General features: G+C 35.0%; 1 protein-coding gene across 1 annotated transcript; it reads right to left on the bottom strand.

The window, feature by feature from the left end:
- Positions 1–30,500: 30,500 nt before the first annotated feature.
- On the bottom strand, positions 30,501–125,146 carry LOC145259820 (uncharacterized). Its single transcript, XM_080117620.1, has 6 exons — positions 122,740–125,146; positions 61,224–61,251; positions 53,820–54,383; positions 51,656–51,997; positions 39,291–39,329; positions 30,501–33,564 (listed from the first exon to the last, which is right to left on the bottom strand). Exons 1-6 carry the CDS (start codon positions 122,806–122,808, stop codon positions 32,987–32,989), a joined length of 1,620 nt encoding a protein of 539 aa, XP_079973746.1. The 5' UTR covers positions 122,809–125,146; the 3' UTR covers positions 30,501–32,986.
- Positions 125,147–144,179: the final 19,033 nt, after the last annotated feature.

Here is a 144,179-nt window from a genome sequence, read left to right as displayed (position 1 = left end):
TCTTTTAAAAATATTTTCAAACTTACTTATTCTTAACATAAGGAATCTGTCATGTGAATCATCCACGCATGCGCATTCGTGAAACAGTTAGCAAGCAATTAAAAATATGATTACTTCTACGTGCCAATTTTCCTTTTTGATGCCTTAGCAGCCCCTTTTCCGGATGAAACTAATTAAAATGTTTTCCACATATGTGAATACCTTATATACCAAATTTCAAGTCTGTAGATTAAAATTCGTTGAGTATATAGGTTGAGAAGTGTTCTCACGCACATACATTCTCACTTTTATAGATATACTAGCAGGCCGTCCAGCCTTGCCCGATGGTAAAATACGCATAAAAATTACATTTTAATTAATGCAGAAACTGAGAGATGTGCATGCGAGTATTATGCTTTTTTTTTCTAAACAGTTCACTTCTTATAAGTAAAAAAATAATAATTTAGCTGAGATCGAAACCAAATGCTAAAAACAGTGAGTTAAGTACGATAACCATTAGATCAGCTTGACACATCCTTTAAAAATTAGTTTAAAACCTACTTATTCTTAACATAAGAAATCTGTCATCTGAATGATTCACGCATGCGCATTCATGAAATAGTTAACAAAGAGATAAAAATCTGATGACCCCCACGTAACAATTCTTCGGTTTTTAACCCTTAGCACCCCTTTTTTTCAGGATAAATACCGATTAAAACGTTTTCCTCATATCTGAATATCCTAAATAAGACATTTTAATTCTCTATAAAAAAATATTGTTGAGTAAATAGGTTGAGAAATATCCTCACATACACACATTCTTCTTATTATTATTTTATTTTTTTTTTTTTGATATACAGATAGATACTGCATGTTAAGTACCAGACTACACCATCTGGGACGAGTTTTCTTCGCTGTAATAAGTTTATGCCGTGCAGTCTGTCTGGAGTTTAGACATTTTTATGCTTTTCTTCTGTTTTTTGTGTTTTTTTTTTGTTTTTTTTTTTTTTGTAAATGATGAAAGTCATTTTTTGTCATTTATTATTTGAATACGCCCGCGAACTTACACTCGTGCCGGACGCTAATGTGTGAATGCGTTTGTGTCTATGTTTCTATTCAAAACATCTCGTAAGAAATATAAATATTTGTTCAAATAGAAACGGGAAAACATGGCGACGATTACGCAACTGTGCGTGGCCATCGACTGAATGTGCAGACAGAATGTGACTAAAACTCCATTTTTTTTCTGTGGGCGAAGTCGCTAACGAGGAAACTGTTATCGGTTTACCAAACAGAATGCAATATTTTTAAATTTAGAAACCTTTCACAAGATTTATTGGTGACTTCCTAAAAAGATGAATTTCGGAGAGAACGCTTGATTTAATTGTATAAACTGCAGATTTTAGTTTCACTGGTTGTCTAAATTTCAATAAATATTTATTATTTCTATCATTAGTATGAACAGTGGAAGGTTTTGTTTTAAATAAAATCTAATAAAAAAAGATAATTAAAAGTATCGTTTTTGGCATCGGAAATTAAGCACAAATTTTTCCGATTTAGATACCGATACCCCAAAAAGTTCCGATTTTTTTTTTTCGATTCCCGATTTCAATTAATCGTCCACTAACAGAAAAAAGTTCTCAGTTAAAGTTCAGAACCTACACTTTGCTTCACGCCAGTCATATTTTCTCTCCTCAATATTTTTAAATGGTCTTGAACCTTTTTTATTTTTGTATTTTAATTCTTCTTGCCTCATGAGATGAAATATGCTGCACATCGTAGCAAGATATGACTGTATTTACATAAAAAATAATAAAACATATAATTTGCTCTCTTTGATTGAGCACTATCAACAAACCCTGTTGAAATTCAATTATTCTTAATTTTTGGATATTTTTCTACCTGGAATTTTTGGATATCTTTCCAATTGGAATTTTTGAATATCCTTCTACCTGGAATTTTTGGATATCTTTCTACGTGGAATTTTTGGATATCTTTCTAATTGGAATTTTTGGATATCTTTCTAATTGGAATTTTTGGATATCTTTCTGATTGGAATTTTTGGATATCCTTCTACGTGAAATTTTTGGATATCTTTCTAACAGGAATTTTTGGATATCTTTCTAATTGGAATTTTTGGATATCTTTCAACTGGAATTTTTGGATATCTTTCTAATTGGAATTTTTGGATATCCTTCTAACTGAAATTTTTGGATATCTTTCTAATTGGAATTTTTGGATATCCTTCTAACTGAAATTTTTGGATATCTTTCTAATTGGAATTTTTGGATATCCTTCTAATTGGAATTTTTGGATATCTTTCTAATTGGAATTTTTAGATATCCTTCTAATTGGAATTTTTGGATATCTTTCTAATTGGAATTTTTGGATATCTTTCTAATTGGAATTTTTGGATATCTTTCTAATTGGAATTTTTGGATATCCTTCTAACTGAAATTTTTGGATATCTTTCTAATTGGAATTTTTAGATATCCTTCTAATTGGAATTTTTGGATATCTTTCTAATTGGAATTTTTAGATATCCTTCTAATTGGAATTTTTGGATATCTTTCTAATTGGAATTTTTGGATATCTTTCTAATTGGAATTTTTGGATATCTTTCTAATTGGAATTTTTGGATATCTTTCTAACTGGAATTTTTGGATATCTTTCTAATTGGAATTTTTGGATATCTTTCTAATTGGAATTTTTGGATATCTTTCTAATTGAAATTTTTGGATATCTTTCTAACTGGAATTTTTGGATATCTTTCTAATTGGAATTTTTTGATATCTTTCTAATTGAAATTTTTTGATATCTTTCCAATTGGAATTTTTGGATATCTTTCTAACTGGAATTTTTGTATATCTTTCTAACTGGAATTTTTGGATATCTTTCTAATTGGAATTTTTTGATATCTTTCTAATTGGAATTTTTTGATATCTTTCTAATTGGAATTTTTGGATATCCTTCTAACTGAAATTTTTGGATATCTTTCTAATTGGAATTTTTGGATATCCTTCTAACTGAAATTTTTGGATATCTTTCTAATTGGAATTTTTAGATATCCTTCTAATTGGAATTTTTGGATATCTTTCTAATTGGAATTTTTAGATATCCTTCTAATTGGAATTTTTGGATATCTTTCTAATTGGAATTTTTGGATATCTTTCTAATTGGAATTTTTGGATATCTTTCTAATTGGAATTTTTGGATATCTTTCTAACTGGAATTTTTGGATATCTTTCTAATTGGAATTTTTGGATATCTTTCTAATTGGAATTTTTGGATATCTTTCTAATTGAAATTTTTGGATATCTTTCTAACTGGAATTTTTGGATATCTTTCTAATTGGAATTTTTTGATATCTTTCTAATTGGAATTTTTTGATATCTTTCTAATTGGAATTTTTGGATATCTTTCTAACTGGAATTTTTGGATATCTTTCTAACTGGAATTTTTGGATATCTTTCTAATCGGAATTTTTGGATATCTTTCTAACTGGAATTTTTTGATATCTTTCTAATTGGAATTTTTGGATATCTTTCTAATTAGAATTTTTGGATATCTTTCTAACTGGAATTTTTGGATATCTTTCTGATTGGAATTTTTGGATATCTTTCCAATTAGAATTTTTGGATATCTTTCTAACTGGAATTTTTGGATATCTTTCTAACTGGAATTTTTGGATATCTTTCTAATTGGAATTTTTTGATATCTTTCTAATTGGAATTTTAGGATATCTTTCTAATTGGAATTTTTGGATATCTTTCTAATTGGAATATTTGGATATCTTTCTAATTGGAATTTTTGGATATCTTTCTAATTGGAATTTTTGGATATCTTTCTAATTGGAATTTTTGGATATCTTTCTAATTAGAATTTTTGGATATCTTTCTAATTAGAATTTTTGGATATCTTTCTAATTGGAATTTTTGGATATCTTTCTAATTAGAATTTTTGGATATCTTTCTAATTGGAATTTTTGGATATCTTTCTAATTGGAATTTTTGGATATCTTTCTAATTGGAATTTTTGGATATCTTTCTAATTAGAACTTTTGGATATCTTTCTAATTGGAATTTTTGGATATCTTTCTAATTGGAATTTTTGGATATCTTTCTAATTGGAATTTTTGGATATCTTTCTGATTGGAATTTTTGGATATCTTTCTAATTAGAATTTTTGGATATCTTTCTATATGAATTTTTGGATATCTTTCTAATTGGAATTTTTGGATATCTTTCTAATTGGAATTTTTGGATATCTTTCTAATTGGAATTTTTGGATATCTTTCTAATTAGAATTTTTGGATATCTTTCTAATTAGAATTTTTGGATATCTTTCTAATTAGAATTTTTGGATATCTTTCTAATTAGAATTTTTTGATATCTTTCTAATTGGAATTTTTGGATATTTTTCTAATTGGAATTTTTGGATATCTTTCTAATTGGAATTTTTGGATATCTTTCTAATTAGAATTTTTGGATATCTTTCTAATTGGAATTTTTTGATATCTTTCTGATTGGAATTTTTGGATATCTTTCAAATTAGAATTTTTGGATATCTTTCTAACTGGAATTTTTGGATATCTTTCTAACTGGAATTTTTGGATATCTTTCTAATTGGAATTTTTGGATATCTTTCTAATTGGAATTTTTTGATATCTTTCTAATTGGAATTTTTGGATATCTTTCTAATTGGAATTTTTGGATAGCTTTCTAATTAGAATTTTTGGATATCTTTCTAATTAGAATTTTTGGATATCTTTCTAATTGGAATTTTTGGATATCTTTCTAATTGGAATTTTTGGATATCTTTCTAATTGGAATTTTTGGATATCTTTCTAATTAGAATTTTTGGATATCTTTCTAATTAGAATTTTTGGATATCTTTCTAATTGGAATTTTTGGATATCTTTCTAATTGGAATTTTTGGATATCTTTCTAATTGGAATTGTTGGATATCTTTCTAATTAGAATTTTTGGATATCTTTCTAATTGGAATTTTTGGATATCTTTCTAATTGGAATTTTTGGATATCTTTCTAATTAGAATTTTTGGATATCTTTCTAATTATAATTTTTGGATATCTTTCTAATTAGTATTTTTTAGATATCTTTCTAATTATAATTTTTGGATATCTTTCTAATTGGAATTTTTGGATATCTTTCTAATTGGAATTTTTGGATATCTTTCTAACAGGAATTTTTTGATATCTTTCTAATTGGAATTTTGGGATATCTTTCTAATTAGAATTTTTGGATATCTTTCTAATTGGAATTTTTGGATATCTTTCTAATTGGAATTTTTGGATATCTTTCTAATGGGAATTTTTGGATATCTTTCTAATTAGAAGTTTTGGATATCTTTCTAATTGGAATTTTTGGATATCTTTCTAATTGGAATTTTTGGATATCTTTCTAATTGGAATTTTTGGATATCTTTCTAATTAGAATTTTTGGATATCTTTCTAATTAGAATTTTTTGATATCTTTCTAATTAGAATTTTTGGATATCTTTCTAATTATAATTTTTGGATATCTTTCTAATTGGAATTGTGGGATATCTTTCTAATTAGAATTTTTGGATATCTTTCTAATTAGAATTTTTGGGTATCTTTCTAATTAGAATTTTTGGATATCTTTCTAATTAGAATTTTTGGATATCTTTCTAATTGAAATTTTTGGATATCTTTCTAATTGGAATTTTTGGATATCTTTCTAATTGGAATTTTTGGATATCTTTCTAATTAGAATGTTTGGATATCTTTCTAATTGGAATTTTTGGATATCTTTCTAATTGGAATTTTTGGATATCTTTCTAATTTGAAATTTTTGGATATCTTTCTAATTGGAATTTTTGGATATCTTTCTAACAGGAATTTTTGGATATCTTTCTAACTGGAATTTTTGGATATCTTTCTAATTGGAATTTTTGGATATCTTTCTAATTGGAATTTTTGGATATCTTTCTAATTGGAATTTTTTGATATCTTTCTAATTGGAATTTTTGGATATCTTTCTAATTGGAATTTTTGGATAGCTTTCTAATTAGAATTTTTGGATATCTTTCTAATTAGAATTTTTGGATATCTTTCTAATTGGAATTTTTGGATATCTTTCTAATTGGAATTTTCGGATATCTTTCTAATTGGAATTTTTGGATATCTTTCTAATTAGAATGTTTGGATATCTTTCTAATTGGAATTTTTGGATATCGTTCTAATTGGAATTTTTGGATATCTTTCTAATTGGAATTTTTGGATATCTTTCTAATTAGAATTTTTGGATATCTTTCTAATTAGAATTTTTGGATATCTTTCTAATTGGAATTTTTGGATATCTTTCTAATTGGAATTTTTGGATATCTTTCTAATTGGAATTGTTGGATATCTTTCTAATTAGAATTTTTGGATATCTTTCTAATTGGAATTTTTGGATATCTTTCTAATTGGAATTTTTGGATATCTTTCTAATTAGAATTTTTGGATATCTTTCTAATTATAATTTTTGGATATCTTTCTAATTAGTATTTTTTAGATATCTTTCTAATTATAATTTTTGGATATCTTTCTAATTGGAATTTTTGGATATCTTTCTAATTGGAATTTTTGTATATTTTTCTAACAGGAATTTTTTGATATCTTTCTAATTGGAATTTTGGGATATCTTTCTAATTAGAATTTTTGGATATCTTTCTAATTGGAATTTTTGGATATCTTTCTAATTGGAATTTTTGGATATCTTTCTAATGGGAATTTTTGGATATCTTTCTAATTAGAAGTTTTGGATATCTTTCTAATTGGAATTTTTGGATATCTTTCTAATTGGAATTTTTGGATATCTTTCTAATTGGAATTTTTGGATATCTTTCTAATTAGAATTTTTGGATATCTTTCTAATTAGAATTTTTTGATATCTTTCTAATTAGAATTTTTGGATATCTTTCTAATTATAATTTTTGGATATCTTTCTAATTGGAATTGTGGGATATCTTTCTAATTAGAATTTTTGGATATCTTTCTAATTAGAATTTTTGGGTATCTTTCTAATTAGAATTTTTGGATATCTTTCTAATTAGAATTTTTGGATATCTTTCTAATTGAAATTTTTGGATATCTTTCTAATTGGAATTTTTGGATATCTTTCTAATTGGAATTTTTGGATATCTTTCTAATTAGAATGTTTGGATATCTTTCTAATTGGAATTTTTGGATATCTTTCTAATTGGAATTTTTGGATATCTTTCTAATTTGAAATTTTTGGATATCTTTCTAATTGGAATTTTTGGATATCTTTCTAACAGGAATTTTTGGATATCTTTCTAACTGGAATTTTTGGATATCTTTCTAATTGGAATTTTTGGATATCTTTCTAATTGGAATTTTTGGATATCTTTCTAATTGGAATTTTTTGATATCTTTCTAATTGGAATTTTTGGATATCTTTCTAATTGGAATTTTTGGATAGCTTTCTAATTAGAATTTTTGGATATCTTTCTAATAAGAATTTTTGGATATCTTTCTAATTGGAATTTTTGGATATCTTTCTAATTGGAATTTTTGGATATCTTTCTAATTGGAATTTTTGGATATCTTTCTAATTAGAATGTTTGGATATCTTTCTAATTGGAATTTTTGGATATCTTTCTAACTGGAATTTTTGGATATCTTTCTACCTGGAATTCTTGGATATCTTTCTAATTGGAATTTTTGGAAATCTTTCTGATTAGAATTTTTGGATATCTTTCTAGTTGGAATTTTTGGATATCTTTCTAATTAGAATTTTTGGATATCTTTCTAATTATAATTTTTGGATATCTTTCTATTTAGTATTTTTTAGATATCTTTCTAATTATAATTTTTGGATATCTTTCTAATTGGAATTTTTGGATATCTTTCTAATTGGAATTTTTGGATATCTTTCTAACAGGAATTTTTGGATATCTTTCTAATTGGAATTTTGGGATATCTTTCTAATTGGAATTTTTTGATATCTTTCTAATTGGAATTTTTGGATATCTTTCTAATTGGAATTTTTGGATATCTTTCTAATGTGAATTTTTGGATATCTTTCTAATTAGAAGTTTTGGATATCTTTCTAATTGGAATTTTTGGATATCTTTCTAATTGGAATTTTTGGATATCTTTCTTATTGGAATTTTTGGATATCTTTCTAATTAGAATTTTTGGATATCTTTCTAATTAGGATTTTTTGATATCTTTCTAATTAGAATTTTTGGATATCTTTCTAATTATAATTTTTGGATATCTTTCTAATTGGAATTTTGGGATATCTTTCTAATTAGAATTTTTGGATATCTTTCTAATTAGAATTTTTGGGTATCTTTCTAATTAGAATTTTTGGATATCTTTCTAATTATAATTTTTGGATATCTTTCTAATTATAATTTTTGGATATCTTTCTAATTATAATTTTTGGATATCTTTCTTATTAGAATTTTTAGATATCTTTCTAATTGGAATTTTTGGATATCTTTCTAATTGGAATTTTTGTATATCCTTCTAATTGGGATTTTTGGATATCTTTCTAATTGGAATTTTTGGATATCTTTCTAACTGGAATTTTTGGATATCTTTCTAACTGGAATTTTTGGATATCTTTCTAATTGGAATTTTTGGATATCTTTCTAATTGGAATTTTTTGATATCTTTCTAATTGGAATTTTTGGATATCTTTCTAATTGGAATTTTTGGAAAGCTTTCTAATTAGAATTTTTGGATATCTTTCTAATTAGAATTTTTGGATATCTTTCTAATTGGAATTTTTGGATATCTTTCTAATTGGAATTTTTGGATATCTTTCTAATTGGAATTTTTGGATATCTTTCTAATTGGAATGTTTGGATATCTTTCTAATTAGAATTTTTTGATATCTTTCTAATTGGAATTTTGGGATATCTTTCTAATTTGAAATTTTTGGATATCTTTCTAATTGGAATTTTTGGATATCTTTCTGATTGGAATTTTTGGATATCTTTCTAGTTGGAATTTTTGGATATCTTTCTAATTGGAATTTTTGGATATCTTTCTAATTGGAATTTTTGTGATATCTTTCTAATTAGAATTTTTGGATATCTTTCTAATTAGAATGTTTGGATATCTTTCTAATTGGAATTTTTGGATATCTTTCTAATTGGAATTTTTGGATATCTTTCTAATTGGAATTGTTGGATATCTTTCTAATTAGAATTTTTTGATATCTTTCTAATTGGAATTTTTGGATATCTTTCTAATTGGAATTTTTGGATATCTTTCTAATTAGAATTTTTGGATATCTTTCTAATTATAATTTTTTGTATATCTTTCTAATTAGTATTTTTTAGATATCTTTCTAATTAGAATTTTTGGATATCTTTCTAATTGGAATTTTTGGATATCTTTCTAATTGGAATTTTTGGATATCTTTCTAACAGGAATTTTTGGATATCTTTCTAATTGGAATTTTTGGATATCTTTCTAATTAGAATTTTTGGATATCTTTCTAATTAGAATTTTTTGATATATTTCTAATTGGAATTTTTGGATATCTTTCTAATGTGAATTTTTTGATATCTTTCTAATTAGAAGTTTTGGATATCTTTCTAATTGGAATTTTTTGATATCTTTCTAATTGGAATTTTTGGATATCTTTCTAATTGGAATTTTTGGATATCTTTCTAATTAGAATTTTTGGATATCTTTCTAATTAGAATTTTTGGATATCTTTCTAATTGGAATTTTTGGATATCTTTCTAATTGGAATTTTTGGATATCTTTCTAATTAGAATTTTTGGATATCTTTCTAATTAGAATTTTTGGGTATCTTTCTAATTAGAATTTTTGGATATCTTTCTGATTGGAATTTTTGGATATCTTTCTAATTAGAATTTTTGGATATCTTTCTAATTAGAATTTTTGAATATCTTTCTAATTATAATTTTTGGATATCTTTCTATTTAGAATTTTTAAATATCTTTCTAATTGAAATTTTTGGATATCTTTCTAATTGGAATTTTTGTATATCCTTCTAATTGGGATTTTTGGATATCTTTCTAATTGGAATTTTTGGATATCTTTCTAATTCGAATTTTTGGATATCTTTCTAATTGGAATTTTTGGATATCTTTCTAATTGGAATTTTTGGATATCCTTCTAATTGGAATTTTTGGATATCTTTCTAATTAGAATTTTTGGATATCTTTCAAATTGGAATTTTTTGATATATTTCTAATTGGAATTTTTGGATATCTTTCTAATTGGAATTTTTGGATATCTTTCTAATTAGAATTTTTGGATATCTTTCTAATTGGAATTTTTTGATATCTTTCTAATTGGAATTTTTGGATATCTTTCTAACTGGAATTTTTGGATATCTTTCTGATTGGAATTTTTGGATATCTTTCAAATTAGAATTTTTGGATATCTTTCTAATTGGAATTTTTGGAAATCTTTCTAATTAGAATTTTTGGAAATCTTGCTAACTGGAATTTTTTGATATCTTTCTAATTGGAATTTTCGGATATCTTTCTAATTGGAATTTTTGGATATCCTTCTTACTGGAATTTTTGGATATCTTTCTAATTAGAATTTTTTGATATCTTTCTAAGTTGAATTTTTGGATATCTTTCTAACTGGAATTTTTGGATATCTTTCTGATTGGAATTTTTGGATATCTTTCTAATTGGAATTTTTGGATATCCTTCTAACTGGAATTTTTGGATATCTTTCTAATTAGAATTTTTGGAAATCTTGCTAACTGGAATTTTTTGATATCTTTCTAATTGGAATTTTTGGATATCTTTCTAATTGGAATTTTTGGATATCCTTCTTACTGGAATTTTTGGATATCTTTCTAATTAGAATTTTTTGATATCTTTCTAAGTGGAATTTTTGGATATCTTTCTAACTGGAATTTTTGGATATCTTTCTGATTGGAATTTTTGGATATCTTTCTAATTGGAATTTTTGGATATCCTTCTAACTGGAATTTTTGGATATCTTTCTAATTAGAATTTTTGGATATCTTTCTAACTGGAATTTTTGGATATCTTTCAAATTGGAATTTTTGAATATCTTTCTAATTGGAATTTTTGGATATCTTTCTAATTGGAATTTTTGGATATCTTTCAAACTGGAATTTTTGGATATCCTTCTAATTGGAATTTTTGGATATCTTTCTAATTAGAATTTTTGGATATCTTTCTTATTGGAATTGTTGGATATCTTTCTAACTGGAATTTTTGGATATCCTTCTAATTGGAATTTTTGGATATCTTTCTAATTGTAATTTTTGGATATCTTTCTAATTGGAATTTTGGGATATCTTTCTAACTGGAATTTTTGGATATCCTTCTACTAAGAATTTTTGGATATCTTTCTAATTGGAATTTTTGGATATCTTTCTTATTGGAATTTTTGGATATCTTTCTAATTGGAATTTTTGGATATCTTTCTAATTGGAATTTTTGGATATCTTTCTAATTGGAATTTTTGGATATCTTTCTAATTGGAATTTTTGGATATCTTTCTAATTGGAATTTTTGGATATCTTTCTAACTGGAATTTTTGGATATCTTTCTACCTGGAATTCTTGGATATCTTTCTAATTGGAATTTTTGGATATCTTTCTAATTTGAATTTTTAGATATCTTTCTAACTGGAATTTATGGATACTTTCTAACTGGAATGTTTGGATATCCTTCTTATTGGAATTTTTGGATATCTTCTAATTGGAATATTTGGATATCTTCCTAATTGGAATTTGTTTATATCTTTCTAATTGGAATTTTTGGATATCTTTCCAATTGGAATTTTTGGATATCTTTCTAACTGGAATTTTTGGATATCCTTCTAATTGGAATTTTTGGATATCTTTCTAATTGGAATTTTTGGATATCTTTCTAATTGGAATTTTTGGATATCTTTCTAACTGGAATTTTTGGATATCTTTCTAACTGGAATTTTTGGATATCCTTCTAATAGGAATTTTTGGATATCTTTCTAATTGGAATTCTTGGATATCTTTCTAATTGGAATTTTTGGATATCTTTCTAACTGGAATTTTTGGATATCCTTCTAATTGGGATTTTTGGATATCTTTCTAATTGGAATTTTTTGATATCTTTCTAATTGGAATTTTTGGATATCTTTCTAATTGGAATTTTTGGATATCTTTCTAATTGGAATTTTTGGATATCTTTCTAACTGGGATTTTTGGATATCCTTCTAATTGGAATTTTTGGATATCTTTCTAATTGGAATGTTTGGATATCTTTCTAATTGGAATTTTTGGATATCTTTCTAATTGGAATTTTTTGATATCTTTCTAATTGGAATTTTTGGATATCTTTCTAATTGGAATGTTTGGATATCTTTCTAATTGGAATTTTTGGATATCTTTCTAATTGGAATTTTTGGATATCTTTCTAATTGGAATTTTTGGATATCTTTCTAACTGGAATTTTTGGATATCCTTCTAATTGGAATTTTTGGATATCTTTCTAATTGGAATTTTTTGATATCTTTCTAATTGGAATTTTTGGATATCTTTCTAATTGGAATTTTTGAATATCTTTCTAATTGGAATTTTTTGATCTCTTTCTAATTGGAATTTTTGGATATCTTTCTAATTGGAATTTTTGGATATCTTTCTAATTGGAATTTTTGGATATCCTTCTTACTGGAATTTTTGGATATCTTTCTAATTAGAATTTTTTGATATCTTTCTAAGTTGAATTTTTGGATATCTTTCTAACTGGAATTTTTGGATATCTTTCTGATTGGAATTTTTGGATATCTTTCTAATTGGAATTTTTGGATATCCTTCTAACTGGAATTTTTGGATATCTTTCTAATTAGAATTTTTGGAAATCTTGCTAACTGGAATTTTTTGATATCTTTCTAATTGGAATTTTTGGATATCTTTCTAATTGGAATTTTTGGATATCCTTCTTACTGGAATTTTTGGATATCTTTCTAATTAGAATTTTTTTATATCTTTCTAAGTGGAATTTTTGGATATCTTTCTAACTGGAATTTTTGGATATCTTTCTGATTGGAATTTTTGGATATCTTTCTAATTGGAATTTTTGGATATCCTTCTAACTGGAATTTTTGGATATCTTTCTAATTAGAATTTTTGGATATCTTTCTAACTGGAATTTTTGGATATCTTTCAAATTGGAATTTTTGAATATCTTTCTAATTGGAATTTTTGGATATCTTTCTAATTGGAATTTTTGGATATCTTTCAAACTGGAATTTTTGGATATCCTTCTAATTGGAATTTTTGGATATCTTTCTAATTAGAATTTTTGGATATCTTTCTTATTGGAATTGTTGGATATCTTTCTAACTGGAATTTTTGGATATCCTTCTAATTGGAATTTTTGGATATCTTTCTAATTGTAATTTTTGGATATCTTTCTAATTGGAATTTTGGGATATCTTTCTAACTGGAATTTTTGGATATCCTTCTACTAAGAATTTTTGGATATCTTTCTAATTGGAATTTTTGGATATCTTTCTTATTGGAATTTTTGGATATCTTTCTAATTGGAATTTTTGGATATCTTTCTAATTGGAATTTTTGGATATCTTTCTAATTGGAATTTTTGGATATCTTTCTAATTGGAATTTTTGGATATCTTTCTAATTGGAATTTTTGGATATCTTTCTAACTGGAATTTTTGGATATCTTTCTACCTGGAATTCTTGGATATCTTTCTAATTGGAATTTTTGGATATCTTTCTAATTTGAATTTTTAGATATCTTTCTAACTGGAATTTATGGATACTTTCTAACTGGAATGTTTGGATATCCTTCTTATTGGAATTTTTGGATATCTTCTAATTGGAATATTTGGATATCTTCCTAATTGGAATTTGTTTATATCTTTCTAATTGGAATTTTTGGATATCTTTCCAATTGGAATTTTTGGATATCTTTCTAACTGGAATTTTTGGATATCCTTCTAATTGGAATTTTTGGATATCTTTCTAATTGGAATTTTTGGATATCTTTCTAATTGGAATTTTTGGATATCTTTCTAACTGGAATTTTTGGATATCTTTCTAACTGGAATTTTTGGATATCCTTCTAATAGGAATTTTTGGATATCTTTCTAATTGGAATTCTTGGATATCTTTCTAATTGGAATTTTTGGATATCTTTCTAACTGGAATTTTTGGATATCCTTCTAATTGGGATTTTTGGATATCTTTCTAATTGGAATTTTTTGATATCTTTCTAATTGGAATTTTTGGATATCTTTCTAATTGGAATTTTTGGATATCTTTCTAATTGGAATTTTTGGATATCTTTCTAACTGGGATTTTTGGATATCCTTCTAATTGGAATTTTTGGATATCTTTCTAATTGGAATGTTTGGATATCTTTCTAATTGGAATTTTTGGATATCTTTCTAATTGGAATTTTTTGATATCTTTCTAATTGGAATTTTTGGATATCTTTCTAATTGGAATGTTTGGATATCTTTCTAATTGGAATTTTTGGATATCTTTCTAATTGGAATTTTTGGATATCTTTCTAATTGGAATTTTTGGATATCTTTCTAACTGGAATTTTTGGATATCCTTCTAATTGGAATTTTTGGATATCTTTCTAATTGGAATTTTTTGATATCTTTCTAATTGGAATTTTTGGATATCTTTCTAATTGGAATTTTTGAATATCTTTCTAATTGGAATTTTTTGATCTCTTTCTAATTGGAATTTTTGGATATCTTTCTAATTGGAATTTTTGGATATCTTTCTTATTGGAATTTTTTGATATCTTTCTAATTGGAATTTTTGGATATCTTTCTAATTGGAATTTTTGGATATCTTTCTAATTGGAATTTTTGGATATCTTTCTAATTGGAATTTTTGGAAATCTTTCTAATTGGAATTTTTGGATATCTTTCTAACTGGAATTTTTGGATATCCTTCTAATTGGAATTTTTGGATATCTTTCTAATTGGAATTTTTTGATATCTTTCTAATTGGAATTTTTAGATATCTTTCTAATTGGAATTTTTGGATATCTTTCTAATTGGAATTTTTGGATATCTTTCTAATTGGAATTTTTTGATATCTTTCTAATTGGAATTTTTGGATATCATTCTAACTGGAATTTTTGGATATCTTTCTAATTGGAATTTTTGGATATCATTCTAACTGGAATTTTTGGATATCTTTCTAATTGGAATTTTTGGATATCTTTCTAACTGGAATTTTTGGATATCATTCTAACTGGAATTTTTGGATATCTTTCTAATTGGAATTTTTGGATATTATTCTAACTGGAATTTTTGGATATCTTTCTAATTGGAATTTTTGGATATCTTTCTAATTGGAATTTTAGGATATCTTTCTAACTGGAATTTTTGGATATCTTCCTAATTGGAATTTTTATGATATCTTTCTAATTGGAATTTTTGGATATCTTTCTAATTGGAATTTTTGGATATCTTTCTAACTGGAATTTTTAGATACTTTTTAACTGGAATTTTTGGATATCTTTCTAACTGGAATATTTGGATATCTTTCTAATTGGAATTTTTGATATCTTTCTAATTGGAATTTTTAGATACTTTCTTACTGGAATTTTTGGATATCTTTCTAACTGGAATTTTTGGATATCTTTCTAATTGGAATTTTTGGATATTTGGATTTGTAATCACAAAACTTAAAAACTTATCCAGGGAGAAATTTATCCAAATATTCCAATTAGAATCTTTCTACCTGGAATTTTTGGATATCTTTCTACCTGGAATTTTTGGATATTTTTCTTCCTGGAATTTTTGGATACCTTTCTACCTGGAATTTTTGGATATCTTTCTTCCTGGAATTTTTGGATATCTTTCTACCTGGAATTTTTTGATACCTTTCTACCTGGAATTTTTGGATATCTTTCTACCTGGAATTTTTGGATATCTTTCTACCTGGAATTTTTGGATATCTTTCTACCTGGAATTTTTGGATACTTTTCTACCTGGAATTTTTGGATATCTTTCTTCCTGTAATTTTTGGATATCTTTCTACCTGGAATTTTTGGATATCTTTCTAACTGGATATGTTTTTAAGTTTTGTGATTACAAATCATAAAACGTTTCAACCCATGCAGCTATCAGCATATACATAGAAACGTTAAAACTTTTAACGTGACTGATTATTTCGCTAACAATTTTTTCCTCTGATGAGAAGAAATAGCATTTTTTGAAACTCCGCGGATTAAGGAGCACCCAGCTTTGGAGTATTCTGCCGAATAATAACTTTTTGTAAAATTCTACTTTACAACTTTGTTGTTGTTGTTGTTCTTCTTCTTATATATATATATATATATATATATATATATATATATATATATTACTTTACAACTTTGTTGTTCTTCTTCTTATATATATATATATATATATAATATATATATATATATATATGTAATATATATATATATATATATATATATATATATATATATATATATATAAACTCTTTCATCAGACAAGAATCAAAATGGCTTCTTTGCCCTCTGTTGGCGTTGGCGTTGGTGTTTCAACACTTACAAAAATATGAATGGAAAAATAAAAATAATTCGAAGTTGTTTCTTAAACGATTGTACGTTAGACCATTCTATGAACGCTAATAATAAATAATTTTGTAAAATTATATGTTTATTACTATTTACTTCCTCTCATGATCTCTCTCGCTCTCTCTCTCTCTCTCTCTCTATATATATATATATATATATATATATATATATATATATATACTAGCAGGAAGACTCGAGGTTGCCCGGGATTAATGATGATCAACGAATATTTCACCTATCCATATTTTATTGTCATCGAAATCAGTGAAATCGACCATTTTTCAATCAAATAAATTGATTGCCTGCTCTAGTTAAGGACTCCTTGCAGTGCACAGAGGGAAGATCCACATGCCTCTCGCAGTGACGTAGTTGATAGTACATAGTAGAGTACCTACTGTTGACTTTATAAAATTATTTTTATATATAATGGCTTGAATTAAAGTTTAAAATGCAAAAGTCAAGTATCATGTTTCAATATCAAAGAAACTACTGTTGATTTTATATGCCTAACCTTAATAATTGTGTGGCCATAATCGCTTTAATTTAATGTTAGAATGCTAAAGTCAATTATCATAGTGTACTTGTGCGCTAAACAGAAACATTTCGAACGCGCCCCGTCATACTAAAGAACGCATATCGGATCTTTCCTTTTGTGTGGTTATAAAACTTTTCAAATACTCTTGTGATGTTAGGCTGTGTAAGGTGTTAACTTTAGTCAAAATTGCCTGCTCTTGCTTTCTCCGGATTATTTCGATTATCGATTATCGATTATTGATACTTATCGAAGAGATTCCGATACAAAACCTATCTAAGAAAATCGCCGGGAACATGAAGTACCTTCGTGGGAAATTTCATGAGAATTGGCCCAGCTGTTTTCGAGTTCATAGTAAACTCACTCACTCGCCTACATACATACATAGACACAAATTCCTTATACATATATATATATATATATATATATATATATATATATATATATATATATATATATATATATATATAAGCAACTACGAAATTACATAGTTTTTGCAACAATTTTGGGCTATCTATAACAATTGAACCTGACGAAAACAATTTTCTTTATATCACGCTAAACTTTAATACTCCTACAGTCCTTATCATCAGTCCAATTTAAACATTTTCTATGTTCACAAGTTTTTTAATCTATATATATAAAAGCGAAAATTTATGTATGTATGTATGTTTGTGTGTCTGCTAAAAACTTTTGACCGACGCAACAAAAATTCACAAATTTGATCTCATGTGAAAGTCCCACCCTCCGGACGACAAATATCGAAAGATTGGCCCAAAAGGACCATCAGAAGTGCGTCAACTGATCGATTTTCTGCAGGGGGGGGCAAAAAGTGACATTTTAATGTTAAACATTACATATTTTTCAATCGATTTATAAATGCCCCAAAAAATACGGGCGCCAACTCTTCTACATAAAGTATACACGGGGCTGTTTATTTTGGGTCAACTTGTATTTAAAACCCGCTGAGTCATGTCACGTGATCTTGACGTCAGCAAGCTGTAATGGCAGTCTGAATTTAAAAAACATTGTTGTTATCGGTAAAAAATATTTAACCCTCACACAAGCTAAACTATGAACTTCTACGCAATGACAACGTTACCAAAGTTATTAGCACGTTAAAAATCGTTAGAAATGAAAACTAACAAGCCCAAAATGTGAAGTAACAAAAAAAAATACGCTTACAAAAAATATTAACGATCGAAGTTTTTACAAAAATAAACCCAGGCGTCATTTTCTTTTTTAGTAACACTCTTTAGAGTAAGGAAGGCGAAGTGAGAGAGAGAGAGACGCAGACACAGAGAGAGAGAGACGCAAACAGAGAGAGAGAGAGAGAGAGAGAGAAACGTTAACTTTTCACCCCGAAATCGACAATTTTCGACAGGGGGGGGGGTCAACAACGCATGCGTCAGATGACGTCATGACGTCATCACCTGATTTACTTTAAATAGTTGAAAAACCGAGCAAATTTTATATACGTCGCTTTAGCTAAGGTAGTTAAGGCCTTGGTTCATTATCTAAACATTTTGAGTTCGAATCGTGGTGTGAGATGTTTTTTTTTTTATTTAAATATCGAACCCTGTATTATTTATGCCATTTTTCACGTAACGTTCGTTTCCTGTTTTTTTTTTTTACTTCGCTTATTCTTAGCGACACCCCAAAACACCCGGGTACCCACCGACTTTTTAAATTTTAATATCGAAACAGGCTTATTTAAGCCATTTTCACGTATCGTTTTTCTGTTTTCATCGTTTGTTTGCCTTACGTTAGGCTTTTTTGTGTTTTTTTCGATGTTTTGATTACCCCCCCCCCGCTTAATTAAAACGTTGTTTTCTTTTGCTTACATTGTCATCATCGTCGTCGTAACGCTCGACGACTTTCAAACATCTTTCACTTATTCGCTTATAACAATACTTCATTCTGACTGGCCGATTTTATTTTCAAACTTCGCCTCAGGGCTTCGGCTTCGATCCTATCCCGCCCCCCCCCGGTTTCTTTTTTATTTAACACCACACACACCTACAAACACCCGGGCAACGCCGGGTACCCCTCGCTAGTCTATTATAAAGTCCATAGTACTTTCTGTCTCTAGAAGAATATCTTCACTCTCCGAAGACAAAAAAAAACTTCAACCAAAATGTAACCTTCTTAAATAACGTCTTAAAAATCAGGGTATAATGAAAAAATACAATATAATCATGATAATCCCGTTACCAGCCGTAATTACCCACAATATGACTAGAAATAAATGATAATCTAGAAAGCAATCTATTCCGCTGAATAATAACTCTAAGAAACAGCCGCCTTAGTAACATAGCTCCGCTCAATGCAATAATCATAACAAGTGAAACCCCCGAAACCGTCCTAGGAAAAAGAAAATGTTTGATTCAACCCCCTTCAGTACAAATGTCTAAACAAATATACCAAAAGAATTCTTTAATATTCTAGAAAATTCTTTTAAGCAACCACATAAATGTAGTACCATATTTAATAAAAATTCTATTAAAATTTCCTACTCTACAACGCCTTATCTAGCACAAACAAATTTATTAGCTCAGATTGCCCCTTCCCGGTAATGAAAAAACCTAACTGCAATTGCAACAATAAGCAAGACTGCCCACTCAAAAGCGATTGCATCGACAGCGATGTCGTATATTTACGTACTCTTACTGAGTTATCTTGAAACACCCCTACAGTAGTTGCAAATCCCCATCTGTCTACTACTCCAATGAGAGAATCCACAGTTCTCCCAATCGTTTCACCTACAAATTAACTAACAACGCATATAGTAAGATTAATATTGATGAATATAGTGATGATAGCAATAATAATATTAATAATGATAACCGCCTCATTTTTCTCAAGACACTTACAATACTCAAAACTCACTAGTGCATGTAGATCGAAATATTGGCGCCACTTCACATTAATAAAGGTTAGAATGTCTAACCACAATTCTTCCTTTAATAATGTAATCACTGATAATAGCAAGGAAACTTCACTAACCATTTTAATTTATAAAAAAAAACTTAAATCTAAAAGCATCCCTTTCTCTATAAGTTGCGCTATTCTTAAAAGGTCAAAGTCATACACTCACGGTTCTAAGTCTTGTCATCTCTGCATATCTGAAGCTTTATAGTATAATTACTTTCCTTCAATGTATCAACATAATTAATTCCAAGAGCGAACTTATTTCCCAATGTAAACGTAAGAAAAAGTTAAAGTATAGCCAATTCGAAATTACTAAGCTCACCTCTTAAACCTACGGTTATAAATTTATTCAATATGAAAGATTTCTTCTAAATGTTTTGTGAGATTAAAGGCGCTACTGTACATTAGTATATATATATATATATATATATATATATATATATATATATATATATATATATGTGTGTGTGTGTGTGTGTGTGTGTGTATGCACCTAGTATGTATATGTGCATCTATGCCTTTGTACATTTACATGTGTATGTATCCCATTTGCTTGTGCATGACTTTTCCCCCTTAATCTCACTCTTTTTCTTTATTATTTCACATTATTTTATTTCATTCTATATTTTTATATATGTGTGTATAGGCATTTATACATTTATATATATACATATATATATATATATATATATATATATAACTACTTAATTTACTCACATAAAATGAATATACGAAAGTATAGATTTATGCGTAAACTTTATGCGTATTTACTTACAAAAGTGCTCAATACGTAGGTAGAGCTAGTAGGTAAGTTATAAAATGTATATGGCGATTAAGCTACAGTGAATATTCCGCGTTTCATCCACTCTAGGATTCTTCAGGGTTATGCGCTCAGTGTAGCTTAATCGCCATATACATTTTATAACTTACTACTATATATATATATATATATGATTAGTTTTTTTGGAAAAAGAATTCCAGCAGAGTGCTCAATTAAAAGGAAAATCCAAATTTTAAGAGCGTACTTATATTTTGTGTACAGAAAGTTGTTAGTTGAGACAGCCAATGACCTGTCTCAACTAACAACTTTCTGTACACAAAATATATATATATATATATATATATATATATGCGTACATAATTATAATTTTTGCATTAATTCATTACAGTATTGTATTCCCATCTCCCACTTTACTGCTTTCCCAATTTAACAACTATAATTAATCAACCTGAATTATATCCCTGTCAAATTGGCCCCGACTGACTTGTATTTATTTGTTCTAAAATAGATTTGAAAAGATGATTCTCTACCTGCTCCTTTCCCCCTTTTTTCTCGCATCGTCACAAACTATGTCTATCTCTCTCTCTCTACCCTTTCCTTTCGATATTTTAAATCTCCGGTTTAACACTTTCCGTTTCCTTGATGCGTTATTTTCTATTAAAAAAAAACGTTGCATATTTTCACTTCTCCATGGCCTAGTGCTTTTTCTTTAAGCTCCATTTTACCCTGGACATTTATATTTATATTTCTGTTTCCTGCTGATTACCATTTAAATTTTCAACAGACACATTTCGCATTTTTCCTGCACTGGATTTTACCGTCTTTCTCATTGAATCTTTATCATGTCTTTTTCTCCCTTTTCTCCGTTTATTGCTTCCCCAATTTCTTTGAATCCCTTTAAACTGTCTAAAAACTATTAAATGACTTGTTTGGTGCAAATATGATAAATTTCATATTATTTATTTCCTGCAAAATTTATTGTATATTTTGCAAACTTATTCCCTCTGACGAGATTATTTGCACTCTTCGAAACTCAATCGATTAAGGTTTTTCTTGTTTTATTTGTACTCCTTGTCGAATTATATATATATATATATATATGTATATATATGTTTATATATATATGTATACATATGTATATATATGCATATATATATGCATATATATATGCATATATATATGTATATGTATATCTATATGTATATATATATATATATGTATATATATATATGTATATATATGTATATATATACATATATATATACATATATATATACATATACATATATATATACATACACATATATATATACATATATATATATATATATATATATATATATATATATATATATATATATATATATATATATATATATATATATATTATTGTTGGAACGATTAATCGGAACCGGAATCGAAAATCGGAAAAATCGAAACTTTTGGGGGTATCCGAATCGGAAAAATTATAGCCTAATTTCCGATTCCAAACCGATTCTTTAAAAACATTTTACTATTAAAAGGGTAAACAAGCACAAATAGTTTTTTTTTATAAGAAGCTGTTCATTTACAACACAGAATGGGTTATAAATCTCATTTACAGATTTAGCATTGATTTAATTTATTTTATTTATTAGTCATTTATTGAGAGATAACTTGAGAATTCCCTTCGTAAACTTGTGGCATTTATTCGCTAAATATCTATATGCTCCTCCATCCGAGGGATTTCACTTCTTTTTTTAAGGTTTTAAATGCTCAGGACGGGTTTTTAATTTCGTTGGCGTTAGCTGTACATTTGCAGTGTCTTTCATCGGATTCTTCTGAAATAATTAAAGGTTTATGGCACTTCCTTTCAGACGCAAGTGAAAAATATAGATAAAATCACAGGTAAGTTTATCAAAATATTGGATAAAGTTCATAACTTATACTCCCATAAAGGACAATGGGATTGGGACATTTATTACTGTAATTAACAGAAAAAGAAAAGAAATAAACAAATATGCAACAAATAAATGTTACTATAGGCAAGACCTTGAATAAAAAAAACAAATTTATTTGTGTTTAAACTTATTCTACAGTGTGTTTTTGGTTCAAAATAAACTTAGTATCTCCTCTTAGAGTTATAATTTTGAAAAATGGCTGCCCAATAACCCCAGTAGGAGGACCATTGATAACTGCTAAAAATTGAAAATTAAATGAACGCTGGTAGAAACACATCAATACATGTTAACAATTAATCGAAAATGTTATGCTGTAAAAGTGCTCTGTTTAATTGTCGATTTTTGAGCGATTAAGCAAGAATGAGTATCATTTTACGTTAATTTTATGTGCGAAACAGCTTTCCTACGCGAAATTTTAAAATAATTGTTTGTTTTTTCTTTTCGTCACATAATAATTTGAAAATGTACAGTCCCATTTTGGGAAAGTGATTTAGCTAAAGGGGTTAATATATTTGCTGATGCGGCACCCCAGGATGCCATATTTCAATCCACTATTTTGGTTCGCTTATAATTACGCTAAAAATTACGCCAGTGAACCAAATTTCATTTAATCAAAACAACAAATTCCTACAGAAAAAAAACTTATTTGTCCATTTTTATCTAACGAATAAACATAAGACCACGTTTATTTTTTTAATCCAACAACGGAGATGAATCGATGTTTTGCTCCTAAAACAAAACTATCTTTTTTGCTAACTCTCTGTGTGGCGAACCGGTAAAATATTTTTCTAATGAATAAAAGTGAACAAAATATTTTTACAAGAATCTTTATACATTTATCTAGACAATAAATGTAAAATTACGTATGCAAAACCACATTTATTATTTTAAAAACTGCAACTTTTTTTCTAATACACCTATAAAAGAAAAATGCGATTCTTCATTTTTAAGCGATTACGTGTAAACAGCTTAGAAAAAATATTTTAATCATTTTTATTCTTTAGAAAAAAATATTTTCCCGGTATGTCACAAAAAGATTTATCAAAAAAGTAAAAGTTTGATTCCAGTGAAGATGTGTTTGCTCATTCTTTAATAGAATTTAAAAAAAAAAAAATTATTTCTTATCTTTTATTTTTTTAATGATCACACTAACAGAAAATCCGAGTGAATTTCTTTTCAGATGAATGAAGGCATGGCCACTAAAATTATATATATATATATATATATATATATATATATATATATATATATATATATATATATATATGTTGAGAGAGAAGAGACAGAATTGTGCGTATTATATTGTTTTTCTTTTTTATTCATGTTAAATTCATTTAATTGTACCCATCATCGTCGTCGTCCTGATCATTGAGGATTTCTGACGTTTGGAACGCCCCTTCATATATATTCTACATATATGTGTATGTGTGTATATGCATATGTATGTACATGCGTACATGTGTGCGTCTATGTATGTATGTGGGCATGTGTGCGTACATGAGTATGTGTGTTTGCGCACATATGAATGTATGCACGTATGTGTGCGTGCATGTGTTTATTTGCAAGCGTATGTGGGGTGGAGAGGGCTTCTGTAAACCATGGTTAAGGCAACCCCTCTAAGAGAAGCAAATCTCTGATTAAAACAAACATAAAGCGGAAAACCAGTGCCCGCATAAAGCTGGTCTGCAATTTGACTTGTTGATGGCTATCTTGCTCTTGCTTGTTGCTGGATCTCAACATTTTGAACCGATGTAGAGACTTAGCTGTCATATAAAGCTAAAACTCTGTAATAACATCTTTGTATAGATAATCCCTCAGACATTTGTCTAAAAAAACAAAAATAGTTATGTTGCGATGGAAAAGTTGTGATGCTTGTAGGCCTGAAAGGCTGGAAGCATGTAATAAGTGGTCCGCCATTATTATATGTATGTATGTATGTATGTATGTATGTATGTATGTATGTATGTGAGTCAGGTAATGTAATATGCTACTATGTATGTGTATATGTCAGGTCATGTCATATGCTACTGGTACCATGTAACCCAGTACTACCTGCCTCATGGTCGGGTCACCGGCGACTAAACTGGTTCTCCCACCAGACTTGTTTGGTGAGGAGGGTCGCTAGTCTCCCTGAAGGATTAAAAACAAGACCTTGTGCGAATGAATCTTTTTTTCGGGGACAACGGCCAACTAGCACCGTGTGTATTTGTGTATATGTATGTGTGTGTTGGGGTGGAGAGGGCTCCCGTAAGCCGTCGTGAAAGCAACATTTCTAGGAGATTTAAAAAACCATAAAGCGGGAGACCACTACCCGCATTAGGGTGGTCTGCAGTTTCACTTGTTGCTGGCTATCTTGCTCTTGCTTGTTGCTGGATCTCAACATTTTGAACCGAGAGGGAGACTTAACTGTCGTATAAAGCTAAGACTCTCTAACATCATCTGTGCATAGATACTCCCTCATGCATTTGTCTATTAAAATGGTGTTGTGGCAATGGAAGTCATTTTTTGGGCTCATGGACTTTAAGTGTCTGACGGAGTGGCATTCGTCTTACAAAACGTTGCAATCATCTTATACGTTTATGTGTGTATGTATATATTATATATATGGTTGTGTGCGTATGTATGCATATGTATGTGTATATATGCATATATACATGTATGTGTATGTATATGTAGGTATACGTATGTGTATGCGCGTATGTATGTATATATGTATATATATGTATGTATATATATGTATGTATATATGTGTATATATGTGTATGTATGCATGTGTGTATGTATATGTATGTATATATACGTATATGTGTATGTATATATGCATGTATATATGTATATGTCGATGTATATATATATATGTATGTTTTTATGCATGTATGTGTATATTTGTGTTGTATGTATGTATGTATGTATGTATGTATGTATGTATGTATACAAATGACCGTCTTCAGTTTTATGTCTGCTTGAGGGTGTGGAAGTCGCTGCCAGGACTAAAAAGTCATCTTCAGGCACATGGACATTCGGTGAGTGAGAAAGTGGCACTGGTCTGACAAGACGTTGCAATCATGTATATATCATGCATATATATATATATATATATATATATATATATATATATATATATATATGTGTGTGGGTGTGTTAAATGAGTTAAGAGATTCTAACGAGAGAAAAATGTATATTTAAATGGATCGTTCTGTGTTTTATATATTTGTTTTATTACTTGTGAATTTAATTTGTCACATTTTTTAAATATATTTTTAATGTTAACCCGTTTCGGACGATGTTGTTGGTAAAAGCAGATGTGTTCGCTAAGCCATCTACTTTTACCAATTTTCTTAAGAGGGCGCTTTAAAAGACAAAAGAAGATCGTGCGAAACGCGTTAAAATAATAAAACAAGTATGAAAAACAAGAATTGTTGGTGACCCCACTCATTATAATATATATATATATGTGTGTGTGTGTGTGTGTGTGTGTGTGTGTGTGTGTGTGTGTGTGTGTGTGTGTGTGTGTGTGTGTGTGTGTGTGCGTGTGCGTATATGCGCGCGTGTATAAGCAGTAACGTGAAAAAGTATCTATAAGTGGCATCCCAAAAGTATATTTATATTCCGCCAGAATGGATCAAAGGAAATTGCAAATTGCAAAGTAATAATAACTGAGTTTATGCATTCATAATCTGTAAGTTTCATTTCTCTTTGGTGATAGATATAACTCCTGTCATTGACGTGCCTCAGAAGCAGACATGCGTGATTGATTTCCTGATCGCTCGTTTTAATGGTATGATTCACATATCCGTAGCTCTTCCGATTTTTCGTTTAAAAAGTAGGAGGCTTTACATTTGGAACGACTGTCGTATATGTATATATAATTTTATGTTTTATTTCTTACTAGCGGGGGTACTTGGCGTTTCCCGGGTGTGGAGAGGTGGTATAGTAAGAGCCAGAAAAAAATTAGAAACATCCCGGGTGGAGAGAGGTGTGAAAAAAAATCAGTTTTTATTTTAAAAGGAAAAAATGTGATTACGTAAGCCTCGAAAAAAGAAAAAAAGAAGTAGGCAGGCAGGAAGGGTGGAACCTGTTACACGAAGGAGGAAAAGAAGGTAAAAAAAGGCAAACAGCTTAACCCACGCGCTCACCGTGATATCAGACGTCCCCGCGGTTCAAATTAAGCTTAGTCATTGCAAGGCATATGATAACTTTGCAAAAATGTCGACGAAAAAAGTGACCCCTCCTTGTAGAAAACAGCCCAGTTGAGGGTCAAGGAATGAATGTTTTTAGATAATTTTGGAATATTTGTCGTCCGAGAGATGGAGCTTTAAAACGATATCCATTTTATCAGTATTAGTCGAGTGTGTCAAAATTTTTTCGCGGACATACAAACACACTCACATGCAGACATACACACATTTTACCTTTTACATATTAGACTAGCGGGGGTGTCCGGCGTTGCCCGGGTTTGTGGGGGTGGTGTATTAAGGATCCCCTGCGGCATAAAAAAAAATGGTAGTCGCGGGGGCGTATCAATACAACAGTAGGCAGTTTGGGTGGAGAGAGGTGTTTAAAAAAGTGGTAGTAGGCAGGCAGGCTCGAACTCGTAAGGCGAAGGGGGAAAAAGATTTTAAAAATGTGACGTCTTATCCGATATCTCCATTGCCGGACGGGAAGTTCTGGACGTTGAAATTAAGTGTAGTCAATCCAACCGAGACGATGACCTTCCAAAAAATGTCGACGCAAAAACTGACCCCTTCTTTGTAAGAAAACTGCACAGTTGAGTGTGAAGGAATTAATATTTTGGCTAATTTTTCGATATTTTTGGTCTTAGACTTCGGCTTCAAAACGATACTGATCTCGTCAGGATCTGTCGCGTTTGGCGAAAGTTTTTGGCAGACATACAAACATACATACATACATACATACATTCACACAAACTGACCATTGAGATTTATATTATAGATACAAAGGAATAGGCTGGGTGAAAAAAAAAAAAAGGAGGTTGGAAGAACTAATGATAAAACGTTTGTGTGTTTGTATGTCCAGCTAAAAGTGCAAAACTACTAAACAAACACCCATAACGCCTATATTTTCTTGATCGATGTTGTCCCGGATGTATAATGCCTAAAATTTACAAACATAATATTTATTTTTTAAGTTAAACAGGTTCCCGTTTTATGGGAGGGAGTGATTTGGTTATTTGCTAAAGTTTCAATGTAATTGTGTAGTAATTATTACTAAAAAAAAATTGTAATTATGTAATTTAGAAATAAAAACCGAGTCCTTCTTCAAAATCTTCTGGAAATTGCATAATTCCTGTTCAAATAATAGTGTTGATGATAGAGAAAGAGACACGGTAAATAAAGAATCAACGATCAAACACATATAAATAAACAAATGATGAAACCTGTATAGAAATAAACATTCTCATGATTAAATCGAAATTAAATATGACATGACGAAGACTAAAGCGTCACACATATATGGACAGACAAGCATGTATGTGTAATTTATTAGTATATATTCTTTCATTTTGAAAAAATAAGATTTGACTGAAAATGTTGGGACGCCATTTTTTCACCATTTTTCTTTCTGTGCATCAATCCCGCCATGAAATTTCTGTCAATCAATTCTACCATAGTTAGTAAAAGTAAAAGCGTTCCAATGATTACATGTGACATATGATTGTACTAGTTGCGTTTAGTATTGAAAATCATACTTCGTTTTACTTACGGAAGACCTTAATCACATTATGGTTCTCCTCAGCATCAGTCCGCCCTAGTCTAACCTGTGTAATACTAAAACTCTGGGGATCGTGTACGTTTCTTTGTACATAAATGTTTTAGATGATAGGAGGAAGATCAAATGATAAAAACAGTGTTTAGAAGAAAGAAACGGTGTACAGGTTGGAACGATAAAAGTTTCGCCTTAAAGAAAACAACATTACAACTTTATTTTAAAACTTTTATGAAAAAATGAATTCAGGTAACTTGATTATGTAGTAGAGCTGACATCTATTTAATGTAGTCGCCTTCAGCTTGAAACACCGCCTCGATACGGGTCCGGAACTGGGAGCATGCCTTTTCAACAAGCGGTGGCGGGAGTTCAGTGAATACTCAGCGGATGGTGCCGATCAGGCTGACTTTTGTGTTGTGAGAGGTCATGTTGGTGATGTTCTCGGCGTATGACCAAACGAAGCAGTCCTGCGGAATCAGGTCGGGGGAGGAAGGGTGTCCGTGAGAGAAGGTTACAAAATTGTAGCACTTCTTCTGAAGCCAAGCTTGGATGACTTTGGACTTGTGGGCCGGCGCCGAGTCCTGCTGCCACACCCAGCGTCTGCCAGCGGCCACCTGATTGCACCAAGGGATCACCACACTCTTCAGCACATCCAGGTACACTTTGGTGTTGACTTTCAAGCCAACTCCGAAGATGTGAGGAGGCATGATGTGGCCATCACTTGAAACCACACCAAAGACCATAACCGTGGCCAGAAACTTTGTTTGTATCACCCTGGGCATATCTCTTTTATTCGTGGCAATCCAGCAATGCATTTTTGAAGGCGCTGACAATGGTCCTGTTGTCATAACTTGGATCGGTAGAAAGCATGAGTTGTACAGCGGCGCATCTCCGATCTCGCTCGTTGAAACTTGTGTCAATTTAAGACATGCTAGAGAGCTCCGGTTGCTCTTGGCATTAGTACACAACTGGCCAACTAGTAAATAGTCTGCAAAAAACAAAAATAAATAAATAAAATCGGTTTTCATCAAACGGAAATGGAATCGTGTCGTCTAATATATGGCGATATTTCTATCGTTCGACCATGTAGTAGTTTTTAATTGAATTGGGACGATTGAAATATTTATCCTGATTCCGATACAATTACCGATTCTGATCTAAAATCCTGATTCCGATACAATTACCGATTCTGTTCTAAATTTTCAATTTCGATACTTGCCATGGTGCTTACGTTACAGATAATAATGAACTCTTCCATTTATTTTAAAAATCGAGAAAATATATCTCTCGACATTATGCACTCGGCAGTTGTGTAATAGAGCTGTTAACGCTTGTAGCAACAGAAACTGCATAATAAATATGCGAATGACCGAGCCAGTGTGCGAAGTGGCGTCACAGCAGAGACAAAAGAAGGTTGTAAAAGCGATGGTGTTCTAGACGTGAACGGAAAAGCACGTGTTCGAGACATGGCCGGAAAATAACAGCGAGCGAAACGTAGGTGACGAGAGCGTCTTGAAAACATGTCGATGCGAGAAATTTAACCATATATATATATATATATATATATATATATATATATATATATATATATATATATATATATTTATTTACCAGTGGACTCACAGTAATAAATTTTCTATATATATATATATATTTATATTTATATTATATATATATATATATATATATATATATATATATATATATATATATATATATATATATATATATATATATATATATATATATATATATCAGAGAAAGCGAAATTCAAAAAAGGCCAAACTGCTTTTAAAAAAAGGCTAAATTCGTGAAATTTGGCCTAAAAACGTGTGGTTCTAAATTGGGTGTTCGAATTACGAGAACGTTGCATTAAAAACTGAGCACATCTACAAATATTTAAATATTGATTTTTTTTTAATTATTGATAATCTGGTAGACTAGTGTACTTCCGATAATAATCTGCTGAAAATATTTTTTAAAAAAAAACGAAAATAAAAAAAATACAAAGTGGGATACAATTTCCATACGTGCGACCCATTTTTCTTTTATTTGTTGGGTTTTTTTTTTATTTTCAATATATGTCATTATAACTACCGCCCTGTGTCTTTCTTCCGGACCGTTCCTGTTTTCTTACCTCTGCACGTGGGCAGAGTTAGACACCAAGATCGGTTTTTAATGTGGGGGGAGGGAACAAAAATAAAAATTAAAATTGTCCCAGTCGTGAAGGATTTCCCCTCCACTAAACGAGCTCAAAAAAATGGCATGTTGGATTACTTAAAGGTGCGGCTCATCAAAAATTCGCTTAGTAAGATTTGAAGACGACCAGTCAGCTGGAAAACAGGCAAACGGAAGAGAGTTTCACAGTCGTGGAGTTCTAAGAAAGAAACTTTGTTCATGGAATCTACGTTTTGATTTAGGCACAGATAAAGAGTGGGGGAAATTATTGATAGTGGTTTCAGCTAGACGTGTTTTTCGTGAAAGTTTGCCGAGGGACGGGACCATAGATTGGAGCTCAGACGAGCACTTGTCATGAAAATGACGATAAAGCAGAGACAGGCTCGCAACGTCTCTTTACGGGAAAGAAGTTTCAGAGAAGAGAAAAGAGCATCTACTACTAGGCAACGAAGTCTATTTTGAACTCTGTTCGTTTTCGATGTTACGAATTACGGTTTTTAATATCACGTATTATGTACTAATTGTGAAGGAAAATGTCGGCTCATTTCTAGAGAAATCTATTTTATATAAAGAACAACTGCTTGTATGAGCAGCTAAAAAGGAATAGGCTGGGTGAAAGAAAAAAAAGGAGGTTGGAAGAACTAATGATAAAACGTTTGTGTGTTTGTATGTCCAGCTAAAAGTGCAAAACTACTAAACAAACACCCATAACGCCTATATTTTCTTGATCGGTGTTGTCCCGGATGTATAATGCCTAAAATTTACAAAAATAATATTTATTTTTTAAGTTAAACAGGTTCCCGTTTTATGGGAGGGGGTGATTTGGTTATTTGCTAAAGTTTCAATGTAATTGTGTAGTAATTGTTACTAAAACATTGTAATTATGTAATTTAGAAATAAAAACCGAGTCCTTCTTCAAAATCTTCTGGAAATTACATAATTCCTGTTCAAATAATAGTGTTGATGATAGAGAAAGAGACACGGTAAATGTGATCTGGTGGCCTAGTTAGTATATAGAGAAATGGTGGCTGGGATAATGATTGGATTATTCTATCCCCTATATAATATTGATAATTCTTCTGCTTAAATAGTCCCTCTCATGAAATACTGCTGCCACTAGTGAAAAGGCACCATTTTTTTCTTGACAAAAATCAACATTGAATTTGATTATTTGCTAGCAATGACAATTAATGATTTATAAAATCTGAGTGACAAATAAGCCTGCCCAAGTCTCCAGTACTCTCACATCCTTACAGTCGAAGTCTCGTTGCTCCTCAAACTCGCTGACCTTTCACAGCGATTTTGTGTGTGGTAGGGGCGTAGTTTATGGGATTCGGGACAGTTTCATCACCATTGTTATTATTGACTCACTAGGAGTTCTCACGTAGATCATCATCAGCATTTACTCATTGCTAATAATCAGTGGTATTCTTTGGAGTCTGAGTTACAAGTCTTCCCAGGTGTCTTAGCACTTTCTACCTCCTTCGACAACCATTGCAAATGACTTTGCATCACCGCAACAGCCGCTTACAATAGATTACTTGATGCCAGCAGTCTTTTCTCGTATTTACAATGCTCCGTACTGAAGCGGCAACAATGGTAGAGAGATTAAACTAGCATTCCCCGAAAGAGAAAGTTTCATAGGATGATTATAATCACAAACAATCGCCGATCACTGTCATGGAAGACGACGACGTTAGGTTTTTGGAGTTTTTTTCCAAGGTGTCGACATCCTCCCGTATGCAGCACCTGGTATTCCCTAATGGTAATCCACCTCATACTGACCAAGCAATGTTGCTTAACTTCGCTGATCGAAACAGTGCCAACGTGACCATGTTGGTATTTTGGTGGAAATAAGCACTCCCCCCACGAAGGTCCCAGTATTATCCAAACTCTTCAATTATTATTATTATTATTATTATTATTATTATTATTATTATTATTATTATTATTAATAATAATAATAATAATAATAATAATAATAATACTTCATTAGTGTTGTTATTATTAGACTGGGTCAGTGTTCAGGAGTTATGGAGGAAAATGTAAACTTTAGTTGCCTTCCGTAAGAATAAAAGTATGATTTTTGTCACAAATTGTTCTTAAAATGTATGTGAGTTTTCCAAACACGGCCATTATTATGAATTTCAAAATGGCGGTGCGGTGAATATGATAAATATATTTGATTAAAAAAAAAAAAAGTAAAAAATAAAATTTGTGCATTCTGAAACTCGGATAAATATAATTTTGGGTTTTCCTATGTTGTTTTTGTTTTGTTTTTTGTTTTGTTTTTTTAGTTTGTAAATAATGTCGAACGGGGTTTTTTAACCAGAAAGGTATTTATTGCACAAGGATCTGAACTGAAAAGGAGCCCGCTTCACTCTGGACAACAAGTCATCGTACGTCGGGGCATTGAAGATATAACTCTGATGCGGTTGACTACTGAGCGAATGCAATGTCCGAGGGTGCGGCCACCTTTTCTGTCCAACGTTCACCAGGAAAAGCTTCGAACCTTGTTGCTTCAGTCTCCTCGCCTCCTGCACCACTTGCGACGTAATCCGCGTGGTAGACGGATCGACGAATAAAACAGCCGACTGTCTCCCTCGTATCCCATGTTTGTAGTTGTAAAGCGACTGACCGTAGAGGTCGCGTCTCATCCGTCGGAGGACGTCTGCGACTCCCGGAAGACGACCAGAACTCACCTGTCGCAAGTTTGAGGCGGACGCGTTCCTTTGCATGAGGGAGGTTACAGGGATGTTATATTTTTCCGGACAGTAAGCGTAAGAGACGACGCCGTACTTCTGGTAACCAGTGTAGGGTAGCAGGGCGTTGATGAACTGACTGATCATACGTGCGCGGTAAGCCCCCATGGACAGGAGATCATAACCAAATGTTATCGTACCTGGAACAAAAAGTAAAATAAATTAAATTCATGATTGATTAAAAAAAAAAAACTATAAATAATTCTTTACGGAGATATCCATATAATATACATAATAAACTGGGCCCTATATTTCTTTTTCTTCAACATTTATTAAAGAGTATGCATTAATATTTCGATTTAGTAGGTCGAAAATGAGCGATTCAGTTTCTAGTAGTTGCCTACACTTCGTACAACTAATAAAAACTAATAAAAATGTCTTTTAAATAATTTTTTGATAAAGAATAATGTTTTTTACAATTTTACTCCAAACAACACACAGTGCCACTTTGATGTAGGGAGCTACTATCATGAACATAAGTTGCAGAGATACTATCTAGGGAGTTGAGCAGCAAGATGTCTGTTAACATTGCACTTGAACTTCTGCCTGTCAGCCGAGTTGGGGAAGCAGAAACCCGGAAGGGAATTCCAGTCTAACAGTTCTGGAGAAGAAACTATTAGAGTAGCCGGCTTTCTTGCATCTAGGGATCTGTACTGTGTAGGGGTGGGACTTCGCTACTTGTCGGGTTTGTAGGAGGTATTTACATCGAGGGGTTACAAAAGCTTGTAGTTCGTCGAAGCATCCACCATTAAAATACTTGTAAAAAGGCAGAGGGATACAATATTTAGTCGTTAGGACATAGATTAAAGCTTAGATGACAGTTCAGGGCGTACCAGATTGGTGACTCTCTTTTGAATCCTGTCCAGGAGTAAGAGACTAGTAGCAGATGCACCAGCCCAAATGTGATAACAATACTCCATACATGGGTGAATGGTGGCCTTGTAGAGTTACAGGATACTTCCAGGCGTAAATAACTTTCTAGCACGATAAAGGGAGCCCACCTTTTCCGCAGCAGCCTTGGCAATGCTCTCAATGTATCTATTCCAACTCATGTTCCCTGTGAACGTTAAGCTGAGGTGTTTGATCAAAGTACTTTCAGGTAAGCCATTTTAACCATAGCCATTAGTGGTTGAGAAGGGTTTTCGTAATTATTGACAGAAAACAAGCTTTTTCTTGGCAGCATTGAATGTTACCATCCATTTTTGTTTCAATTCCACTACAGATTGGATGTCTTCCTCTCGTGTTTCTGCCATTGCCTAGAATATATGTTCATTTGTTTTCCCCTCGTGTTTATAGAGCGTGGTGTAATCAGCAAATATAACCATCTCAGAGACAATGTTATCAAGGAGGTTATTCATGAATATTAGTAATAATAAAGGTCCAAGGATCGACCTCTGAGGTACACTCACATTATATCATATTGTTTAGATGTACGACCGTCGAGGACAACCTGAATTCTTCTTTTATTTAAGAAGGATTTAATTATGTTAAGTATTCAGCCAGTGATACCGTATTATCTGATTTTCCTGAGAAGACCATCGTGCCATACTCTGTCAAAAGCCTTAGATATCTCTAGAGCTAATGCCCTACGCTCCCTTGCTTTGTCTAGTATATAGTATATACATCCAGATGTTACAGTTAGGATGTCTACAGTAGAACGGGCATGCCTAAACCCATATTGTTGGTCGGTCAGGAGTTTAACACCTGCAAGGAGATGGACTAGAGTTTGATTTTTCAACAAATAACATTAGACTATTTATATAATTTGGATTATTCAGACTACTGTTCTCATCTTGAGTGCTATTTTCACGTTTTCGACTGACGTAACCTCCAAGCTTTTTCATGAGTGTCTGGTTGAACTAGTATCCGTGGCTTAGTGGATAAAGAACTTGATAAAATTCAGTTATACGTTACATTATTCTGGAGGTTGAAGATTCAAATCTCAGTGCGGGCAACACAATTGCGAATTACTTAAGACTTGTAATAAGTTGTGGCTGACGGAATGAGAGCATTATACCCCCCTCGCGGATTAAATAAAAGGGTTCCGTTTGAAATTCCAAGCAGATTTCCGAATTTTAGATGGCACATCTGAAGAAGGTCAGAGGTCACATCGACCAAATGTGTCAAAGTAACACTCAAGATGAGAAGAATAGTTCGAATAATTCAAATAATACGAAGTATTATCCATCTTCTTCAAATTTCAGAAACATACGTATTTTTTATATTTTTTATATTTTTTATATTTTTTTATTTTTTATATTTTTTATATTTTTGTCCATTTCAATACTTGCATTTAGTCACTCAAACAAACCTTGCATTGTAGTTCATCTTTACACAGAGAGTACGCGAACCCATCCTGAGTGGAAAACTACATTTGGATTATTGAATTAATTTGGAATTATTTTGGAGATGAGTAATTTGAATAATTTATTTTATTTAATTATTTGGACTATTATCATCATCATCTTCTAGTTGTTGCTTTCACGACGTTTCGACCAATTATCCATGTGGCCTTCGTCAGGTTAACCGCGACGGGATAGGAATATGACGAAGGCCAGAGGAATAATTGGCCGAAACGTCGTGAAAACAACTAGAAGATGAGGATAGCAGTCCAAATAATTAAATAAATAAAAAATTATACGTTTGGGTTATTCGACCTATCTTGAGTGTTATTTGAACAATGTTCGGCTGATGAAACCTACAGCCCTCTTCTGGAATATCTTGTCGAACATGATAATCTTCATGTCGCGCTTGAGAATATGTATAGAATTTCAAATGGAACCCTTTATTTAATCCATCTTCAACCTGTGGATGATTGTCCCTCTTTTCCTTATCCTTGCTTTTTTAATTGCTCCTCTCTCTCTCTCTCTCTCTCTCTCTCTCTCTCTCTCTCTCTCTCTCTCTCTCTATCTATCTATCTATCTGTCTTTCTCTCTCTCTCTTCTCCTTCTCTCTTTTAATCCTATTTTCATCTCACGCTGATATCTCTCTAACTTTATCTAGCTCTATCACTAATAATTAATGGAAATAAAAAAAAGAAATTACAAAAAAAATAATGATTTACTAAAGAAAGTTTTATTTACTGGATATTTTTCCGGTACAAGGACTCACGTTTGCCCAGTTGGGCAAACATGGGTTCTTGTATTTAAAAAATATTGAAGTTATTTTCCTAAAGTTATAATCACACACCTAGTTTTAAAGTGCAAGAGATTAAGAAATGGAGGTCAATCTACTTTTCAAACGTCCATAATTAAAAATGGCGGATGATGTAATTTATTTGAAAAAAAAAAGGCAGGCATAACATAATTTTAAGATAAAATTAACCTTTGTAATATTTTATCGTAATTTGTTTAAAGGTCGATGATCTACTTTTTTATTTAAACTAACCTGGGTGCCCGGCGTTTCTCGGGTGTTTGGAGGTTTATGTTGAGCAAAAAAAAAAGTGGTAGTAGACAGGCAGGCTAGGACCCGAACCGCGAAGGATGAAAAGAACGTGAAAAAGTGACGTGTTTGCTGTTGCGCCCATCGCCAAACCTGAAGTGAGGTAGGTTTAAATTAAGACTAGTCAATCGAAAAGGGGGGATGACTTTTAAAAATATCGGCGAAAAAAGCTACCCCTCCCTGTAAAAAAAGTGCCCAGTTGAGGGTGAAGGAATTAATATTTTTAGCTAATTTTTCGATATTTATCTTCCAAAGGGTCGCGTTTACAAAACGATACCGATCTCGTGAAAATCCGTCGCTTCTGACGAAAGTTTTAGGCAGATGCATACATTTAAACAGACAGATGAGGTTTATATCATAGATGAGTTATTTCCCTTTATCAATCCTATTCATATTAAACGATTTTTTTATTATATTGAGGAATAATATGTGTATCTAGTTTAAGTGTTATTTTATTATATTTTATTATATTTTATTTATTTATAAATTGAATTTGTATTATAAATTGATCATATAATTTATTTAAAATAACATTTAAAACATTTCAATATAAACAAGCCAATGACTATATGGTTCGCCGACTGATGACTTTGTCATGTTTATATGGTGGGACTGGAAAGAGTCACGTGGTTAACCTTATAACTGATAAACTTAAACGAACACGTTCTCCCAAGGATATGGAACATATATTTGTTCTTGTTGCAGCTTCCACTGGTACTGCAGCCAGTAAAATAAACAACACCACACTTCACACGGCTTTTTACCTTCCTATTTTTCATGGCAGATCAAGAAAGGACCTTTCTGATAAAAATCTAAATGATCTACGTAAAACGTACCAAAATTTGAAGGTTTTTGTCATTGACGAAATCTTCATGACTGCCTATGAACGCTAACTGAGAGTTTATTATTTAAACTCCCTAACATTCACAGATAACAAACATGAATTAGAATAAATACATAGACAATTTGGATTGTAAAACAAATTCGAATTGACATCTCCTTATTTACTTGCCTGGTATAGTTAGATAAGCATGCGATCTTCATGTGTAGAAGGCACTTTAAAAAATGAGTTGCTTGCTTACTAGTTTGTAACCTTATATTGTAAACCAATCGCATATATTAAAGTTAAATCTATGAATATATAATCAATATTAGTCAAATCGAGTGTGCAAGAGTTACTTCCCTTGTAGAACTGTTACCTATTTTGGTCATTAAAGCCCTTGGCCTGATTTAAAACAGTGGGTTAAAACAGCAAAATGATTCCGTTTCATTAAAAACGATGCCTTGATTGTTTTTATTCGGTACAATTTAAAACCCCTATTCAGACACAAGTATGAATTTTAGGAGAAAATAAATATTAGCCCACAGGTGTGTATTTTCGCCCCTAAAACACCCTGGAGTTCAAGCCCCAGAATTTTCCCAGTGTCAAATATTACGTTTCCAGGTGTATATCCATGTTGTCTTGCTTTTGGGTAATTTTCAGAAAATCTTATGGTCGGAAAAGTGCTATTTTGAACCATTTTGACCCCCTCTGACCCTCCTGAGGACGCAACCAGAATTTTCCCAAGGTCAAATATTACGTTTCCAGATGTATGGGTAGTTGTAACTTCATACAAAATTTCAGAAAAATGTAAGGACTAGTTATTGGGAATTTTGGGAACGAACGGACAAATAGACGAACAAACGAACAGAAGAACGGACGAACAGACGAAGGCGAATTCTAAGGCCCTAAAATCTAAAATTATGAGTTTTTATTTATCAATAATCTAAGTTAAATAATAATATTCAAATCAACGATTATCTGATATGCCTATTAGTTATCTTTCCATAATTATATTTCATCTACTCTAATTTATTGAATCCAAATATATACTAATTTTCATTATTATTAATTGTATATTAATATATTGAATTGTGAATGTAAAAGTAATTAATGGAATAAATTGTAAGATGGTCAACATCATTGTTGTGGTGGTAACCACTTATTTGCATATGCGAATAACATAACACTATAAATGGCAAGCCTAGGTTGGCCTTGGTGTGTCTTACTCAAATGCCACCGGAAGTGACGCTGAAGAGCGTACATGTCCTCCCACCAAGACTCTCTGACTCGACACCGTCATTTGTACATATTGTAAATATACCTTTTCTTTAATACACTTATTATTGCGTTATCTTGTTGTTTGCGTCTTCATTGTATTTCCTTACTAATTATTGTTCAACCTGCAACCACAACAATCATGAAATTTGAAAGATACATTTTTGTCATTTGTTTGTATTTATATATATATATATGTGTGTGTGTATACATATATAAGTATATATACATATATATATATATATACATATATATATATATAGGTAATATATATATATATATATATATATATATATATATAAGTAAGGAAGTAATATTTATACTTACTTCCTTCGTCTTTCTGCTCTGATTCTGATTGGTCGACGACTGTTAAACGCAGGAAAGAGAACAAGAATAAAATGTTATTTCACGAATAGACAGACAAATTGCTTTCAAAGGAGATAATAATTACAAAACCATTTTACGTGAATCTTATTGAAGGCTGTCATTATGGTAAGCAGGGTTAATTCTCATTCTTATGTAATATTAGCAGGGCTACCCGGCGTTGCCCAGGACCATAAAAACGAAATGGAAGAAGTTTTATAGTGTGTGTAACATCTTTATATTAAAACTTCAACCCCTCTCTCTCTCTCTCTCTCTCTCTCTCTCTCTATATATATATATATATATATATATATATATATATATATATATATATATATATATATATATATAGTCTTGTTTATAGTATTCCGAATTTTACTGGATTTATATAATTGAAAATTCAGTAATCGTTCATATACCAATAAGTTTTAAGCCAAAAAGAGATGACTTAAACTGTAAGCTACAAAATTATCATATTTCAGAATTGAGCATTAATATATTGTTTTAACAAAAACTAAGATATCAAGGAATGGATTGATAGCAACAAATAGTGTATTTCATCGTTAGTTACAATTGTTTCAGGACTATTCTGACAAATTCAAAATTTTCACAAGAACTATTGAATAAAAAACACTTTAACAATAAAACATTATGGAAACCATTTCACTTATAAGGAAAAGTAAACAAGCGAAAATATTTTACCTATATCTCATCCTTGCAAAATACACTATTTGTTGCTATCAATCCATTCCTTGATGTCTTGGTTTTTATTAAAACAATATATATGGACATACAGACGGACAAACCCACCCAAACAAGAATACCAGATGTCGTAATAATTAACAGGAAAGAGAAATCCTGTCAAATCGTAGACTTTGTTGTCCCAGCTGACCACAGGGTGAATATGAAAGAAAAGGAGAAACGAAGCAAATACACAGAACTAGCCAGAGAGTTAAAAGGGATTTGGATGATGAAGAAAATCAAAATAGTACCGATAATAGTAGGAGAACTAGGAACAATTCCGAAAAACCTGGAAACAAGAATGGCAGAAATTGGAATCAGAGGAATAGCTGCAAAAATACAACGTCTAACGATAAGTAAAACGGCTGAAATATTAAGAAACCACTTGAATACGGAGAATAATACAAGAATACATTATAAGGAAGAAGCTTATATGTGGGCTTGACAATCTTTAAAATAGTCTTTCTTCTCTTACAGATAAAATAGAATTTTACAGGGGAATATTTTACGTTACACCGGCTAAGGTTACACCGTTGTAACGTAAAATATTCTCCTGTAGAAATTCTTTTTTTTTATCTATGAGAGAAAAGATTTTTAAGATCGGATTTTTTTCCGATTTTCGATACGTACTGGATGAATTTCTGTACAAAACATCCAAGAACACTGCCAGACATATAAATTACCTTTGTGTGAAATTTGCAAAGATATATATATATATATATATATATATATATATATATATATATATATCTTTGCAAATTATATATATATATATCTTTGCAAATTATATATATATATATATATATATATATCTTTGCAAATTTCACACAAAGGTAATTTATATGTCTGGCAGTGTTCTTGGATGTTTTGTACAGAAATTCATCCAGTACGTATCGAAAAGATATATATAACTGAAATGCCAAGTACTTTATCCACTACGCCACGGGTCTTTGCGGAATATTTTTCCCTATTACTTGTCTCTCCATGAGGACAGAGTTAGACACAAAATGGTTTTTAATGTGGGAAGAAAGTCAAGATTCCCCAAAAATGGGAAACTGGATTGTAGGCAAAAATAAAAAGATGAAAAAATATTATACTATGATCGTAATCAAAAGTTGAAGTGTCGAAAGAGGTCCCTATTTATTTGCTATCTGCCGGGAGCAGAGTTAGACACGATATCTGGTTTGATTGTGGAAAAAATTCTAGCTCCTTGCAAAGGGGCAATCTAGATGGGAACAAAACTTTTAAAAATTACCTCAGCTTAGAAGGATGTCTTTTGACTAACTGCGAACAGAATAGGCGAAATTATGTATCAAAACAGGTACTACATTTTGATCTTTCAGGAATATGCAAGAAACATTTCGAACTGAATCCTTTATTAAAACCACAGTAATAGAATGTCCGCATTCCGTCGGGCATTACCCGATAGAAATTTGGATTGTGACTCATGGCATAATGGGTAAGTGCGTTGGTTAACAATCCGTTTTAGATTATGAACGTTAAATGTTTAATCCGTACTAACAGGGACCATAACTAAAACTTAACATAATTGTTAACACTTCTAACCGTTCAGGGCTGACGGAACGAGAAAAATCTAATCCTGTGTGTTAAGTAAAGACTTTTTTTTTTTTACACAGTGATCACCACTTATCAAGGCCCGGAAGCCACTCAGGGATAAGGGTTATTGCAAGTACATTACGTTAGTGTGGAGATTTGATGAAGTGTTTAAAGGGGGCGGTTCATTAGGAATTTGTTGAACTTGAAGACATCCAAGTTGTAGTCCGGTATGAAGCAGGCAGACGGAACAGCGTTCCACAGGCGTGCAGTTCTAAGAAAGAAGCTTTGTTCATAGAAACCGCGTTTTGATTTAGGCACAGATATAGAGTGGGGGAAATTTTTCACAGTGGATTCAGCTAGACGGGTGTTTTTCGTGAAAGATTGGCGAGGGGGGACCAGAGATTTGAGTTCAGACGAGTACCTGCCATGGAAATAACGATAAAACAAGGATAGGCTCGCAACGTCTCTTCTGTGGGAGAGAGGTTGCAGGGTAGAGAAAAGGGCATCCCCCACTAAGCCACGAAGTCTATTTTGTACTCTGTCAAGGCAGGATAGGCTATTTTAGCAGCTCCTGCCCAGTTATGGCAACAGTATTCCATCCTTGGACGTACTTGGCTTTTATATAGATAGAGAATTGCATCAGTAGTGAGATATCTTCTGGAGTGGTAGAAGGATCCCACCATCTTTCCAGCGACCTTGCCAACAGACTTGATGTACGTGTTCCATTTCAGATCAGGAGTAAAAGTCAAACCCAGAAGCTTGTCAAAACACGGGGCCTCACCCAGACGAGAGGCATCCATCACAATTGATGCCAGATGGGGATCAGAGCGTTGATGATGTAAGGATAGGAGTTTGGTTTTGGATGCATTAAAGGTAACCAGCCACATTCGAAATTTCGTATAAGTTCCAAGTTCCAAAAGAAAAGTTTCCGAATTCGCCTTGAAGATTCGAATTTCGAAACTTTGCATCGAAAGAAGATCGGAGTATTAAACACTGAAAATATAATTAGCAAGATGCGAATAGTAGTCAGAATAACTCAAAGAATACAGCTTAAAAAGCCTTATCTAAAAAATTCGGAAACATGGATTATATCAATGTAATGTTTATATAAGTTCAGTCTTTGCTCTTATTTTAATACTAGCCGGGAGGGGGTTTTGCTCGGTCGTAAAATACGCTTAAATATGATATTTTAATTTGTCCAGATTTCGTATATATTATTATAGAGTCGTGATTTCAAAAATAAAAAAAATGTATTTGGGTGCCATCAGCTAGAATCGAAACCGAAAGAAAAACTTGCAGTCAAAGCCGGTGACGTCACCACTGAACCAAGGTGACACGCATATGGACTGATTAAAAATAAACGAATTGTAGATTGATTTTTTTTTTAATTTTGACCCTTTAAAAACTATTTTAACAGGCTAAAGACCCATGAAAGACGCTCCATAAAAAGTCCAATCATCTGAGGTCCCTAGTGTCGCTCTGCGACTTTTAGTTTCGGAACAAATAGAGTTTGAAAATATCAAGACTGAGAGACAGACAGACAGACATCGTGAGTTTTTTATATTAGATAAGCTGTCTCTGCTCTGTCAATGCTTTTATAGTAGGTCTTTGACGGAGTTCCAATTTATTATCCCTCCCCGTAAAACATCCACAACAAATATTCGCCAAGCTGAAACAACCGCCAACAACTTTCCTTGCTCCCTATTTGTGCCCAAAACTAAACGAAAATTCCATGAGCATAGTTTCTTTACTAAAACTGTTTGTCTGTGGAACGCAATACTGTTTGTCTGCTTCCCAGCTGACTATAACATGGTCGTCTTCAAGCCCAATGTTAATAAATTTCTATTGAGTCATCCATTCAGATAATCTACCCAAGTTCCACTTTGACTGATCTTGTTTCACCATCTGCCTTAACCCTTATCCTTGGGTGCCCCCCCCCCCGGTCCTTGATAAGCGGTGATAAGTTTAAAAATTAAAATAGTTAAATAAAATTGGACTTATATAGCATTACAAGTGTCGTGTGAAAATTTGATTCTGACTAGCCAATCTTTATTTGTTATTGTTATAAATACTGACATACTTAGCATACTGGTCAGAGTATTTGCTAATGGGTCTGGAATTCGGGGTTTAATCTTAAATCGAGTAATACCAAAGACTTAAAAAATGTTAACTGATGCCAATTTTAATAAATGTCCAGTAGTATAAGAGCAGTATAAAGGACAAGTGGAGCAATCCTGGAAATGGAAATGGGCAAAGTCACTAAAGTACGGCGTGAGTTTATTGCGATAATAAATTCTGTGTAGGTATTAAATTATTTTTATTGTGTTTTTGTTAAATAATATGAGGAATTCTTTGGAGTTAAAATCTTTTGTATTTTGTATTGAGAAATTCATATTTTAAATATGGAAACTAGTGTTGGGACGATTATTGAGAATCAGAAACGGGATTTGGAAAAATCGGAACATTTGAGGGTATCGGAATCGGTATCGGAATCGAAAAAAGATGTGCCTATTGTCCGATGCCAAAACGATTCTTTTAATTGTCGTTTTTGCTTGATTTTGTTTAAAGCAAAATCTTCCATTGCTGCTAATAACGATAAGATAGTAAATATTTATTGATTTTTTTAATTAGAAGTAAAACTAAAATCGATAGATCATCCCCTACAAGTGTATTTTTACGTTTAGGAAAACATATGTACATTTAACATGCGTTTTTACGGTAACTGGGGGGGGGGGTAACAAATCTATTGTTAAATATTTAGAGATTTGTAATGAATCGGAATCGGAACCGGTAATTGTATTGGAATCGAAAATTTAGAATAGAATCGGTAATTGTATCGGAATCGGGAAAATATTGGAATCGTCCCATCACTAATGGAAGCATTAGCTAAAGAATAACAACTTATCCAAAATGACTGTCACTTTTGATCCATATTGTATAACTTTATATCTAACGTTTACATACTTAAAACGTGTATTTCTCTATGAAAAATATCTATTTCTCTAATATAGTTTAACTCGAAAAAATTCCTCATATAATATTTAACAAAAATTTTTTTTTTTTATTACTAACACAGAGTTTTTATCGCAATAAACTTACGCCGTTATTTTCTGATTTTGTCTGGAAATGCGCTCTCCCCTACATCTCGGTGTAGCAGCTAATAAAAAGGGAATCTTTAGATCACCATCGACTGTAGTCGGCCACTTCTAGCTCTGTTATCGCCACTGCAACAACGTCATTTTGTACAGTTTATTTTTTAAATTCATGATACTGTCAAAACTAATGGGGAAATAGTCTTATATTTAGACTTAAACTTAGGAACTTCTGCGTCCTGTGACGTATGAGGCAGTCAAAGTATACCATCCTTTTCGATTTGAAGTCAGATCCACGGCGTCCCTCCAGTGTCTTCCCGATACAATCAACTCTCTCTCTCTCTCTCTCTCTCTCTCTCTCTCTCTCTCTCTCTCTCTCTCTCGCTCGCTAGCTCGCTCGCTCGCTCGATTATCTGTTTCCAGATCATTTTTGACCTTCCTTTCCTAATTTTTTGATCAGGGGTCCATTAAAGTATAGGATTGGCAATTCTCTTTGGAGTCAATTTTAGAATATATTGTAGCCAGCCTAGATGCCTATATGTCGTCCGATGATTATTAACTATCAGGAAGACCCGACATTGCCCGGAATTGAATAATGATCACACTTCCATATTTTTATTGTTATCGAAATCGGTCAAATCACCCATTTTTACAATCAAATTGATTGATTGCTTGCTTTAGTTGGGACCCATCACGGGTCACAAGGAGGAAGCTTCACATGCCTCCCTGCATATATAATGGCTTGCATTAAAGTTTAAAATGCAAGAGTCAAGTATCATGCTTCAATTGCGCTCTAAACAGAAACATTCATTTCGAACGCACCTCTGTCATATCAAGAAGCCTACTTATGATTTTATATGCCTGACTGTATTGATAATGGTTTTTATTTAAGTTTCAAATAAAAAGTCAAGTATCACGGTTTAGTTGTGCTCTTAACAGAAAGATTAATTTCGAACGCGCCCCTGTCATATCAAGGAACGTTGATTTCATATGTCAGTCTTTTCTGTTTGTGTTGTAATAAAATTTCTCAAATGCACTGTTATTTTAGGCTGTCAAAATCGCCTGTTTCTTCTTTCATCGGATTATTTCGCTTATAGATTATCGATACTTATCGAAGACATTCCGATACAAATCTTATCTAAGAACACTGCCAGGTACATAAATTACCTCCGTGTTAAATCTCATAAAAAATCGGACCAGCCGTTTTCGAGTTCACGGGGAACAAACTCACGCACAGACACACAGACAAATACTCGGCGGATGACAGCGATCAGGCTGACTTTGGTATTGTGGGAAGTTATGTTAGTGATGTTCTTGACGTATGACCAAACGAAGTATTTCAGCGGGTTTAGGTCAAGATAGGAGGAGGGTCAGTGAGAAAAGGATACAAAGTCGTAACACTCCTTCTTAAGCCAACCCTGGGTCTCTTTGAACGTGGACTGCCGCCAAGTCCTGCTGCCACACCCAGCCTCTGCCAGTGGCCATCTAGATTGTACAAGAGGATCCCCATATTCTTCAGCGCATCCAGATACACTATGGTGTTGATTTTCAAGCCGACTTCGAAGATATAAGGTGGCGTGATGTGGTCCTCACTTGAAATCACACCTAAGACCATAACGGTAACCGGAAACTACGTTGTGCTGTTCTCTCAAGCGTTGAGCGGTCCGGATTTGCATTTTGAGGGTGTTGGCAATGGCCCTGTTGTCATAACGTGGATCAGTAGGGAGCATGACTTGTACAGTATATACGGCATAATCACGTTGACACACCGGTTCCCGTCAGATCACCGAAGTTAAGCAACGTTGAGGCTGATCATTACTGAAATGGGTGACCTATTTGGGAAAAAGAAAACCGGTTTTCATCAAACAGAAATGGAATCATGTCGTCTTTTCTAAGGCGACAATTTTATCGTTCCACCCTGTATATAACAGTGTGGACAAGACATTGTTGTTATAAAATTTTAATTTAGATTTGAGAGCGATATTTTTTTTTTTTTTTTTTTTTTTTTTAATTTTCCGGATCTTATAAAATTGATTAAACGCAGCTGGGACATCAGAAAGTGTCCCGCAAAGTTTAATTACGTTACGAGTTTACCCGTTATTACTCGAATTTATCATCATGTGTACGTCGGGTGCCATGAAATTCAAGCCCTTGACGGCTCTAAAGTGTGTTGCTTTCTCATCTCTTAATGAGGTAAAGAGCATATGTTTTATGGAGAAAAGATGAATGAACGGTAAACCTAATTCTCGAGGCGCGGCGAAAAGTAAATAAAAAGCCTCCCACGACATTTATACGTCATCTAACATTCCAGTTATTTCGTGTTTTATGCAACATAACCCGAACTCCCGGAATTTTTTGGCTGCCATCAAAGGAAGCGCCGCCGCCATCACCGGAAGTGACCGTTCTCGCAATATGCTATTTACATGGAGTACTATCATTTGTTTTCAAAACCTTACATCAGTGTTCAAGGATATGATTATCATGATATTTACCGTTTGTATATTATATGCGTTATAATAAAATTGCTGTATATATATATATATATATATATATATATATATATATATAACTACTTCATTTACTCACATAAAATTAATATACGAAAGTAAAAATTTATGCGTAAAATTTAAGTATTTACTTCAAAAGTGCTCAATACGTAGGTAGAGCTAGTTAGTAAGTTATAAAATATATGTGGCGATTAAGCTACACTGAATATTTCGCGTTTTATACACTTTAGGACTCTTCAGGCTTGTGTGTATATATATATATATATATATATATATATATATATATATATATATTCAACCATTCGTCGCCAAAATTTAACATTCCCATATATGCACTGACGTTATTTACTTAGAAAACTGCTAGTTTATTTTGATGTTAAGACACCAAAATAAACTAGCAGTTTTCCCCTCTTTTTGTGCTGATGAGGAGATTAAATTCGAAAACAAAAGTATTTTTCAATTATTGTTAATTCCTATTCTCAATTTTAATAAAATGAATATCTTTCCTGAATCGATCGTACACTCAATTTGATTTTGTTTGTCCATCCTTTTGAAACTGATTCAGAATTTACAATTATCAATCTTTATACTCAGTATATATATATATATGATTGCAACGTCTTGTCAGACGAGTGCCACTCCCTCAGACACTTAATATCCATGAGCCCAGAAATGACTTTTTTTTTTCTTAGTCCTACTGGTGAATTCACACACTCACGCAGGCATGATACTGAAGATGGTCATTGGGATCAATTATTACATGTTTACATCATTTCAAGCCTCCATGCGTCATAACTTTTCCATCGCCACAGGACCATTTTTATAGACAAATGCCTTATGGGAGTATCTATACACGGGTGATGTTACAGATTCTTAGCTTTGTACGACAGCTAAGTCTCTCTCTCTCTCTCTCTTTCTCTCTCTCTCTCTCTCTCTCTCTTTCTCTCTCTCGGTTCAAAATGTTGAGATCCAGCAACAAGCAAGAGCAAGATAGCCAGCAACAAGTTAAACTGCAGACCAGCTTAATGCGGGTACTGGTCTCCCACTTTATGGTTTTTTAAATCACAGGTTTGCTTCTCCTAGAAAGGTTGCTTCACCACGGCTTATGGGAGCCCTCTCTACCCCAACACACAAACACACATGGTGCTAGTTGGCCGTTGATCCCGAAAAAGGGTTCATTCGCCCTTTGGAAGGTCTTGTTTTTAATTCTTCAGGGAGACTAGCCACCCTTCTCACCAAACAAGTCTGGTGGGAGAACCAGTTTAGTCGCCAGTGACCCGACCATGAGGCAGGTAGTACTGGGTTACATGGTACCAGTAGCATATGACATAACCTGACACACATAATATATATATATATATATTATACACACACACACACACACACACACATATACATATATATATATATATATATATATATATATATATATATTATGCTAGTTTACATGTCGCATAATGGATCCTGTAATCCTAAACTTACTTATTAATAGTTTTTTTTTTCTATTTTATTATTTAATTCATTTAAAAAAGTATTTTCATATATTAGTAAAATAGTAACCGTATTATTTTACATTTTATTTGGGAAGTGGTATAATCCACTGGAGAGCCATGTATTAAACAGCTGTCTTGTTTTTAAATCTCCGAAACAGCTTCATGGTAAGTAGCTGATGATCCCCGTTTTCTATTTACAAAATCTTAGTTAAGGTTTTCTCTTTTCATCCTTATGTAGTTAAATTCTGTTTTAAAATTGAAGACTTTTGCGAAGTCTGTTTCTATTCAACAATTTTAGTTAAGGCCTTTTTTTCTTCTTCTTCTTCTTCTTCTTCTTCTTCTTCTTCTTCTTCTTCTTCTTCTTCTTCTTCATCCTTATATAAATGAACTCTCTTTGGTCATTATAAACATTTTAAAAGTCGGATTATGTAGGTGCTAAGTCTGCGATAGGTTAAAGTTTATATATTTTTTTTTTCCATCCGGGAATTCAAACTGCATTCTTTATTTTTATTTTTGCATTTTTTTATTCAAAGCTTCTTTAGACTATATATATATATATATATATATATATATATATATATATATATATATATATATATATATATATATATATATAGTTCCATACCACCCACGGACTTTACATACACCGGACATACCAGCAACTTCGTTATAAATAATTATACATTGAGGTGAGGAAAGATAGACGAATAAAGGCTAGACACTCCTCTACTCAAGCATACCCGTCTACATTTGTTTGTTTTTCTTTCTTTACTTTCATGATTCCGGTCTTTCCCCGCATTGTTTTTGGCTTTAAAAAAAAAATTAGATATATTTCTTTACCAACAATGCTTCAAGCAAACTATTACCTACTCTTATATATATATATATATATATATATATATATATATATATATATATATATATATATATATATACTTCTCTTAGTCCGTCTGTCTGTCCGTTTCACTAATTCTCGGAAACTACTAGACGGACCTGGCTAAAATTTTGCATGGACCTTTGTAATTATAAGGTTCAAATAACGACGTTTTATAGTATTCATTCGATGCACAGTTTACAGTTAATATGAAATAATAGGGATTAGTAACCACAATACCACATTTACTTTAGAAGTGTTCTCAGAAAAATTATTGGGCTGATCTGGCAGAAATTTTAAATGGACTATCGTTATGATAATGTGAATCGAAGTAACCATTAAAGGCTCCGGTCGATACACGGTAAGAAATTAATAGAGATTAATATGAATTAGTCACTAGAATACCACATTTATTCTAAAAGATTTCTCGGAAACTACTGAGCTGATCTGGCTGAAATTTTGTATGGACATCTATTACGATAATGTGCAGCGAACAAGGTATTGCGTCATCTGTTCAAAAATGAGTACAAATGTAACCATATTTAACCATCAATTTGGCATAAAGCACTCATTCTAAAAAAAAAATAAAATAAATAAATATAAATAAAAACTAACGTCGTCACGGGAGATATACATTCGACTGGGTATCGTTTGTGAATCTCATACTCCCATGTAACTTCCTCCGAAGGGGGGGGCACCTTTTCAAACTGGTTAATAACACATGAAGATTCGGTAAATCTTACACCTAATACACTTTTTCATTTTATGTAGATTCTCTAATCTTTTTTCTATAGGGAACACACAAACATCGCATACACGCATTTACACATATAAAAACATTTATATATATATATATATATATATATATATATATATATATATATATATATATATTAAATTGTCTCCGTGTGTGTCTGTCTGTGTGCGTACATTTCCCTATCAAATTACTCTGTCAATTTTCAGCCTACAGACTCGAGATTTGGCATAAGGGGTATTGAGATTTCGGAAAATATTATTAATCTGTTTTCGACCAGAAATGTGGCTGTCAAGGGGTCAAAGTTCAACGATTTGACCCTTGAAAACTCTACCAAACTCTTCCGCCAATCTAAACACTTGAGATTTTAGATGTAGGTTCCTTGGACATGGATCAAACTTTTTAACTTTATTTGAGACCAAAACAATAAATGTTAACGGGGGGAAAATTGGGGTCAAGGTTTAAAAATAATTGACCTCTCAGCCAATTTTTGGTCGAAACATTTTAAATTTTACATAAAGTGTATTCAGACATAGGGCAAGCTTTTTAATCGGTTTTCGGCCGAAAATTTGTATGCCAAGAGATCAATGTTTAAAAGATTTGACATTCGCGGTCTCTAGCAAACTATTCAGCCAATTTTGGGTCTGAACATTTGAAATTTTATATAACGGGTATTCAGACACGCAGAAAGCTTTTTAATAAGTTTTGAGGCGAAATTTTCGCTGTACAGAGGTCAAAGTTGAAAGTGTTGACCTTTGCAGACTCTACCAAACTCCTTCGACAATTTTGGGTCTAAACACTTCAAATTTTAGATGTAGGTAACCTGGACGGCAAAGTTTTAATGTATATATATATACATATGCACATAAAGTTATGAACAGTACATAGGGGCCGAGCAAAGCTAGGCTGAACTGCTAGGTACGATAATTATTTTTTAATACCTATAGACACGGGAATCATCAATGCAGGGTGTCACGATTACCGCCGGTCGAGAGATTCGAACTTGGCAACGAAGATGTCTCTGCTTCTATTAATGAGAAACAAACCCACACGGCCACCATTAACCGCGAGAAATACAATTGCAATTTAAACATTTATTTTTAAATGCTAAGACGGTGATAGTGATCTAATGATTATGATATCATGATCTGCACGTGTAAGCTTAAGTGGCCGACATTTTACTTCAACTTAAAGTGTTGAATAATAAGAACCGAGTAATATATATATATATATATATATATATATATATATATATATATATATATATATATATATATATATATATATATATATATATAGTTTGTTACTTACCAGGTTTTGATATATACCTATGTCTGTATGGCCACTGCCTTCCCCATCTTGACGGTGCCGGTGGCGGTGGTCGTCGTGTTCGGTATATTATTTTCCTCGTCGTACTCGAAATAGTAGTGGGTATAGTCCATGTGGTGGTAGTCGTTGCAGTGGTAGTTGAGGCACGGGTAGTTGTGAGTATGGTCGTAGTCGTAGGCGCAGGCGTGGTTGTGGTGGTTGTTGGTGGTAGCGTTGTGGTTGTCGGTGGCTGTGTGGCCGTGGTGGTAGGAGGCTGTGTCAATTCGGTTGTTTTCTGCGTCATTGCTAGGTCCGTAGATGAAGATGTTCGAAGAGTTGTGACATCTAATGAAGAAAGAAAACAAACAAGAAATAAAAGTCAGTTGAAATCATTCAAACCCTACAGTGTTAATTGGCCGTTTTAGTCATTTAGAACTGCTTTAAAGCTTCAGCTTCACCGCTCACTCATTTTTCGACCTAATTTCAAACAATTATTACAGTTTATAGATCACCTTCTCGGCTATATTGTGAAAAAAATTTCAATTTTCATTCAGTAAAACAAAAGTTATGGTGAATTTACTGGTGTTCAAAATCGTAAAACAACGTAAGGAGGTGAGCAAAGTTTTTTTATGATTGGTTTCCATAGCAACCACGTCGCTTCAGCCATTAGTGTTGCTAATAATTCACTGTTGTCGCAAAAATAAAAGTAACAAGTGAAACAGACAGAATGAAAGAATAAAAGGGAGATAATTGTGGGATTTTATTGAAGCAGACGAATGTCGTATATTGTTATTACATATGTGTTTATGGGGGCAAAAAATAAGACTGAAATTAAACAAAGAACAAGTGAATTTATTGGAAGTCTGGAAAAATCATGGATTACAATAGAAAATGCGAGTATGAAAGTAATATCGTTAAGCTTAAACATGGAAAAGTAAAGGACTAGTTGTAAAAACTGGAAAAGAAAAGAACAAGATATTCTAGTAAAAAATATAATAAATATTGCAGCATTAATTCTTTTTTAAATTCAATTTAACATTATATAATTAATGCTGCAATATTTTAAGTTATAAATTTATTATATTTTTTACTAGAATATTTTGTCCTTTTTTTCCAGTTTTAACAACTAGTCCTTTACTTTTCCATGTTTAAGCTTAACCATATTACTTTTCATGCTCGCATTTTCGATTGTAATATAAACCGGTTTGGAACATTGAACGCGATTAATACCGTTTTGAAAATTGTTAAATTGCCCCTATCTTGCCGTTTAATCTTAAACAGGTCTCCAAACTACAGCAAGTGGGCTAGATTCACCAACGTATTTAATCCAACCTGCGGAGCTCTTATGAAAAACGTAAAAATATTCAAGAAAAATTGTTTAAAATGTAAATGTGTGAAAATAATGTGGATCTCCTGCGGCAGATGTCTCCCAGATTTTTACTTTCGCCTTTCTTGCTCATGTGCCCCTATTTCGAATTCGTAGAATAGAAGCCGATATCAGTGGACTTGTTTTGTTTTCCCCTACTAAAATGGCCATTAACAATGTTTTTTAATGCATAACATATTTAAAACTGATATAAAATTATTGTACAATAAAATAATTGAATTAAAACAAAAATCATTTTTCTTGTTCTGAATCAATTAAAAATTCCATTTTTTTTTTATTTGATTACTACATTTAAAAAGTTATTCTAGCAAATTAGCTAACAATTTAATAAGCAAAAATATCGTAAAAATTGATTTTAAAACTTTTTAATCAAATATAAAAAATGGATTTTTTATTATATATATATATATATATATATATATATATATATATATATAGTAATTTATATTATATATGCCGATTAAGCTACACCGAATATTCAGTGTAGCTTAATCGCCATATATATTTTATGAATTACTAACTAGCTCTACCTACGTATTGAGCACTTTTGAAGTTAAATACTTAAAGTTTACGCATAAATCTATACTTTCGTATATTAATTTTATGTGAGTAAATTAAATAGTTATATATATATATATATATATATATATACATACATATATATATATATATATATATATATATATATATATATATATATATATATATATATATATATATATATATATATATGGTTAGGGTTATAAATAATCATAAACGGTAGAAAGAAAATATACATACCTTTACAAGTTTTTATGTTGAAATTTCTGACGATACCCTTAAGGGCGGAGTAACTGGACACCTGGTGCAGGTTGTTGATTGAGTCGCTGGCGATGGCCCTAAGCTCGTCTGGCGAATAATGATAACCAACACCTATGGCGTAGACGTGGATGCCGAGTCGGTGCAACTTACGGGCTTCCCGTCGAGTCGACTTCGGGTCGCGCGACAAACCGTCTGTGATAACGATTGCCACGAACGGCGCCGTCGAGTTTTTCAGGTACGGTTTTATCTGTCTCCGCAACAGGTGAAGGGCCGCGGCAGTGTTCGTCATGCCGGTGCGGTACGGGATCCCAGCAATGGCCCTTTTCAGTTCGGTCCGGTTTTCGTAGCGGTCTAGCGAGAATTCGAGATGAGCCTCGTTGCTGAAAGTAATGGCGCCGACGCGTACCTGTGACTTTCCTGGTCCGATGTCAAACGTATCGACCAAGTTCTCGACGAATTCCAGTTGACGTTTGTAGTCAACCACCCAGATGCTACTCGATGCGTCCATCACAAACATTATGTTGGCCGCTTTCCCGGTGCATTCTAAGAAAAAAGAAATATGAGATGTAGTGAACAGTTATTTTAGTTTTTAATGTTTATTTATTTGCAAAGTTTAAATTGTTTTTCAAATATAAAGTATTTTTTTTTACATAAGAGTCACCACTTATCAAGGCCAAGAGGTCATTCGAGGATAAGGGTTAAAGAGTGAACAGTAGTCAATAAGACAATATCATAGTAATCGTTAGTAGTTTAAATTTTGTCAATTGAATTACTTGAAGAAGAATGGCTCATCAAGAACTTGTTTACGTTAGACTTGAAGACGACCATGTTGTAGTCAGCAGGAAAGCAGGGAAACGAAAAACAGTTCAACAAGAAAATATTTTTATCGCATATTATTTGGATTCTTCGAGCTACTGTTCTCATGTTTAGTGTCATTTTCGAAACGTTTCAGCCGATGTAACTTCCGACCTTCTTCGGTTGTTTCTTGTCCAACTCGGGAATCTTTCGGTCTAACTCGGGAATCTGCACGGAATTTCAAACAGATTGCTTTCTATAATAATCGTGACTAATAAGTTATTTTTCCGTCAGCCATGACTGTGTAGAAGTCCTAAATAATTCGCAACTGTATTTTAGAATGTCACCCGCACACTGAGTATGGAACCCGTGGGAGCAGTGGATAAAATACTTAAGAAAATTCTTTTGTCAGTTACACTTTCTTGAAGGTTGAATGTCCAATACTCAGTGCGGGCGATACCAAAAATACAATTATGCATTACTTAGGACTTGGCTGGCGAAACAAGAAACACAAGAAACAGATATAGTTTGGAAAGTAACAGTAATAAAGGACTTAAAACAGAAAAAAAATTCTGTTCATATTTATTTTTGTTTATTTGTTCTTGCGACGTTACAACAATCTAGTAAGTTGTCTTACTGAACCGGTGTTCGTCGTTTAAGCTGGTATTCCTTTGCGTAAGGCTTTCGGCGTATCTTTCGATGTCTCTCCGAAGCTGCTCCACCAGCAGGTATTTATGACTTAACCAGCCAATAATATTCTTGTAAGAAAGAAGAACCCGGATGTACTCATATTCCTTATATCACCACCTAACGTTTATTGTTGGTTAGGTTTTGGGGTTTTTTTTACTGTAAAATGATATTTTATCGACGTACATCAAGTTGCTTCATGCTTTGTCTGGAGCGATTTCCATAAAAAAATGATTTCTTAACTTTCGGACTAGGATCAAAGTGTAGTATCTCTTCTTTTCAAAGATAATACTATTGTGGGGTCTACATTCACGACTGATGTCCATAGAATGTCGATACAAGGATTCGACTTTTTAATTTTCACGGGTTCACCTAATAAAATCGATGTCTCTGTTGAGTCTCGAAAGACAAAGGATAACCCCTGTAGGGACATCTGCGCGCGTAATTGTGTGGCAAGGGTTGCGCAATCTACACCCACGCCTCTCCTCAATCGACACTGCTTGAGTCCAGTGGCAAGGAGAAATCCAGGACGACTGGAAACAACGCCGAGATACTAAAATATCATGGTATTTATCTCCCTACCATGATGGAAAGATGTGACACAAGAGTTGAAAAGTTAAATTGAAGAACCAGTGCCCCAGAGAAGGAGAAATCTGGCTTGCAATATCTTCCTGGGCAGCCCCGTCAGCATTCTCCGGTAAAAGCAACGCAGGCGATTAACAATAAACTAATCCCTTGTCAAAGAGAGAATACAATGCCTGGGAGGGATGACCTCATAGACCTGCACAGGACCAGGTGCATTAGACAGTCAACAGGGAAGAGATCATTTTAAAAATGGTCTAGACACTTTTGATTTTGACGCAGAAGGAAAAAATGATCCCCCGGGAATTAACAATCGGAAAGCATCCCCATATGTGTCAGTCTAACCTTTGACCGACTTCCTATCTCGACAGAGTACAAAACCGACTTCGAAATCTAGTGGGAAATATATTATTCTCTCCCCTACAGCCTCTTTCTCACAGAAGATAGTCATTCTTTGCTCTATCGTTATTTTTGTAGCAGGTGCTCGACTCAGCTCGTTATCTATGGTCCCTTCACGTAAAAAAAAAAATTCATAAGTGTAACATAGTTCGGACGCGCGTACGCAAATGCATGCATCATCAGTGGAGAAACAAAAGACTATAAAAAAAGAGAGAGAACGATCGCATTAGAGACGTGGATATTGTTCGCGATCACGTGCGAGACGTGAATGACGCTCGAGAAGACGATCACGTGAGGAACGTCACAGCGGTAATAAAAGTGTGAGGAAATAAATGTCGGCGTACAAAACAAAAAACGAGTTGAAGTTCGTTTATATTCTTTGTCTGCTTTCGGACTGAACCCTACAACGTGTTGGTTCCCAAACAACGTTATACAAGAACTCGCCTACAAATATTGTAAATAATTTTCTTTCTTTATGGACTTAAAATTAAACGAAACATCTATATGCGAATTCCCCCCCCCCCAATAACTATGAAGTTCGTGGAATAATCAATCAGGACTTTTATCCAACTGACTAAAACATGGTCGTCTTTATCGTTTAATGTTAACATATTCTTAGATATTAAAATTCTGCCTAGTTTCAACCATCGTTAACAATCCCCAACGCGTTGTCTTACCGTCCTTCTGCCAAATTCATTAACCATTCTCCTCGGGGATTTCTGCAGTGAGAGAATGGAATTTAGCTAAATCTCGCTTGGCTCGAGCGTATTTGCTACGAGGTTATGGGAATCGAGTTCTCCACACATGCTAATATATATATATATATATATATATATATATATATATATATATATATATATATATATATATATATATATATATATATATATGAAATACGCATCAAGTGCGCTTGAAACCAAATCACAACGTAAGATTAGGAAAATAAACAAATATTTTACTTGTTTGAAATTCATCACAAATATATTTCGGAGGTAGACTTCATCTTCGGTGTGTCCTTTGTTTCATTTTTTTCTTTTCTTTTCTTCTTCCTTGCCATGTTGTTACTTTTGGGGAAAGAAGTATTATAGAGCCGCGCGTTGTATCTGGCGGTTGTATTTTGAATTGTTTGAACTGTGCGGCTCTATACAGACTTCTTTCCCCAACAATTCGTCAAAAACATTAATTCCTTCACCCTTAACTGGGTAGTTTTCTACAAGGAGAGGTCGATTTTTTGCGAGCCATTTTTTGCAAGTCATCGTATCGGTTGGATTGACTTTGTCTAATTTTAACGTTCCGAACTTCCGGTTGCGTCATGGAATGGGGGTAAAACATCAGATTTTCTTTCACTTTCTTTTCCGCCTTTGCATCACGGGTTCGAGCCTGCCCGCCTACTACTATTTTTTTTTAATTTTTTTTTTTTTTTTTTTGCTCAGCACACATTTCCAAACTCCCGGGCAACGCCGAGCACCTAGTTCCTTTATAAAAATCCAAGTCATATCCCTTTAGAAATTAAAACTAGCTGAAAAAAACGACTTCATTGTTTTTTATCCTTTTACAGAACAATTGCTTTTCCTGTTTTGGGGTGTTTTGTTGTTTTGTTTTGTTTTGTTTTTTGTCTTTTTTAGATGCAAATAGAGAATTTGTATTATAAAGTTTATTCGAACTATTGTACTCATCTTGGATTTTATTTTGACGACGGTTCTGCCAATCTATTTTACTAATCGAGGACAAAAGCTACTGAAGGATAATGGTTAATAAGATGGATAGTGTATCAGTAGGTGTGTCAGAAATTTCGTGAAAATAGTGAATAATTCCACCCCATCTTTCCAAGCTTATAACTCCCCGAAAAATGTAATTCAAGCCCTAATTTTCTTTTTCAATTAAAGGAGCAAGGACCAAGGTTTCATTAAAAAAAAAAACAAAAAAAACAACGAGGTTTTTTATTTTTAAAGGTTTTAAACTTCGGACTTTACAGGTAAATTTCTAAAAAAACAGTACTTTTTTTTGTTTTAAATTTGAATATATTATTTATTGACCTTTTCTCTTCAATTTGTGATATATAAGACTTTGGTACATAAATTAATTATTTACTTTTTAATAGACATTTCAAAATGGGAGGCGTGAATTATTCGATCCCCTGTCTTTCCAAGCTTATAACTCATCGAAAAATGTAATTCAAGCCCTAATTTTTTTTCAATTAAAGGAGCAAGAACCAAAGTTCCATTAAAAAAAAAAGAAAAAACAAATAACATGGTTTAAAAAAAAAAAGGTTTTAAACTTCAAACTTTACAGTTAAAATTCTAAAAAACACTATGTTTGTTTTTTTGTTTTAAATTTGAATATATTATTTTTTGACCTTTTCTTTTCAATTTGTGAGTAAATTAATTATTTACTTTTCGGTGGTTAATAAGTGTGTCAGTCGAATAATGAAGAATCTTAGGAGAAGATTGAAATTTCTGAATGGATTAAACAGCTCGATTCGCTTTTTTTTATATTACCCATTTCTTATTTATCAAGACCAAAAGTACATCGAGGTTAACCGTTAATGACAAAGAATATCATGAGAGGATTGATAATGTTTACCAGGATGAAGAATGTTGGATTGACAACTTGGTCTTTTCCAAGTCTTATGTAAATAATTCGATGATCCATGCCTCCGTTCAGCCTCAAGAGACAATGGATACTCTCGGTAAGGGTAAACGCGCGTGTAATTGTGAGGCAATAGTTGCGCAATCTCCACTCACACCTCGCCTTAATCGGCACTGCTTGGGTCCAGTGGTAAGGAGTGGTTTGGGACGACTGGAAACAAGGCCGAGATAAGCGGAGAGCATATTCAGCATCTGGAATTCCCAAATGGTCACCCATTTTAGTACTGACTAGGCTAAACGTTGCTTAACTTCCCTTCGTACTGCTAGATTTTGAAATTCCCTCCGCGTTACTTGTTTTTTTTTCTGATTGTATTAACGATACCTCAGTCTCAAGAAAAAAGGAATGTGTAATTGTGAGACAAAGGTTGCGCAATCACCAACAACACATATCCTGAATCGGCACTGATTGAGTCCAGTGGTAAGAAATGCTACAGGATGACTGTTAACAATGCTGAGATAAGCGGGATGCATATTCAGCACCTGGAATTTACAAATGCTTACCCATTATAGTACTGGCCAGGCCCAACGTTGCTTAACATTGGTAATCTGTAAATAACTAGACCCTACCCAAGTTCTATCATTACTGATTATCATTGAGTTGTCTCACCAACTATCCAGCATTTATTAACTACTAGCCTGAGTGCGCGGCGTTGCCCAGGTGTTTGGAGGTGTATGTTGAGCAAAAAAAAATAAATGTTAGTAGGCAGGCAGACTCGAACCCATACCGCGAAGGAGGAAAAGAACGTAAAAAAACGTAACGTCTTTGCTGTTTCGCCCATCGCCAAAACGGAAGTGACGTAGGTTGAAATTAAGGCTAGTCAATCGAAAAGAGGGGATGGCTTTCGAAAATATCGGCAAAAAGCGACCCCTCCCTGTACCACTAGAGGGTGAAGGAATCAATGTTTTGGGCCATTTTTTTTATATTCGTCGCCCGAAGGGTCGCGCTTCAAAACGTTACCGATCTCGTGAAAATCTGTCGTCTCTCTCGAAAGTTCTAGGCAGACATACAAATATACATACATATATACATGATGATTGCAACGTCTTGTTAGACGAGTGCCACTCCCTCAGACATTTAAAATCCATGAGTCCAAATGTCTGCGGGAGTATCTATACAAATATGATGTTATAGAGTCTTAGCTTTGTACGACAGCTAAGTCTCTCTCTCGGTTCAAAATGTTGAGATCCAGCAACAAGCAAGAGCAAGATAGCCAGCAACAAATTAAACTGCAGACCAGCTTAATGCGGGTACTGGTCTCCCGCTTTGCTTTTTAAATCAGAGATTTGCTTCTCCTAGAAAGGTTGCCTTCACCACGGCTTACGGGAGCCCTCTCCACCCCAATACACATATACACACACACACACACACACACACAAATATACACTGTGTTAGTTGGCCGTTGACCCAGAAAAAGAGTTCATTCGCCCTTTGGAAGGTCTTGTTTTTAATCCTTCAGGGAGACTAGCCACCCTCCTCACCAAACAAGTCTGTCAGGTCATGTCATATGCTACTGGTACCATGTAACCCAGTACTACCTGCCTCATGGTCGGGTCACCGGCGACTAAACATACATACATACATACATGCATACATTTAACCAGACGGGTGAGATTGATATTATAGGTTATCCTTGAGTAGCCTCCTGGCCTTGATAAGTGTCGAATTCGAACTATAAAAAAAGGAATAGACGGTCGCGGCAGAATATACATCACGGTGTCAAATATCCTCTTCTGGAACGGTACGATGATTGGCCACGTTTCTCAAACATTTATTTTTTTTATACCTATATCTAAATAAACAGAAGGTTCTGTTGCGTTTTATGGATATTCGCTTAAATTTGACTTGTCTGCTTACATTTTCAACGGCCTTCACCTCTCCGGGGTTATCTCCCCTTCTCAGTTCTTCACGAGGCAAGATAGAGGTCAAGTTGTTTACCAAAATAGTAACGAGATCGGCGAATGTTCGAGGTCCCTATTGATTATTATTTTATAAATAACCACCATACGTTTTACGAATAAATAGGATTCACACGTTGCCCTATTTATCGCGCATTGATACATACCCGTGTAATTTATAGTCCCGTTCTCCACGTGCTAAAGCCATTAATATATATTTATGCATTCCTAGCTCTGTTTCATTTTGATCAAAGTCTGTAATACTCAAGGTTTTTGTACTACATTACACACAAGTCGTTATCTTTCGTCCTCGACTAGCGTTTTGGCCTTGATGAGCCGTTATTTGTTAGGTGAAAAACAATACGATTATACTTACGATATAATAACTCGCCGTGAACAGTGGACTGCAAAGAGAAGAAAACTGGTTTAAATTCATTGTTAATTGGTTTGTGGAATAATTTAGATGAGGATTGGTTATCTGGCGCTTGTCTGGAAATCCCAAAATAGAAATTTTAAAAAAAATCTATATAATGTACATACCCATAATGGAATGACATTTTCACACACCAAAAATCACGTAAATCAATCAAGTAGTTTTATTTTTATAAATAAAATCATTTTTAAATCATTAATGGGAATTCGTAGGCTTTACATAATAATGTTGACTGTATAATCTTAACTGTATCTTCAATAATTACTGCCTTCCATAGTTGTCGTCTCACCACGTTTTCACCAACTAATCCTCTGTCCGGCTTTGGGTAGGATTGAAACCGCTACCTTTAGACAATACTCACCTGGAATCGTAGAGATACAGCGCCTTTATCCACTGAGCCACGAGCCCCAAAGGGCGACCAAAGTTATATTTTTTAGTTTTAAACAACAACTATGAAGATGGGGATAACAGTCCGCAAATAAATAAATAAATAAATAAATATAGAAACTACTCATTTAGATAGAAAGAAAGAAAGAAATAGATAGATAGAGAGAGAGAAAGAAAGAAAGAAATAGATAGAAAGAAATAGATAGAGAGAAAAAAGAAAGAAAGAAATAGATAGAAAGAAATAGATAGAAAGAAAGAAAGAAATAAAAAGAAAGAAAGAAAGAGATAGATAGATAGATAGATAGATAGATAGATAGATAGATAGATTTGAGAAGCTGTATCTTTTACCTCGTTTTCAGTCAACGTGACAAATTCCACCGAAAAAAAAAAGCACGAACACATTTTGTCGGGTCAGATGCGCTTAATTTATAATTGCACACTGATGGGTAATTACTCTCATTCCATACCTCGTCAGGGTAACTTGACGCACTCTATTCAACTAGTTTTACAGGTTGCACCAGGTAAGGTGGTCCCAGTTAGACAACAAATAATGCATAACCTGATCCACTGTTACAGCTTATCTCTTTCTCAAATCCGACAACATATTTTAGAATAAACGTTGATTTTTTTTATAAGGTACACTAGCATTTTAGCTCGGCGTTGCCCGGGTGTTTGGATGTGTATGTTGAGCAAAAAAGAAAAAAAAGTGGTAGTAGGAAGGCAGGCTGGAACCCTTACCGCAAAGGAGAAAAAAAAAACGGGGTAAACCTAACGTTTATGCTGTTACGACCACCGCCAAACTGGAAGCGACATTTTTTTAAATTAAGGCTAGACAATCTAAAGGAGAGGATAACTTTCAAAAATATCGGCGAAAAAAAGTGACCCCCTCCCCTGTAGAAAAGTGCCTATTTGAAGGGGAAGATATTAATTTTTTTAGCCAATTTTTCGATATTTGTCGTATGAAAGGTCGAACTTTAAAACGATACTGATCTTGGTAAAATCCGTCTCCTCGATTGAAAGTTTAAGGCAGACATGCAAACAGACATACATACATACATACATACATTTATATATTGGTAACTAAAAATTTTCGATCCAAACTGATGAAAAAGTTTGCCCTATCTCTGAATAACATTTATGTAAAATTTCAAATATTTAGACCAGAAATTGTCTGAGTAATTTGAAAGAGACCGCAGAGGTCAATTTTTTTTTAATTTGACCCCTATTATGTCCCCTTAAAATTTATTGTTTTGGGCTCAAATCAAGTTATTAAGTTAGATCTATGTCCAAGGAACCTATATCTAAAATTTCAAGTGCGTAGACCCAAAATTGTCGGAGGAGTTTGGTAGAGTTCTCAAAGGTCAAATCGTTAAACTTTGATCCCTTAATCGCCAAATTTCTGGCCAAAAACCGATCACATCGATTTTTCCAAATCTCAGTACCCTGTATATCAAATTTCGAGTCTGTAGACTAAAAATTGACAGAGATATTGCGTAGGGAAATGTACACAGACACACGCGCGCGCGCACACACACACACAGACACGTTCACTTTTATAGATAGATAGATAGATAGATAGATAGATAGATAGATAGATAGATAGATTTGTTTAACAAAAATATATACGTATACATAAATATATATGGAAACAATTTTGTGTTTACTATAAACTTTTTTCGCTAATATTATGCAAGTATAAATCATGTAGAATATCTGCATGAATATAATTACATGTAATAGTTAACTAAAGATGATCATCCCATTAAAAAACCGAAGCAACTAATAGGGAATTAATTAAAATGAATGTTTAAAAGAATATGCAAATTAGCTAGAACTTTTGCAGATGAATTCAATTCCATGGCCCATATATAAGAAAATTGTATTTTCTTTTTAAATGAATAGAAAAGAGAGGTTTTAATATGAATATCAATACACACAAAAGAAAAACGAACTTATAGAAGATAGATAGATAGATGTTCGAAATTCATTAACACACTTTTAGAGGAATAGGAATTATACCTTGAGTTTCAAAATTCCTAACGATCAGTTAGTCGGTTTAGGAGTGAATCTTGTACATACATATTTCTCTTTCTCTCGAGACATTCATGAATTCATGTTTGCCCACCATTTTTTATGTTCCTATTTACTTGCCTCCCCACTAGGGCAGAGTTAGACACAAAGTCAGTTTTTCTTGTGGAGCGATCCCTCCCCAAAAAGGGACACTGGATAGGAACATCAATAAAAATTGTCTCAATCTCCTCTACTGACCAAGTACAGAAAAAGTGAAGTGTAGCATCAGAACAGATATTACACCGTGATCTCGTTATTATAGTTTATTGTTCGAAAATCTTGGCCAAGAATTTTAAAACGGATTTTTTATGTTTATATTTACAATGCCTCTCCATGGGACAGAGTTAGACACCATGGTCGTTTTATTTTTTCACGTGAAGAAAAGAAACAAAAATAAAAATTGTCTCAGTCGTGAAGAATTTCTCCTCTACTGAGAAAGAGAGAGAGAGAGAGAGAACAAGAGATTGAAGTGCAGCATCTGGATAACAGATACTACACTTTGAGGTATTTATTTGCTCCCCCACTGAGCAAATTAGGCACAATGCCGATTTTTAAAGTGAGGAGTGAAGGGGAAATGGGGGACCAATTCCTCGGGGAGTAGGGGAGCTGGATAGTGACAATTGGTATGAAGGGTTGCCCCTACATTGACCAAGGTCTTATATGTGGGGTTGCCCCCACATAGGGTCTTTGCTTGCAGTATCTGCCGAAACAGATGGTATTTATTTGCTCCCCCACCGAGCAAATTAGGCACAAGGCCGATTTTTAATGTGAGGAGTGAAGGGAGGGGGAAGGGAAAAGGGGACCAGCTCCCAAGAGGTGGGAAATGGGAGCTGGTTAAAGGTCAGGCATGTGGGGTTGCCCCCACATCTGGTATTTGCTAGTCATAGCTAGTCATAGCTTGCAGTATCTGCCGGAACAGATGGTATTTATTTGCTCCCCCACCGAGCAAATTAGGCACAAGGCCAATTTTTAATGTGAGGAGTGAAGGGAGGGGGAAGGGAAAAAGGGGGCCAGCTCCCGAGAGTTGGGAAATGGGAGCTGGTTAAAGGTCAGGCATGTGGGGTCGCCCCCACATCTGGTCTTTGCCAGTCATAGCTAGTCATAGCCAGTCATAGCCTGCAGCATCTGCCGGAACAGATGGTATTTATTTGCTCCCCCACCGAGCAAATTAGGCTCAAGGCCGATTTTTAATGTGAGGAGTGAAGGGAGGGGGAAGGGAAAAAGGGGACCAGCTCCCGAGAGGTGGGAAATGGGAGCTGGTTAATGGTCAGGCATGTGGGGTTGCCCCCACATCTGGTCTTTGCTAGTCATAGCCTACAGTATCTGCCGGAACAGATGGTATTTATTTGCTCCCCCACCGAGCAAATTAGGCACAAGGCCGATTTTTAATGTGAGGAGTGAAGGGAGGGGGAAGGGAAAAAGGGGACCAGCTCCCGAGAGGTGGGAAATGGGAGCTGGTTAAAGGTCAGGCATGTGGGGTTGACCCCACATCTGGTCTTTGCTAGTCATAGCTTGCAGCATCTGCCGGAACAGATACTACACTTTGATCTTGGCCCGAATGTTGCCCACGTATTCAGAGTGTCAACGTATGTTTCTCGCTGTTGTCCTCTGCTTCTTCTCCAACCACGATCTTTCCCGCCAAATTAATCTGTTCTATTCCGCTTTTTCTATAGACATGTCCTATTATCTTCATTAGTCTTTTCGCAGTTATTTATTATTAGAGACCTTTCTGTGTTTGTCATTTCTAATACCTCTTGGTTTGTTTTCTTTTTTATCCAGGATATCTTCAAAATTTTCTTCATGAACCAAGTTTCAGTTGTCACTAGTCTCTTCTTTGTGGTGTTAGTGATTGTACAGCACTCAAACTGAATAATAGAACAGGCCATACACTAATAAAACCTTTGGATTTCATGTTTTCTCAACAGCGTGTACGAAATTGACTTAATTTTTATGGAAATTGCGCCAGACGAAACATGAAGCCACTTGATGTAAGGAGCTAAACTTAAAAATCTAATAATCAACAATTAGTGTTAGATGGATAATTTCGACCCAGAAAACAGGACTAAAAGACAACATAAAGGAAGATGTCTATTTTCTACTTTCCTCAGGACGAGCCAATTCTTCAACTGCTTTTATTTGGAATCACCGATACTCATTAGTAATAAGATGCTACCTGAGAGCTTTTCGTTCAAGCTACTCGGCTTAACCTTCACAGGCAACATGAATTGGAACAAATACATTGAAGACCAAAGAAGAGTCTCCAACCTGATAGGTCCAACACTATCAACCAAACTCAAACCTGTATCTGTTTTACAAGTATGGACATGTAGTATAGACGTCTAGACAGGAAGGAAATTCCAATGTATAGCAGTTTGAAGGAATAGACTATTGGACTAGAAGGCTTTTCGACATCTAGAGACCTCAACAATGAAGGTGTGTGATTTTTCTTCAGAGCACATTCCATTTCAGTACTGGTAAAACAAGCAGAAGGATACAACACTGCAATGATGGGACAGAGGTTGGAGTTTCGCGAATAATTGTGCGTACAGTTCCCACACTGACACCAAACTGTGCATTTATTGTCTCTATAGACACACGACGGTCTTTATCCAAGGAATTTCTTATTTGGCCAATCAACTTTGGTGTTCCTATTTCCTTACTTCTCCCAAACTTTTCATCATCCTTTACAGACTCCCTGCCTTCCTTGAATCTCTTATGCCACTCAAAAACTGATGATCGATTGATGCAGGATGTTTCAAAATCCATAAGTTTCTGTGGTATTTTTTCCAAATTGAAAACAGAATTTTATTGCACATCGTTTTTGTAAAGTGCCCTCACGTCAAGATTGCATTTTTGAAATTCACCAGCTTAGACAATCAGGCTTTAGTAAGGTGTGTTCTAATTCCTGTTGTAGCTGTTCATTTGAACCTGAGCTCATAAAAATTGGTCAGTCTCATAAGAGTCATAGTAATAACATACTGAATTTTCAAGAGTCTACGAAACTTTAAATAGCTGTACAAAGAAGTCTAGAAACTTATTGGAGGCACCTCGTATTTATTTTAAATCATGATGCGTTTCTTGTAAAGGGAAAATATTGGTTTGATTTGTTAGTGTGGAGCGACTTTTCAGCAATTATAAGATCATTCAAGCAAAACGGTTTTTTTTTTATTCAGCAGTTTTTACAAAGTTACATCTCTGTGCAGGTGCTTTTCAAATTGTTTGAGTGCTAAAAAGAAAATTAACATTTCTATTCAAGTTAATTGGTATATTTTTGTCTGATTTTTACATATTAATGACGCTATGTCACTAGCGATTATATTATCTAGTGTGTATTTTTGTAACAAAGCGCAGACGCGCGTATACAAATGAACGCGAAATGACGTCACCAGTAAAGAAAAGCACTATAAAAAGGTGAAAGAGAAAGATAGAGAAAACGATCACGTTAGAGACGTGGATGACGTTCGGGAGCACGTTAGTGACGTGGATGACATCACAGCCGTAACAAGAAGTCGTGCGTGGCGAGAGAATGAGGAAATAAATGTCGTTGTCACAACGGGAGAAAAGCGAGTTGAAGTTATTTCCTATTCTTTGTCTACTTTGCGACTGAGGCTACAACGTGTTGGGTAACGTTACATTTTCACAAGGGTCACACTTAGTGTATGTCCGGATAACCCAAATTTGCAAAACGGAATCCTTCCCAGAGATGGGTTACATAAAGTCGAGTCAAGTGACAGAAGATCAAATGGCGTAGACAAAACGGAAGTAGGAGTCTCAGACTATTTTGGAACGGAAGGATGTGGAAATTAAACTTTAATTCAAGACACTTCACAGAGAGGAGTGCTTCAAATTTAATGACAATTTTTGCACGTCCTATCCAAGTGTGTTCGTCGTTAAACGTAGATCACAGAGATTGGTCGTTTATAAGGTTAATCCTCTCTTCCAAGCTGATGGAAATACTCTCGACTAACTTGACAAGCAGCAAAATCTCACCCCTTCACTGTTGAAGTCATTAGATACCAGAAAGCCTTTTACTCTAATAGTCTTTTCCCTCAAACTTTTCTGATTGTTTATTCATGCAGAAGATTAAATGTAATGTGAAGAGACGTTTTGCTACTTAACTCCCCACAATCACCTGTAGGTCCTGGATATGACCTTAAACTATATCCGATGGTGAGGCCCCAGCTTGCGGGCTTTGGAGAGTGTAGAGCCACCCTTTAATTGCCATTGCTCCCAGGTCCACTCTGACCCGGACTGGTAATTGGTTGGTTGGTTGGTTGGTTGGTTGGTTGTTTTTGTTTTACGGCATATCAACCCTTTTCGGGTTATTTAATGCCGAATCCAAAGATTTTGAAGAAAAAAATTTTTAATAGAATATATTTGTTGTTTTCAAGTCGGTTTCTATTTAACCCATAGTTGGAACCCTAACAGGTACTACCACTCCGGGTCAGAGTGGACCTGGGAGCAATTGTAATTAAAGGGTGGCTCCACACTCCCCAAAGCCCGCAAGCTGGGGCCTCACCACTGGATATAGTTTAAGGTCATATCCAGGACCCCCATTGAGGGAATTTTACCCTCTGCAGGGGGGCAGTCGGTGTATTCTAATGCCCCACCGACAGGGCCCAGACTGGTAATACCTGTTAGGGTCTCAACTATGGGTTAAATAGAAACCGACTTTTAAAAAAATAAATAAATAAATAAAAATATACTCTATTAAAAAATTGTTCTTCAAAATCACTGGATTCGGCATTAAATAACCTGAAAAGCGTTGATATGCCGTAAAACAAAAACAACCAACCAACAATCACGTGTTAGACATGAGCTAAATAGTAGCCTCTTACGTTCAAGTGGCAATGCACTTCGTTTAATAATAAAAAGGGTAAAATAGATCAAGATGTATTTGGGTTAGTCTTGTGTTATCCTGTCGTCAGACATATTTGGATCAAAATATGTCCGACGAAAAAAGTTTTTAAGTTTTCAGGGAAACTACTGAGCGAATCTGGCTGAAATTTTGTATGGACCAATGTTATGATTAGGTGCAGCGAAATAAGTATTATGGTATCCGTTCTGTTTGTGATTAATAGAATTTATAGTCATTGATAATGATTAGTATTTACTGCAAATATGAGCACAAGTTTAACCATAATCAATCATCAATTTGGCATAGAGCACGCATTTTAAGTCAATGGGCTATAAGTTTTGCTCGTTTTTAACGAGCTAAACAGTATAGCATTGAGGTATTCTGTAATTAAAAGTGTACGAGGTGCCTTCAATAAGTTTCTAGTCTTCTTTTGTACAAGCATTTAAAATTGTCGTAGACTCTTGAAAATTCAATATGTTATTGCTATACATCTTATGAGATGACTGACCAATTTTTATGATTTCACGTTCAAATAAACAGCTACAGCAGGAATTGGAATACACCCTACTAAAGCTTGATTGTCACGGCTGGTGAATTTCAAAAATTCCATCTGGACGTGAAGACGCGTTAGAAGAACAATATGCAATAAAATTCTGTTTTAAACTTGAAAAAAATGCCACAGAAACGCACGGAATGCTTCAGACTGCTTCTGGACTATAATTGCATGAATCCAGCATCAGTTTAGGAGTAGCATTAGAGAGTCAAGGGAGGAAGGGAGTCTGTGAGAGATGGCAAGAGGCGCGGGAGGAAGAAAGGAAGTACAAAAACTAGAGTTGATTGGCCAAATAAAGAATTTCATGGATAAGAACGCTAAACAATAAATACACGATATTCAATAAAATTCTGTTTTAAACTTGAAAAGATGACACAGAAACGTATGTAGTGCTTCAAACTGCTTTTTGACCATTTTGAATGAATTTAGCATCAGCTTTTGAGTGGCATAAGAGATTCAAGAAGAGCATGGAGTCTGTGAGGGATGATAAGAGGTGTGGGAGGAGTAAGGATGTCAGAACATCAGAGTTTATTGGCTAAATATAGAATGTCGTGGATAAGAACCGTCATGTGTCTATAAAGACAATAAGTGCACAGTTTGATGTCAGTGTGGGAACTGTACACACAATTATATGCGAGGAATTGAAGATGCGGAAGATTTGCGCCAATGTACAAGTTCACAAATCCATCCTTATCACAGATTATTTCCCCAAGACCAATTCCCCCACTCTCCCTATGCTCCAGGCCTTGCTGCCTGTGACTTTTGGTTATTTTCTAAACTCAAGGAAAACCTTAGAGGCTTTCCTTATGAGACAATTGAGGAGATGAAAAACGCTGTGATAAGAGTCATTGACATGCTCACGCAAGAATATTTCATGGGGCCTTCTAGAAGTTGTTGGAACGGTACATGTGCCTTGAAGCCAGAAGGGGTTACTTCGAAGGTCACGAGAGTTTCGTGTGTGTACTATCAATAAAAGTCTGGAAACTTATTGCAGGCACATTTTGCTTTCTTTTTTCAGTTTTAGCTTGGGTTTTTATTTGTTTGATTTGACTCTTACGTCTTTTATCTGTTAAGAAGTCATTGCGTGTTATTGTTTGCTTACTTTGATAATTAGTTTGTTATTATTATTATTATTATTATTATTATTATTATTATTATTATTATTATTATTATTATTATTGTAAAAAAAAAATTAAAAAAAAAAAAACAGCCGAACGCGAATAACACTTAGAAATAATCCGAAAAATAACTTGAGTAAACCAATTAATAAGTCCCCGTAAAATGTCGGTTGGCACGTTCACAATTTTATTTTTTCTTTAAAAAATGTCCAAGTCTGACACGTACACACTAAAGAATAACACACACACACGCACACACACGCACACACACACACACACACATGTCATTCGTTTTTATGGGGACACCTTTTAAAATGCAAACGACTTCAGTTTCACTTCATAGTTCCTTCATATATATATATATATATATATATATATATATATATATATATATATATATATATATATACTAGCAAAAGTACCCGTCGTTGACTGGGTCCAAAAACAGCCGACAGAAACTGGATTCTGATTTATGAAAGCATGATAGGTTATGAAAAGGAAGGGTTATAAAGAGATAGCTTCGAATTTGGGGGGTATCAAAACCAAAGTAAAATATGATGAAAGTAAAAATAAAATAGATAACCCCCATAATTTATCATACCATACCTGTCCACACTGAAACACTTATCACAATATTCTATGGATCTATATTTAAAAAACCTTGTTAAACTTTGTGATATACTTCCATTCTATGGAGGTCAGGCGCGAACGAACACCATATAATTTTATTATACCATATTTCTTCAAACTGAAACATAATTATCAAAGTATACTTACGCAGATAGATATGAAAAGTTTTTATTAAAGTTTGTGACTATTTCCATTCTATGGAGGCCAGGCGCGAACGCAGATCCCACAATTTTATTATACCATCCCTATTTAAGTTAAAACATACTTATCAAAGTATTATTATGTACATCTATCTCAAAAACACTTGTAAACGTTTTATTTTAAATTTTATAATTTTTTATTTCCATACTTTGTGGACCAGGCGCGTACGCATACCCAACAATTTTAATGAATCATCATTATGCCAGATCAAAAATACCCATTCCTGTGTCTCGATACATCTTCTATCATTATATGTAATCAGTTTTCTATAGTAGTCAACCATATAGGAGCCTATTCGTGACCAGACACACACAGACGTTCAGCTTTATATTATAGATATACAAGCAAAGCAACCCGACGTTTCCCGAGATTGAATGATAATCAACGAATGTTTCACACTTCCATATTTTTATTGTCATCGAAATCGGTCAACTGATGCTACGAGATCAGGCTGTCTGGAGATATTGGCATCCTGAGATGAAACGCACCTAACATTTGATGCTTTTTGTTTTTCTACCTCCTTTTGCAAAACTTAATTATGGTCCGCAAAAACAAAAACAAAAACAACACCACCCCTTTTTTCTTCTTCCCCTTTCTCTTTCTATCACCCCCCTCACTTCCTGACTGGTTTCCTAACTTAAAATGTACCAAACATTAATACCGTAACCCTTCCTCCTCTCCGATTCCAAAACTCATTCATGTTCTGCAGGGCAGTGAACAAAAACGATCAAATTAACTATAAAACAACCAAACCAAACCCTACAAACTAGCAACTGAAGATACAAAGAGCTTGAAGAATAAAAACCTTTTCCAAAATAACTGGAGTCGGCATTAAACAACCCGAAAAGAGTTGATATTCCTTAAAACAAAATAACCAAACCAAATCGAAACCGTCCATTTTTAAATTAAATCAATTGATTACCTGCTCTAGTTGGGGACCCATCGTGGTGCACCAGTAGAAACACACATGCCTCTCGCAGTGAGTTTGTTCACAATACATTATAGTCTACATTGCACTGTAGAGAACTTACTGTTGAATTTATAAAATTATTTTTATGTATAATGGCTTGTATTAAAGTTTAAAATGCAAAAGTAAAGCATCATACTACAATTGTGCTCTCAACAAAAACGTTTCGAACGCGTCACTATGATATCAAAGCATCTACTGTTTAGATTATATGCTCGGCTTTATTGCTTGTGCGGTGATAATGGCTTGAATTTAAATTTAAAATCAAAAAGATAAGTGTCATGGTTTGACTGTGCTTTAAATAGAAACATTCATTTCGAACGCGCCCCTGTTATATCAAAGAACTTACTGTTGATTTTATACATCGGACTTTTCGGCTTGCGTGATAATAAAATTTTTCAAATGCACTTATGATAATTTTATTTTATTTCGGACTATTAGTCTCATCTTATCTTTTTATTGGTGCACAACGTTTCGGCCAACTTCGGAAGTTGGCCGAAACGTTGTGCACCAATAAAAAGATAAGATGAGACTAATAGTCCGAAATAAAATAAAATTAACATACAATGCTCATCTCAAAAATAAAAAATTCCAATAAGGAATAATATATATATATATATATATATATATATATATATATATATATATATATATATATATATATATATGCACTTATGATGTTAGGCTGTGTAAGGTGTCAACTTTGGTCAAAGTCGCTTGTTTTTTCTTTCATCGGATTTTTTTCGAGTATCGATTATCGATATTTATCGAATATATTTCGATACAAAACCTATCTAAGAACATTGCCGGCCACATAAAATACTTTCGTGTAAATTTCATTAAAATCGTCGCCCAGTCGTTTTCGAGTCTTCATTAGCAAGGATCCAAACCACTAGGCTACCGTAAACAGCGAGAGATACAGTTGAAATTAAACATTTATTCTTATTAAATGCTTTTAGCGTCAGTCAGAGTGAATTTATCATTATATGACGATCTGTGCGTATATATATATATATATATATATATATATATATATATATATATATATATATATATATATGGAGAAAATGATACAGATGAGGGCAGAGAGAGGGGTATAATCACGTGATACACTAGTTCTCATTACATCACGACTTCAGCTTCAATACTAATTACTATTACATAAAAGAAAGATTACTGATTTTTGGATTTTTTTTTAGTCCAGATGTGTCTTTGAGGAAACGTGTTTTTCTTTTCTTTTTTTTTTTGTTCATCCTGACATGTTGATAACCAACGCTTAAGAGCTTAGTTTTTCGTATAATGTAATTTGTGGATGTGGAGGGGGATAAATGTGTTTCTGCTGTGTTTGAGCTAATCACAAGAAAAAAAAAACCCATCCGAAAATAATTCAGTTGGATATTGTTTCCTAAACATTATATTTTCAGTACAGTCTTTCGAGCTATGCACCTGGTTACCGTATGTGAAACTACCATGTTGTCTACACCTACGTAGCTGTTGGGCACAAATATATGAATAAATTCTGAAAACGGTCAATACCAGCCGGGAGTGTTTCATCATAAATTCATAGGAGTTTTCGATTCTTAGTTCCTTATCTAGGCTACCCTGGAGACAAGAATCGAGATCACCGAATCTCAAACCAAATGCTGAAGTATTTCAACCCCCATATTTTTAAAACATGCTCTTACGAGATTTGATATTTCGAGACATAATCACGTTGATACATCGGTTTTTCTTAGATTATAGAAGTTAAGCGGCGTTGAATCTGCCACACTAGATGGGTAACCACTTGTGAACACTAAGGACTGTATGTATCTAGGAAAGCGAGTATGTATAATACCTCAGAGAGATAAACACCCCTGCCTTTTATAGTTGCAGGGCACTCTTGGCCAAGCCAAGGCCACCATTCGCCCATGTATGGAGTATTGCTGTCACATTTGGGCTGGTGCATCTGCTGCTATTAGACAAGGTTCAAAAGAGAGTCGCAAATCTGATAGGCCCTGAACTGGCATCTAAACTTCAGCCTCTGTCCCATCGACGAAACGCTGCATCCATCTGCCTTTTCTACAAGTATTTTAATGGTGAATGCTCTGACGAACTGCAGACACTTGTGTCCCCACGACGTAGACACTCTCGACAAACCTTACAGGCAGCTAAATCCCACCACCACACAGTAGAGATCCCTAGATGTAAAAGATCTTTTTACTCCAGTAGTTTCTTCCCCAGAACCGTTAGACTCTGGAATTCCATTCCAGGTCACTGCTTCCCTAACTGTACTGACATGCAGAAGTTCAAGTGTAACGTGAACCGACATCTTGCTGCCCAAATCCCTACATAGTGCCCCAGTAGTTGCTGCCCCTGATAGTAGCCCCCTATACCAAAGTGGCAATGTACCTTGTTTCGGGTGAAAATGTAATTAAAAATAAAATAAAAAAAGCTGTAACACCTGATAATCTCCCTCAGATATTCTGGAGGGTCTCATACGGAGAGTAGGTAGAGTTCTACAGCCGTAGAAAAGTCAATACATCTACGGAACGGGAACTCTGCTGTAAAAAAAAGGATAGAGGGATACTGTTGACCATGTCCAGCTGTTGTCTAATTTGACTTATAATTCCTTATCTAGGTTACCATGGAGACACAGAGCCGGTCACTGATGGAGACGGTCATGGAGACACAGAGTCACCGATGCTAATGCCAAATGCTCATTCGAATAATCCAAGCGTTTAGATATAACATAATCACGTTAACAAATCGGTTCTTACTAGATCAAAGAAGTTAAACGGCGCTGACCCTGGTCAGTACCAGATGAGTGGTTATTAGGGAATTCCACCCACTGTATGCGAGAGAAATTTGACAGCTCAATATTTGAATGAAAATCTTTGTAAAATACATTAATTAATAAAAGTAAACAATTAAGGTCGCTGGAAAAATGGTGGGATCCTTCTATCGATCCAGTAGATATCTCACTGCTGATGCAATTCTCTATCTATATAAGAGCCAGGTACGTCCAAGGATGGAGTACTGTTGCCACATCTGGGTAGGAGCTGCTAGAAAGGACTTATCCTGCCTTGATAGAGTCCAAAATAGACTTCGTAGCCTCGTAAGGGATGTCCTTTTCTCTTACTGCAATCTCTTTTGCGAGTTTGTCTCTGCTTTATCGTTATTTTCATGCCAAGCGCTCTATGGTTCCCCTCCCCCTTTGCCAAACTTTCACAAGAAACACCCGTCTAGCAAAAACCACTATCAATAATTTCCCCCACTCTTTATCTGTGCCTAAACCCAAACGTAGATTTCATGAACAAAGCTTCTTTCTTAGAACTGCGTTCTTCAGGTGAATCTTCTTAAACTCGAGAACCTCGGGAATTTTTTTATCGAACTAGAAACTCTGCTCGGAATTTTGCACGGAACCTTTTTCTTTAATCCACGGGAGTAGTATATCCTCGTTCCGTCAGCCATGACCGGCTAGAAGTCTTAAGCAATTCGCAGTTGTATCCTTTGTATCGCCTGCACTGGACATTGAACCTTCAACCTCTAGAAGAGTGTCACTTACTATTGATTCTTGCCTAGTATTTTATCCGATACGTGCAGATTCCTAAGTTTGACAGAAAGATTCTCGGGCGCGATAAAATACATCTGAAGACAGTCGGTGGTTACATCGGCCGAAACTTGGTGTGAATAGCTCTCAAAATGTGAACAGTAGTCCAAATAATGCAAATAATACGATTTATTAATCTTTATGTAAAAAATCCAAAAACATAAACAAATAAAAATTGAATTGCATAGAAATGTGAATTGTTTTAACACGAAGCAAACAATTTGAAAAACTCTATTCAAAATAATCATTCGGGCCAAGATCAAAGTGTAGTATCTGTTTTTCAGATTTTGACTGAAGAAGACCAATCTGCTTCTGGCAGGTCACCAGCTTTTTACTCTAGAGTTACCGCTTAGCAAGTCTTGGAGGCCACTGAAGGATAAGGCGTCAGATGTGACAGCACAGTTATGATCAGTGATGGCGGAAATTGGGTAGAAATCAATTATTTAAGAGGAAAACTTTACCAGATTGGATTCGAAAACTACCATATTATAGTGCACTGTGCAGCAGCTCTGCGGTATTGTGGTCCACATATAAGGATTTTTAGTTTAGTTTTAGGCACGAATAGAAAGTAAGTGTGGGGTAACGTTACCCACTTTTTACACACGGGACCTATGCGTTGTATACAGTCCACGTCGCAAGGAACATGGGACAAGTAATAACTCGACTCTTTTTATAACAATGACATTTACTTCCTCATGACTTCTCGTTACAGCCTTGACGCCACCCGCGCCTCTAACGTGATCGTCCATTCTAACGTGGTCTCTCTCTCTCTCACACACACACACACTCTCTCTCACTCTCTCTCTCTCTCTCTCTCTCTCTCTCTCTCTCTCTCTCTCTCTCTCTCTCTCTCTTCTTATTATAGTTTTTTCTTTTTCCTTGCCATGACGTCATTTCGCACATGGCTGGTAAAATCCATTTGTGATGTTAGGCTGTTTTCAGTTATTGATTTTCGATACTTATCGGAGGCATTCCGATACAAAATTTATATCAGAACACTTTCAGATACATAAAGTACACTAGAGCGAAAAAAATCGGCATACCACTTTCTGAAGTACATATACGAGGGGTGTGCAATAAGTAATGCCCCTGACCCACTTCCCATGGCAGTAGAGCAACGAAACTTGGCACAGGTATTAGTCGTTCTCTACATAGGAACCAACCAGAGTTATGCATTTCTCCCATCGTTTGATGCAGCTCTGGTGACCGTTTTTGTAGAACACCCCAGGTTGGTCCTCCAACCACGACGTGACTTCACAAATCAAGGCTGCATCATCTGGGAAACGCTTTCCTTTCAAAAACAACTTCATGGCTGGGAAAACGTGAAAGTCAGAGGGTGCAAGGTCAGGAGAGTAAGGAGGATCGGGAAGGATTTCATAACCACACGCCCGTACTTCTGATCTGGCGACATGCGAGTTGTGAACCGGAGCGTTGTCCTGCAGTAGGAGGTTACCTTTGCTGATCTTGCCCCGCCTCTTGATTTTGATAGCTTCCCTTAATTTCCTCAAAAGTTGCCTTTGCCAGGAAATCTGTCATCACTACTCCGTCCTGGTCCCAGAAGACTGTGAGCATGGCCTTGCCAGCGGAGGGCTGCACCCTTGCCTTATTTGGAGGTGGTGAGTCCAAGTGCTTCGACTGCATTGACTATGTTTGGTCTCTGGATCATAGTGATGGACACAGGTTTCATCCTGTGTAATCAGTCTTTTGAAAAACTTTGACTCATCTTGGCACATCTCCAAATTCATCCTCGAACACTCGACGCTTTCTCGTTTCTGAAATGGTGTGAGCAACCGGGGAATCCATCTGGCAGACACCTTATGCATATGCAAATGGTCATGAATGATAGTTTCCACAGACTCTGTACTAATCTTGACATATTGGGCTATTTGGCGAATAGTAATGCGCCGATCTTCCAAAATGGCAAACTCAACTTGACGGACAGATGCCTCATCAATGGCAGAAGGGGCGACCAAGTCTGGGAGCTGTTTCCACAGATTTCTGGCCATGTTTGAATTCACGATGCCAGCGTTTTACAAGGTCATATGATGGGGCATTATCACCATAAGTTTCTTACATTTCATCAAAAGTCTCTTATGGTGTGACTCCTTTAAAATATAAAAACCGGGTCACTGCTCGACATTCAACTGGCTCCATTTCACACCTGACTCAGTTAAAATACCTGTAAAACAGAAATCACAATTAGTTCAGAGCTGTAATTTGCCACATAACCCGTAGAGATATAAATCATTGCACATGCAAAATTTCAGCTAGATCAGACAACTGAAAGTGGATCAGGGGCATTACTTATTGCACGCTCTTCGTAAAATAGAGTTTTGCGGACAGTAAAGGTGCATTTAAAGAGTGTAAAAAGAAATGCACACATTTTAATAGGAAATGGATCGTGGGTTTACTTTCGGCAGCAGTATAATTCCCTTATTTTGTCCTTTAGTCCTCACATTCCATGAGCGATGTTTCTGACAATGTGGAAATAATTGCTGTTTTGAGAGTCAGAATCTTCTCCATCTACCACTTATCATTGGTCCATTTTTACCTTGAAGTAGTATATTTTTCATTCCTGATAATAAGTGGTTTCATGCCTTGTCTGGAGCAATTCCCATTTTAAAAAAAGCAATACTACTAGAATATATTTTCAGCAGAAGTATGTATTTTTGCTTTTTAATGTAAGAAAGGGTGGTTAGAGCGACTTCTTCTAAGACGTATCCAGAATACTCCTTCTTAGGAGACACACACACAGTGACACACACAGTGACACACACACAGATACACACAGAGACACACACACACAGACACACACACAGACACACACAGACACACACAGACACAGACACACAGACACACACACGCACACACACGCACACACACACATAGACACACAGACACACACATACAGACACACAGACAGACACACACAACCAGACACACACAGACACACACAACCAGACACACACACAGACACACACAGACACACACACACAGACACACACACACAGACACACACGCACACATAGACACACAGACACACACATAGACACACAGACACACACACATACACACACACAGACACACACACAGACACGCACACAGACACACACGCACACACAGACACACACGCACACATAGACACACACGCACACATAGACACACAGACACACACATAGACACACAGACACACACATAGACACACAGACACACACACATACACACAGACACAAACACACAGACACGCACACAGACAACCTTCTTTTTATATAGTAATAGAGATAGAGGTACATGTATGATTCATATAAAGTTGCTATGTTATTTTTGCTTTTGATATCAGATTATTCTGGAGAGTTTTTGTTTGTTTGTTTTTTCGAACTGCCTATTGTATTACGTTTCATTTCTGATTATCCATCTGCCATCTTTTTGTGTGGTTTTACATCAGGATCTGCGAGTATTTGTCGCTTCTTTGTTTTATTGTTGAAATAACCGAGTTTTTTTTATAACCGAAGATTGCTGACGACTTCTCCAGAAACGTGCACAAAGGTTATTTCCGACGGAAATTGTAGTTAAATTATTAAATAATGTGATGTCCTGGATCTAATACTTTATTCATTAACTAGCAGGGCAACCCGGCCTTGCTCGGGACCGTATAAAATAATGAGAAAAATGAAGTTGCTTTTCAACACACCTGTTATTCTTAAGATAGAGGGATTTTTTTATGTCTACGTATCATTTGCTATCTCGAGCAAAAGAATAATTTACTTACCCTAGGACTGGTTTTGCACAACACATGTAAGAAATAATTGTACACTCCTAGGACAGGTAATTTACTGCACGTATATGAAATACTTTTACCTTCTCTAGGACGGGTAATGTACAACACACATTTAAAATAATTTTACTTAGTCTCGGACGGGTAATTTATATACATATATGAAACAATTTAACGTTCTCTCGACAGGTGTTGTACAACATATATGAACTAATTTCTCTTGCCACCTAGGCCACCATAATTTTAAGAAAAATGAAATCACTATTAAAATTTCCAAATAAATACATAAATACATTGTCTTGGTTAGTGATTAGGAAACCCTTGCTTCATCATAAATTAATAAATAAAATTCGTCATTACTGTGTTTCTTCTCCCATCTCAAGCACCACCGACACTATATATATATTTTTTTTTACATTTTCACCCCAAACAAGGCACATTGTCACTTTGGTGTAGGGGGCTACTATCAGGGACATGAGCTACTGGAATACTATGTAGGGAGTTGGGCAACAAGATGTCGGTTCACGTTACACTTAAACTTCTGCATGTCAGTGCAGCTGGGAAAGCAGGGGCCCGGAAGGGAATTCGAAAGTCTAGCTATTCTGGGGAAGAAACTACTGGAGTAGAAAGCTCTCTTACATCTAGGGATCTCTACTGCGTAGGGGTGGAGTTAAGCTACTTGTCGGGTTTGTCGAGGGTATTTACGTCGTGGGGGCACAAGTGCTTGCAGTTTGTCAGAGCATTCACCATTAAAATACTTGTAGAACAGGCAGAGGGATGCAACATTTCGTCGGTCGGACAGAGGCTGAAGCTTAGATGACAGTTCAGCACCTATCAGGTTGGAGACTCTCTTTTGAACCTTGTCTAGGAGCGAGAGACTAGTAGCAGATGCACCAGCTCAAATATGACAACAATACTCCATACATGGGTGAATCGTGGCCTTATAGAGGTACAGGATACTTTCGGGCGTTAGTAGCTTTCTAACACGGTAGAGAGAGCCTCCCTTCCTCGCAGCGGTCCTGGCAATGCTCTTTATGTAATTGTTCCAACTCATGTTTCCTGTGAACGTTAGGCCGAGGAGTTTAAAAGAAGTACTTTCAGTTAATGAATTTTGGGGCATTGTAGAGGTAGAGACGGTCTCTTATAATTATTGAAGGAAACCAGTTTAGTCTTGGCAGCATTGAATGTGACCATCCATTTTTGTCCCCATTCCACTACAGATCGAGGTCATCCTCTAGTGTTTCTGCCATTTCTTTAGATATGTATTCATTTGTTTTCCTGTCGTCCCTGTTATAGAGTGTGGTGTCATCAGCATAGATACCCATCTTAGAGGCAATTTTGTCGGGGGAGGTCATTTATGAATATTAGGAATAATAGAGGTCCAAGGATAGACCCCTGAGGCACTCCTGCATTTATATCATATTGTTTAGATGTACGACCGTCGAGGACAACCTGAATTTTTCTCCTATCTAAAAAGGATTTAATTATGTTAAGTATTCGTCCAGTGATACCGCATGATCTGATTTTCCTGAGAAGACCTTCATGTCATACTCTGTCAAAAGCCTTAGATATATCTAGTGCTACCGCTCTAACCTCCCCTGCTTTGTCCAGTAAATGATATATACGTTCAGAGATTACAGTTAGGATATCTGCTGTGGAACGGGCTTGCCTAAATCCATATTGTTGGTTGGTCAGAAGTTTAGCATCTGTAAGGTGCCGGACTAGAGCTTGGTTAATTATGGACTCAAATATTTTAGCGAAAAGTGGGAGGAGGCTAATGGGGCGATAATTTAATGGGTCAGTTCTTTCGCCAGAATTCTTAAACTGGTACCACAGAATCAGTTTTCCAGCAGTTGGAAAAGCAAGATTCCTTAAAATATTTGTTGTAAGGTTTGGGGAGAATTTGAGCTACTTCGGTGGAGCATTTATTTAATAGCACAGCCGTAATGGTTCATGTTTAATATTAAATATTGAGTTTTAACTTCGTTTTTGGAAATCGATTCGGAAATTAGAAAATGCGGCTGGAATTAATTCGTACATGTCCGCCTCTTTGGGTTATCAAGTAGATAGGGAATGGGATGTTGACTTTACTAGACTTGACGTTCAAGTGAGCGATTATCTATATATCTATAAAAGTGAAATTGTCTGTCTGTGTGTATGCCTGTGTGTGTACATTTCCCTACCAAACTACTCTGTCAATTTTCAGTCTACAGACTCAAGATTTGACATAAGGAGTGTTGAGATTTGGAAAAATCTTTTAAATTTTCTAATTTTTCACTCCACCCACCCACCCCAAACACACACACACCAACGCCATAATCTCCTTGGCACCCCGTTTGTCGTCAAATCACCGAATCCTGGTCGTTGAGTCTGGTCAGTAACAGATGGGTAACTATTTGGGAATATCAGGCGCTGTATACAAGAGGACGTCGACATTTTCTGCAAGAGAGCTGCAAAAGTTACAAAAACCTAACGTCGTAATTTTCCCTGACGGGGATATACTTACGGCTCGTGACTTCTTGTGAATTTGATATTCCCATGAAACTTCCTACTTCGGAGAAAGCCGTTTCAACACGCCTAGGGTGAGTGCCGGTACGGTACGATACTCCCCACCAAAATCCATTTAAGCAGAATAATAAAAGCAACGCCCTTATAATTGCAACGTATCCCTTTTATTTGTTTTGTTTGTTTGTTTGTTTGTTTTGTTTTGTTTGGGTTTTTTTTAAATAAAAGAAGCCAAATAAATAAATAAAAAACGAAAATAAATTAAAGAGACAATTAGCATGGCGGATCTAAAAATGATTAATTTTCCAATGAGTGGTAATAAAACGGGATTCATTTACCGGGTTCCAAACTCCAAACCAAATAAAAAAAAAGTAACGATATTCTGGATTTCGAAAGGATAGATGAAAGGGTTCGTTATTTAATTACTACATCTGTCTCCATTCATATTCTTGCTCATCCGTGTCATTCGTTTATGATGAAAACATCCCGCAATGTTTCGTCAAAAACGTGTGAATTTTTCTAACCAAGTCGCATAAGCATGAAGTTGGTTGGTTGGTTGTTTTTGTTTTATGGCATATCAACCCTTTTTCGGGTTATTTAATGCCGAATCCAAAGATTTTGAAGAAAATTTTTTTTTAATAGAATATATTTGTTGTTTTCACATCGGTTTCTATTTAACCCATAGTTGGGACCCTAACAGGTACTACCACTCCGGGTCAGAGTGGACCTGGGAGCAATGGTAATTAAAGGGTGGGTCCACACTCCCCAAAGCCCACAAGCTGGGGCCTCACCACTGGATATAATTTAAGGTTATATCCAGGACCCCCATTGAGGGACTTTTACCCTCTGCAGGGAGGGGGGGCAGTCGGCGTATTCTAATGCCCCACCGACAGGGCCCATAAACATGAAATACAACGAAAGTAACTGTTTTGAAAATGTATTTATCAAAACCCTCTTTTCACCACTAATGCTCTGGCCCCTACTTGGCTTTAATTAATATGAATGGCTCTCGTTTCAAAATAGCATTCTACTTTTACAAGCTTCAGAGACTGGCATTCAATTCTGACCTAAAATAGAAGAATCATATGAAATCAATTACCAAGGTCGCTGGAAAATGGTTGCATCATTCTACCGCTCCAGAAAATATCTTAATCCCGAGGCAATCCTCTAACTGTATAAAGGCCAAATAGGTCTTAAAATGGAGAATTGCTGCCACGTCTTGGCAAGAGATGTCTGAAGGACCTATCCTGCCTTGACAGAGTTCAAAACCGGCTTCGAAACCTAGCAGACTGTCCCTTTTCTCATACTTCCAATCACTCTCCCACAGAAGAGACGTTGCAAGCCTACGTCTTCTTTATCGTTATTTAGATGGCAAGTGCTCGTCTGAGGTTGAATCTATGGTTCCCCCCATTTCCAAACTTTCATAAAAAGGACTCGTCTATCTATAACAACTACCAACAGCTTCTCCCACTCTCTTTCTGTACCCAAAACTAAACAAAAATTCCATGAATAAAGTTTCTTTCTTAGAACTGTTCGTTAGAGGAACACAATACCGTAGGGCTGCTTCCCAGCTAACTATAACATGGTCCTTTTCAAATCTAATGTAAACAAGTCTTTGTTGAGATGTCTTAAGTAATCAAATCCTAACGAAGTTCCACCATTACTGATCATCACAGTGTTTTCTTACCGTCTATATGACATCTTTATCCTCGAACGACTTTTAGACTTTGGTAGGCGATGCCCTAATCCGCTTTAAAAAAAACTGTAGAGGGCATAGTATCATGAGAATAATGTATATACTCATGCTTGTGCAGTTTACAAACCGTGCTATTTTTAGATAGGATTTCCAAAATTTTACGGTATCTTTTTGTTTATTAAATTGTTAGGTGTACGTATAGAATCATTTTTTTAAAGCCCCTCTCTCCATGTTAAGAACGGCTATCTAAATAATATCGGTATTATTCCAGCACGTTCCATAAACAGCACCCATATACTATATCACCTCATATAAATTGAGCATCGAAAGATAAAAATGCTATAGTTTTGTCTTCAGAAAGACAGATATCAAATCTCCATTATTAATATAGAAATAACAATATCTTTATTATTAATGGAAATGTAATTTTAGACAGACATATACCACATTTCCGTTAGTAATATACAGGGTGTTCCACAATTTGCGAACACATTTGGACATTGAATATCTCAAAAACTATTAAGGATATAAAAAGCATGCCAAAATATGTATATAATCATTAGGGTTGTGATAATATAATATTCTTTTCATTGTTTTGACTCTCGAGTATATACCCGACACAGTTAATCAATCGAGAACCACATCAGTCTATATAAAAACATATAAGATATTAACAAATATATACTCAAGAGTCAAAACAAAGAAAAGAATATGCTGTTGTCACAGCCCTAATAATCATTAATATTGAAGTTGATAAATTTAGGTTTCAAATCATGTTAATTTCATTTAACATATATAGTTCAGTAGATATAAAGTCTGGAAATTTGTCTAAGACTTCTGGAACACCCTGTATTTATTTTTTTTATTTTTTTGAAAATCTTTCCAGATAAGATACGGTGTCACTTGATGTAATGAACTTTAAAAAAACAACCAACAGTAAGCACTATACAGATAGATTCAGATCCAGAAAACAGCAGATCTACAGCAGATGTGCTTACAGTTATATCTCATAGGATTAGCAAATCTCTCGACGGAGTGAACTTTTCTAGGGCAATTGCTCTTGACATATCTAAGGCCTTTGATAGGATATGGCATAAAGGTTTACTTCATAAGATCTCTAGCTATGGTATAGCTGGAAATGTCTTCTCAATTATTAAATCATTTCTTTCTGATAGGTTCATAAGAGTAGTAGTTGAGGAGCAAAAATCATAAGCTCACAGTATTAATGCCGGTGTCCCTCAGGGGTCCATCCTGGGCCCAAATTCTTTTCCTGATCTACATTAATGATTTTCCAAATCACATCCTTACATCATTTGTAGACATTTATGCTGACGACACTACCATTTATGGTAACACATCTAAGACAGTAAACGACCAAGTTCTCTCCAATTCTCTCTCCTCTGATCTTGAGCACGTAGTACAATGGGGTAAGGAGTGGCTGGTTACTTTTAATGCATCTAAAACCAAGCTTCTCTCTTTACATCATCAACATTCTGATCCACATCTGGCATCAATTGAAATGAATGGCTCTCGTCTTCAGGAGGCCTCAAGTTTTGACAAGCTTCTGGGCTTGACCATTACTCCTGATCTTAAATGGAACACGTACATCAAATCTGTTGCCAAGGCCGCTGGAAAAATGGTGGGATCTTTCTATCGCTCCAGTAGATATCTCACTGCTGATGCTATTCTCTATCTATATAAGAGCCAGGTATGTCCAAGGGTGGAATACTGTTGCCACATCTGGGCAGGAGCTGCTAGAAAGGACGTGTCCTGCCTTGATAGAGTTCAAAATAGACTTCGTAGCCTCGTAGATGTCCTTTTCTCTTCCTTGCAACCTCTATCTCACAGAAGAGATGTTGCGAGTTTGTCTCTGATGTATCGTTATTTTCATGGAAAGTGTTCGACTGAGCTTCAACCTATGCCCCCCCTCGCCAAACTTTCACAAGAAACACTCGTCTAGCTGTAAACACTATCAATAATTCCCCCCCACTCTTTATCTGTGCCTAAACCTAAACGTAGATTCCATGAACAAAGCTTCTTTCTTAGAACTGCACGCCTGTGGAATTGTCGTCCGTTTTCCTGCTTTCCGGCTGACTACAATATGGTTGTCTTCAAGTCTAACGTAAATAAGTTCTTGATGAGCCGTTCCATATAAGTTATCAAATTTAAAAAATTTTCATTACTAATGATTACTATATTGTCAAATTTCTACTGTACACTCTTTAAACCTTATCCTTGAGTGGCCTCTTGGCCTTGATAATGTGGTGATGCCTATGTAAAAAAAAAAAAAAAAAAAGAACAGCAATTTTCCCCTCTTTGTCAGACTGACCCCCAAGATCGCCATGGGCATGGAATATGTGCCTATATAAAAGATGGCTTTCCATGTGGTAGGGACATCTCCAGAGAAGATCCTAACTTAACCTATATGTGCTTCCGGGTTGCACTTGCTCAAACTACTGCAGTTATATTTGCTCTCTACCGCCCCCACAACAGCGGAGTTACTATCTTTAAAAGCATATCTGAGAAAATTGACCACGCCCTATCTGCTTATCCTTCAGCTAATATTCATGTCTGTGGAGACTTCAATGTTCACAATATGGAATGGTTAACTCACTCAAATAAGACTGATGATGAGGGGAGGTTCTGTCATGATTTCTCCATTGCTTATGACCTCACTCAGATTGTTCACGAGCTCACCCGTGTTCCCGATACTGACGGCCAGTATGCAAGTCTCCTAGACCTTTTTCTCACAACTTGCTCTGAACTGTGTTCAGCTTCTGTTCTGTCTCCACTTGGGTCTTCCGACCACTCAGTTCTATCAGTTAAGATAAAAACGAAATGTAATAAGTCCCCAGATGTACCTCTCCATCGTACAGTATATCGCTACTCTATGGCTGATTGGAATAGCTTCCGTAGATTTATATCAGATCTACCTCTGCGTTCCATGTTTAAAAAGGATGCGTCCTCTATAGTATCAGACCTGACGGAATGGTTAATTGTAGGCATTGACCGTTTCATACCTTCGAAAAAATTCCAGCAAAAACCTAACAGCCAGTCATGGTTTTCTCCGGAATGTGCAGCTGCCATTGCGCACAGAAATCATTTTTTTCATTGCTTCCAACGTAATAGATGTACTGAGACTAAAGCCGCTTTCAGAACTGCCAGCAACCACAGGAAAAAGTAATAAAGAACGCAAGAGAGTTGTATGCTCAGTCCGTCAAGTCCAAAGTAGCCGAGTAGCAGCTTGGTTCCCACCAGTTTTGGCAAATAGCAAACAGAATACTGAACAGAAGCGTGTGCTCTATCCCAATTCTCATAAATGGACCTGAGGTAATCTTGTCAGCATCAGACAAATCCAAACTCTTTGCCAAGAACTTTGCAGCTAATTCTAACCTTTGCGACCAAGGTTGCCAACCTCCAATATTTCCTCCTGTATCAGAAAACATGCTACGTGATATAGAAATATCTGTACATGATGTTGCCAAGCTAATCAAAAACCTTGATTCCAGTAAAGCAACCGGCCCTGACGGTATTCCAATTATAGTACTCAAAAGACTTCAACCAGAACTAGCGCCCATCCTTACAAAACGTTGTCTTAAGGAGAACTGCTTCCCGTCAGCCTAGAAAATCTCATCAGTATGCCCCGTATTTAAGAATTCAGGTGATCACTCATCTCCCTCACAGTACAGGTCAATAAGTCTCCTGTGCGTCATGAGTAAGTTGTTGGAATCTGTGTTAAATAGGGTAGAAATCAACTATCTCAGCAAAAATAACCTTCTTAGTGACACGCAATATGATTTCCGTTCTGCTAGATCCACAGCAGATGTGCTTACAGTTATATCTCATAGGATTAGCGAATCTCTCGACAGAGGCTACCTTTCTATGGCAATTGCTCTTGACATATGAAAGGCCTTTGATAGAGTATGGCATAAAGGTTTACTCCAAAAGATCTCCAGCTACGGTATAGCTGGAAATGTCTTCTCAATTATTAAATCATTTCTCTCTGAGAGGTTCATAAGAGTAGTGGTTGATGGTGAGACGACAGAAGCTCTTGGTATTAATGTTGGAGTCCCTCAGGGATCCATTCTGGGCCCAACTCTCTCCCTGATTTATATTAATGATCTTCCAAATCACATACTTACATCATTCGTTGACATCTATGCTGATGACACTACTATCTATGGTAGCACATCTAAGACCGTAAATGACCAACTTCTCTCTGATTTTCTCTCCTCTGATCTTGAGCGTCGTCCAATAGGAAAAGAGGTGGCTTGTTACTTTTAATGCATCTAAAACCAAGCTTTTATCTTTACATCATCAACACTCTAATCCCCATCTGGCATCAATTGAAATGAATGGCTCTCGTCTTGGGGAGGCCTCGTGTTTTGACAAGCTTCTTGGCTTGACCTTTACTCCTAATCTTAAATGGAACACATACATTAAATCCGCTGTCAAGGCCGCTGGAAAAATGGTGGCATTCTTCTATCGATCCAGTAGATATCTCACTGCTGATGCAATTCTCTATCTATATAAGAGCCAGATACGTCCAAGGATGGAGTTCTGTTGCCACATCTGGGCAGGAGCTGCTAGAAAGGACTTGTCCTGCCTTGATAGAGTTCAAAATAGACTTCGTAGCCTCGTAGGGGATGCCCTTTTATCTTCCCTGCAACCTCTTTCTCACAGAAGAGATGTTGCGAGTTTGTCTCTGATGTATCGTTATTTTCATAGCAAGTGCTCGGCTGAGCTCCATTCTATGATCCCCCCTCTCCAAACTTTCACAAGAAACACTCGTCTAGCAGAAAACACTATCTCTAATTTCCCCCACTCTTTATCTGTGCCTAAACCTAAACGTAGGTTCCATGAACAAATCTTTTTTCTTAGAACTGCACGCCTATGGAATTTTCTTCCGTTTTCCTGCTTTCCGGCTGACTACAATATTGTTGTGTTCAAGTCTAACGTAAACAAGTTCTTGATGAGCCGTTCCCCTTAAGTTAACAAATTTACCGAATCTCCATTACTAACGGTTACTATATTGTGCAATTTCTACTGTACACTCTTTAACCCTTATCCTCAAGTGGCCTCTTGGCTTTGATAAGTGGCGATGCCTATGTAAAAAAAAAAAACATTGTTCTTGAAATCTAAGGCTTAAAGCGAGAATAACAAGACTGACGAAAGTAAACCCAAAGCACGCTATAATTTTTTTCTTTTTTTTTTTTTTTTTTGCTAGGCGCAATTAAAATAAAGAAGGCGCGCTATTACTCTCTTGCTTCCATTTTCATTTTCTGGTTGGGCCTCAAGTTTTGCAGTAAAAAAATGGCTGCACAAACTAATAAAAAGGGTTTATTATCAAATAAAAAAAAGTATTCCAATAAGTTATTTACGTTAAATCTATATTTCTATAAAAGTGAGAATGCGTGTGTAATAGGACAATTCTCAGCTCATATACTCAATGGATTTTGGATCTACAGACTTGAAATTTAGTATATAGGATATTCAGACATGTGGAAAACTTTTAATCGTGTTGTATAGCAGGGGGGTCATATATCGGGTACATGTAATACAGAGGTAACGATCAGGAAGACATGACATGATAACAGTGAAAGAAATGGTGAGAATTCATTATTGAATGAATGTGTATTACTGCTCTTTTACATCAGAGGGAATAATCATTACTTATGATGGAGGAGGCACACATTACTTGGAAGGGGGTTACACAAAGTTCATATTAAGATGATTAACACATTATCTTCAATTGTTGAATGACGACATGAAGACAAACAGTTACAAATATCAATGGTGATTCTTTATTCGTCTGAGTGGTCGAAATGATGATGACGTCAGGAATTCAAATTTGGGATCTACATAGTTTAATGTTCTTTCCTTCGCTTCCAAAGGACTCTCTCTCTCTCTCTCTCTCTCTCTCTCTCTCTCTCTCTCTCTCTCACACACACACACACACACTGACTGACTAGCAGACTCAACTGTTCTGCCTCCTCTGTTCGACTCCTTGATCTGACTAAAAACTAGCTCCTATATTGAGAATTCCCTTTTGCTATGATGTCAGATGTGTAGTTCCAAAACGTGACCAACTCGCGTGGCTAAACACACGTTCCAAACACACTTCTGTGAACAAAGAATTCTCAACTAATCTTTTTTTAAGCCTAACCTATTTTCTTACAATATATTTTTAATTTGTATTGTTCGTTTTTTTTTAGCGGACATTTTTAATTCAGTTTTCATGAAAGAACAAACAATCAAATTCTTTTTACAATACAAACAATGTCTAACTATTTTATATGGAATTTAACAATAGCTAAATTCTAACATTCCAAATTCTAAATCTATTTCTTAACCTTGCTTTCAAGGTTCGAGTCTCGGCTTATCCTAATCTCATTTTCCGCTTATCTAATGTTCTTATTTACAGAAAAGCCTTTCCTTGTAACAATCGGTTTTCATCCGGAAAAAAAAGATAAAAATTGAAAAATTGGTACGCGGGGGTTAGGAATCTGTCATATGAAGGATTCACGTATGCGCAGCCGTGAAACAGTTGCCAAACAGATAAACATCCGATTACCCACAAGTACCAATTGTTCGATTCCGACCCCTTAGCAGCCTTTTTTTTTGCGGAGAAAACTCTGATTAAAATGTTTGCCTCGTGTCTGAATTATCTATAAACTAAATTTCAAGTCTGTAGATCAAACATTCCTTCAGTATATAGGTTTAGAAGTGTCCTCACACACACATTCTCACTTTTATAGATATACTAGAAGATGTACCCGGTGTTGCCCGGGATTAAACGTAACATAAACGTCATTTAAAAAATGAAGTAAAAAACAAAACAAAACATAAAGAAACTGAAACATGTGCATACAAGTATTATTTTTTCTAAACAGTTCACTTCTTGCGAGTAAAAAATTCTCGAGGTGAGATCGAAACCAAAGCCATAGAACAGTGAGTCAAGAACGATAACGATTAGGCCAGCTTGCCACGATCCTTAAAAAGTGTTTTCATATCTACTTATTCTTAACATAACGTGAACGATTCTTGCAGTGACAAACATAAAAATCTGACGACTCCCAAATCTACCAAATTTTCATTTATGACCCCTTAGCAACCCTTTTTCTCTGGATGAAAACCGATTAAAAAGTTTTTCACGTGTATGGATACACTATATAGCAAATTTCAAGTATGTAGATAAAACATTCGTTAAGTATGAATTGAATTAGGAATTGTCCTCACATACACACACACACACACACACACACACATTCTCACTTTTATATAGATTTATTTATTGTCGCAGAAAATTGAAAAACCAATCCCGCGTCGGAAAGGAATTATAGTAATACTGATGAGTGAACCCGGCTTCCAACTCGTCCCACCCTTCTTCACCGGAAGTTGGATTTCTGACCACGTGCAAAGACTTCTACGATGGTTTGCAGATGGTTTCTTTGTTTTATCCATTTTAAAACATTAAAAACAGTGTCGGCAAAGAGAAAGGCACCCTTAATTATTTTTTTTTTTAAATACATGTGGAAAGCGGGTGAACTTAGTTTAGCACAAACTCGGCAAAAGGTCCCTTCTTTCTTCTTGGGTGCAGTGTTTATGCAAGGAGGATTTGATTTTCCTTTTCTCTTTTTCAGACATACGGACTATTTTACAGGTTTTGTTTAACGGCCTATCGACCCCTTTTGAAAGATAAGTTTTAAAACGTTCGGATAGCCGAGACATGTCAAACATGCCGCCCACGGAGCACATGTGGTTCGTGGAGCATATGTGGATCTTTACAAGCTTATTTCCATTTTATTTTAATTTTTTTCTTATTAATGAGTTCAATTTACGATAAAAGAAGATGTACCATTTAAAATCGCCGCAAATTATTTCTTCATTTGCATATTTTAAAACTAAACATTAATCAGAAGTGACTTTTTCAGGGCATTCATCATCAAGCGCAAATATCAGCTGACGCGATATTAGAGATGAGAGAAAGCACTAACCAGCTCTCCGTTGGATGTGTGCGAGGAGGACTTGAAGGGGGGGCTTATTGTCACCCATATCCCAGTGAAGACCAATGGTCGCTACTATGGAGAAATCAATAGCAATTAATTTTGCAAAGGTTGTCGAATTGGGTGGAGAATACTGGAATGCTAGGAGACTTGTTGTCACTCAGACTCCAGGGAACGGCACAGGCTGTTTTCAAAGAACATTATTTGACGATTATTGTTGTGAACGCTCCTCGTAGATAATAATAATAATAATAATAATAATAATAATAATAATAATAACAACAACCGAAAGAGGTGGGGAGTACTAGAAATCTGGGGAGACTTGTCACCTAGACTCCAGGGAACATCAGATGTTGATCGATGTGCTATTAAAAAACAACTAACCGACCAGCATTTTTTTACTATGAGCAAAGCATAATATATTGAGATTGATTATTCGTTTTATTTGGATTCTTCGGACTATTGTTCTCACCATGAGTGTTATTTGCACAACGTTTCTGTTGAAATAACCGCCGACTTTCTTTAGGTGTATTTTGTCGAACTTGGAAATATACACGAAATTTCGAACGGAACCTTTTGTTTAATCCATGAGGGTAAAATGACCTATTTCCGTCAACCATGGCTGAGTAGAAGTCCTACCCAACTTGCAATTGCATTTTTAGTGCCGCCCGCACTGGAAATTGAACTGTCAGTTGCAACTTACAACTGAATCTTACCGAGTACTTTGTCCACTACGCCACGCGTCCGTGCAGATTCCCGAGTTCGACAGAAAGATCCCTGAGTTCGAACATCATCATCATATCGCATGAATGTGAAGATTCTGTTGTTGGCATTGGTTTACCCAAATTTTTTTAGTCAGAATTCTTTCTAGAAAGACGCAGGGTACTTACGATAGGGATTATGTGAAGGTTGCCAACATCCTAAGTGAAAGTGATTTTTGTGGAACGAATGTCATTCGAACCTAGGACACTCATGGTTAACGATCGTATCGTTAACCACTGAACCTCCGAATTCGATAAGATACACCTGAAGAAAATCGGAGGTTTCATCGATCTTTGCGCTGTGAAAATGACACTCAAGATGAGAAAAATAGCCCGAAGAATCTAAATAATGCGAATTATCAATCCTCTGCTCAAAAATTCAGAAAAATATTAGTAATTATTTTATTGTTATTATTATTAGTAGTAGTAGTAGTAATATTATTATTGTTATCACTATTGTTATAATTAATATTATTATTGTTGTTATTACTAGCGGAGGCACGCCTCGGTCGTAAAATGCGCTTAAGTATGATTTTTAATTCGTCCAAATTTCGTATATATTATTATAGAGTCATTATTTCAAAAGGAAAAAAATGCATTTGGGTGTCATCAACTAGAATCGAAACCGCGACTGTAGCATTCAAAACTAATGACGTTACCATTGTAGCAAGGTGACACGAATATGAGGTGCTTAAAAATTAAAAATTAAAAATAAACTAAAATGAATGTACAAAATATTTAACGATTTTTTTCAATTTTGACTCATTTTTGACTCCTTAAAAACTATTTTAACCTTAAAAACTATTTTAACCTTAAAGACTATTTTAACCTTAAAAACTATTTTAACCTTAAAAACTATTTTAACCGGTTAAAGACCCATAAAAGAACGGTCCGTAAAACACCTAATCATTTGAGGCCCCTAGCGCCGCACTGCGACTTTTAGTTTCGGAGGAGACAGAGTTTCAAAAATGGAGACAAACAGACACACATACAGCCTTTTATATATTAGATTATTGTTGTTGTTGTTGTTGTTGTTGTTGTTGTTGTTGTTGTTGTTGTTGTAAATCTATATATGTATAAAAGTGAAAGTGTATTGTGTGTCTGTGTGTCTGTCTGTGTACATTTCCCTACGCAATAACTCTATCAATTTTAAGTCTACAGACTCGAAATTTGATATACAGGGTACTGAGATTTTTGAAAATCTTTGTAATCGGTTTTCGGCCAGAAATTTGGCTATTAAAGGGTCAAAGTTCAACGATCTGACCTTTGAGAACTCTACCAAACTCCGCTGCCAACTTTGGGTCTAAACACTTGAAATTTTAGATATAGGTTCCTTGAACATGGATCTTACTTAATAACTTTATTTGAGCCAAAAACAATAAATGTCAAGGCGTCATAATAGGGGTCAAAGTTTTTAAAAATTGACCGCTTTTTTTTTTCTCAACAAACACCTCCAAACACCCGGGCAACGCCGAGCTGAAATGTTAGTCAAGAAAAAAAAATAGATTGAAATAGCTAATTAGCGATTCGCTTTACGTTTGCTTTTTAGATCGCTGGAACAAATAATAATAAAGAAATCGTGCACATAGAATACAAGTTTAACCAATTAAAATCATAAAGTAACCTTGTAAGAAATTTAAATGTCTTTTACAGAACGCTAAAAACTGAATTCTGATAAGAATTCGAAATTTCCTCATGTCTGAAACCAGTTGCCTGCTGACCCGAATCACTTGCACCGGAAGTTTCATTTCTGACCATGCGCAAAGCAGATGTCTGATTTGTTTTATCCATTCGGAAACAAAAAACGTCGGCAATAACAACGATCTTTCAATCTTGGGGAAAACATGTGGAATATGTTCACTTTGTTTTATTTTTACTTCCGTCGAAGTAAAAAATAAAAAGGGTCCCTTTTCTGGGGCAAACATATGATCTTTATATAAGACACATAAATATGCAAATATTTCATTAGTTTTCTTTCATCTCTCAAGCGTTGAGCGTTTAAAAAAGCTAGGAACATTAATTTTCCTCTCTCTTACTGACCAATTATTTGATATTACTGGATTCTGAGACAAGAATACATCTGGTCTGGTTGAGTATCCAGTTTAGTGTTGTAACTATAAGCAACCACACAAAGAACGTGCACCAATTCTCGTATAAGTCAGCCATGTTTGAGGGGGTTTTGTTTGGGCTTCGAATACTCTGTTATTTGAATGATTAATCATGGTTTAGTTGTAGAAAGGGTTTCCTCATGTCAGGTTGTCTTGACAAACCCATGTACAGATAGGCCTTAGATATTTAGATTCTCTCAAGTTACGAATTTCTCTTCAGGGAGATAGTTTTCTTTTATTTATTCGGACAGAATTTTGTTGATTGTTTTGATCCACTTTTCAAATGGTGGTAGCAAAACAGCAACACCTTTTTAGCAACAGTGCATAGCCTGCTATTTTGATCTCATTTTCTTCTTTTTTATATAAATATGATGGAAATAAAGGGTCAGGACCTCTGATATCAAGGCCTGATGGCTAACCCTGTCTGGCCTCTGTCTTGGCAGGAGTATCATTTCCAGAGACTAGAAGGTTTAAATTATTGTCTTGGCAAGAATATCATTTCCAGAGACTAGAAGATTTAAACTATTGTCTTGGCAGGAGTATCATTTCCAGAGACTAAAAGGTTTAAACTGTTGTCTTGGAAGGAGTATAATTTCCAGAGACTAGAAGATTTAAACTATCTTCCTGCCTAGTGTATGAACAGGTTGAGGGGCGCGTTTTATATTTGGTAAAAGAAAAAGCTTGCTGCATGTCTGAATACCCCTTATGTACAATTTCAAATGTTTAGATCCAAAATTGGCCTAATAGTTTGCTAGAGACCGCAAGGGTACAATTTTTTAAAGTTTGGCCCCTTGTAGCCAAATTTACGGACAAAACCCGAATAAAAATCTTGTTGTATGTCTGAATACATTTTATGTAAAATTTCAAATGTTTAGACAAAAAAAATTAGCTGAGTAAGTTGATAGAGATCGCAAAGGTCAATTTTAAGCCTGAGGAGTCCTAGAGTGGATGAAACGCCGAATATTCAGTGTAGCTTAATCGCCATATATATTTTATAAATTACTATATATATATATATATATATATATATATATATATATATATATATATATATATATATATATTATAAAGTTATAAACGGTACATAGGGCCCGAGCAAAACTTGGCTGAACAGCTAGTATATCTATTAAAGTGAAATTGTCCCTCTGTTTCTGTGTGTGTGTGTGTACACTTTTCCCTACTAAACTACTCCGTCAATTTTCAGTCTACAGAGGAGCGATTTGACATAAGGGTTATTGAGATTGGGAAAAATCTTTTTAATTGGTTTTCGGTCAGAAATTTGGCTGTCAATGGGTGAAAATTAAACAAATTGACCTTTGAAAACTCTACCAAACTCCTCCTCCAATTTTGAGTCTAAACACTTGAAATTTTTTGATGTAGGTTCCTTGGACGTAGATCAAACTTTTTAATTTGATTTGAGCCCAAAACAATAATTGTTAAGGGGTCAAAATTGGGACCAAAGATAAAAACAATTGGCCTCTGCAGTCTCTACCAAATTACTTAGTCAATTTGTGGTCTAAACATTTGAAATTTTACATATTTAGACATGGAGCAAACTTTTTAATCGATTTTTGGCCGAAAATATGGCTGCTAAAGAGTCAAAGTTCAAAAGATTTGACCCTTGCGGTCTCTAGCAAACTATTCAGCCAATTCTGGGTCTAAACATTTGAAATTTTACACAAAGGATATTTAGACATGCAGCAAGCTTTTTAGTCAGTTTTAGGGCGAGAATTTGGCTGCCAAGAGGTTAAAAGTTGAAAAAGTTGACCTTTGCAGACTTAAAATCCTCCGCAAATTTTGGGTCTAAACACTTGAAATTTTAAAATTTTCAAACGCCAAATCGTTGAACTTTTACACCTTGACAGCCAAATTTTTTTACCGAAAACCCATTAAGAAGATTTTCCCAAATCTCAATACCCCTTATGTCAAATTTCGCGTCCGTAGACCGAAAATTGACAGAGTTATTGTGTAGGGAAATGTACACACACAGACAAACAGACAGACACACACACACACACACATGCACAGACATTTTCACTTTTATAGATATACTAGCAGTTCCGCTCGGCTTTGCTCGGGTCCTGTGTACTGGTCATAAATTTATGCCAAATCTTTCGTCTGTAGACTAAAAATTGGCAGAGATTTTGGTAGGGAAAAGTAGACACACCGGGACAATTTCATTTTTATAGATATATAGGTAGATATGTAAAGGTATGTGTATATATGTATATACATTATGTATGCAAAGGTATTTGTATATATTTATGTGTATTATATATATAAAGGTATATGTATATTTATATATATGTGTGTGTGTGTGTGTGTGTGTGTGTGTGTGTGTGTGTGTGTGTGTGTGTGTGTGTGTGTGTGTGTGTGTGCAGGATAATTTCCCAAACTAATGAACGGCCCATTATAAATTTGGAATATATATATTCTAGGTAACACGGTAAAAAAAACATGAGCACATTATTTTATTTTGTAAACATTCATGAATGTATTTACAAAAGGCATTCAAAAAGGTAATGCCTTCTACAATTTTTCCCGCCCGGGTGGATCAGAAGAGATTACACGTTGTATTGTTATCATGACTGACCTTCTGCATTCATGACCCGAAAGCTTCATTTCTCTGTTGCACCACTCCCGTCTTCGCAGCTCTTCAACTTTATAAGTTGAAGAAGTTGGAGGCTTTACTTTTGGAACGACCCTCGTATGACAAAGCACGCTCCTAGCGCCTATGCACAGACATTGTCCATTAAAAGGAGCAACCTTTTGAACTCCCGAATTTATTTTTCTACATAGACATCACCATTCTAATTGCTCTTTTGCCAGGAATTCAATGACGTATCTCTACTTCTGACGCACGCCCATGACAGGGGCTGCTTTCTTAAAGTCTCACGTCGTCAATATCTGAAACAAAAGGATGAAATTTTCAGGTCATGAATGCATAAATTCAGTTATCATAACAATACAATTTGCAATGCCCTCTGATCCATCCTGGTGGAATAATAAATATGTGGCATTATTTTAGAACACATGCGTATATATATATATGTGTGTGTGTGTGTGTGTGTGTGTGTGTGTGTGTGTGTGTGTGTGTGTGTGCATATATATATATATATATATATATATATAATTAAATTTCCTTACTATATAATTTACAGTCTTAAATTGTGTTCTTTCATGACAAGCACCATTTTCTCTTTTTCCTTTTTGGTTGTATTGAGTTTTTTTTTATCTGGTTGGGATTGATATATAAATATTTATATTTATATTCACTTTAAGTTTGACTTGTAAAATTAATTTTTACTTCTTGATTTATATATATGTATATGCATATAGAATAAAACTAATAGTTACGTTGGTCACATCGGTCACACAACGACTACCTTATCACGTCGCCTTACCATGCATAATACAGAATCCAGTGCAGTATTACAACATTTACAAAAACAAAAAAAAACACAACTGCCCGTCCTCCGGAGTTAAAGAAATTCTTGTCAGCATCACACAAATAATACACCACCAAACCAACGTTAAGAAATTCAAAAATAGTTGAAGCTTTATGGATTAAGACGCTAAAAAACCTGCTCTAAATCTAATCACATTTCAATATAGCGAAAACACACTCAAATGCCTGTCGTAAACTGTAACTACTACCTGAGCTAGCCCTAACCACAGAATTGGCCCCCCTTCCCTCTCACACTAGGCACTTACAGTTCGCATGCATTCGACGTTGCTACGTAAAAAAAAAAAAAAACTTCCAGCTATCATCGCAAATAATATTCACACAGCCCTCCTGATGATGTCCTCTTGGAAAGACGAAATGCACGACCATAGTCAACTTCGAACTACACGTAGAACTTATATTAATTCTTTTGATCAAATGATAATCAGAAAAATTGAAAAAATAAAAAGTTTAATCAAGCGGAAGCTCTCTTGTCTTTAACAACGTTTGTTTAAATGAAATAATGCTACGTAAATACACAATATATATGCGTGTGCGTACGTGTGTGTGTGTGTGTGTGTGTGTGTGTGTGTGTGTGTGTGTGTGTGTGTGTGTGTTGAGAGACCTCTGGCGTTGCCAAAAAAAATCAACTATACGCCTGAGTACAATTTAAGGTAGAACGCTACATCTTACGGTCGGGGCAATACGGTAAAAAATTAAAAAATAGAATATATATATATATATATATATATATATATATATATATATATATATATATATGATGTCAAATAAAAAAAATTTAAAAAAACATGAATAAAATACTTGAAAGTCATTAAAATAATGCATTTTGACCCCTGAGTGAAGAAGGGTTTTTTTTTTGTTAAATTCTGCTTTCTTAAAAATTTTCCTTTAATTATCTACACCCGGGAAGGTAGTTTTCGTTTTTTCTTTTTTTTTTTTTTTTTTCAGGGACGCTGATTCACCTCTGTCTCTCGCATTATCTCTCTCACTCTCCGTTTGTCCCTTTGTTTCTCTCTCTAATAATCTTTTATTTATCTATCTATCTCTCTCCTTAGCTATTCCCATTTGTTATTCTCTAAATTAATTTCTCTCCTTTTCTCTCTCTCTCTCTCTCTCTCTCTCTCTCTCTCTCTCTCTATCTCTCTATTCATCTCTTTCTCTCATTTTTATTTTAATCTCTATACATAAAATGTGCTTGTGTAGGTATTTATCGATATGTTTATATTCATGTGTGTGTATATATATACACACACGCGCGCACACACGCACACACACACACACACACACACACACACATATATATATATATATATATATATATATATATATATATATATATACACGAGGTGCCTTCAATAAGTTTCTAGACTTTCCGGTCCTGGATATGACTAAACTATATCCGATGGTGAGGCCCCAGCTTGCGGGCTTTGGGGAGTGTGAAGCCACCCTTTAATTGCCATTGCTCCCAGGTCCACTCTGACCCGGAGTGGTAGTACCTGTTAGGGTTCTAACTATGGGTTAAATAGAAACTGACTTCAAAAAATTCTATTAAATTTTTTTTTCAAAATCACTGGATTAGGCATTAAATAACCTGAAAAGAGTTGATATGCCGTAAAACAAAAACCCGAACCAAACCAGACATTTTCTAGTCCCCTTCGAAGTAATCTCCTCCGGCTGGAGTGCACTTGTTGTACTATTCCACCAACTTCTTGAAGGTCCCATGGAAATCCTCTTGTGTCACAGCCTCTGTCATCTCCTCAATTTTCTAATAACGATATCCTCTAAAGTTTTTCTTTTAGCTGAGGGGAAAACCAAAAGTCACGCGCCAATCTTCCGTATCTCCATTCTTTGTGAATAATTGTTCCCACAATGACACCAAACTGTGTATGTCTTATCTCTATAGAAACACGCCGGTCCTTATCTGACTTACTTACTCCTCTCATATTTCTCATCATCCCTCACAGACTCCCCGCCTTCCTTAAATAACTCATGCCACTCAAAAACTGTTAATCGATTCATGCAAGATGGTTCAAAGCAGTTTGAAGCATTCCATACATTTCTGGGTTTGTTTGTTTTTTTTGTAATAGTTTAAAACATAATTTTATTGCATATCGTTCTTCTAAAGTGTCTTCACGACCAGATCGCATTGTTTAAATTCATAAGCTGTGACAATCAGGCTTTACTAGGGTGTATTTCAATTACTGCTGTAGCTGTTCATTTGAACCTGAGCTCATAATAATTGGTCAGTTATCTCATAAGATGTATAGCAATAATATTCTGAATTTTCAAGAGTCTACGACAATTTTAAATGTCTGTACAAAAAAGTCTGGAGACTTATTGAAGGCACCATGTATGTGTGTGTGTATATATATATATATACACGCACCATGTATGTGTGTATATATATATATGTGTGTGTGTGTGTATGTACGTATATATAAGTGTGTATGTATATGTATATATATATATATGTATGTTATATATATATATATATATTAATAAATTCGTACTCAAGATGAACGCATTTTCATCGTAATTAAAAGATGTGGAATCGTTTCTTTCCCGTTTACGGAAGTCACTTTAGCGCCAATGAAAATCAGAAACTTTGTATTTAAACGTAAAAAATGTTTTAACGTTAAAATCCGTTAATGATGCATAGCATATGGTATTAATTGTGCCCCGAGGCTTCCCAAATTTTTACGTAAGCATTGCAGTACCAAATAGCTTCTTGCTCGTTAGATCCTACTACTATAGGTGAGGCTTATTCGTATTAAGTCAGAGGGCCAGCAAAACGGTAATGTTCACGTTGACACACCGGTTTCGGTTAGGACGCCGGAGTTAAGCAATCTTGGTCATGTCAGCACCAGCTAGGTGACCATTTGCGATTAGTAGGTGATGTACGCTTTCAAATATATACGGGCATATTTTTATCGGACTCTTGTGTCAGCCTACGACGCTCAAATTAATGCGTGTGTAGATTCAATTGAAGCTAGTTTAACGCATGACGTGGGAGGTAACAGTGGCTTAGTAGTTAACTGCAGGGTGGAACGATAAAGTTGTCGCCTTACATAAAAATCAACACTACAGCTTTATTTTAAAACTTTTATTTAAAAAAAAACATTCAGGGAACTTGATTATGTACTAGAACTGACTTCTATTTAATGTAATCGCCTTCAGCCTCAATCACCGCCTCGATACGGATCGGGAACTGGGAGCATGCCTTTTCCACAAGCGCTGGCGGAAGCTCAGCGAATACTCGGCGGATGGCGGCGATCAGGCTGGCTTTGCTGTTGTGAGAGAAAATGTTGGCGATGTTCTTGGCGTATTCTCAAACGTAACCCAACGGGTTCAGTTCGGGAGAGGTGGGGGGCCAGTGATAGAAGGGCACGAAGTTGTAGCATTGCTTCTGAAGCCAGACTGGGTCTCTTTGGACTTGTGGGCCGACACCAAGTCTTACTGCCACATCCAGGGTTTACCTGCAGCCACCTGATTGCACGAGGGGATCACCACACATTTAAGCACATCCAGGTATATTTTAATGTTGACTTCCAAGCCGACTTCGAAGATGTGAGATGGCATGGTGTGACCCTCACTTGAAACCACACCAAAGACCATAACCATGGGTCGTCTGATGCGAGGGAGTTGTGCCCTCATTCGTTGAACCGTCCAGATTTGCATTTTGAGGGTGCTGGTAATGGTCCTGTTATTATAACTTTGATCGGTAAAGAACATGAGTTGTACAGCGGCGCATCTCCGATCTAGCTCGTTGAACATTGTGTCACTTTCAGACATGATAGAAGGCTCTTACGGTTCTTCGGATTTGTACACAACTGACCAACTACTAGATGGTCTCCAACAACAAAAAAAGAAAACCGGTTTTCATTAAACGGAAATGGAATAATGTCGTCTTTCCTAGGGCGATAATTTTATCATTCAACTCTGTACACGGACTGACAAGTAGGCTATGCAAGGTTCAAATCCCGTTTCAGTTAAGATTTTGGCAACTTTCATGTAATCCTTCCTGTATGCATCCGATATCCTTCTTTCCATAACCGGGACCGTTTGTGAGGTTTATATTCACTGTAAACTTCCTCCTGCAGAAGAAGCCGGCATATCCTGCTCAGGGCTAATACCACACCAGGTATTGTCGGCTGATCATTGTTGTCGATGTGACGGAGGCTAAGTGGTTAACGACACTTACTGAAACCCTGAGTCTGTCAAGTTCAACTTAGGGGTGCCTCGTGTATAAATCCAATGTTTTTCTAGTTATGTAACGTAGTCTGACTCCGCTATTATACAGGGTGACCCAAAAAACAAAACAGGGGACATTCAATTGTTTTTTCTTAGCATTTTACAGTCAACGGAGAAAAAAAGGCCAAAGACCCTAGTGTTTTGATGTGATGTTTTGAATATAATAAACTAGTTATGACCAAAGTTTAATCTCATTCTGACAAAACACTAAGAAACAGGGCCTAATTAGAGTTGGGGCCAGTCTTTTTTTGGGGGGGTACCCTGTATGACGATTCACGTGCCGAGTCAGTATTTTAAGTCGTGATGTTAGTGTGACGTCACGGAAGAGAATGCATATAAAGGCATAAAGATCGAAAGGAAGGAGAGGAAAAGGGAAAAAGCACACAAGTCTTTTCCTCTTACTTCTTCGATTGACAGCCATCTTTGTTTCGTGTCGTATATTCAAAATCAGCTGTGTCTGATGCAGTATATTGAGAGCTAACTGTGTTTGGTGCAGTATATGGAGAGTAAGATGTGGTGCTGTGTATTGGGTTCCAGCTGTGTCTGGCCTAGTATATTGAGAGTCAGTTGTGTCTGTTACCGTATATTGAGAGCCAGCTGTGTCTGGCCCAGTATATTGAGAACCAGCTGAGTCTAATGCCGTGTATTGAGATCCAGCAGTGTCTGATGCCGTGTATTCAGAATCAGCTGTGTTTGCGGCCATGTATTTAGAGTTAGCATTGTCTGGAGCAGTATATTAAGAGCCAGCTGTGTCTGGTGCCATGTATTGAGAGTCAGCTATGACTAGTGCAGCATACTGAGAGCCAACTTTATCTGGTGCTGTGTATTGAGAGCCAGCTGTGTCTGGTGCCGTGTATTGAGAGCCAGCTGTAACTGGTGCCGTGTATTAAGCCATCTGTATCTGGGGTCGTGTATTGAGAGCCAGCTGTGTCTGGTGCCGTGTATTCAGTCATCTTTGTCTGGTGTAGTGAATTGAGAGCCAGCTGTGTGTGGTGCCGTGTATTGAGAGCCGATCGACGTGAAAGTCAGTCAAGGAGAACGAGAACTTTATAGTAAGAATTTTAACTAAAGAAATATCAGGGAAATAAATGACACTAATAGAATAATTTGATTCGTACGCAATAAATGATTGAATATTTAATATTAAAAAATATAGTTAAAACAGAAAATCCTGATCTGGAATTACCATTCTCAATCAAACGAAATGGCAGATGTTCTTTCTTTACTGTCTGAAATCAAAGAATTGGCCATTGTAATGCCGAGATAAGCAGAGAGCACATAGAGCGCAATAGCAATTAGGAATTATTATCAAAACAATAATGTTTATACGTGAATGATTCTTTGTGCTACGTTTGCAGATAATGAGATAAAGATATAGTTTTGACATATACATGTTAGAGAGGAAAATGCGGAGCAGTTCAAATCAGAGAGAAAGAGAGAAAGAGAGAGAGAGATCCACGGAGTGGGGGACTTCGACAGTTCTTAAGATACGCCTGAAGAAAACCGGAGGTTACATCGACCAAAATGTGAAAATAACACTCAATGTATATATGTATATGTATACATATACATGTATAGATATACATGTACATGTATATATACATGTATATATGTATAAATATACATGTATACATATACATGTATACATATACATATATATGTATACATAGACATATACATGTATACATATGTATATATATATATATATATATATATATGTATACATATATATATGTATACATGTATATGTATACATATATATATGTATACATATATATATGTATACATATATATATATATATATATATATGTATATATATATATATGTATACACACACATATATATATATATATACACGTGTGTGTGTGTGTGTGTGTGTGTGTGTGTGTGTGTGTGTGTGTGTGTGTGTGTGTGTGTTTCATTAAATGGCACGGACAACTCTTGCATTTTTTTCTTGTAATCCTTCTTTTCTCTTTGTCGGACCATTTTCCGAACGTTTTTTTGGGTTTTTTTTTCGAATGAAAAAATAAATTTCGCATCATCGCGAACGTTTTCGACCTCCATTGGTCATCCTCAGGCGAGTAGTAAAAAATAAAAAATAAAAAATGAAAATGAAAAGACGATTAAAAGACGATTAAAATCGCTTAAAATCACTAAATTACTCAAAAGCACTTGAATGTGCCCTTCGTTTCATTTTGAGTCTGGTTAATCGTTGGTTTATTAATGTGGGTTAACAATGTCTCAAAAATCGAGAGGCGCACCTCGCAATATAAGACAGTTTAAATGGCCATGTTTTTTTATTAATATGTCTCTAAATTCAGTTTTAGGGTGTGGTGTGCTATGAGGTGCTGATAGATTGAACTATACGAGGAAGACAAGTGACATGTTAAACGACGAGAGATGCTGGTTCGAGTCATGCCAATGTACGAATTATTTTGGGAGACACATTCTCCTATGGGACATTTCTAGTTTTCTAGTTTTCAGTATACTGCCATCGGATGTAGGGTTATTATTTATTAGTAATTCGTTAGTTTTAAATTTTTTGTAATAAATAATAAATCTTATTTTAGAGGGGGGTTTTTTGCCGTGGTTACGACATGTTTGTGTACAATATCTTTTATTATTTTTTCGTCTAATTTGTAATTATCATGCATCTGGTTACAATAATATATGTCAATGTTATTATCGCTGCTATCATTATTATTATTCCTATTATTAATGGTTGTTAAAAAGTGTCTAATATGCTGGTCAACTATGTAGTTCGGGAAGCCGTTATTAATTAGAGTTTGTTTTACGTTCGAAAGTGATTTATAGAATATTTCGTTAGTGGAAGAATTACGTTTAGTTCTGTAGATGAGATTTTTTAAAACGGCTGTTTTGTATCTATCTGGGCATTCGATTTTATAATTAAGAAGACATGATTCCTTACTGGTAGGTTTCTTGTATGGTTGAGTAATAACTTTATCGGTGTCAACTTTTATTTCGATATCGAGGAAGGAAATATTATTGTTTATATTTGTTTCATGTGTGAAATTTAGTATGGACTTATTTTTAAGGGCGGTTTTAATGTTTATTAATTCGTCTAAGTTTTCCGTTAATAAGAGTATATCGTCTTCGTACCTGACGTAGATGGGTGGTTTTGATATTATGTTAAAAACTTTGGTTTCTAGGTTGGTCATGTAGAATTCGGAAAACAACGGGCCTAGAGCAGAACCCATTGAAACACCGTCGACCTGGGTATAAAGGTTGCCATTGGGGCCGTAGAAAGGGACTTCTGTGGTACAGGAAATCGATAGTTTTCGTAGTGTATGAGGTTTAATTTTAAGTGCGGGAAGAGTGGGATTATTATATATATTATTAATTATTATTTCTATAATTTCCTGTACAGGGACATTAGTAAATAGGTTTTCAACGTCAAGTGAGGATAGAAGTTCGCTTTTGGGTTTTACTTACTGAAGTATGTCTAATACATCTTCGGAGGAATTAACTCTATAACTAGGAGGTAAATATGGAATAATTAATTTATGAAGAGTTTTTGCGAGTATATGAACCGGTGTTGGTATTTGTGAAATGATGGAGCGAAGAAGGTAATATTCTTTATGTGTTTTTACGTTTCCATAAATATAACCTGGTCTATATTCACCTATTATTTTATTTAATGTAATAGAGTCAATATGTTAGTTGTTGGCTGTAATTAATTTATTGATTTTTGTTTTTAGTTGTTCAGTGGGGTTTCTATTTATTTTTATTTTATTTATTTATTTATTTATTTATTTATTAATTTTGACGTGTCGATTAGAATTTCATCTAATTTGTTTGTGTACAGTTCAGTGGACATTATAATGAATATGTTGGATTTATCGGCCCGTTTGATTGTTATATCTGGGTTGTTTTTTAGTTCACTGGCGGTTATTCTAAGAGTTTTGGTCAATAATTGTGTTTTTGAAGTATTGCTTCGGTTTTTTATAGCTTCGGCTTTTAGAAGCTATCTAATGCTTGGGTGTACTTTGATTTTCTTTTCGTCTGATAATGTTATAATCTGTTGATATAAGAGTTCTATTTCAATTTTTGGGGGGACTGTATTAAATTTTTTTAGGAGATGGCAGTTCGGGCCAAGATTTAAAAGTTTTTTTGATGGAAGTTTAAATGTATTTTTGTTAAATTTATGTATGGTTCTTGGGTGTCAGGAAGGTTAATTTTCCCTTTGTATAGTCTATTTAGTTTTTTCAAAAGGTTTAGTTTGTTTTCGATATAATTTTGTATATATATATATATATATATATATATATATATATATATATATATATATATATATATGTATATATGACTATTGAAGTTATTCTCTTTTTTGGAAATGCACAATTAAAAAAAGGTTTAAAACGGATCGAAATTTAAATTTCCATTCCATTATTATAACAATCGTAAAACAGCGAATTCTCCGCAAGTTTTGTCGCGAAATATAACAAAAAGACGTATATGCACAATAGTTCTTCAACTTCACCTCCAACACTGCGTCTATTTTTAAAATATCTATTTAACCTCAAAATCCGTAAGGTCAGACGAAGGTACAAAATACCAACATCGAAACAAAAGTCACGGGTCGTTAATTCGCATCTACAATCTAAAAAAAATAATACAGTACTTATAACTTTTTATCGTTTGAGTAAAAGAATTATTAACCTTTACTTTAAATAGATCAAGCCGTCGTCATGGGACGCCCTAATAAAACCGAAACGCCCTCATGACCTTTTATAAGCATAACGTGGGGTCAGACCCCTAAATAGTTCAAAACAATTCAAAGACATGATGTGGTGTAAACATTGGCACCAAGCAACTGCAAAAAAAAAATTATTACAGGATCTAAAAAAATTGCATAATTAGCTGTACTGTCCGGCGCTACCCGGGATTTAGTCAAATTATTTAAGTTTATAGTTTTATTTGTCCGCACTTTATATTTAAGATAGACAACTACTATAATCTTCTTCAATTTAAAATAAGTCATTCCATTTCTGTTTCTTTAGGTGATTATTTAAAAACGTTTCATATTACCAATTTTCTAATTGGAACTAAGTAAAAAAAAAAATGTGTAAGGATCTTATTATATTTCCAATAACATGGTGCAACAATAACCAATGTGAATTGGCAAGTCAGGAGCAAAATTTTTATTTGTCTGTTTAAATGCTATTTAAGACCGATTGTGCAGGTTTGCAATTGCTGTGGTTTTCTAGATGTTAGTCCAATGAAATTCTACTGTTTATAAAATAGCGCTCAATAACAAGAAGAGATCTATTATGGTATATTTTTTTTTTATTTATGAAAACATTATTGGCTACATATATGTACACATGTTTCAGCTGTGATTTCTATTTCTATGTTATATCAAGAGCAATTACCCCAGTAAAAAACTCCTCCGTCGGGAGATTCGCTAATCCTACAAGATGTAATCGTTATCAAATCTGCTGTAGATCTAGCAGAACGAAAACCATATTGCATGTCATTAAGAAGGTTACTTTTGTTGAGATGGTTGACTACTTTAATTAACACTGATTCCAGCAACTTACTCGTGGCCCATAGGAGACATTGATCTGTACTGAACGGGAGATGAGCGATCATCTGAATTCTTAAGTACAGGGCATACTGATAAGGTTTTCCATGGTGCTTATGAGTAATTCTCCTTAAGACAACGTTTAAACAGCTTTGTAAGTATGGGAGCTAGTTCTGCTTGAAGCTTTTTGAGCACTATAATTGGAATTCCGTCAGGGCCAGTTGCTTTACTGGAATCAAGGTTTTGGATTAGCTTGCTAAAATTACGCACCAATATTTGTATGTTGCATAGCGTGTTTTCAGACATAGGAGGAAGTACGGAGGTTGGCGACCTTGATCACAGAGGGTAGAATTAGCTGCAACTTCTTGGCAAAGAGTTTGGCTTTGTCTGATGCTGGCGAGATTACTTCAGATTTATTGATGATGGTTGGGATAGAGAATACGTTTCTGTTCAGGAACCTGTTTGCTACTTGTTAAAACTGGTAGGAATCAAGCCGCTGCTCAGCTACTTTGGACTTAACGGACTGAGCATACAACTCTCTCCTATTCTTTATTACTTTTTTACAGTGGTTGCTGGCAGTCCTGAAAGCGGCTTTAATCTCAGTACATTTGTTACGTTGAAACAGTGATTTGTGCGTAATGGCAGCAGCACATTCTGGAAAGAACCACAACTGCCTGTTAGAGTTTTGCTGGAATTTTTTGAAGGGTATGAAGCGGTCTATACCTACAATTAACCATTCTGTCACGTCCAATATTATAGAGAACAGTTTGTTTTTAAACATGGAACGCAAAGGTAGGGAAGCTATCGGCCAGCTAGCCGTAAATGTACGGAAGCTATCCCAGTCAGCTATAAAGCTTCGATATACTATACGATGGAGAGGTACGTCTGAAGACTTATTACATTTTTTTAATCTTAACTGATACTACCTAGTGGTCAGAAAACCCCACATTGAAGTCTACACAGACATGAATGTTAGCCAAAGGATGAGCAGACAGGATATAATCAATTTTATCAAATATGCTCATAAAGATTGTAATTCCGCTGTTGGGAGGGCGATAGAGGGCAAATATAAACGCAGTGGTTTGAGCAAGTGCAACCCGGAAACACACATAGGGGAATTTAGGGTCTTCTCTGGAGATGCCCTTACCACATGGAAAGCCATCTTTAATGTAAGCATATATTCCATGCCCATGGCGATCTTACTCGTCAGATTTGGATGTTAAGTTAGAGTATCTTTTAATTACGATCCCATCTAGTGAAATAGACGGTTCAATTCCAGTTTCGCTTGTGAATAATAGATATTGTTTAGTTTTTCTTTCTTATAGATAAAACGAAGAATTTTGACAGGGGGGGGGTATTTTACGTTACACCGGTAAAGAGAGATAATAAAAAACAGAATTATTAACATCTGGGGATATAGCTCAGCGATAGAACATTTGACTGCAGATCGAATTATCCTCTGCTATAGTCTGGATGTACCTAACCCTTTTTATTTTTCTCATGAATGAGTTCAATTTTTAATGAAAGTAGTGGTACCATTTAAAATCGCCGCAATCATTTCTTCCTTTGCATATCTTAAAAATACACATTAACCAGAAGGTACTTTTCCATCATCATTCATCGTCAATCCCAAATATCAGCTGACGGGATATTGTTAACAAACACGGACGGAATTTGATGAACGACATTAGCATTCCTATTTTTTTAATTAATTTTTATTTTTCGATTTAGTCGACCGGGCAAACTATTCCTAATACATATATATATATATATATATAGTAGCAAAGTATAAAGCTATTTAATTATTGTGTACTCTATTATTGGCAAACATACTTTCGACGCATAACAAAACAGGATCTTAAATATGGCTTGTTTGTTTTACCGTCTATGCTGACCCAGTTGCCTGGATTTACCTTCGGATGAGAAGAATGTAATACGCAATGGACCCCCAAATAAATTCCCAGACCCCTAACACGTGCGAATAATCATTCATTAGGAGACTAGGTAGCACATAGAGAAAAAAAAGGCGAGAACAACATCAACAGAAAAAGCGATTCTTGCGAAACGGTAAGCACCATCGTAGTTTTGCAGGAAACTCATTTATATTCTTAACACGCAACAACTTACAGTGTTTTCGTGATCAATTTGACACTTTCAACGAATGAAAAGTGGGGGGGGGGGCGTTGTATCTACATATAATAAAATAGAAGGTGTCTACTTTATTATGGCTGCCTGTAACCGGAAATTAAAATAGTCCGCAAATATTTTAGGCTTAACCCTTATAAAAATATCAATTTAAATTTATTATTTGTTAATAATTGTTTGTAATGTGATTATACTTCGTTAATAATTAAATATTTTTGCTATATTACTACTACTACTACTACTACTAATAATAATAATAATAATAATAATAATAATAATAATAATAATAATAATAATAATAATGAACTACAAACCAACTGGACACAGAAATTGCTGCAGATGAAAAACACAAAGGAACATTACATGAAATCATGAAAACAGTATAAATTTAAGATATATCCATGTTCCGGCCAACACCCCTTTTGTGTGTGTATGTGTGTGTGTGTGTGTGTGTGTGTGTGTGTGTGTGTGTGTGTGTGTGTGTGTGTGGTACCATAAACTTGCACCACACTAAATAAGTGAGGAGGGTCACGGAGGATGAAAGACTGAGGAGAGAAGCACTGGCCAGACCTCGGCTGGATAAGTGCGAAGAGGATTGGGACCTTGGGGGGGGGCTTATTGCCACCAAAATTCCAGTGAAGACCAATGGTTGCTGCCAACGAGAGATCAGTGGCAACCAGCTGTTGCGATAACACAAATTCTTTTGCAAAGGGTATTGAAAGAGATGGAGAGTACTAGAAATCTTGGAAGACTTGTTGTCACTCAGATTCCAGAGAACACCACAAGTTGTTCTCAAAGAAAAATCTTTGGTGATGGCCTGTGTGACTACTCCTAGCGAGTAAATAATAATAATAATAATAATAATAATAATAATAATAATAATAATAATAATAATAATAATAATACAGTGAAGCGGAGCAAATACACCGAGCTGGCCAGAGAGCTAAAAGGGATCTGGAAGATGAAGAAAGTCACGATAACAACACTGATAATAGGAGCACTAGGAACAATACCAAAAAACCGTGAAAAAGGAATCGGAGATATTAAAATCAGAGGGATGGCTAAGAAGATACAACGAATTGCAATAATGAAAACGCCAAAAATATTAAGGAAAATCATTGAATGCGGAGACTAACACACATTAGCTACAGACACAAACTGGACATAAAACACAAAGGAACCTCACATGGAATCATGAAAACTGAAACGGTATAAATGTAAGTTAACCCCTCCTCTGTCCCTACCTTCCGACAACTCATCCCCTTTTTGTGCGTGTCCCCATAAACTGGTACCACATCAAATAAATGAGGGTCAATGAGGATGGAAAAAACTGAGAAGAGAAAGCACTAGCCTGACCTCCACTAGATGAGTGCAAAAAGGACTGGGGCCTTGGGGAGGCTTAATGCCACCCAAATTCCAGTGAAGACCAACAGTCATAACTAACGAGCAATCAATGGTAAGCGGTTGTTGCGATAGCGCAGGTATCTGTAAAGATAATCGAAAGTGGTGGAGAGTACTGGAAATCTGAGGAGACTCACTCACTCAGACTCCAGATAATACTTTGATGATGACTTGTGTGACTACTCCTAGTGAGTAAAGTAATAAGTAGAAACTTAATAAAACATGGGCAGGAGTACCAGTAAGACACTCCGGACCGTGTGTAGGTTGGGCAAAAGAAGGACTGGGGCATCTCGATCAGAGGACCACGAAACTTATGACTATGCACAAGACACTAGAGTAAAATAAAAAAGGATGATGCCTACCGACTCTACACGAAAATGAGAAACGAGGAAGAGGACTGGTTTATTTAGAAGATTGAGTGCGAAACAGAAAAAAATAGAAGAATACTTAATGTAGAACAATAATTACCATAGCAAGAAACATTGAAAAAATGAATAACGCAGAAAAAAAGTGACGTCATAAGATGAGAAAGGAAAATGGGAAGAGAAATAAATACACAGATGATTCCATAAGGATGATAAAAGATGAGACTAACGAAAACACTTGGATATGGCTACGAAAAGGAAACCTAAACAGAGAAACTGAATTCCTAATAACAGCTGCACAAGAAAACGCGATTAGAACCAGCCACATCAAAGCAAGGATCGACAAAACACAAGAAAACAGCAAATGCAAACTCTGTGGACAAGAAAAAAAATGAAACAATAAACCACATGATAAGTGGATGCAACAAACAAGCCTAAAAAGAATATAAAAATACAATCAAATGGGGAAGGCAATGCAATGGGAATTATGCAAACAACTGAATCTTGAACATCCAGACAAATGGTACAAACCGGCAACAATACTTGAAAATCAAAGTCACACAATACTATGGGACATAGATGTACAAACGGATAAACCTATCCAAACAAGAAGATCGGATATCATAAATGTTAACAAGAAGGAAAAGTTCTGCCAGATCGTAGATTTTGCCGTCCAGCATATCACAGGGTTAATACCAAGGAGATGGTGAAGCGAAGCAAATACGAGGAATTGGCCAGAGAGCTAAAAAGAAACATGGAAGCTGAAGAAAGTCAAGAGAACACCACTAATAGTGGGAGCACTAGGAACGATCCCGAAAAACTTAGTGAGAAACTGCTACAGAAGTCAAACAGAAAGAAACACCACATGGAATCATTAAAACTGAAACTGTATAATTTTAAGCCCCCTCCCCCGTTCAAAAAAGTGTCGGCATCAACTGACATTACACCAAATAGTTTAGGAGGGTCAAAGATGATGGAAAGACTGAGAAGGGAAAGCACTAACCAGACCTCCACTGGATGAGTGCGAAGAGAATTGGGAGGCTTATTGCCACTCAAATTCCATTAAAGACCAATGGTCGCTGCTAACGAGAAATCAATGGTAAACTGCTGTTACGATAACGCAAATTAATTTGCAAAGGTTATCGAAAGAGTTGGAGAGTACTGGAAATCTGGGGAGACTTGTTGCCACTAAGCTTACAGGGAACACTACAGGTTGTTGCCAAAGATAGATCTTTGTTGATGGGTTGTGTGAAAAATGGTGGAAAATACATGGTAAAATAGAAGATATCCACTTCGTCATGGTCGCCTGAAACCGGAAATTACGAACTGGTGTTAAAAAAAAAAATACTTAAATATTTTAGGTTGTAAAGCGTTAGGCGTTTGGGGTGTCTATTCCAAAAGCCGTCGTAACATGAGGAAGCTGGGGATCAGGAAACAGCAGCAGCAGCAGCAGCAGCAGCAGCAATAGAAACAACAACAACAACAACTGTAGTATAATTTATATTGAGGGAGGGACGCTTCCACCGGACAACGCCGGTTAGCAGGTACTGTTACTTTGTTAATAATAGCTAGATTGTTACGTTATCATATTGAGTCAAACTCCTCTGCTGAAAATTCACAGGAAACATGACTTGGAACAAATACCTTGAAGACATTGTCAAGGCTGCTGCAAAGAAAGTGGGCTCCTTCTATTGTGCTAGAAAATTACTCATGCCTGTATCTTTATAAAGCCACCACTCTTCCATGCATAGAGTATTTTTGCCACAGCTGGGCTGATGCATCTACCACTAATCTCTGTCTGTCTGCCTGTGTGTCTGTGTGTGGTCTCTCTCACTCTCTCTCTCTCTCTCTCTTTCTTTCTTTCTTTCTTTCTTTCTTTGACACGGTCCAAAAAAGGAGTCTCCAATCTAATAGGTCCCGCACTGTCAAGTTAGCTGCAACCCCTGTCCCTTCGCTGCAATGTTGCAGCACTGTGTCTGTTTTCTTCTTCGCAGGGACTTACTGTCTCTCGAGCAAATTACTGCGGTACTGTTTCCCTGCCAACTAGAACATGGTTGTCTTCAAATCAAATACAAACAGATTCCTATAAAATCCAAATCCTTATAAGAAAGCACACTTAACTGGTTCGATGAATCACCCTCAGTCCTTTCACGAGACACTTCCCACTTCAATTCACCATCATTCTATTTTTATTAACCATTATTCTCTAATTGGCTTCGACCTTGATAACCAACGTTGTTTCGATTTTTTCATGAGAATCGCTCCAGACAAGAAATGAAGCAACTTGAGGTAAGGAGTTTTAAAAAAAATTAATACTTCAAGGTCCAAATCTGATTATGCGTGCTAAATTGATAGATTTCGACCAAAGAAAAACAGCAATTCTTTCCCCATTGTCAGAAACATCGCTCATGGAATGTGAGGACTAAAGGACAAAATTAAGAAACTAAGAGTTACGAGGCTATCGAATGTAAAGTCAAGGTCCGCCTCTTCCTTTTTCAACAAGCCATTATTGAATTTTATTAAGTTGTATCCTCGAGTAGTTTTCAGTCTTGAAAACCAAACCTCGTTCATTCGACTAGCCATCTTTCAGCAGCCTCAATTTCTTCCAATTAACCATCATTCACTTTTTTAACGATTATCCTCGAATCGGCTTCAATCTTGATAACCAAACCTCCTTTATTGGATTTTTTTATGAAAATCGTTGTAAACAGAATATGAAGCCACTTGAAGTGTGGAGATGAACAAAATTAATGCTTCAAGGTAAAAACCTAAACCAATGATAGGTGTTAGATGTATAGATTCCGATACAGAAAACAGTAATTCTTCCTCCGGTTGTCAGAAACATCGTTCATGGAATGTGAAAGCTACAAGACAAAATAAGGGAAGCGAGTTACGAAGTTGTCGAAAGTAAAACAAATGTCAACCTCTTCTCCTTTCAACTAGCCATCATTCAATGTTATTAATCTGTATCCTCGAGTAGTATTCGGTCTTGATAACCAAACCTCATTCATTCAACTCGCAATCGTTCTTTCAAGTAGTCATCGTTCAATTTCAATAGTCCTTATCCTCGAGTAGGCTTCGACCTTAATAATCAAACCTCGTCTATTCGATTAAGCATCTTTCAACTAGCCATTGTTTTTTTTTTAATTAGCCATTATTCAGTCTTATTAACTCTTATCCTTGAGTGGACATCGGCCTTGATAAGTACTACGATAAAAAAGTGAACATGTACTTTTGGGTCATACCAAAGACGGTTAAGAAAGTAGAAATACATTTCGAACGATGACGTAAGCAAATTAATGACGTGTGTAAATAAGTATATTTTTCAAAAACGTATCTATTCACTTTCAACGTCAGTTGATGATTTAAACCATACAAAATGTAGAACGTAACAACGGATGACTAGTCGTCTATTGTTGCATCAACATTCTTTTGTTGACATCTCAACAAAATGAAACATAGAACGTCATGGGGGCGCATTTAATAACAACAAAATAACCGATATATAAGAAACTTATCTTGGATGTAAATCTTACAGCGTGAATTGTTTCTTGTGTGTCTTACTTGAATTAATCGAACTAATGTTCTAACCTTGAGTGTCATTTGTGCAAAGTTTCGGTCGATGTAACCTCCGACCTTCATCAGGCGTTTAAGTCGCCACCCACATAGTAATTTCCTCTTTTTATGTAAACAAATCTAACTGTGATAATCGTTCTCAGTACCACCCGAAAACCGGCGCTGTTTTGTAATTTGTCATTGTTCTGATGGAAACAAATGTCTTTTAGTAAGAGATTCGTTTAGTAGAAGGAAAACATCGCCGCTCGGAAAGCGTAAAAGGTAAACACACAAAGAAGGGGTTACGTTAGTAGAATAAGTAATTATATAGCGTACATGCAGAAAAGATATAGGGTTTGGGGTATGGTATTTGGGAGAGGGAGAACTGTTTGGTTCTATCTAAAAACTATGAATATTTAATAATAATAATGGGACGGCCAGTAATAAGTCAAAGTAAACGGAAAAAATCGCCACTCGGAAATCGTAAAATGTGAACACAGTTTAACGAAAATGTAATGTATTTTGTTTACAGGGTAATTTGGGGGTAGTTTGTGTACATATGTAAGTGTTAGTGTATTAGTACCAAAAAGTCTGGTAATGTGAGTTTGATATGATTGTATTTGGATTAATCTGTTTTTTTAACGGTTGTGTCGTCTAGAGAAGACAGCCATATTTGTTAATTTCGAGCCTATTCGTTTATGTATGTAGATTGTAGTCCGGAATAATCAGTTTTTCAGCTCCCAGTCAATGGGGAGTGGGGGAGTTTTAGTAGGGAGAAATTGTTATTTTTGGAATGGGAAATGGAAATTTAATTGTGTGTATAAAGGTTTTAAATCCAAGTACAAAGGGTAAAAGGTCAGTATAGTAATAATGTGTGTACTTCTTCCTGGTGATGACTGGGTGCGGTGGAAAGACATAAGAAATAGAGGGGAAAATACGAACTATATTCTTTAAAGATGTTGGCGATAGTGGTGATGTTTCTTGTAGGATGTAATGTGATATTTTATTATAACGAATAAATGTGTCTGTAACAGCGCTCTAAAGTTATGTAAGAAGGTGGATAGTAGCTTAGACATAATAAATTTGTGTGTGGCATTTGTTATTGCAAACTTACGGTAATTTGGTCCAGAGGAGAATTTCTGCAATCATTTTATTATATAATAAAAGACTGGAATCTGGATTCAATTCATTGTATAATATAAAATGATCACCTATTTCCTGATCAGAAATTGCCAATAGTGTCCAAAAAAGAGTCTCCAATCTTATAAGTCCCGCACTACCGGTCAAGCTCCAACCCCTGTCCCATCGCTGCAATGTTACATTCCTGTGCCTGATTTACATATACTTTAATGGAATTTGATCTGATGAACTCATAGCACCTGTGTCCCTTGGACACGTATGTACTCCTTACAAGCAGCAAACCTCCCACCCATTTGCTGTTGAGAACCTTAAATGTCAGAAGGCCTTCTACTTTAATAGTTTTTTCCTTTGGATTGCTAGGCTTTGGAATTCGCTCCATGTTTCTTGCTCCTCTGACTGCAATAGCATAGAGAAGTGTAAATGTAATGTGAGTAAACATCTCGCGGCTCAACTCTCCAGTAAACGCGATCACAATTAGTAGCTCCTCACGTCCAAAAGGTAATACACATTGTTAGGGGTGGAAAGAGATTTAAAAAAAAAAAAAAAAAAACTCTTTCTCTCGGCACAACCAAACTTTTGGTTGTGATGTCTCCCTTCAATTTTTAAATAGTCTAGATATTTTTAATGGAAATCGCTTCAGACAAAACATAATGCCTTTTGATTCAAGGAGCTAAGAAAAAAAGGATTAAAAATAAAAACTAACCAATAATGTATTAGATTGATAGATTCTGACGCAGAAAACAGCCATTATTCCCCCTTTGTCAGAAACGTCGCTTATGGAATACGAAGACTAAAGGACAAAATAAGGGAACGGAGAATTACGTGTTTGCTGAAAGTTTAATATATATTATTTTTGAAACAGCCAAACATTTTTGGATTCCACTTCTAATTGATGAAACGATCACTAAAGTGCCCCGCATATCCTTAACCGGCAATGAACAAAGTCTGTTGCGGATTACTGACTAAAAATTTCTGTGCCAGATTTCTTTTTTACTAAATATAATTCGATTGCAAAAATGACTGTGAAGATGATTCTATAACTGGTATTTTTTTTCAGATGCAGGAGTTACTCTACACTGCAAAGAAATCAATATATATATATATATATATATATATATATATATATATATATATATATATATATATATATATATATATATATTAGTCCTTGTGTGGCGTAATGGGTAAAGCACGATGTTACAGTGGTGGCATCACCTCATCTCAAAAACTTATTAGATAAAGAGTTCAGATTCCTGAATTAGACAAGGCAAACCCGAAGAAGGTTGGGGTATACATCGACCGAAACGTTGTGATAATATCATCTAATATAATAAAAGTAGTTTGAAAAACTGAAATAATTCAACGCGTGTCAAAATACAGATGACATGTTTTTATCTTAGAGAATATTTATTTTACAGAAGTTACTTTGGACCTAGCAAACCACTCCATCCCTGATTTTCCTTTGCACACAGAAACCACACTAAATAAACTGAAAATCAACCCATATAAAAAAATGAAACTGAAAAACAACCCATAAAAACAACTGAAAATCAATCCATAAAAAAACTGAAAATCACCCATAAAAACTGAAAATCACTCATAAAAACTGAAAAATCACTCCATAAAAAAAACTGAAAATCACCCATAAAAACTGAAAATCACCCATAAAAACTGAACATCACTCCATAAAAACTGAAAATCACTCCATAAAAAAACTGAAAATCACCCAAAAAAACTGAAAATTACTCCATAAAAAAACTGAAAATCATCCATAAAAACTGAAAATCACCCATAAAAACTGAAAATCACCAATAAAAACTGAACATCACTCCATAAAAACTGAAAATCACTCCATAAAAAACTGAAAATCACCCATAAAAACTTAAAATAACTCCATAAAAAAACTGAAAATCACCCATAAAAACTGAAAATCACCCATAAAAACTGAAAATCACTCCATAAAAAAAACTGAAATCACCCATAAAAACTGAAAATCACCCCATAAAAACCTAAACATCTCAAATACATGTGAACCTGATATCATGAGGTTTTATCAGTTCTCTCCAAATTTTTCAACAAATTCCTTAACGAATCTTGCTTCCCTGACTGTAGGAAAACTGCTTCTGTGGTACCAGTTTACAAGAATTCTGGCGAAAGAACTGACCCATTAAATTATCGCCCATTAGTCTCCTCCTTCATTTCGCCAAAATATTTCAGTTCATAATTAATCAAGCTCTAGTCCACCATCTTACAGTTGCTAATATTAATATGCATTTAGACAATCCCGTTCTACTGCAGATACCATAACTGTAATCTCTGAACGTACACACCATGCACTGGATAAAGCAGAGCAGGGTAGAGCGGAAACCCTAGATATATCTAACGCGTTTTACAAGGTATGGTATGATGGTCTTCTCATGAAAATCAGATCTTTATCCTATGGTATAACTGGACGAATACTTAACATAATTAAATCCTTCTTAAATAAGAGAACAATTCAGGTTGTTCTCGATGGTCGTACATCAAAACAATATAATATAAATGTGGGTGTACCCCAGGGGTCGATCCTTGGGCCTTTATTATTCCTGATATTCATAAATGACATCCCTGATAAAACAGACTCTAAAATGGTCATATTTTCTGACGACATCACGCTCTATAACATGCAGAGGGGAAAACGAATGAACACATATCAAAGGCAATACCGGAAACCCTAGAGGAAAACCTCCATTCTGTAGTGGAGTGAGGTCAAAAATGGATAGTAACGTTCAATGCTGCCAAGACTAAGCTCGTTTCCTTTAATAATTACAAGAAACCTTCTCAACCACCAATAGCTATGGCTAATGATACATTATCTGAAAGTACTTGAATGCAACTTTAAAAAGATTAAACATTGTCAAGGACGTTAGATTTTTATCGATTCAATTTGTTCAAAATAGATTGCAATCACAAAATGTTACTTAAAATTCAAAGCAATTAAACATGATCTATTGTATCGATAAAAAATTGATTTTTTTTTCAATGAAAACAATCCATGACATTACATTGGTCTAAATTTAAACCGTTAAAAGACATAGAAACAATTTTTTTTAATTATTTATTTTTATTAGTAGTATTTAATCTTTGTTGTATTAAATAAATAAAATTTGATTATTTAAAAATACAAACAATTAAATATTGTCTATGACATATTTTTATCAATTGAATTAGTTTAAAACTATTCAATTAAGAATTGTCAGGAAAAAAACATAATATTAATTTAGGTACAATTTGTTTAAAACCAAACATAATTAAAAATTCATTAAAAAAAATTATTTTGATGCATTTTGTTTAAATAAAACAATTTTTTTTAATTATTTATTTTTATTAGTAGTATTTAATCTTTGTTGTATTAAATAAATAAAATTTGATTATTTAAAAATACAAACAATTAAATATTGTCTATGACATATTTTTATCAATTGAATTAGTTTAAAACTATTCAATTAAGAATTGTCGGGAAAAAAAACATAATATTAATTTAGGTACAATTTGTTTAAAACCAAACATAATTAAAAATTCATTAAAAAAATTATTTTGATGCATTTTGTTTAAATAAAATAATTGAACAGAATAAACAAATGCATAAAATATTCTCCTTGTTTCTTCCTTAGTTAGTTCGTACGTTACGCTATAAAAAAAAGATAAAATACAATTTTTAAATGCTAAATGGCTTCAAAAAGGCACAATGCGCGACATTTTATTTTTAAAAGTTCAATCTGGGAGTCGTGGACAAGAATATGAGAGTTATCTTCCTTTAATGTAACCTAATTTTCGAACATTATAAAGTATATGATCATCGTTGATTGAGAAATGAAGTACTAATCCCAACGTTCATTGCTTTCTTCGCTAAAAACAAGAAGACAACGAAAGGTTATCTAAAAAGGGAATATTCAAAAGAAACAGGGAAAAATAAAGTAGAATATTTTATGACAAGAATTGATTAATTAAATATTAAATTCAAGATTTTATCTTACAATATGATTTTATTATTTGTATTAAACTATGTAGCATTACATTATTTTCTGGGTATTTCTTAGTATTTATTAATTTATCTCATTTTGGTCAGTTCTATATTTCAAATACAATAGACACTATTTTCATAAAAATGTTTATAAACTCATATTTGCTGCGTATAATTGTTTTTTATACTCCAAAATAGTTTCACATTTATATCCACTCAATACGCTTCAGATTAAATACAATAAAAGTGTGTAAAAAACATTATATTAATTGCGATTCAGTTTTTAATAAACACAAATATTAGCTACATCATTGCACGATTATGAATTCGATTTGTTTACAATGGAATACTATAAAACAAATTGTCAAATAACATATCAATTGCGATTCCTTTTGTTTAAAACATAAACAATTAAACATTCTCCATGACATTATATTGTTATCAATTTAGTTTGTAATTGTAATACAATTAAAACGTTTCTAAAAAAACATTATATTAATTGCGATTTTTTTTCTTTGGAATAAAAACAATTAAACATTGTCTATAACATTATATTGTTATTAAATTAATTTTTAATTGAATAGAATTAAAATGTGTCAAAAAGCATTATATTTAATTGTGATCCAATTTGTCATAAACAAAAACAATTAAACATTGTCTATAACATTATATTGCTATTAAATTAATTTTTAATTGAATACAATTAAAATGTGTCAAAAGCATTATATTTAATTGCGATCCAGTTTGTGTTAAATAAAAACAATTAAACATTGTCTATAACATTATATTTCTATTAAATTAATTTTAATTGAATACAATTAAAATGTGTTAAAAAGCATTATATTTAATTGTGATCCAATTTGTCTTAAATAAAAACAATTAAACAATTGTCTATAATATTATATTGTTTTGAGTTTAACTTTTTATGAAAACAATTCTAAAATTATTCAGCACATGTTATCTGTATCAAATTAAAATTCAATCAGTAAAACATCGTAATCTACAACGAAACCATTCTTCTTATTTCGATTCTTTAGTTTACTATTATAATCACTGTAAGATTCACAACGTTTCAACCCACATTTGTTTGTTTGTTTGTTTTGTTTTTTTACATAGGCATCACCACTTATCAAGGCTCAGGGGGCCACTCGAGGATAAGGGTTAAAGAGTGTACAGTAGTCAATTGGACAATATAATAATTGTCAGAAATGGAAATTCAGTAAATTTGTTAACTTAAGGGGAACGGCTTTTCAAGAACTTGTTTACATTAGACTTGAAGACAAAAAGCAGAAAAACAGAAGATAGTTCCACAGGCGTGCTGTTCTAAGAAAGAAGCTTTGTTCATGCAATCTACGTTTAGGTTTAGGCAGAGATAAAGAGTGGGGGGGAATTATTGATAGTGTTTATCGATAGACGAGTGTTTCTTGTGAAAGATTGGCATTATGTCCGTTCTCTCTCAGATGCATCTTTTCTGAACTTACGAACCTTCTAGTCAATTTTAATAATCTTAGTAGTAGAATGCGGGAACATGAATTCCGATTTGAAGGCTTCATTTAATCTACAGGGGTAGATTATTTTCATTCCGTCAGCCATGCCCGTGTATAAGCGTTAATTTTATGTTATTCTCATTTAGTATCGCCTGCAGTGAGAATTGAACCTTTAAACCTCCATAAGACTCGCATTTAACTGCTGCTTGAAAGTTTCATTCTCATTGTTTGCGATAATAGTTCTGCATAAGATAAAATTAACACTTTTATACGGTCGTGGCTGAGACGATAAGAACAATTTACTTCTGTTAGCGATAATAACTCAGGATAAGATAAAAATTAACACTTTAATACGGTCGTGACTGAGAGAATAAGAACAATCGTTCGTTGGCGATAATAACTCAGGATAAGATAAAATTAACACTTTTATACGGTCGTGGCTGAGAGGATAAGAATAATCTACTTCGTTGACAATAATAACTCAGGATAAGTTAAAATTAATACTTTTATACGGTCGTGACTGAACGGATAAGGACAATCTACTTTAGTTGGCGATAATAACTCAGGATAAGAGATTAAAATTAACACTTTTTATACGGTCGTGGCTGAGAGGATAAGAACAATCTACTTTCGTTCTTTGAATGATAGCTTTGATTCAAAATTCTGTCCGGGTCTCACAGGTTTGACATAAAGAGGCTTCCATTCGATTAGAAGGTTCGAAAGTTGGAAAACGTGACCGTGAAGAAGATCGGAGTTTTCATCGGCCGAAATAACAAATTGAGATTAGTAGTCCGAAGAATCCAAATAAAGAAAGTGTCGATCCTCATCTAGAAAAAAAAAACGAATAGGAAACATAAATAAAATTTTACTTACCATTAGAAAGGCCAGAGTTAATAACCGAGAACCTGCTATGTAGTTCATTGTTGTAAATTGGTTTAACATTTTGAAATAAGCAGACGAATTTCATACGATGATGAGGATGCTTTCAACGAGATGCCATGTGCATTCTATCTCCCCTTCCCTCTCTCTCTCTCTCTCTATTTGTCAACTTTTCTCTCTCTCTCTCTCTCTCTCTCTCTCTCTCTCTCTCTCTCTCTCTCTCTCTCTCTCTCTCTCTCTCTCTCTCTCGTTCACGTATGGTGCAGTTTAATTAGATTTTTTTTTCCGGTGTCGTTTTGGGGGTCTCTGTCGTTGAGATAAAGAATAAATAAACAAATAGTCAGTTTCCGAAAGATTCTTAAATGTGAAGATTCCTGGTTGTAAAGCTTTCCGGAGACACGGGCTTCGATATACGAAAATGGAATTCTGAGCCTCTTTCTTTTCTTTTTCTTTTTTTATTATTGCTATTATTATTTTTATTTCGTTTTTGTTGATTTTGTATTTTCGATGGGGGCGTGCCAGAGTTAGGAGAAATCAACCCAAACGAAAGTCTATAACAGGTTTGTTATTTTATTTTCATTTATTTATTTTATATTTATTTTTCGTTTTAAGCTTTTTTATTTATGTTATTTTTCATTTTTTTTTGTGATTATTTTGCGTGTCTGTGTGTGAGTGAAGAGGTTACTAATAGTGGGACAAACTGGGAGAGCTTAAAGCAGGGTAGAACAGGGAAGGTGGGAAAATAAGATGAAATAAATAGACAGCAGATAGAGACTCAATACAAACAAGATATAGATAGAAAGATGTGTGTGTGAGAGGGAGTAAGAGAGCGAGGAGGAAGAGAGAAAGAGAGAGAGACGAAGATAGAAAGAAAGACAGAGGAAGAGAAATAGAGAGGATGGATATAGAGGGGGAGAGGAACAACAGGGTGTGAAAAAGGTACGGTAAGAGAGACGGGGTAGAGAGAGATAGAGAGTGATAGAGAGAGAGAGAGAGTGGGAGAGAGATAAAGAGAGAAGTAGGGTGAAGGAAGAAGAGAGAGAAAATTAGAGAGATAGAAAGAGAGTAAGAGAGGAGAGGATAGAGAAAGGGGAGAGAGGGGAAAGGGGAGAAAAAGGTAGAGAGCGAGGGAAGAGAGAGAAAACGAGAGAGAGATAGACAGAGATAGAGAGAGGGGAAAGAGAGAGAGAGAGGGAGAAAATAAGGAAGGGGAGAGTAACAAAAAGATAAAGACACAGAGAGAGACAAGAGGAAAAGAGAGAGTAAGGGGTCAAGATAAAGAGGAAAAAGAAAGAAAGTGTCAGATAGATAGAGAGAGAAGAGGAAAGAGGGAAAGGAAGAGAGAAAAAAGAGAAGGATAGAATGTGCTTTTATGAACCCGTTGCACTCGTTGCCTCCTCAAGGTACATATTCCCCACACACCCGTTCTAGCAACAAAATCTCACCCCTTCACTGCAGGGTCCCCTAAATGCCAGAAAGCTTTCTATTCTAATAATGTATTCCCTCGAACAGCTAGACTTTGGAATTCCCTTCCTGCTACCTGTTTCCTATACTTTACTGATATGCAGAAGTTCAAATCTAATATATAAACGGCTATATGTCTGTCTGTCTGTCTGTCTCCATATTTTCAAACTCTATCTCCTCCGAAACTAAAAGTCTTTAGCCGGTTAAAATTGTAAAGAGGTCAAAATTGAAAAAATCGCCATACATTTTGTACATTCATTTTAGTTTATTTTTGATTTTTTGATTTTTTATCACTTTATATGCGCGTCACGTTGGTACTGTGGTAACGTCACCAGCTGTGAATTTTACAGTTTCGATTCTAGCAAATAGCACCTTAAATACAATTTTTTTTTAAATTACAACTCTGTAATAATATATACGAAATTCAGACAAATTAAAATATCATATTTAAGCGTATTTTACGCTCGGGCAAGCCGGGCGAATCCCGCCCCACTAGTGTAGCACGAACCAATATATTGTTAATCTTTCCTAGGTATGGTCGCAAATGGTAGCCCCTTTACGTCCAAGTGGTGATATGTCTTGTTTGGAGTGAAGGTGAGTTAAAAAAAAAAAAAATTTAAGATAGCTAGAGAGAGTGGGAGAGAGAGAGAGAGAGAGAGAGAGAGAGAAATACGGAGAGGGAAGAGGAGAGAGAAAATTAGAGAGGTAGAAAGAAAATAAGAGAGAATCGGATAGAAAGAAAGAGAGATAGAAGGAAATTTAGGAAGAGAGAGTGAGTAAAATAGAAAGTGGGAAGAAAAAGGGAGAGAGGAATAAAAGGGTGATGGAAAGGATGCAGAGAGAAAGGGGGAGGAGAGAGAAAAACAGAGATAGAGCGAAAGAGAGAGTAAAGGTTCAAGATAAATGGGGGGGAGAAGAAAGAAAGAGTGGGAATATAGACAGAGATAGTAAGGAAGGGAAAGAAAAATAGAAAGGGGGAGAAGATAGAGGGGGAGGGGAACAAAAGGGTGAGAGAAAGATACTGAGAGAGTGAGGGGAATAAACAGAAAAAAGAAAGAGAGATAGAGAATGTAATGGGCAAGATAAAGAGAGGAGAGAAAGAAATAGTGAGACGAATAGAGAGAAGGAGATAGAGAGAGGTATTGAGAGGGGGAGAGAGGAAGAGGGGGAGGATAGAAGATAGAAAGATATGAGAGAGAAAGATATATATATATATATATATATATATATATATATATTTATATATATATATATATAGAGAGAGAGAGAGAGAGAGAGAGAGAGAGAGAGAGAGAGAGAGAAAGAACGAAGAATACAATAAACGTTGGTGATAGCAGGGCGAGGAGAAGTGCGTCGAAAGTAGGAGGTGTGAGCTCATCTAAACCTGTGACAAGAATCCCTAAACAAACAGACATACACACACACATACACACATACACATACACATATAAACACATACGTGCACACACACACACACACACACATACACACACAAAGGCGGACATGTCTATACTTATAGACATACACAGGAAGAATAGCGCATGGAGAGAAGAAACGATGGGCGGCGCGGAAGCACACAAGAAATTAGTGCACAAATAACCACGCATCAATGCAGACCCGTAGGTTGATTCATCCGCGCTGGCACGCATACCTTTACACCCGCACACCCAACCTCTCCAATTGTTTATATAAACAGTAAAAGTTCGCTCTTTCTATCTAGTGCTGACAGCACAGTGTATAAAAGTTCGGACTGTGAAAAAAAAAAAAGAAAAAAAAAAAAGAAAAAAAACAACGACCGGGTTCCGATCTCAGCACTCGCATATTTAGCCACACTGAAGAGCTGTCATGCAAAGAAACTGCTTGTCTGTGAATGACTAAATATATGTACTCCACCCTGTCGTGCGAACTGTTGGAATTGAAATCGAAATCACCAGCAATAATTCAAATGGGTATTTTCCGGTAAATGTGACTATCGGAATACCCTGGCCAAATAAATCACCGCTAAAAAAAAAAAATCGTCCGCGCCCATCAAACTTAAACACCGAAAACAAAATGATACGAAATTCATTTTTTTATTATTACTAGAAAAGATAACTTTCCCCTGTTATTATTATTTTAGTAAGAACGAATTACTATTTCGCTAACGAAACATTTTTATATAAGGAACATTAACATTAAATATAACGAAATAGTTATTCGTTCTTGCTAAAATAATAACAGGTGAAATAAATATTTTCTAGTAAATGCGTATCTGAACTAAAATAAATAAATAAATAAATAAAAATAAGGTCAGCAACATAAATAAATAAATAAATTTCGTTTCATTTCGTTTCCGGTGTTTAAGTTTGATGGACGCGGACGATTTTTTTAGCGCTGATTTGGCCATGGTATTCCGATAGTCAAATTTGCCATTTTCCAATATAGCCAACAAAACGAAAACGCGGACAAAATCAAATATATAACAATTAAATGTTACCAAAGGCAATATAAGTTACTCTTCTACCTACCTGCGTAATTTTTTTTTTTTGGGGGGGGGTAAATTTATTTTAAAGCGTTTATTTATTTTGAAACACAAGTAGCGTCGAGTCTTAAGTTAGAACAAGAAAGAATGTTTGACATTAGAAGATCATCTGGGGAGTCTGGATAATCGCTCAAAAACGAAAATTAAACAAAATACTGATAGAACATTACATTTTCACGCGATAAATGACATTTCTTAGCTGGGTTTTTCTATCAATATTTTGTTTAATTTTTTATTCTTGAGCGATTATCGAAACTTCTTCAGGTAGCCGTTTGCCTTAAGACTCTGCATTACTTTTGTTTCAAAGTAAATAAACGTTTTAAAATAAGTTAAAGCACACAACAAAAAACTTATTGGGGTAGGTAAAAGGGTAATAGACTTTTCCTTTGATAATACTTATTTATTATATATTTGTCTTCTACAATTTTTTCGTCTACTGGAAAATGCCAATGCAAATCTCTTTGTAAGAACCAATAGAGCACTTTTTAGTAGTTGATATTTTTTTATTTATATAAAGTTAAGTATGTGTGTATGTTTAAATATTTGTAAGGACAGGATTCACTCCTAAGCTAATTAAATGATCATTATGAAGTTATTATGCGTAAGAGGTCGTAATATGGGCTATATGTAGTTAATTTTGGTTTAATAAAAAGACAGTAAAAGTGGTCGGATGTCCTTCAAGGAAATTCAGAAACTTCCGAGATTTGTGAAAATTTAACAATAGATATTAAACATCAATTAATGAACATACAGGTATAAGACTCAAATAACCCTAAGATGGCGCACTGTTTCAAATCTGAGAAGAAGCTGCTTATAGCACCTTTTTCTGTCTTGACAGAGTGCAAAAACAGATTTCGAAATCTAGTGGCTGATGCTCTTTTTTCTTCCTTACTTCTTTCTCATTGAAGAGGCGTTGCTATGTTTTTCTATTCTGTCGTTATTTTCATGACAGGTGCTCGATTGAGCTTTAATCTATGCTTCGCTCCCGTAAAACAGTCACAACTAAAACTCGTCTACCTATAATCAGTGTCAATAGTTTCCCTTTCTCTCGACCAAAGCTAAACGAAACTTCAATGAGCAAAGTTTCTTTCCTGGAACTTCCCGTTTGTGAAGCACAATATCGTGGGCCTGCCTTGCCACTGTGACGTGGCCGTTACGGTTGCAGTTACAAACAAACAAAAGAAATAAATAAAATCTGGGTGGGATTTTTTATTTGTTAACAAAAGCATTTGTTATCGTTACCCTCCCGTCTCGACACCACTTAAAAAGTTTCTCGCTGCCACATATCCATCTAACTAGGTTAATATTTCTTTTTCTTGCGACCGCACGCTAGCCACAGCTGGTCCATTCTCGCCTTCACTTTACATGTCCGTCTTCTTCGGCGTCGACTTTATTTCTCCCTGACCACGTAGTGTCTTTTTTATGCTTTTTCTTCAGACGCAAGTCCAAACACACTTACCAATTTGCATATGCGTTCAAACGCTGTTGCTGCTGCTAATACAATCGCTTGCCATATCCATCCTTTGACTGCTGCTAATATTTTCATACGCGCCCATACGCTTTCTATTACACAACTGACTACAGCATTACTGTTTTCAAGCTCAATGTAAACAAATTCTTGTTTAGCCGATGCCTAGTCACCACGATTATTACAAATGGACGGTTTAAGGAGAGTAGAAACTGGATCTTGGATTTACTTACGGCTGCCTTGTAACTCTCACTTCCCTTATTTTGTCCTTTGGTCCTCACATTCCATGAGCAATGTTTCTGATAAAGAAAAAGGAAAAAAAAATATTGGTTTTGGGGTCGGTTTCTATCCAACTCACATTTATCGCTGGCCGGTTTTTGCCCGCAGAGTAATATATTTTAGCTCATTTTTTTTTACTTTGCAGATCACCACTTATCAAGGTCTGGAGGTTACTCAAAGATAAAGATTAAGTGTTGGGTACATTATTTTAGAGATCTGTTCAATAGGAATTTATCCATATTAGATGTGAAGACGATCATGTTATAGTCAGTCGGGAGGCAGATACACGGTATTGCATTCATTAACGAACAGTTCTGGGAAAGAAACTCTGCTCATGGAATTCTCGTTTTATTCTAGACACCGACAAGGTATGAGCGAAGCTGTTGGCAGTGGTTGCAGCCAGGCGAATATTTGTTGCGAACGTTTTACAGGGAGGGATCATAGACTTGAGCTCAGTCGAGCACCTGTCATTAAATGTAACGGTATAGTAACGAGACAGACTCGCAACGTCTCTTCTGTCAAAAGGGGGTGGGTAGGAAAACGAAATGTCCTTCGTCCACTAAATTCTGTAGATGGTTTTGTATGTCAAAACAGGAAAGAATAATTGTTGTAGGGACATACACACCTTTACAACCGCTAAGATGCACTTGTCCACTTGGCATATAACCAGCAAGTCTAGACCGCTCAATGAGAGCTATCCCGGATGTCGTGCCGAGATGACTCCCCACTGACTTACTAACCTTTCCTGTACCACCAACTCTTGCTTGATATAAATGTTCTTCTTATTCTCTCCAAGTCATCGTGTTCATCCTTTCACCCTTTCCGGCTCCACTAAAGTACTCTTGGGAGATCCACCCCAGATGTTGCTCTAATCTGTTTGCAGATTAAGGTTATACCGAACTGCACTAAATGTGACCCATGACAAAATTCAGGAGATAGACACTTTATATATATATATATATATATATATATATATATATATATATATATATATATATATATATATATATATATACTATCAAAAGTACCCTTCGTTGACTGGGATCAAAAACAGCCTGCAGAAAATGGACTCTGATTTATGAAAGTATGATAGGTTATGAAAAGTAAGGGTTGTAAAGAGATAGCTTCGAATTTGGGGGTATCAAAACCAAAGCAAAATATGATGAATGTAACAATAAAATAGATAACCCCCATAATTTATTATACCATACCTGTTCACACTGAAACACTTATCACCATAATCTGTGGATCTATATTAAAAAACCTTGTTAAACTTTGTGACATATTTCCATTCTATGGAGGTCAGGCGCGAATGAACACCCCATAATTTTATTATACCATATTTCTTCAAACTGAAACATAATTATCGAAGTATACTTACGCAGATAGATATGAAAAGTCTTTATTAAAGTTTGTGCCTATTTCCATTCTATGGAGGCCAGGCGCGAACGCAGACCCCACAATTTTATTATACCATCCCTATTTAAGTTAAAACATACTTATCAAAGTATTCTTATGTACATCTATATCACAAACACTTGTAAACTTTTTTTTTTAATTTTTAAATTTTTTATTTCCATACTTTGTAGACCAGGCGCGAACGCAGACTCCACAATTTTAATGAACCACCGTTTTGCAAGATCCAACATACCCATTCCTGTGTCTCGATACATCTTCTATCATTATATGCAATCAGTTTTTTTTAAATAGTCAACCATATAGGAGCCTATTCGTGACCAGACACACACACACACACACACACACACACACATTCAGCTTTATGTACATATATATGTATAAACGTCGTATATGTACAACGTCGCAATTCACAAGGACCAAGAAAGCCAACAAACGATAAGTCCAAGACTCGAGTTTCCCTCTCATTTTGGGCTCATCAGTTGGACACATTCGAACTCTAACTGATGAGCCCAACTGAAGGCGAAACTCGAGTCTTGAATTTTCAGTTTGTTGGCTTTCTTAGCTCTTCTGATGTGCGACGTTTGTCGAAATAATTATTTTTCCTATATATATTCAAAATATTAGAGGAAAAATAATTATTTCGACAAACGTCGCACATCAGAAGAGCTAAGAAAGCCAACAAACTGAAAATTCAAGACTCGAGTTTCGCCTTCAGTTGGGCTCATCAGTTAGAGTTCGAATGTGTCCAACTGATGAGCCCAAAATGAGAGGGAAACTCGAGTCTTGGACTTATCGTTTGTTGGCTTTCTTGGTCCTTGTGAATTGCGACGTTGTCTGCCTGTGGACATAATTATATATATATATATATATATATATATATATATATATATATATATATCAGTCAACATTTTCAAACCAGATGTACTTAATTCTCACCTATAATATTTTTATTTATATGTTCATGAAGTATGTCTTATACGTGTTTTATTGAATAAGAGAAGCCGAATAAACCACTCATCAGAGACAAAAACATATTTCTCCGAATATATGTATATAATATGTGTGTGTATACATGTTCGTATATATTTAATCATTTATGACAAGAATATATACTAAATGTCGCTTAAGTAAATAATTTACTGCAGTTTCACTGTATTTTCGATTAACATAAAAGCTTAAACCCGTCTCAAATTTTATAAGTTTTTCATAAAACTTACTGATATAGTACTCAGCGTGTTAGAGATTAGTTCGTATTCTTATAGGAAGCAATTGCGTGTGCCTATAGACGTTGTATGTGTGAACGTCAAACGTTTCAGTGTATGCATGTATGCGTATAGAAAGCGCGGTCTGCATGTGGGCAACGTGGCGGTGTTCGTGGGAAGTGCGTGTGTCGATTGAAGTCGGGTGTGTGTACGGATATATAATGTCCTGTTGATTTTTAATTAAGTACGGAAAACCGGACACCAAAACTAAAGGGTTATTTTTAGTTCCAATCTTTTTTTGAGTGAATCTCTAAATGCGGTAATCGCAAACACATCAACCGCACTATTGACCCCCTTTCCCTTCCTTCCTACATATCTACCTACCTTGGTCCTATCTACGTCACTTTGTAAACAATACGAGGGAAAAAATTGCTTAGCTTGCAACAAGTTACATTTTATTTTTGACGTTTAGAAACACCTCAATCTGGAAAGTTATGGCCCGTATTCTCATCTCTTTCCCACGAGGGAGTATTTAGGCATAAGCTCAGATTTTAAGATAGAGAAAATCCAGCACTCAAAATAGTATCAAAATAAAAGATACCTGTATAATTCAGCAGGCAGGGACACAAATAATGACGAGTGTTTCTAAAAAAAAAAAAAAAGGGAGGCCATGCTTGGGAATATAGTCTCATAAGTCAAAATGATACTACATTTTGACTTTAGTCGAATACGTAGGAGAATATGGAGGTACATTCAAGACAGATTCAAAAAATCCAATGCATTATTTAGCAAATCGATTGTTCTATAAAAGATCAATATATTTTTAGAAAAAAAAACAACTTTAAATAATAAACAAGTATACTAAAATATACATTTACTAGCGGCGGGGGAGGGTCTTTGCCCGGGCGTAAAATACGCTTAAATATGATATTTTAGTTTCGTATGTATTCTTATAGAGTCGTGATTTCAAAAGTAAACAAAAAAATAGCTGGTTACCATCAGCTAGAACTGAAACCGAAACTGTAGCATTCAAAGCCGGTGACGTTACCACTGTACCAACGCGACACGCATATAAGCCTATTAAAATTTTGAAATAAACTAAGATAAATATAGAAAATGTATAACGATTTTTTCAATTTTGACACATTTTTGACCGCTTAAAAATTATTTTAACCGGCTAAAGACCCATAAAAGAACAGCACGTAAAATATCCAATAATTTGAGGCTCCTAACGCCGCTCTTCTACCTTCAGTTTTGGAGGAGATAGAGTTGAACCCAACCGTGAAGGAGGAGAAGAACGTGAAAAAAATACGTGACGTCTTTGCCGCTGCATCCATCGCCAAACTGGAAGTGACGAAGGTTTAAATTAAGGCTAGTCAATCGAAAAGAGGGGATGACTTTCGAAAAATATCGGCGAAAAAAGCGACCCCTCTTTGTAGAAAAGTGCCCAGTTGAGAGTGAAGGAAATTATGTTTTTAGCTAATTTTTCGATATTTGTCGTTCGAAGGATTGAGCTTCAAAACGATACCAATCTCGTTAAACTCCGTCGTCTCGATGTGAAGTTTTAGGCATACATACATACATACATTTAAACAGACAGGTAAGATTTTTTATATAAAGTTTTTTGAAAATTAACCTATCCGTTTTCGAGTCCATAGGGAATGAACTAACACATGCACACATATACAGACAAAGTTCCTTTTATATATTTGTATAGATATGCTATCTCCATAGATTGAAGAAAATCAAGTTGTAGGGTAAGATAGTGGCAGAGTTGTTAGTCCAGTCAAGCCTCCCGGTAGCACACACAATACCGCAGCTGTGTCCGGTTTATTGGGTGCGTTATATGAAAAAAGTAATGTCTCCTATTTTTATTCCGTCTGAATATATCAGACGTGGTTGCAAATTGCATTATTGTGATAACTGAACTTGTGTATTTATAACCCGAAAGTTTCTCTCCCTGTTGCAGATATTGACAGTGTAAGACGCTAAGAAAACAATCCCTGACATCGTCGTACATCAGAAGCAGAGACGCGTCATTGAATCCCTCCATGCAGAAAAAAATATTTGAACCGATCAACATTCACCGGCGCCTGTTGAACGTTTACGACGTAGATGCAGTTGATGTCAACCTTTTCGGGGCACACCAGTAATCATTCCACGGCACAGTAATGTGCCATGGTACAGTGGTTGAGAAACACTGCCAAATACTGAAGCTCAGTCGAGCATCTGTCATGAAAATAAGGATAGAGCATTCATAACATCTCACCTGGTATAGATCTTTGTTTTAAGCAGCACGGGAGCGCGTACGACAGCAGCATTTGCACCTGTGTGCAAGGTGACGTCACAGTGAGGAAGAACGAAAGAAAAAAGATTATTAAGAAAAAACGCGAGCGAGAAGGACAGAGAGACGTGTTACATACGTGGCCGGGAGAGATAGGAAAAGACGCATTCTAAACGTGGCCGGACAAAAACAGAGTACCTAGTGTTCGAAACCAAAGAGTCTTGTTAAGCACATTGGTGTACGAGAAGACTTTTAAACAAGAGACAAGGCGTAATTATGGAAATGACACTTTTTTTTTACAAGGTGGTCACCGCTTATCAAGGCCCGGAAGCCACTCAGAGATAAGGATTATTGTAAGTACAGTACGTTAGTGTGGAGCTTTAATAAAGTGTCTACTTAAGGGGGCGGTTCATCAGGAATTTGTTTACGTTGGACGTGAAGAAATCACCATTGTAATCAAGTGGGAAGCAGCCAGACGGAACAGAGTTCCACAGGCGTGCAGTTCTAAGAAAGAAGCTTTGTTCATGGAATCTACGTTTTGATTCAGGCATTGATAAAGAGTGTGGAAAGTTTTTGACAGTGGATTCAGCTAGACGAGTGTTTTTTGTGAAAGATTGGCGAGGGAGGCAGAGATTGGAGTTCAGACGAGCACCTGCCATGGAAATAACGATAAAACAAAGATAGGCTTGCAACGTCTCTTGTGTGGGAGAAAGGTTGCAGGGAAGAGAAAAGGGCATCCCCCACTAAGCCACGAAGTCTATTTTGTACTCTGTCAAGGCAGGCTAGGCTGTTTTTAGCAGCTCCTGTCCAGATATGTCAGTAGTATTCCATCCTTGGGCGTACTTGGCTTTTATATAGATAGAGAATTGCATCATTAGCGAGATATCTTCTGGAGCGGTAGAAGGATCCCACCATCTTTCCAGCGACCTTGGCAACAGACTTGATGTACGTGTTCCATTTCAGATCAGGAGTGAAGGTCAAGCCCAGAAGCTTGTCAAAACATGGGGCTTCTCCTAGACGAGAGCCATCCATTTCAATTGATGCCAGATGGGGATCAGAGCGTTGATGATGTAAAGATAGGAGTTTGATTTTAGATGCATTAAAGGTAACTAGCTACGTCTTCCCCCACTGAACCACGCGCTCGAGATCAGAGGAAAGAGAATCAGAGAGAGAGATTTGTCATTTACAGCCTTTGATGTGTTGCCGTAGATGGTCGTGTCATCAGCATAGATGTAAACAAATGATTTAAGTATGTGTTTAGGGAGATCATTGGTGTAGATCAGGAAGAGAGTTTGGCCCAGGATTGACCCTTGAGGGACTCCAGCATTAATACTGCAGGCCTCTGATTTTTGTCCATCAACCACTACTCTTATGAGCCTATCAGAGAGAAATGATATAATGATAGAGAGAACATTTCCAGTTATACCGCAGCTGTGAATCTTGTGCAGTAGGCCTTTATGCCATACTTTGTCGAAGGCCTTTGATATGTCAAGAGCAATTGTCCTAGAAAGGAAGCCTTTGTCAAGAGATTCACTAATCCTATGAGATATAACCGTTAGCACATCTGCTATAGATCTTGCAGAACGGAAACCATATTGCGTGTCACTAAGAAGGTTATTTCTGCTGAGGTGGTTGACTATTTCTCTATTTAATATGGATTTCAGCAACTTACTCATGACACAGGATACTTATTGGTTTGTACTGAGAGGGAGATGACTTATCACCTGAGTTCTTAAATACAGGGTATACTTATGAGGTTTTCCAGGGTGTTGGAAAGAACTTCTTAAGGCAACGCTTAAACAGTTTCGTAAGCATGGGTGCAAGTTCTGGTTGAAGCTTTTTTTAACACTATAATTGGGATGCCGTCAGGCCAGTTGCTTTACTGGAACAAGGTTCTTGATTAGCTTGGCGACCTCATGCACAGATATTTGTATGATACCTAGCGTTTTCTGTGTTATAGGAGGAAATATGGGGAGTTGATAGCCTTCGTCGCCTAGGGTAGAATTAGCTGCAAAGTTCTTTGCAAATAGTTTGGCCTTGTCTGAAGCTGACGAGATGACCTCTGGTCCATTTATAATGGTTGGGATAGAACTCACACTTCTGTTCAGGATCATATTTGTTATTTGCCAAAACTGGTGGGAACCAAGCCGCTGATCAGCTACTTTGGATTTAACAGACTGGACATATAGCTCTCTTGCATTTTTTATTACTCTTTTACAGTGGTTTCTGGCGTTCCTGAAAGCAGCTTTAGTCTCAGTGCATCTATTACGTTGGTAGCTATGGAAAAAGTGATTTCTGTGCGCGATGGCAGTAGCACATTCTGGGGAGAACCATGGCTGGCTGGTAGGTTTTTGTTGGAATTTTTTAGATGGTATGAATCGGTCTATGCCTACAGTTAACCATTCAGTGAGGTCTGATATTATAGAGGACACATCGTTTTTAAACATGGAATGCAGAGGTAGATCAGATATAAATGTACAGAAGCTATCCCAGTCAGCCATGGAGTATCGGTATATAGTACGGTGGAGGGGTACGTCTGGGGACTTATTACATTTCATTTTTATCTTAACTGATACGACGGAGTTGTCGGAGGATCCTAGAGGAGAAAGAACGGAACATGAACATAGCTCAGGGGAATAAATAAATGTCTGTTGTTTTATTAAAAAAAAAGGAGTGAGTCGAATTCTTTCCTTGTCTTTGTTGCATTGCGACTGTCTACATACAACCTGTGAGTTCTGAGTGTTGACATATAACGATTTTGTTACAATTAGCAGAAAGATATTTCCCCTTATTACATCTCTCGTACAGGTACAAATGTGTCAGTTAATTCTCACGCATATGTACTATGGACACCTACCCCTGACACTAATTAGTCTCCATGACCTTCCCTCTCTTCGACATGTCTTTCCAAGCTCCTGATCCCACGATAGTACTCCGACCCATCTAGCTAAACTTCACCGCCACGCCATTGAAGAGCGCACATCGCGATCGGCACTCAAGATTTTCACATCTGTTATTTTCTCTGGTTAAATACTATTATTTTAAGGTTTCCCTTACCTCAGCCCACCAGAAATAAACAAGAAAAATAAAGGAATCGGTTGTATGTAAAAAGAAAAATGGCTTAAGTCGGCGAAAAACGAAGTAACTAAAAATAAATAGATCGACCTATTTAAAGAAAAGTGAATGCCTGTCTGAGTAATTATTTGTTAATGTTTTGATTTTTTTTTGAGATGGGGGTTGATAATTTCGATTATTTGGATTAATGCTCTCATCTGAGATGTTATTCTCACTACGTTTTTTTTTCTGATGTGACCTCCGACCTTTTTTCGGTATATCTTGTCAAACCCGAGAAACGTTTTAATCTATGACTAGCGGTTGCGGTGCTTTGCCCGGGCGTAAAATACGCTTAAATATAATATTTTAATTTGTTCGGATTTCATATATAATATTATTGAGTTGTGATTTCAAAAGTGTAAAAAAAAAAATATTTAGGTGCCATCAGCTAGAATCAAAGCTGGTGACGTTACCATTGTACCAAAGTGACACGTATATAAACCAATTAAAAATAAACTAATATGAATGTGCAAAATTTTTAACGATTTTTTAAAACTTTTAACCGGTTAAACACCTATAAAAGAACGGCCTGTAAAAAAAATCCAATCATTTGAGGCCCTTGGTGCCGCTCTGCGACTTTTAGTTTCGGAGAAAATAGAGTTTGGAAATATGGAGACAGACATACAGACCAACAGACAGACCAACATATAGCCGTTTATATATATATACGAGGAGTGTGCAATACGTAATGCCCCTGACCCACTTCCAGTAGTCTGATCTAGCTGAAGTTTTGCATGTGCAATGATGTATATCCCTACGGGTTATGTGACAAATTACAGCTCTGAATAAATTGTGGTTTCTGTCTTACATGTGTTTGAACTGAGTCAGGTGTGAAATGGAGTCTGTTGAATGTCGAGCAGTGATCTGGTTTTTGTATTTGAAAGGACACACACCACAGGAGACTTTTAATGAAATGAAAGAAACTTATGGTGATAATGCCCCATCATATGACTTTGTAAAACGCTGGCATGGTGAATTCAAACATAGCCGGAAGTCTGTGGAAACAGCTCCCAGACCTGGTCGCCCCCCCCTTCTGTCATTGATGAGGCATCTGTCTGTCAAGTTGGGGTTGCCATTTTGGAAGATCAGCGCATTACTATTCGCCAAATAGCCCAAGATGTCAAGATTAGTACAGGGTCTGTGGAAACTATCATTCATGACCATTTGCATATGCATAAGGTGTCTGCCAGGTGGATTCCCAGGTTACTCACACAATTCTAGAAGCGAGAACGCGTTGAGTGCTCGAGGAGTAATTTGGAGATGTGCCAAGAAGATGAGTCAAAGTTTTTCAAAAGACTGGTTACACAGGATGAAACCTGTGTCCATCACTATGATCAAGAGATTAAAGCCGAGTCAATGCAGTGGAATCACCACCTCCAAAGAAGGAAAGGGTGCAGCCCTCCTCTGGCAAGTTCATGTTCAGTCTTCTGGGACCAGGACGGAGTAGTGATAACAGATTTCCTGGAAAAGGGTACCACAATTACAGGAGCCTGTTATGCTTCACTTTTGAGGAAATTAAGGGAAGCTATCAAAATCAAGAGGTGGGGCAAGATCAGCAAAGGTACTCTCCTCCTGCAGGACAACGCTCCGGTCCACAACTCACATGTCGCCAGATCAAAAGCACGGGCGTGCGGTTATGAAATCCTTCTCCATCTCCTGACCTTGCACTCTCTGACTTTCACGTTTTCCCAACTATGAAGTTGTTTTTGAAAGGAAAGCGTTTCCCAGATGATGCAGGCTTGATTTCTGAAGTCACGTCGTGGTTGGAGGACCAACCTGGGGTGTTCTACAAAAACGGTCTCAAGAGCTGCATCAAACGATGGAAGAAATGCATAACTCTGGGTGGTTCCTATGTAGAGAAAGATTAATAACTGTGCCAAGTTTCGTTGCTCTATTGCTATGGGAAGTGGGTCAGGAACATTACTTATTGCACGCCCCTTTTATATATTAATATATATATTTATTTTTACAAGGAAGTCACCACTTATCAAAGCCTAGAGGCCACTCGGGGATAAGGGTTATTGCGTGTACAGTAATCAATGGGGAAATATCGTCGTAATCGTTATTAATGGAAATCTGATAAAGTGTCTTACTTAAGGGGGCGGTTCATCAGGATCTTGTTTATGTTGGACATGAAGACATCCAAGTTGTAGTCAGGTGGGAAACAGGCAAACGGAACAAAGTTCCACAGTTGTGCATTTCTTAGAAATAAGCTTTGTTCATGGAATCTACATTTTGATTTAGGCACAGATAAAGAGTGTGGAAAATTACTGACAATGGTTTCAGCTAGACGGGTGTTTTTCTAGAAAGATGTGTCAGAGGGACGATAGATTAGAACTCAGACGAGCACTTCCCATGGAAATAACGATAAAACGACAGGCTCGCAACGTTTCTTCTGTGGGAGAGCTTGCAGGGAAGAGAAAGGGGCATCCCCCACTAAGCCACGAAGTCTATTTTGTCAAGGCAGGATAGGCTGTTTTTAACCGCTCCTGCCCAGATATGGCAGCAGTACTCCATCCTTGGACGTACTTGGCTTTTATATAGATAGAGAATTACATCAGCAGTGAGATATCTACTGGAACGGTAGAAGGATCCCACCATTTTTCCAGCGACCTTGGCAACAGATTTGATCTACGTGTTTTTTTTACATATGTATCACCACTTATCAAGGCCAAGAGGCCACTCGAGGATAAGGGTTTAAGAGTGTACAGTAGAAATTGGGCAATATACTAACCGTTAGTAATGGAGATTCGGTAAATTTGTTAACTTATATGGATGGGCTCATCAAAAACTTGTTTACGTTAGACTGTAAGACAATCATATTGTAGTCAGCTGGAAAGCAGAAAAACGGAAGACAATTCTATAGACGTGCTGTTCTAAGAAAGAGTCTTTGCTCATGGAATCTACGCTTAGGTTTAGGCACAGATAAGGAGTGGGGGAAACTAGTGATAGTGTTTTCTGCTAGACGGGTGTTTCTTGTGAAAGTTTGGAGAGGGAGGGCCATAGAATGGAGCTCAGCCGAGCACTTGCCATGAAAATAAGGATAAAGCAGAGACAAACTCGCAACACCTTTTCTGTGAGAAAGAGGTTGCAGGGGAGAGAAACGGACATCCCCTACAAGGCTACGAAGTCTATTTTGAACTCTATCAAGGCTGGATATGTCCTTTCTAGCAGCTCCTGCTCAGTACTCCATCCTTGGACGTACCTGGCTCTTATTTAGATAGAGAATTGCATCACCAGTGAGATATCTACTGGATCGATAGAAGGAGTCCACCATTTTTCCAGAGACCTTGGCAACGGATTTAATGTATGTGTTCCATTTAAGATCAGGAGTAAAGGTCAAGCCCAGAAGCTTGTCAAAACATGAGGCCTCCCCAAGACGAGGGCCATTCATTTCAATTGTGACCAGATGGGGATCAGAGCGTTGATGATGTAAAGATAAAAGCTTGGTTTTAGATGCATTAAAAGTAACAAGCCACCTCTTTCCCCATTGTACCACTTGCTCAAGATCAGAGGAGAGAGAATCAGAGAGAACTTGGTCTTTACGGTCTTAGATGTGCTAACGTAGATAGTAGTGTCATCAGCATAGATGTCTACGAATGATGTAAGGATGTGATTTGGATGATCATTAATATAGATCAGGAAGAGAGTTGGATCCAGGATGGACCCCTGAGGGACTCCAGCATTAATACTAAGAGCTTCTGATTTCTGCTCATCAACCACTACTCTTATGAACCTATCAGAGAGAAATGATTTAATAATTGAGAAGATATACCGTAGCTGGAGATCTTGTGAAGTAAACCTTTATGCCATACTCTATCAAAGGCCTTTGATATGTCAAGAGCAATTGCCCTAGAAAGGTAGCCTCCATCGAGAGATTCGCTAATCCTATGAAATATAACTGCAGGCACATCTGCTGTAGATCTAGCAGAACAGAAACCATATTGCGTGTCACTAAGAAGGTTATTTTTGCTGATATATATAATATATATATATATATATATATATATATATATATATATATATATATATATATATATATATAAGATCAGTTGTTATTTTTCATTAGTGATATTAGCAGGTTTGAAACGCTGCTTTTGTATTTAATTTCACTTCCTAAGCGATGAGGGAGTTAGCTCCCATTTTGTTTTATATCTCGTCACCTTTTTGTTTTTGACAGAACGTTTTTTTTTTTTTAATATTCTTACTTATGGATAACTTTTATGCATGTAAAAATATTTTAAAAAAGAAAAGGCATCATCTACTAGGTTTTAGAGCCGGTTTTATAACTCTATCAATGCAGGATAGAGTGCACCGCGCAGCTCTTGTCCAAGCAACAGTATTCCATTTTAGGACGTACTTAGCTTTTATACAGACAGAGGATTTCATCGGCAGTGAGATACCTCTGGAGCGGTACAGTAATTCAACCATTTTCCCACCGATTTAGGCAAAAGATTTGATGTACATGTTCCATTTCAGTCCAGGAGTGAAGGTCAGTCTCAGAAGCTTACCAAGACATGCAGCTTCCCTAAGACGAGGGCTATTCATTTAGATTGATGATGAAAAGAGAAAAGCTTCGTTTTCGATGCATTAAAATTAACCAGCCACCTTTTCCCCATTGCACCACGTTCTTAAGATCAGAAGAAAATCAGAAACATTTTGTTTATTGCTGGCCTTTGAATGTTGCAATAGATTGCGATTCCTCAGCATTAATGTCTACGAATGATGCAAGAATTTGATTCTTATTTGTGATTTATTTGTCTATTCTGTCTATTATTTTATTTGTCTAATGATTATTTGATCTATTTATGATTTGGGAGATTATTGACGAAGATCAGGAAGAGAGTTGGGCCCAGGATGTAACCCTGGGGGACGCCAGTGTTGCTACTATGAGCTTCTAATTTCTGACCATCGACAACTACTCCTATAAGCCTATTAGAGAGAAAGGATTTAAAAATTGAGAGAAGATATTCCACTGTTCCATAGCTGTCAATCTTGTGATGTGCCTTTATGCCATACCTTATCAAAAGCCTTTGATCTGTCAAGAGCTAGTGTTCTAGAAAGGAAACCCTTGTCGAGAGATTCACTAACTCTGCGTTATATTACAATCAGCATATCAGTTGTAAATCTAGCAGAACGGAAACCATATTTCATGTCACTGAGCAGGTTAAATTTGCTGACATGGTTGACTTTTTCTCTTTATCACAGATTCCAGCAAATTACTGATGACACATAGAATACAGATTTGTCAGTACTGAGAGGCAAATGACCAATATCCGGGATTTTTAATTCAGAACAAACTGATGACGTTTTCTATGGTGTTGAGAAACATTTCTCCTTCAGATAACGTTTAAACAGTTTTGTACGTATGAGGTTGAAGCTTTTTTAGCACTATGATGGGATGGCGTCGGGGCCAGTTGCTTTACTGGAATCAAGGTTTTTGATAAGCTTGACAACATCACACACATATATCGCATATTACCTGTGCATACACCAGCGAGAATTAATAAAAACAAATAAATATATTTTGGACAAATCAGAAGATTTTCTGAATTTATTTAAAAATACCTTTTCTGGGAACCACCTAGATCCTTTAAAAGGGCAGATTTTCTTTAATAAGCCAATGGAGCTCAGTTAAGCCGAGTCCAGGGACCGGCGTCCGCCGATGCCGTTTTGGTTAGTCTATGAGCTTTCCGCATCTCTCCACTAACACAAAAATTGTACGCAGACATTAGCAAACACACAGACACACACAATTCATTGACTCGTTATCGTCTGCTAAATTTACTCGGTTGAAATATTCCCAGCCTTTTTCACTGATCTTCCCTTTCTAATATAAAAAAAAACAATGGACAACTTTTAATGAAATATAATTTATATAATTGAACGGAGAAATTGTGATTACGATTTTCTAGTCCGTGTAACGCACGGCAATTAAACTATCGACTCTGGCTGCTTCGATATTCCAGCTAATGAATACCCCTTTGTTTTACAACGACTTTAAAATATTCACGAACATTCTGTTTTTCCTATTGCTGTAAACTTCAATTTTAAACATATATAAAACATCTCTTTTGTGAATGAATGTACTCTGAACTGATTTTGTTTTTGTTTATCGTATAACATGTCTTTCGTTTTCTCACATTTATTCATTGAAAGATTCCCACCCTTTTTCACTGAACTTATTTCTAATATGAAAACAAATGAACATTAACTCTTATTAACAACGTTTAATAATTAAGGTGTAGCCAATGAGAAGTGCCGTGTATTTATTATCATAGAGCCAATGCTATATTGATTCTTATATTGTACCCAATACATTGTATTGATTTAAAAAAAACATTTAAGTGATTTAGATGGCATCAGCCAGAATCAAAACCAAAACATTTAGCATTCTAGCTCCAGTCATTACCATTCGAGCTATTGGCAGATGGATAAGAAAACGTTAAAATGTAACCGACTTTAACGCATAAATGTATATTTGCGCATGCTTACAAGAGCACTTTAAGTTAACTTACGCCTGCCAAGTTAATTTTTTATTTAATTTTGACCTCTTAGCAACTATTTTTACTGATTAAAAACAAAGAAAAATTTGTTCCAAATTTCTGTTTTAAGTCTGTAGACCAAAAATTGAGAGGAGTTTGGTAGAGACACAGACTGCTTGAATTCCTTCGTTATCGTCTGCTCATTTAAAATCAACTTATTCATTGGAATATTCTCAATCGTTCTCACTTAATTTTTTTTTCTAATATGAAAACAAATAGACATTGGCTCTTATTAAGAACTTTTAATGAAATATAATTTGGATAATTGAGAAGAGAAGTTTTGATCACGATTTTAAAACTTGTGTAACGCGCGGCCCTTAATTATCGACTCTGACTTCTTCAATATTTCAGCTAATGAATTCCCTTTTTTTACAAGGATTCTAAAAACATTCACGAACATTTTATATTTCTCCTGTAGCTATAAACTTTCATTTTAAACGTATATAGAACATCTCTTTTGCGAATGTGTGGCTCTGAACTCATATTATTATTTATCAGACTACTGTTCTTATCTTGAGTGTGATTTTCACAATGCTTCGGTCGATATAACCCTCAACCTTCTTCAGGTGTATTTTTTTTCGAACTCGGGAATGTTTGCGTCGAACTCGCGAATTTGGAATTTCGAGTGGACCCCTTTATTTACTTCACGGGGGTAGCATGCTCTTGTTCTGTCAGCCATGACTGGATGGAGGTCCTAAGTAATTCGCCAATGTATACTTTCCCGAGTTCGACAGAAACCTTTCCGAGTTCGACAAGATACACATGAAGAAGGTCGGAGGTTATATCGACCGAAACGTTGTGAAAATCACACTCAAGATGAGAACAATAGTCCGATGAATAATAATACAAATAACCAATCCTCATCTCAAAAATTCAGAAAAGCTAAAAACCTTTTTCACCGAAAGTATTTCTCTTAAACTGGCTCAGCCCCCAATCCAACCACCCTAAAAAAAACTTCGCCCAAATTGGAATCCATAAACGGTGATTTCATTAGAGATCCTTCCTAAACTACTCCGCGGTATAGGGTTCCACGGGCGGGCAGTTCGACTGAAAATTTTCCCGAGTTCGATAAGATGCACGTGAAGAAGGTCGGGAATTACATCGGCTGAAACGTTGTGGGAATAATACTCAAAATGAC

Source organism: Euprymna scolopes, chromosome 35 (assembly GCF_053919585.1).
Source record: "Euprymna scolopes isolate OS-2025 chromosome 35, ASM5391958v1, whole genome shotgun sequence".
Taxonomy (NCBI): Eukaryota; Metazoa; Mollusca; class Cephalopoda; order Sepiida; family Sepiolidae; genus Euprymna; species Euprymna scolopes.
Note: the sequence above shows the minus strand (reverse complement) of the source record. Positions and strands in the feature narration are given on the sequence as shown.

Coding starts and splice junctions, on each gene's coding strand:
- LOC145259820 (XM_080117620.1), bottom strand. CDS start 122,808: ATGTTAAACCAATTTACAACAATGAACTACATAGCAGGTTCTCGGTTA. Junction 54,384..61,223: donor TCACGGCGAGTTATTATATC/GTAAGTATAATC, acceptor CTTTTTTCTTAG/AATGCACCGGGAAAGCGGCC. Junction 51,998..53,819: donor CAACATAAAAACTTGTAAAG/GTATGTATATTT, acceptor TTTCTTCATTAG/ATGTCACAACTCTTCGAACA.